Below are 135,921 nucleotides of genomic sequence, written 5' to 3'. Positions count from 1 at the left end.
TTTGGTTTGTTATTTATATTTTATAGTTACCTTCAAGATTTATTGTAGGTATGCCCAGGTTTGAACAGTGGTTCAATTTACCCCCTGACCTGCATCAACTTACCCCTACACTGGGGCAAGTTGAGCCACAAGACTTTTTTTTTAAGAAGTAATATTTTCACTGCCCTTGATCAAATATTAATTATTATCATTGCCATTGATAGGAGACATCCTGAACTATAGGTGTGTGTTTTCATTTGTACTGTGTCATTTCTCCTTGCTTTGAGAACAGTATAACTAACAAATGGCTCAACTTACCCCACTCTCCCCATATGCATCCAATCCATGCAAAAAAGGTTTTTACAAGAAAGATGTTTTGATGTTTTTATTTCAGTGTCTTTCAAAGATGAAGAAATTAAATACTTTCACATTTTTACTTCTGATCACAGAGCAGTATATTAACCATTATAAAAATAAATAAACAATATGCATTAGGGCTTGTCAATCAATCAATCAATCAATCAATCAATCAATCAATCAATCAATCAATCAATCAATCAATCAATCAATCAATCAATCAATGTTTATTTATATAGCCCAATATCACAAATGTTACATTTGACTCAGTGGTCTTCACAGTGTGTACAGAATATCAGTATGACAATACGACACCCTCTGTCCTTAGACCCTCACATCGTACAAGGAAAAACTTCCGGAGAAAACCCACAGTTTAAAGGGAAAAATGGGAGAAACCTCAGGGAGAGCAACAGAGGAGGGATCCCTCTCCCAGGACGGACAGACGTGCAATAGATGCCGTGTGTAAATTGAAAAGATAATACATTTGCAACATAGGTGGTCCAAATGTTTGGAAATGCATGTGTGTATAATAGAAAAATGAATCCACGAGGATATCCATCCGGGACCACATCCACGACTCGCGATCCTGTGCTCGCGATCCAGGACACAGGACCACAGGATCATCCATGACTCCGGATCCCGGCGTATATAGACACCAAAAAGAAAGAAATTTGGGGAAGCTGGATTAATCGGAACATGAGAGTACACAGGTATAGACAGAGAGAAGGAAGAAGTAAGATGTCCCCCAACAAACTAAGCCTATATCAGCAAAACTAGGGGCTGAATCTAATCAGCCCTAACTATAAGCTTTATCAAAAAGGAAGGTCTTAAGCGCACTCTTAAAAACGGATAGGTTGTCTGCCGCCCGAACACAAACTGGAAGCTGATTCCACAAATGTGGAGCTTGATAAGAAAAGTCTCTGGCTCCCATTGTACTTTGAGGGTGTGTTCACACCTAATAGTCCGCTCTCTGGTGCGCACCAGACCACAGTTTGTTACATTGTTTCATTTTTCAGAAGGTTCGGTTTGCGTTCACACTGGCAAAAACTCAAAGGGACTATAAACTTTAAACACAAGTCATGTGCACGGAAATGCTGTTCAACCATTGGTCAGACATTAAGGGGGTACAAACGCAAATCCCGGCAATTTCTAGCGGAGCCTCCGCCATGGAGCATCGGTCCGTTCGATTTAACTGTATACAGTTTGGCTGAAACTAACTGACAAGAAAACAGCGGAGAAGTAACAGGGAGAAACCCTCCTTTTTACGCAGCGGTCCATACATAGGTCAGACGGCGACACATATTCAGTTGCCAGTTACTTTGGCATTAGGGCAGGGATATCTAGATACTTCCCAAGGTTTGACATAATGAATTGTGCTACTTTTAAAGCAAGCAATGATTTTCAAATCTGTAATCAGAAAGCTCCTCAAAAACGCTATCGAAGCAGTTCCTGCCGCCCGTTGCTACGTTAGTTCAAACAGTAACAACGGACTATTTTTCTTAGCGGATGCATGTACATTTAAATACAACTATGTTTTAAATCAATAAAATAATTTTCTAAATCCACAAAAGCATTTCAATTAATATTGGGAGTCATGTCGTTACTTTGTTGAGAATGTGGCCATGTAATAAGCGGCATAATGTGCAGCAGTGCGGTCATTATGGGGAAAAGAACACCTTCATGCCAATCTAGATCCCTCCGCTTCACGTCGGGCTCCTGATCAGCCTGTCGGTGTTCTTTTCCTGCTTATCCATGAGAGACGTTCTGTAGAGGAGGGGCGTTTCACCGACGACAGGTGTTCTTACTTTTATGTAGCTGACGGAGAATGTTTACTTTACACGACACTGTTCAACACTTAATTCTGCTTTACTCTTTAACTAAACAACCGCGGATGTCTTGAAAGACTCTTTCGCTAAAGATTTTTGAAGATATCCGCGTTCTTGTGACACGTAAATACTGCGCTTCCTATGTTTTGGTGCGGACTGCGTTCACACCAGCAATGAACCGCTCCAGAGTTCGCAAGCAAGCGCTCCGAGACCACCTATTTTAGCGGACCAGAGTCCGGTTGTTTAGTTCACTTAAGAGGTCTCGGACTGCGTTCACACTGACCCAAATGAACCGCACCAAGCGGCTAAACGCACCAGGGTTCGATTCAACCGGACTATACAAGGCAGGTGTGAACGCACCCTTAGAGACTATAGGAACAACCAACAATAAGGCAGCCAGAACAGGAGTAATGTGGTCCCTTTTCCTAACTCTGGTTAGTACACGAGCTGCAGCATTTTGAATCAGCTGAAGCAACTTTACTGACTTCTTGGTACTCCCTGATAATAAATAGTTACAATAATCCAGCCGAGAAGTAATAAATGCATGGACTAATTTCTCTGCATCGTTTTGAGGCAAGATATGTCTGATTTTTGCAATGCTACGTACATGGAAGTAGGCGGTCCTTGAAATTGATTGTATGTGGGCGTTAAAGGATAAATCCTGATCAAATATAACGCCAAGATTCCTTACAGTCTCACTGGAGGCCAAATTAATGCCATTCATAGTTAGTATATCTTTAGATAATTTGTTTCATAGATTCTTCGGGCCAAGTACAATAACTTCAGTTTTGGTCGTGTTTAACATCAAAAAGTTTAAGGTCATCCACGTTTTTAAGTCCTTAAGGCAGTCTTGAATTTTATTTAGATGATTAATTTCATCAGGCTTGATTGATAAATATAGTTGAGTATCATCCGCATAACAATGAAAGTTTACAGAATGATTCCTTATAATATTGCCTAACAGAAGCATATATCATGTGAACAAAATAGGTCCGAGCACTGAGCCCTGTGGCACTACATGGCTAACTTTGGTTTGCGTGGAAGATTCATCGTTAACACGTACAAACTGAGAGCGTTCAGATAGATAGGACCTAAACCAGCCTAAAGCAGTTCCCTTTATGCCAACTAAGTGCTCTAGTCTTTGCAATAGGATATCATGGTCGATATCAAATGCAGCACTGAGATCGAGCAAAACAAGAATAGAGACAAGTCCCTTGTCTGAGGCTATTAGAATGTCATTTGTGACTTTAACCAGAGTAAAAGTATCCGAAAATAGTGTCCCATAAGGCGGGTATAGTCCCCTGACAACTCCCCTTACATTCCTCCAGAGTCAGAAAAAGTCTAAGTTGTAGTGCCGAGAGATATGGAGTCAGAGGCGGTGCATCGAAGGTGCAAAAGGGAACTTTAATGAGGAGCAGAAAAGGACATGTTGTCGGGTCGCAGCCCGGGTCGACAAGAGAGAGAAGCCAGGAGGGCACACAACATATATAGACAACACCTAACATGTCCGTGTGGAAACAAAACCCCAACTGTAGTTCCATGTGTGAATTATGATCCCCAGTGTATTAATGAGTGGTCACCACACAAGCCCCCCCAGAATTCAAACATGGCAAAAAAAATAAATAAATATATATATATATATATCCCCACGTCCGTGGAGGAAACATCACAAGGGCAGAGGAGGGTGGGGCCGCAGGTGAGGACCGGGCCATGGAACGGGCCACGAAAGGGGGCCGCAGGAGAGGGCAGGGGCCCTAACGAGGGCGAGGGCACCCACACCGGGCCGTCGTAAGGGGGCCGCACTAGGTGTTGCGGAGAACCCAGCAGGAAAGAGGGCAACCCGGCCGCAGGCAGACGCACAACGGCGGCGGGCATGAAGTCCTCAGCAGGCGTCGAGGTATCCCCGGAAGAGAGGGCAACCCGGCCGCAGGCAGACGCACAACGGCGGCAGGCATGAAGTCCTCGGCAGGCGTCGAGGTATCCCCGGAAGAGAGGGCAACCCGGCCGCAGGCAGACGCACAACGGCGGCGGGCATGAAGTCCTCGGCAGGCGTCGAGGTATCCTCGGAAGAGAGGGCAACCCGGCCGCAGGCAGACGCACAACGGCGGCGGGCATGAAGTCCTCGGCAGGCGTCGAGGTATCCCCGGAAGAGAGGAGCAGTCCCCCCGGGAGGAAGGAGCACAACCCGGCCGCAGGCAGACGTGCCGCGGCGGCGGGCATGAAGTCCTCAGCAGGTGCTGAGGCATCACCGGGAAGCAGGAGAGGCCAGACAGGGTCCCGGAGCGCACCACCCATGGGCCGATGGAGCATGGGCGACGTCCGGAACTGTCGAGGCGAGAGGGGGTCCAGGAGTGCGCCACCCAGGCGTCGATGAACGTGAGTGGCGTCTGGATATCCCTGGAAGGCAGGAGAGGCCAAACAGGCTCCGGAGCGCGCCACCCACGGGCCGATGGCAGCATGGGCGACGTCCAAAACCGTTGAGGCGAGACGGGGTCCAGGAGTGCACCACCCAAGCGTCGATGACACCGTGAGTGGCGTCTGGAACCGCCGTCGAGGTGGTGAAAAAAAAATGAGAGTGTCCACATGAGGTCAACCGGCTGGTCGAACCTCCTCTCCAGCACCGGAAAAAAAATTGTTAACAGTCAGATGTCAACACGTCGTTAGTTGCTAGCCGTTAGCTGCTAGCCGTCGTTAGCCGTTAGCTGTTGTTGCTAGCCGTTAGCTGCCACTGCTAGTTGTCGTTAGCTGTTAGCCGTTGTTAGCTGTTAGCTGTCGTCGGTAGCTGCTAGCCGTTATCCCCTCGTGGTTAGCCGCTAGTCGCCGTCAGCTAGCGCAGCCAGGACGTGCAGCCGCACGCCCCGAAGAAACAAGCCCACGAGGTAGCAATGGGGTTGCTGGTCGACCCAGCAGGTCGTGCATCGTCCCCCCGTTGGATAGAAAGCCGATGCGGGAACGGCGAGAAAAGTCTCCAGCCTTCTGCGGAGCGCGCACCGAGCCTCAGTCCGCGTGCCGGTGGCAGCCACGGACGTCTCCAATCAAACCCCGGCATTTCGAGAAAGGAACTCGAGTTCCTTTTGCCGTGTTCGGCTCCGTCCCGGAAACTTCTCAAGACGTATCAGGGTCACCAGTGTAGTGCCGAGAGATATGGAGTCAGAGGCGGTGCATCGAAGGTGCAAAAGGGAACTTTAATGAGGAGCAGAAAAGGACATGTTGTCGGGTCGCAGCCCGGGTCGACAAGAGAGAGAAGCCAGGAGGGCACACAACATATATAGACAACACCTAACATGTCCGTGTGGAAACAAAACCCCAACTGTAGTTCCATGTGTGAATTATGATCCCCAGTGTATTAATGAGTGGTCACCACAAAGTTAACTTTTTGGAGTTCCAGAAAAAAGGGGTGAAAATGGAAAAATAGTATCCGGAATAGTGTCCCATAAGGCGGGTAGAGTCCACTGACAACTCCCCTTACATTCCTCCAGAGACCAGTTCAAAAACTTAAAGTTTGGTAAGAACCATACTGGGGGGTCTCCAGGCAACAAATGTACCGGGGCCAGAGTGCACATGGAGCGGATACATTCCTCCATGAAGTGAGACAGCCGTCTTTTGTCTAAGTCCTCTCAAAAACCGATTTCCGGTTTCTGATTTTGTGCAGACAGTAGTCTTTTCCACCATCAACATGGACAAATGAAGCATTAAAAAACATCTACAGATCAAGACGATGCTAATGGAAGTACTCCCAGACTTCTAGCATGTGAGAAGCGTGCGAGAACGGCTGTGATGCGCTGCTTTCATCGCAGGAAAATGCTGTTATAGAGATTTCTCAGTATATCTCCGGGACATTTCCCTGGCTTTTCCACCATCAAAATGAACACACGATGCATTAAATAACAATTACAGATCAATAGGAAGCGAATGAAAGTACTCCCAGAGTAGCGTGTGAAAAGGTTTGGGAAAAGCATGTGCAAAGTCTCAAAAAACGGATCAATGCCTGTGATGCTAGCTTTGGTGCTAGCGGTTAGCATTTTTCATGGAAATATACATTGAAATAGCTCCCGTTAGCTTAGCAACTAGCGGTTAGCATAATATTAGCATTTCACACATTCACTGTTCACCCTGACATAAATTATAATGTAACCCATTATCCCTCTCTTAATTCAACACAATTGTTTTATATTTAATAACTCCATAATAAATAAACATATAATAATTACCCTGAAAGTAAAGATCCTTTCTTCCTCTCTCAATTCAACTAATAATACATATCATTTTCGCATTTTCATTAAAACAGCTGAAGCAGGTATCGTACCCAGGTCTTCCGCATCAAAGACCAATGCTTATCTCACTGTGACACAGGGCCACTTACAGTGATATGAGAATAAGTCTGTCATATAGACTCCTCAGTATATGACGATAGGTTTTGTCCGATTTTAAACCGTAACCTTTGACATTAGGAGCAGCATTGGGATGAATCTGCATGTACTCTTCGACGCAATTCTAACGAGATCGAGCTCAAAGCTGTCGGACTTTCCTTTCTTCCGTGTACAGTACCAAGAGCCATTTCATTGTATTCCCCTCCCCCACCACAAGCCTGTCAGATTCTAAGCTCCAGACAGCAATATGTGAGGAATTTGAGATTTTATTGAAAAACATTCTGGGTGGGTGAGAGCTTCCATACCTCAGATTCCTGATCTGGGCCCTATTTAGAGGCCCCCTGTGAACAAAATTATCTCTTTATATCTCTTTGAGGATTTCACGTTTTTTTAATTACAAATATTTTATAGGAGCGAACGGTAGCAGCTGGATCCCAGAAATTATTCACCAGTGTACTACATACAGATGTAGCACTCCAGATCAGACTCAAAAGGGTGTGTCCCAGTCAAAAGCCCAGCGGATGCCAGTGGCTGGGGGTGTTGCCAAATTGCTAGAGGGCGTTGCCCAATTTCCCCATTTGTTCAATTACAGGATTTAACCATGAGATGGCGCTTCATTCACAAAATACACAATGGGTGTTGTAGAAACATCAATATTTTAGATCAAATAAAGTATATAGTTTGCTTTATGCAGTATATTTCCTGTAATATTGTACAGTAGATTGAAGTAAATCAACTTATACATTAAGATAAGATAAGATGGACCTTTATTAATCCCGTGGGGAAATTCAGTAGTTCAAACAGCAACAGGGTGAGAGTGAAAAACAGGACAGCACAGATTCACACAGATTAATAAAATCAAAAATAAGATGAGCGATAAAAAATAATAATAATAATGAGAAACTATGAAATAAGAAATGAATAAAACTAAAATGTAATTATCATATCATATATTATAATGTATTGTATTATTAAGTAATATCATACATTAACCCCATTATAGCAGATGCCACATTAAATGGATGAACACATGTATGCATCAATAATTACAACAGAGTATTTATAAATACAAGTTGTTGTAAAAATGTATTTAATATTAACCCTTTGGAGTCGACCGTCACGCCGGCGTGATCAGATCACATGACCTGTTCAAGCCGGTGCCGCATAAAAACAACAGTCCGGACAACATTGCCGTGTGTTTCTGTCGAAAGTGCTGGCTTGAAACTACTGTATATCCCAGTCTTTGATTCATGCAAAAAGACCCAGTAAACACGGAGATACGGTGATATAAAGTTAATACATTTCAAAAGTATGAAATATGGAAGCACATATTTGAATATCTTCGCCATATTTGATCATTTTACGAAACGGAAAATACTGGAAACTGTAGATCCTGCTCAACAGGATGTATATGTGTATTTCTGTCGAAAGTACTGGCTCGAAACTATATGCCAGTCTTTGTTTCATGCAAAAATACCCAATAAACACGGACATACGATGATATAAAGTTAATACAGATATATTTCAGAAGTATGAATAATGGAAGCACATATTTTAATATTTTCGCCGTATTTTATCATTTTACGAAACGGAAAATACTGGAAACTGTAGATTCTGCTCAACAGGATGTATTTACCAGGAAGGGGTGAGGTAATCAGGTAAACGGAGTGATACGAAACGAGACGAAAAGAGACGAAGAGGGACGGCGGGAACCGAAGAGAGACGGCGGGAAATGGAGAGAGACGAAGATATACGAAGACAGGCGGCGGGAGACGAAGAGAGGCTGCGGGAGACTGCGATTGAAGTAAAGTGACAAACAAACATTGAAAATGTAGATATAGTTAGATATATTTAGAGTTTTGAAGACTCAACTATGATGAAGAGAACTCTGAACGTGAGTCAAGCTTTAAGCTTGTTTTTTGACATGGAGGAGGAGGAATCTGTGATGTTGCCCTCTGTGTCGTAGTTGACAGAAACCGCTTTGAAGCGTGGCACAGATAAAGACAGAAAAAACAGATGTTTGTACATAATGTGTATATATATATATATTTGTATTATATTTATAATAACACTTTTGCCTTATCAGAATGAAATCCCATGCTACCTCAATCAAACTTTCACAATAGTCACATCCCATGTATATATTTCCAGCTTTTAAATGGTTTCGTTGTGTATGTTTGTGTTGTGAAAAATAAAATCATTTTCAAAATCTGTTTTTACATATATGTTGTGATTTTGGGTCCAAAATGTTCATATAGTAGAAGATCACCTAATCCAAACGAAATAAATATAATTAATTATGATGAATACGTTAAGTCTTGTTCATTGTTTTTCACTTTTATTAAATGTTTGATATTTCTCTCTGTGTGCGGGGGATCACAGGAGGGGGGAGAGCTGTGGAATGTGACTCCACACATTCCGATGGCCAATTAGTTTTAAACAAAGGGTCCCCAACATGAAACATGGGGGGGTTGGGGCTGGAGAACGGTATGGTCCTACCGTTTTCATACTTTATATATCTTAGCATATTCATACACACTGTTCATACTGCTCACAGGCTGATATCTAGTGTATTCATACCCCTCACTGTTTATTCATCATTCAATTAATTATATATTTTATTCTGTAGATTGTGAACATTACTTTTCACTTTACTGCTTGTTGCTCCTGGTTAGAAGCTAAACTGCATTTCGTTGTCTCAGTATCGGCGGTCACTCCTGATGAACCCACCAGGGCTGTTTCCTCAGAACGAGAGGAAAGTTTTTACCAGGACAGCTTTTTTAAGGGACAGCATCGCCCTGAGATCTATGCTGCTAATATGTTCATGGCCATAACGCCATTTGTAACATATGGGAGAATGGTGAAAATAACCAACTGGACTGGGACCAATGGGAAAATGCCTCTTCCCCTCAATGTGAAGCAACAGATTGAGTCTTATGTTTCCAATCGGTTCCCAAATCTGAACATTGACCAGTGGCATAAGATCAGGAGCCGGGTAAACGAGAGACTGAGGAGCCCCAGAAAAACAGATCCCGAAATCGCTCGTCCTGGTTTCCGCAGCAGATAGGCCTACAGCATGTGTCTGATCTCACCAGAATGCGTGACTCCACCACGACTCCTTAACACCACAATGCGTGGTGGAGTCACGAACTTTGTTACATTTGCGTGTCGGTACCACGCAAACAACCCCAATGTAAAGTGAATGAGGCTCCTTTGTCGTGGTGCACACACGCATTTATACAACGTGCATTGTGTGTAATGCAACTGTTAATTTTATTAAATTAGTTTGTTTTTAAGGAAGGCCAGAGCTTCAGCTGTGTCAAATAGATTGTTCCCTTTAGTTAACGTTATTTAAAAGATAATGATCATGTCTTGTATTACGAGCGTCCATTCCCATTGGATAACGGAGAATTTTACACCCGGAAGTAAGTAGCCTATTCTCCTTACTGTCGATTGATTTTACAGTGATATCTGCACTACTCATCGACTAAAAAACACCAAATTGTCCTTGTTAATTACACAACATTGATTGGTTTGAATTGTGTGCAATGCTTTTGTATTTTCCCCCTTCGATTCGGAGAAACAAATATTTTTTCGGAGTTTTTGGACGGCAGAAGACACTACACTACCCAGAATCCTCAGCTATCGTTTGGGACTACACCATGAACCCCGTGATCAGTCCTCAAGTTCTTTGATTGGTTGACCTCCAACTGCATTCCATATGAAAAAAAAACGTTTCGTAAAAGAGAAAATCATACTTTATTCAGCAGTGCTTGCTTTACTCTTTGATAGTCATCACATGAATGCATTGTAATAAATGGTTTGGCTGCATTAAATATTACACATCTGTCTTAGTTCTTTATTTATCTACAGAGATCGGGCATCAGAATACACCGGAAACTATTCTTTTACCGTTCTGTTTTAATTTCACAATAAAGTTAGTAGTAATATTTTGTTTTGATATTATTGTTTTTTATTAACTACTAGACGACTGGGTCATGTTAAGACCATCTTTTTTTGGTTGCTATGGGTTTTTTCCATCGCTTTTGTGTTACAAATATCAAAACAATAACAAAATAATATTCGTCGTAAACTAAACCGGAAACAGCAGTATATTTTATTTTGTTAACACTGTAAACTTGACAGCCTTTTAACCCAAACCACCTACTGGTTAAAGCACGTTATTACACGTTTAGAGTAATTGCAATGCAGGAAGATTGTGTTGCTTTTTAATGACTGTTTAAAATGCCTTTTTCTTAATGTCTTTCATTTTTGTAACGCACTTTTGAATGTGTTATATTTTATGAAAACATTCAAATATTAAGAGTACATACAAAATAGTGGGAAAGTAGAAGGTCAATTATATAAATATAGAATAGAAAATATCAAGAAGATACTCAAATGATATCTAGAGTAAAACAGTTTAGTGCCTGATAGGAGGATGTGCTAACTAATAAGGCTTTAATTAAAGAAATGTGCAGAACACGACAGTGTAATGGTGGAAGTATACACACATTGATAGATGTCTTGTAATGCACTGTTGATGAACCTGTGACCCAAGTTGTTCATTCATTGCATAACTACACTGTTGTGTATATGATATGTCAATAAACCTTAGAAAATCTTGAAATCTTGAAAGGGATGTGCAAAATAGCAATTATATACAGTCTTTAATGAACTATTAGAGAATAACGAGTAATGAATATGCTTTAAACGGATCTGCAGATAAATATTTAGTCTTCTCAAGCACCAACTATCAAATATCTCGCCTGATTGTTGGCACTTGACAATCACCTTCACTGAATTTCATTCAGGTGTAACTAAAGTCTGATTTAAGGGTTGTTTATATTTCACATCATTAATCCAAATCTGTAAAGTAACTAAAATAAATGTAATGGATTAAAAATACCAGGTTAACCTTAAAGAAAGCCCTCAGGATTATAAAAGACCACCATCACCCCAGCCACAAACGGTTCTGTCTGCTGCAGTCTGGCAGGCGGTACCACAGCATGCGGACTAAAACCACCAGACACAGAGACAGCTTCATCCCACAGGCCAGAAGACTATTACACACCTGAACTTAGAAATAACATTCATCTGGCTGCTACTTAGAAATTATTTATCTAATATATCATATTCCAATCACTTGTATATAGACTCTTATTGCACTATTTCACTATTTTTTCTGTGCATCTGTTTTATTGCGTAGCACTGTTGGAGGAGCCTGTGACCTAAGGGGGGGAGGGGGGTAGGACACGTTCGATTCCTGTTTTGAATAGTGTGCCGTAGATGGGTTTCATTCCATTTCAAAGTCCTTTTGGACGCTCTGTGTAAACGTCCAATCACAGAGGTTGAGGACTGATCACGGGGTTTGTCAAGCTAAGCACATGGTGTAGTCCCAAACGATAGCTGAGGATTCTGGGTAGTGTAGTGTCTTCTGCCGTCCAAAAACTCCGAAAATATATTTGTTTCTCCGAATCGAAGGGGGAAAATACAAAAGCATTGTACACAATTCAAACCAATCAATGTTGTGTAATTAACAAGGACAATTTGGTGTTTTTTAGTCGATGAGTAGTGCAGATATCACTGTAAAATCAATCGACAGTAAGGAGAATAGGCTACTTACTTCCGGGTGTAAAATTCTCCGTTATCCAATGGGAATGGACGCTCGTAATACAATACAGGGGACATGATCATTATCTTTTAAATAACGTTAACTGAAGGGAACAATCTATTTGACACAGCTGAAGCTCTGGCCTTCCTTAAAAACGAACTAATTTAATAAAAATAACAGTTGCATTACACACAATGCACGTTGTAGAAATGCGTGTGTGCACCACGACAAAGGAGCCTCATTCACTTTACATTGGGGTTGTTTGCGTGGTGCCGACACGCAAATGTAACAAAGTTCGTGACTCCACCACGTGGTGTGGAGTTAAGGTGTTGTGTTGTGTTGTGTTGTGTTAAGGTGTTGTGGTGTTAAGGAGTCGTGGTGGAGTCACGCATTCTGGTGAGATCAGGTTGGTCTGTTACTGTATGTCAGTTATTTTAAATAAAATGGTGAAAACTGAACTTGAAAATTGTTTCCTCTTTTTATTTTCGGGATGGGGAGACGTGTGTGATTAAAAATTCATTCGCAGAAATGTAAAGTGATCTAACTAAGTTCTATTCATATTCTTGACGGGAAGAGCCGTGTAAATGGGTGGCCATATGCATTTGAAAAGCAATATAAAGCACACAGTTATTATGCAATAGGCTATAAAAGCACCATCGATTACCTTTCTCCAATTCAAACTCTTGATGGGAAAAAAGGAAGGTGTAAATGGTTGGGCTATACTGTACTGTATACATACAAAGGCCATTCAATAGACGTTCAATATATAGTATTCGTTTATTAGAGTCGGCTTGACTCGGTTTGCATTCATAAAGAATGCACAAATGTGTTTAATCGTTAATGTCATAGTATTCGTTTATTAGTTATTTGATTGAGACTGAGCGGAAGGAGGAACCTATTGCGGTGAGCACGTTGCACGTTGTAACTTCCGGTTGTTGTTGTCATCTCCGGGTATCCCGTGTGCCTGTTCTGTTGCTGATAGCTTATTAACTTAAACTTAATCGATCGTTTTAAAACTCTTGATCACGGCAACTGCCTGACGTTGTAATCACACGTTACTACAGCTTAAGCACTCACAACTCTCCTTCTCTTACTTAGCGACTGTAACTCCACAGTTGCCTACACTCTTTTCGGGTTTGCTAACGGTAGCTACTTTAGCTTGATAGCTAGCCATGGCTCTTTCCCCACCTTCTGGTGCTATTTCCTGCTCTTCCTGTCTCATGTTTGGTTACTTCCCGGCCTCCCTTACTGGTAAGGATACATGTGTTAAATGTAGTATAGTTGTTAGGTTGGAGGCGGGAATCATAGCCATAGAAGCCCGGCTCCGCATCTTAGAAAGTAACTCAGCTAAAGTAAAGCCCATGTTAGCATGTGCGGACCGGCAAAATGTAGCTCCTCTTAGCCGTCCCCCGGCAACTCCCGAGCAGCAGGGAGGCTGGGTGACTGTTCAGAAGGGGCATAACGCGAAACCCGCAGGTCCCCACCAACCCGTTCACGTATCTAACAGATATTCCCCACTCAGCGAGACACCCGCTGAGAAGCCAACTCTGGTTATTGGTAGCTCTATTATGAGACACGTGAATTTAGAGACCGAAGCCTCCACAGTCACATGCATTCCGGGGGCCAGAGCGGGCGACGTTGAGGCGCATCTTAAACTGCTGGCTAAAGATAAACGTAAATACAGTAGGATTGTTATTCACGTCGGTGGTAATGATGTTCGTTTACGCCAATCAGAATGCACAAAACTTAATGTGGAGTCGGTGTGTAGTTATGCTAAAACAATGTCGGACACCGTAATCTTCTCTGGTCCCCTCCCCAATCTGATCAATGATGACATGTATAGCCGCATGTCATCATTTCAGCGCTGGTTGTCTTGGTGGTGCCCAGCAAACAATGTGGGCTTCGTAAATAATTGGACAGCCTTCTGGGGAAAACCTGGTCTGATTAAGAGAGACGGCATTCACCCTACTTTGAAAGGTGCAGATCTCATTTCGGCAAACATTTCAGGGCTTTGTGGACGTAATCCATGACAAACTGGAGTTGAGACCAGGAGGCAGAGTCGCAGTCTTACACGCTTCTCTGCGCTCTCTCCTAGGCAGTCACCCATAGGAATCCCGAACCCAATAAAATACCCAATATTAGCGGTGTGTGTGTCTGCCCAAGGACAATTTAAGGTAAAACCTAATAGAGGTGTCATACATAATAACCTAATAAAAGTAAATGTAACAACTACTACAGTGCAACAAAACAGGAAGATTAAATGTGGTCTCTTAAACATAAGATCTCTAGCATCTAAAGCAATATTGGTAAATGATTTAATATCAGATTATAATATTGATATATGCTGTCTCACTGAAACTTGGTTGAGACATGAAGAATATGTCAGCATAAATGAGGCCACTCCACCCAGCCATGTCAACACTCATATTGCTCGAGGCACGGGCCGAGGAGGTGGAGTTGCAGCAATCTTTGACTCAAGTTTACTTATCAATACTAAACCAAAATGTAATTATACCTCTTTTGAAAGCCTCGTTTTTAGTCTTACGCATCCGACCTGGAAAACTTTGCAGCCAATCTTATTTGTTACAGTGTATCGTGCACCAGGTCCTTATTCAGAATTCTTATCAGAATTCTCTGAGTTTTTATCAACTTTGGTTCTTAAAACAGACAAAGTAATTATCGTAGGTGACTTTAATATTCATGTTGACGATGATAAAAATAACCTTACTGTTGCATTTAACTCTATATTAGATTCTGTTGGTTTCTGTCAGAGTGTAAATAAACCAACCCACTGTTATAATCACACTCTCGACCTTGTTCTGACTTATGGTATTGAAATTGAGCAACTATTAGTCGAACCGCATAATCCTGCTTTATCCGACCATTTCTTAGTAACTTTTGAAGTACTGTTACTAGACTACAAAGCATTAGTCAAAAGCTCTTGCAGCAGAAACCTATCTGTTAGTGCTATAGCCACATTTAAGGAAGAGATTCAACCAATACTTAACTCGATAGCATGTCTGCATGTAGGGGAGGCAACTTATACAAAATGTACACCACCCCAAATTGATCATGTTGTTGATAGTGCTATAGATGCGCTGCGAATAAAATTAGACTCTGTTGCTCCTTTGAAAAAGAAGAAAATAAAACAACATAGATTAGCTCCATGGCATAATGCCGAAACCCGCAAAATAAAGCAAAAGTCTAGACAACTTGAAAGGATATGGCGTTCCACTAAACTTGAAGAATCTCGTTTAATTTGGCATATTACTCTCAATGAATATAAGAAAGCACTGCGTAAAGCGAGAGCAGCCTACTACTCTTCATTAATAGATGAGAATATGAATAATGCAAGATTTCTTTTCAGCACTGTAGCCAGGCTGACAGAGAGCCACAGCTCCATTGAGCCTTCTATTCCCTTAGCACTCAGTAGTAATGATTTTATGTGCTTTTTTAACGATAAAATTGTTACTCTTAGAAACAAAATTAATGACCTCTTGCCTTCGACCAGTATAGTGTTATCAACAGCTCCCGTAATCATAAGTTCTAATATTACACTAGATAGTAAACTAGAATGCTTTTCAGCCATTAACCTTGAACAATTACATTCAATGATTCTCTCTTCTAAACCATCAACGTGCATGTTAGACCCAATTCCAACTAAGCTGTTGAAGGAAGTTTTTCCATTAATTAGCACTTCTTTATTAAATATTATGAATATGTCTTTATTATCAGGCTATGTTCCACAATCATTCAAAGTAGCAGTGATAAAACCGCTTCTTAAAAAGCACAACCTCGATCCAGAGGTTTTAGCCAACTATAGACCTATTTCTAATCTTCCGTTCCTCTCAAAAATTCTTGAGAAAGCGGTCGCAAAACAGTTGTGTGATTACTTAAAAAACAATGATTTATTTGAAGATTTTCAGTCTGGCTTTAGAACACATCATAGCACAGAGACAGCTCTGGTTAAAGTCACAAATGATATTCTAATAGCCTCAGACAAGGGACTTGTCTCTATTCTTGTTTTGCTCGATCTTAGTGCTGCATTTGATACTATCGACCATGATATCCTATTGCAAAGACTAGAGCACTTAGTTGGCATACAGGGAACTGCTTTAGGCTGGTTTAGGTCTTATCTATCTGAACGCTCTCAGTTTGTACGTGTTAACGATGAATCTTCCACGCAAACCAAAGTTAGCCATGGAGTGCCACAGGGCTCAGTGCTCGGACCTATTTTGTTCACATTATATATGCTTCCGTTAGGCAATATTATAAGGAATCATTCTGTAAACTTTCATTGTTATGCGGATGATACTCAACTATATTTATCAATCAAGCCTGATGAAATTAATCATCTAAATAAAATTCAAGACTGCCTTAAGGACTTAAAAACGTGGATGACCTTAAACTATTTGATGTTAAACACGACCAAAACTGAAGTTATTGTACTTGGCCCGAAGAATCTACGAAACAAATTATCTAAAGACATACTAACTATGGATGGCATTAATTTGGCCTCCAGTGAGACTGTAAGGAATCTTGGTGTTATATTTGATCAGGATTTATCCTTTAACGCCCACATAAAATCAATTTCAAGGACCGCCTACTTCCATCTACGTAACATTGCAAAAATCAGGCATATCTTGCCTCAAAACGATGCAGAGAAACTAGTCCATGCATTTGTTACTTCTAGGCTGGATTATTGTAACTCTTTATTATCAGGGAGTACTAAGAAGTCAATCAAGTCGCTTCAGCTGATTCAAAATGCTGCGGCTCGTGTACTAACCAGAGTTAGGAAAAGGGACCACATTACTCCTGTTCTGGCTGCCTTACACTGGCTCCCTATAGAACACAGGATAGAATTTAAAATTCTTCTTCTCGCCTACAAAGCCCTTAATGGGCAGGCGCCATCTTACCTTAAAGAACTCATTATACCCTACTGTCCTACTAGGGCATTGCGTTCCAAGAATGCAGGGTTGTTGGTTGTTCCTAGAATCTTTAAAAGTACAATGGGAGCCAGAGCCTTTTCTTATCAAGCTCCACATTTGTGGAATCAGCTTCCAGTTTGTGTTCGGGCGGCAGACACCCTATCCGTTTTTAAGAGTGCGCTTAAGACCTTCCTTTTTGATAAAGCTTATAGTTAGGGCTGATTAGATTCAGCCCCTAGTTTTGCTGATATAGGCTTAGTTTGTCGGGGGACATCTTACTTCTTCCTTCTCTCTGTCTATACCCGTGTACACTCATGTTCCGATTAACCCAGCTTCCCCAAATGTCTTTCTTTTGGTGTCTATATACGCTGGGATCCGGAGTCATGGATGATCCTGCGGTCCTGTGTCCTGGATCGCGAGCGCTGGATCTTGAGTCGTGGCTGTGGTCCTGGATCATAGGTCCTGGATGGATATCCTCGTGGATTCATCTTCCTATTATACACACATGCATTTCCAAACATTTGGACTACCTATGTTGCAAATGTATTATCTTTTCAATTTACACACGGCATCTATTGCACGTCTGTCCGTCCTGGGAGAGGGATCCCTCCTCTGTTGCTCTCCCTGAGGTTTCTCCCATTTTTCCCTTTAAACTGGGTTTTCTTTGGAAGTTTTTCCTTGTACGATGTGAGGGTCTAAGGACAGAGGGTGTCGTATTGTCATACTGATATTCTGTACACACTGTGAAGACCACTGAGACAAATGTAACATTTGTGATATTGGGCTATATAAATAAACATTGATTGATTGATTGATAGTCCCCGAGGGGAAATGGGTAGCAGCACATCACAGGCATTTAAAAAGTGAAGAACATTCAAGTTAAACAATACTAAGTAAACAATTAACACAGTAAATTATGTGGATTAAATCACATTTATTTCGTTAAAAATAAACGAAATGACTCTGTTTGCATTCATAAAGAATGCACAAACGTGTTTAATCGTTCATGTCAGATATGTAGGCCTACTAAGTAAATAGCCTACATTAGTTCCTGCTCAAGATTAGATTCAACTTTATTGTTATTGCACAGATTACAGGTACTGAGACAACGAAATGCAGTTTAGCTTCTAACCAGGTGCAACAAGCAGTAAAGTGAAAAGTAATGTTCACAATCTACAGAATAAAATATATAATGAATTGAATGATGAATAAACAGTGAGGGGTATGAATACACTAGATATCAGCCTGTGAGCAGTATGAACAGTGTGTTAATCGTTAATGTCAGATATGTACTAAGTAAATAGCATACATTAATTTCATGATGGATTAAACCACATTTATTTCGTTAAAAATAAACAAAATGATTAAATGCAGGGTGAATTGCCCTAATGTGGAACATTTTTGCATTTCAGACTTCGGGAATATATTGCGACATGAAGCCGATACAATAAATCAAAATCCAGTAACATTCTGAAATCCCCAGGATGTGTCCTAATCAAACCAAAAGAGAACATGCAGATATTAAACTCATACAAGAAATGGTAGACATATTAGTACTCTTAGTGCCAAGTTGTCTCAGACAATCTGTTTTCCTAATGTGGGACAGTTCTGTGCAAAATGTGGGACACTGAAAAGTCACCTTCATTCATGTCATAAAAAAATATCAGGCCAGTAACACTCAAAGCTACAGTAAATGTGCAATACCATGCTATGTTACTATTTATAATGTTATTGTTGTTACAACAGAAGATGTTTTTATTTAAATTGAAGTTAAATGCATCAATCTGGTGCACTGAGGGCAAAATTAGTAGATTTGTGGATACGGCACTCATATGAAACAGAACTGTTCTTATAATGTGTGTTGGAAGGTATTAAATTACTATGCATATGTTATTGTGTAAACACACAGCTGATCACCTGAGAGCTGCCGTTTCATTCAGAGCGTTTAAAAAAACGACGGTCTGATTTCAACAACTCAATGTGTGATTATTATAGCAGTAATATTAGACACTAATAATACAGTACACTATTAACACTGTACATATTATTGTTTGCCCGTGGGATTAGGATGATCGGTAGAGAGCCGCTGCGTCGGATGTGATATAAAAACAAAGCGATTATTGTCGTTGTTGTAAACTCACGTGGATTAAATGTAGTGCATTCATTTCAACTCGCGAAATATGATACATTAAATGATCGCGAGGATCGCGATCGAACATCGTTTGTTTGACCCTGGATGCATTTCCTGATCTAAAAACATAGCGATGGTTTTGTACTTACGCCAACGTGAATTAAACATTATTTTGTTAAATAAAAACATGGTGATGTTTAGTAAATGATTACATGTCTCTTACTTAAGCACAGAATGTGATCCTATCCGTGACATAAATATCCGCTATATCAGATCCCTGTAGATCAGCTGTTTATTTCACATGAGTTTCAGTGTGGCAGCTTTTCACGGCTCCCCCTGGTGGATCCATGATCCATTGCAGTTGGTTTCATTATAATTAAATGTATTTATCAAGGGGGCGTTTCAAATCCTGCGGGGGGGGTTTTCCTTTTCAGCAGGGGCCCACCCCGTGCCGATCACGGACCCGCCCGGGTAGGCGTCTGAAACGAAGCGCTACATCTGTATAGCAGGGAATATCTGCTGTGAATATCAATTGCGTCACTCAAATGCTTGATTTTATATCAATATTATTCGGCTGAAAAGCAGATTTGTCCAAAAGTGCTACTAATTCGTATCTTTTGATAACAACCTCTGATCGGTTCGTGATCAGTAGGTAGCCCCCCATTTGTACGTATCCCGCATCCAATGGTACCCTCCCTGAGTCTCTAGGACCTCAGGGGGCGGAGCTAGGGCAGAGCGTCAGATTCTGAAAATAGGATTTCACGTTTTTTTAATTAAAAATATTTTATAGGAGTGAACCGTAGCAGCTGGATCCCTGAAATTCTATACCAGTGTACTACATATAGCAGGGTATATTTGCTGTGAATAACAATTGCGTCACTCAAATGCTTGATTTGATATCAATATTATTCGACTGAAAAGCAAATTTGTCCAAAAGTGCTACTAATTCGTATCTTTTCAAAACAACCTCTGATCGGTTCAGGCTCAGTTGGTAGCCCCCCATTTGTACGTATCCCGCATCGAATGGTAGGCTACCCTCCCTGAGTCTCTATAACCTCAGGGGGCGGATCTAGGGCAGAGCGTCAGATTCTGAAAATAGGATTTCACGTTTGTTTAATTAAAGATATTTTTTAGGAGCGAACGGTAGCACCTGGATCCCTGAAATTTGCTGTGAATATCAATTGCGTCACTAAAATGCTTGATTTTATATCAATATTATTCTTGACCAACACGGCACACTTGTTGTGTGCCGTGTTGGTCAGGACTCCGTGGAAGAAGAGATATTGTATCTCAATGGGACATTCCTGGATAAATAAAGGATAAATAAAATAAAAAATTAAAATTCGACTGAAAAGCAAATTTGTCCAAAAGTGCTACTAATTCGTATCTTTTGATAACAACCTCTGATCGGTTCGGGCTCAGTGGGTAGCCCCCCATTTTGCACGTACACCAGTGTACTACATATAGGATATATATATATATATATATATAATATATAGGAATATTTGATGGCATCAATGGCAGTAATGCATGATGGCATTTGATTGAAAAAAAAGTTCTGGGTGGGTTAGGGTTCCCATATTTCAGATTCCTGATCTGGGCCCTATTTAGATGCCCCCTGTGAAAATATGATCTCTTTAGCCCTTTTCAAAGTTCCTTAAACACTCATGCAGCACTGCAGCTTCTCAAAAGGCCTTAACGGAAGGTTTTCTTAGATTTTAAGCCATAACCTTTGACATTTAGTTGCACCAGAGGCATCAATCTGCATCTGCTCTCCGAGTCGGTTAAAATAACATCAAGCTCAAAGGGGTCGGACCTTCCTTTGTGCCATAAAGGGCACCGTACGGCATGAAAACGTGACCTCTGACCTTTGGAGCTTTGTTAAATTTCAAGCTGTAACCTTTGACATTAGGAGCAACAGAGGCATCAATATGCATGTACCTTTCGAGCCGGTTCTAATGAGAGCAAGTTCAAAGCGGTCGGACCTTCCTTTTTGCCGTAAAGGGCACCGTACGGCATGAAAACGTGACCTCTGACCTTGATTTTGACCTTGTCAAAGGTCTTAGGGTCCCCAAATGTTGCAAGCGGGTTCCACACAAGTTAAGCAACACACTCTCAAAGTTTCAGAGCGCCAGGCACCATTTCTTTTTCTTTTTAAATGTTATGCAGGGGAATAAATACACGAGGATGGGATCAGACTTACTCTCCGTAGTGCATGATGGAGTTGAGGTCATACGGCAGGTTCTGAGTGTCTCCTTGTTTCACCTCGAAGTTGCTTCGTTTCCCTTTTTAAAATCAGGAATTATTCATTACACCTTGATTTCTGCAGAACATGGAGTTGGTTTGTTCTAATCATCCTAAGCTACAGCACCATTTTATGTTTTATTTCTGTGCCTTTAAGGATTTGTATCAACTAAAACAAAACATTAAAACCTTACAATGTACTTCTACATCGAATTGTCCCAAAAATAAATATGCAGTTTAAAATATGCGAAATGGAAAAACTATTCATTGTGTTTTCTTAATACAGGATAATGTCTCCCAGCGAGGTGTTCACCTGGCATGATGCTGCTCCACTCCACAGAGATGTACTGGTCGCGGTCCCTGCAGTTGTGTTCGTGGTGCATACCCAGAGCATGGATGATCTCATGGCAAACATTACCCACAGAGCACGAGGGGGCGGAGTACAGCGCCTGGGCTCCTCCTACACATCCAACGTAGGACGAACAGCTGCAGAGACAAGAAAAGGCATTTACTCTCCTACTTCTGGTAACATAAAGCCATGCAGAAAGAAACTTTTTAAACCAAATGTATCCATGTGTTGCTGCAGTATAGTTTTCACCCCAAGAAAATCTATCTTCCCAGTTATCATTGGAACTATATCCACTGGAGAAACTCCCTGAAATAAATACAAATAAATAACCTTCAGTCGAGGCTATTTATACGAGAGCAACACTTGTATTTTAACTTCTAATACTTAAAAAACAAAAAGAGTTTGCCTTCATTTGCTGCCTTATGTGAAAAGAAAAATATATATTTAAGGTGTTCACAAGTGTTATATTACTACTAGATAGTTATGAGTGTAGACACAAATCAAGATACCTCTAGACAAGAGAAATAATAATAGTTTTGGGTTGAATAGTAACATCTCCAGGGTTGCCAACTCTCACGCTTCTGGTGCGTGACACACGCTTTCACTCTCAATCTCACGCTGCCCAAACTATTCTAACGCCAAAAACGAGATGAACTGGCAATCGTTTTTGGTTGGTTATTTACAATGTTGAGTTGACAGCTGCTCAAGCTGTCTATCCGCTCCCACCCCGCCCCCACCACTCTCAACAACGTTAACAGACAGCAGAGCAGTGGGAGCCGGTTGGTCAATCCCCGACCCATGTTGTGCATGTGCAGTTCTAAGATCCAGTAGAAATGAGAAAAAGTAAAAGTCTGCTGCTTATTGTTCTACGAGACCAACATAAGACTATATGAGAGTGAGTTAATTATTATATTTGGCAGTTTGGAATAAGTCTATAGATTTGTTTGTGTGTGTGTGTTTCATGTATAGGCCTCTCACGATAATTAATGTTGTTGGATATATTTTCCCGGAAATTATTGCGATAAACGATAATATTGTCGGCACCGTTGTATGACCATTTTAGACCACTGACATAATGATAATATATGATAATAATTCAAGTACATCCTTTCAAACTGCTAGTCACATCCTCATGTAAATGTAAATGTATCAAGGTCAGAAAAGTTATGGAGTTCATGTATTGTACGATAAGTAAATTAATTGCTTATCGCGACAGGCCTATGCACACAATAAAACAGTGGGAACAAACATGTGTTTGACTTTCATTAGTGAATGAAACTGTGTGCCCTTTATAGTCTGCGTCCAATATTCAATGGCATTTTTATATGTACAAAAGTGGTGGGGTACAACAAACTTAGATGTCTATAAGCCTCTGCAGTGAGGTTCATGGCTGGTGAGGCACTGGCACTGACTCTTCAGGTTTACAAATATTATATTTTGACCTAAATCAAAATATAATATTATTTTCAAAAGCTTTTTTTGTCTGATGCTTCAATTAATTTTAAACAGACAGTTCAACAGAAGGATACCCAACAAATGTAATTTTATCATTTAAATATTGAATTGTTCTCTCTTAGTAAGATCCCATTTTCAAGAAAATTGCAGTCTTACCTTGACTTGAAGAGTCCATTTGTCTATCCTTCTGGACAAAAATCTCTATTACTTTTTTGTAAAAGTCCTCCTTATGTTCTTGTAGTTTCAAAAGTATATCATAAATCTAATCTAATCAATAGATTTATGATTCGAAATTATAAAAGTAGGGTATACATGTGGATATTATCCGGCTGAACAAAACGTGCATTTATCAAACAGGTTTGTTTCCCACAGATCTTATTTGGAGCTATTTTCTAAAATCCTATGGAGAAATCTCATTGTTTTTTTGTCGAGGGAAGCCATGCGCAGCGTACTTCCGGGTTTTAGGACGCGTCAGACTCCTCTTCACACACCACACTTTTCGCGGCACATGTAATACAGCCAATCAGCTCTGAATTATGTGAGATGACGTATGGTGGGGATGGCAGCTCTATGTCCCTATGGTCATTATTTTTTTGCCACACACATTAAATAGACCAAAAGACCTCATGAAAGAAACAAGAACAAGAAGTGAGGATACCCGGACCGGAGGAAGCCCGGGGTCCCTTTCTGGAGCCAGGCCCAGAAGGAGGACTCGTCGGCGAGCGTCTGGTGGCCGGGCTTGCCACGGAGCCCGGCCGGGCCCAGCCTGAAAAGGCAACGTGGGCAACACCAACGGGAAATAGCGATGGGGTCGGGTGCGCTGCCAGAAGGGTGGCAGTGAAAGCGGAGGGTCTCGACGGACCAGACCCGGGCGACAGAAGCTGGCTTTGGGGACGTGGAACGTCACCTCTCTGGGGGGGAAGGAGCCGGAGCTTGTGCGGGAGGTGGACCGTTACCAGTTGGATCTGGTTGGGCTCACCTCTACGCACAGCGTCGGCTCTGGAACCTTACTTCTGGATAGGGGTTGGACTCTATTCTTCTCCGGAGTTGCTCAAGGTGTGAGGCGCCGGGCGGGTGTGGGGATACTCACAAGTCCCCGGTTAGGTGCTTCGTTGTTGGAGTTTACCCCAGTGGACGAGAGGTGTCGCCTCCCTACGCCTGCGGTTTATAGGGGGGAACACTCTGACTGTTGTGTGTGCTTATGCACCCAACAGCAGTTCAGAGTATACAGCCTTCTTGGAGACCCTGGAAAGAGTCCTGTATGGGGCTCCTGAAGGGGACTCTTTAATCTTGCTGGGAGACTTCAACGCACATGTGGGCAATGATGGAGACACTTGGAGGGGCGTGATTGGGAAGAACGGCCCCCCTGATCTGAACCGGAGTGGTGGTTTGTTACTGGACTTCTGTGCTAGTCATGGATTGGCCATAACAAACACCGTGTTCGAACATAAGGATGCTCATAAGTGTACGTGGTACCAGAGCACCCTAGGAAGAAGGTCCATGATCGATTTCGTTATCGTATCATCGGACCTGAGGCCGTATGTTTTGGACACTCGGGTAAAGAGAGGGGCGGAGTTGTCAACTGATCACCATCTGGTGGTGAGTTGGGTCGAGTGGCGGGGGAAGCCTCTGGATAGACCTGGTAAGCCCAAACGTGTAGTTTGGGTGAACTGGGAACGTCTGGAGGAGGCCCAAGTTCAGGAGGCCCTCAACTCGCACCTCCGGCGGAGCTTTTCGGGCATTCCTGTGGAGTTTGGGGACATTGAACCAGAGTGGTCGGAGTTCATAGCCTCTATTGCCGAAGCCGCGGCAGGGGAGCTGTGGTCTTAAGGTCCTAGGTGCCTCAAGGGGCGGTAACCCTCGAACCTCCTGGTGGATACCGGTGGTCAGGGAAGCCGTCCGACTGAAGAAGGAGGCCTTCAGGGATTTGTTATCCCGGGGGACTCCCGAGGCAGTTGCAAGGTACCGACAGGCCCGAAGGGCAGCAGCCTCATCCGTTGCCGAGGCAAAGCAGCGGGTGTGGGAGAAGTTCGGAGAAGACATGGAGAAGGACTTTCGGGCGGCACCAAAGTTGTTCTGGAAAACTGTCCGATACCTCAGGAGGGGGAAGCAGGGAACCATCCAAGCTGTGTACAGTAAGGATGGGACATTGTTGACCTCAACTGATGGAGTGTTCGGGCGTTGGAAGGAACACTTTGAGGAACTCCTGAACCCGACAACTCCGCCCTCTATGTTAGAGGCAGAACCAGATGACGAATCAGATTTTTACTCTCGCAAGGATCCTGGAGGGGGCCTGGGAGTACACTTATTCTGGTCTAAATGTGTTTTGTAGACTTGGATAAGGCGTATGACCGAGTTCCCAGGGAGTTATTGTGGGAGGTGCTGCAGGAGTATGGGGTGAGGAGGTCTCTACTCAGGGCCATCCATTCTCTGTACTCCCAAAGCGAGAGCTGTGTCCGGGTCCTCGGCAGTAAGTCGGATCCATTTCCGGTGAGGGTTGGCCTCCGCCAGGGCTGCGCTTTGTCACCAATCCTGTTTGTAATATACATGGATCGGATTTCGAGGCGTAGTCATGGGGGAGGGGGTCTGCAGTTCGGTGGACTAAGGATTGCACCACTGCTTTTTGAAGATGATGTGGTTCTAATGGCTTCATCGGTCTGCGTCCTTCAGCACTCACTGGATCGGTTCGCAACCGAGTGTGAAGCGGCTGGGATGAGGATCAGCACCTCCAAATCTGAGGCCATGGTTCTCAGCAGGAAACCGATGGACTGTCCTCTCCAAGTAGGGAATTAGTCCTTACCCCAAGTGAAGGAGTTCAAGTATCTCGGGGTCTTGTTCTCGAGTGAGGGAACAATGGAGCGTGAGATGGGCCGGAGAATCGGAGCAGCGGGAGCGGTACTGCAGTCGCTTTACCGCACCGTTGTGACGAAAAGGGAGCTGAGCCAGAAGGCAAAGCTCTCTGTCTACCGGGCCATTTTCATTCCAACCCTCACCTATGGTCATGAAGGATGGGTCATGACCGAAAGAACGAGATCGCGGATACAAGTGGCCGGGATGGGTTTTCTCCGCAGGGTGGCTGGTGTCTCCCTTAGGGATAAGGTGAGAAGTTCGGTCATCAGGGAGGGACTCGGAGTTGAGCCGCTCGGAGTTGAGCCGCTCCTCCTTCGCGTCGAAAGGAGCCAGTTGAGGTGGTTCGGGCACCTAGTTAGGATGCCACCTGCGCGCCTCCCTATGAAGGTGTTCCAGGCACGTCCAGCTGGGAAGAGACCAAGGGGTAGACCTAGGACCAGGTGGAGGGATTATATCTCTTCGCTGGCCTGGGAGCGCCTTGGGATCCCCCAGTCAGAGCTGGTTGATGTCGCCAGGGAAAAGAAAGTTTGGGGCTCTCTGCTGGAACTGCTACCCCCGCGACCCGACCACGGATAAGCGGGAGAAGATAGATGGACATTAAAGGAACATATTCTGAGCATGCGCAGTGTAGTTTTTACAGTCACCATTGACTTAGACAGTAAGAGGGAGGGGCAGGATCAGGTGTTGTCCCACATGGCTCTAAACAGCTCAATAGGCACACACTGTAGACACTAATTAGAAGAACACAGACTAAAACAGCAATGTACAGACGAATCAGATGATTAAACATGATCTTAAAATATATTTAATATATTTTAATATATTTTTGCATTTTTTTGTAATCATTACTTTTAATACTTTCTGCTGACACTAGGTGGGGCTGTGCCCCTAATGACCAGTCGCCACTGAAAATTATCAATCAAAAAAGCACAGCGCTGGCTCAGTGAACTATAGAAACTAAGCATTCTTTAAATAGCCTTTCCACAAGCTTCCTGTTGGTTGTTTTAGCAGAATACCCTGTGACAGTGACTCTTTCTTGAGAAGTCAACCAGCTCTCTTTTAATATAGATCTATAACATCTGTCATTAACTGTGTTGTGGTGCGGTCCCAGCATTAGATGGGTTAATGTGTGTGTTTGAGTCAGTCGGTATGTTCTTCTTTTAACTCACTTGTTCTCATGATGCCCAGAACATAAAACTGATGACTCTTAATGAGCTAGTTTGGCAGTACATTACATATTATGACATTTATCTATGAACATTTTTAATGTGTTATAGGTTTTTTCTATGATGCCAAGAGTGACTTCCAACCAGTATTGAAGATGAATCCAGATTTTGAAGATGCCAAAGTGAGCCTGAAACAGACACTTCTGGGGGTATACTACGAAGCAGGGAAAACTCGGGGTTTCCGGTCCTACGAAGCTGGTTCTTTTTTTAGCAGGCTAGATCTCCATGGTAACTTATGCTGTGCGGCTAACCTGGTCGAGACCTGGGGGGTATACTGCGAAGCAGGATTTTCGCTTAGCCGGCTAAATTCAGGGAAAACTCCGGCTTTCCGGTCATCCGAAGCTGGTTCTCTTTTTAGCAAGCTAGATCTCCATGGTAATATATGCTAAGCAGCTAACCTGGTCGGGACCAGGTTAGGTTGCAGGCTAAGAGCTCAACTCAGTGAAAACACCGCCTGCTGACCAATCAGAGCTCAGTGTGCGGAGTTTAAAGCGATCAAGTCATATTACAGGAGAAAGGAAATACAGAAAAACTGCCGTCGCAGGAAAGACGGCCGGCAAAAATCACCGACTGTGTGAACGTGAACATTAATAGAATATCATCTCCCATCTTCAGAGCAATCTGACTATTATAACATTAGCGTTAAGAAAGCTTACTTAAATATCGGCCACAACATAAGTAACCGGATCAAAGTAACATTACGTAGCCTACACTACGCAGCACTGTGAGTGCAGACATCGATATGTCCCATTATCATTCATATCACATCATAATGTATCATATATTTCCTTATCTGAGTCAGCTGAGCCGTATCTGGCTGTGCAACACTCAGTGTCACATAGGCTACTGCATAAGTATTATTTTAAGCAACACATTAAGTTGACGAAACACTCGAGTCAAATGTAATTAAAGTCAGATCCACTCGTGTCTTAGACGGGGCAGTGATATCATAAACCTGTTAATGTACGCATTCAAACACCTTTTCTGATAGCAGCTGTATTCACCTTGCAGGTGCAGCTATGTGGCTTTTATCCTGGATAAAGCGTTTAAGTCATGGATGTTTAAAGTTGAACTTCTTCATATGTCTAATATTATAGTTGACTTTTCATTCAGGAAGTATGACGCTGCGCTGTCAGTACGCTTCTCCATGTTTGTGATTGGTCGAATGCTCCAAATACTACCCCTTTCATGTGAACGCGCACCTAACTAGATAGGACACGGCTGGCTTGAGCGATCCACTTGATGACCCGGGTCGTATTACCGTTTAGCGAGAGCGCGTATGTTTTGGATTAGGGCCTAACCTATCAGGCTCTCCTCTCCTCTTACTCTGCTTCGATCTCTCAGGCAAAAAGCACCACACTCTTCCTATTCCAATCCCAAAAAACTATTTTCAATCTTTTCCACCCTCTTGGACCCCCCCAAAGCCCCTTCCCCCTCCTCCCTTCTGTCAAGCGACTTTGTTAACCATTTTGAAAAAAAGGTTGATGATATTCGCTCTTCTTTTTCTGACTCACCTTTACTCACCGCTGGGTCACCAGACCCTCCTTTCACCCACACACTAACCTCCTTTTCCCCTGTCTCTCCAAGTGAGGTTCTTACCCTCATTACCTCTGCCCGCCCTACCACCTATCCTCTGGACCCTATCCCTTCAATTCTCCTTCAGACTATCACTCCTGATATTCTACCGTTTCTCACCCATTTCATCAACACTTCTCTAACTTCTGGTCATTTTCCAAATAGTCTTAAGGAGGCAAGAGTAAACCCTCTCCTAAAGAAGCCCACTCTCAATCCGTCTGATGTTATAAACTACAGGCCTGTCTCTCTACTCCCGTTCCTGTCTAAAACACTTTAAACAACTCTCCTGTTATCTCCATCAGAACAACCTTCTGGATCCGCACCATTCTGGTTTCAAGGCAGGTCACTCCACAGAAACTGCTCTCATTGCTGTCTCTGAGGAACTGCACACTGCCAAAGCATCATCCCTCTCCTCTGTCATCATCCTGTTGGACCTGTCTGCTGCATTCGACACGGTGAACCATCAGATCCTCCTTCGCACTCTCCAAAAACTTGGAGTTTCAGGCTCTGCACTTTCCCTCCTCACCTCATACCTCAAAGACCGCACCTACAGGGTAACTTGGAGAGGGTCCGAGTCCGACCCTTGTCAATTAACTACAGGGGTCCCTCAGGGCTCTGTTCTTGGTCCCCTCCTCTTCTCCCTGTACACAAACTCGCTCGAATCAGTCATTAGCCCGCATGGTTTTTCATACCACTGCTACGCTGACGACACCCAATTAATTCTGTCCTTTCCCCGTTCAGAGATCCAGGTCGTCGCACGCATCTCTGCTTGTCTAGCTGACATCTCTCAGTGGATGTCTGCTCATCACCTCAAGCTCAACCTTGACAAGACTGAACTGCTTTTCCTTCCGGGAAAAGATTGTCCCACTCTTGACCTGACAATAGACATCGACACCTCTGTTGTTTCCCCGACTCAGACTGCAAGGAATCTGGGTGTGATCCTAGATAACAACCTGTCCTTCACTGCAAACATAGCTGCTACAACCCGCTGCTGCAGATACACGCTTTACAACATCAGGAGGATACGTCCCCAGCTGACACAGAAAGCGACGCAGGTTCTGGTCCAGGCTCTCGTCATCTCACGCCTAGAATACTGCAACTCCCTCCTGGCTGGTCTACCTGCATGTGCCATCCGACCTCTGCAGCTCATCCAGAATGCAGCGGCTCGTCTGGTCTCCAACCTTCCAAAATGTTCCCACACCATGCCGCTCCTCCGCTCCCTTCACTGGCTTCCGGTAACTGCTAGAATCCACTTCAAGACACTGGTACTTGCATACCATGCTGCGAATGGATCTGGCCCTTCCTACATCCAGGACATGGTTAAACTGTACACCCCAGCGCGTGCACTACGCTCTGCATCAGCCAAACAACTCGCTGCACCCGCACTGCGAGGGAGACCCAAGTTCCCATCAGCAAAAACACGTGGGTTTGCTATCCTGGCTCCAAAATGGTGGAATGAGCTCCCCATTGACATCAGGACAGCAGAAAGCCTGTACATCTTCCGGCGCAGACTGAACACTCATCTCTTTCGACTCCACTTCGAGCGATATAATTACTAACAAAAAACTGCTAACAGAGCACTTATATACTAATAAAGGACTGGCTTATCTAAAGCCAGTTGAGTAGCACTTGAAATGTTTGGCTCTATGAAACCTGATACTTATATATACTTATATGACTCTGTTTTCTTCAAGGTTGTGTCTTCCTGGTCGAATGTATTTATTGTAAGTCGCTTTGGATAAAAGCGTCAGCTAAATGCAATGTAATGTAATGTAATGTATGTTCTCTGAGGGGAGGCTCACCTTCCCACAATTTGGGAACCCCTGATCTAGAGAATTCGAACAGCACTTATTATGGCTGCCACTGAGGGACTTTCAGGTCATTTCACTTGGTTAGGAAGGTTCCAAAGCTAAATGGAATATTCGACTGCAGCCAAAGTGTCAGAAAACAAAACCCTCTCTTTTCCTCCGTATACCCAAATCTCTAAAAACGGGGGTACAACGGAGCCGAAGAAGTAAAATCCTTTTCTGTTAGATGTTTTGGTTTTACACCTCCTTTTTACTTTACCTTTTTTAATTAATGACGTAGTAGGATATTCACATATGATACAAAACCCTGAACATCCTGCTAAATGAAAAGTCATGGTCTAAAGGAGTGATGATTTTAATGACCATGAACTACAACGGCCCTTATTAAGGTTTAGCTGCGGACTTTGCAGTGGTAAGAGAAGTAGCCTATTCAGATATTTTACTTAAGTCAAAGTTCTTATACTACACAGTACAAATACTCTCTCTGATACAAGTAAATGTCCTTCATTAGAAACGTTACTTAAGTAAAAGTAAGTGAGTATATCAGCAAAATGTATAGTATTTAAACGTAAGAGTATATGCAAAGAAACATACCAAATATATAAAATTGTTCAAAACAAATAAGTAAATTAACTTAATGCTCATGCCAAATACTTACTAATCTCTAAACTGGGTAGCTGATTAACAGATTTAGCTGTTCTCACTCATTTATAACTTCATCCGACTGCTTTGGCCATGCTTCAGTATTATTGCTTCAGCTTCTTTTTTAATGAAAGATATTTCTATACTCCTCCCCACTCAGTCAGCCATTCTGCTTCCTTCAATGCCCTAAATGTTGGGATTCCCTTCAGACTAGATTACACACACAGGCCTGCTCAATCACTTCATCAGGCAGTAATGTGTTCCACCTGTGTGTGGTTATATCTGCTGAGCAGGACCCTCCCTCATCCTCAACAACTTCATTTAAAAAGTGCAAAAACCAGGGACCTTCACCAGTCTCCCAACTCTTGCCATGGGTTGTTTAGCTGGATTGGGGTTTGTAGTTTTATGTATATATTTTAAATTAAGGTTAATTTTTCTTTATACATTTAAAACATATTCAATCTTTTTCAGGTGGTTCATTCTCCTTGTAGCAGTTGTTAACATTGAGGCACAAAATAAGCCCCCAATAAGTACGTTTTTGTCATTTTGTGATATTTTTCAACACACTTGTGTGCTGCTATCTAATATAAATGTTTAATCCCAGAGATAAACTCTAAATGCCTTGGAAACTTGCTGCGTGTGGATGTCAGTCGACTTGGAGGAAGTTTTCTTGAAGTGTCCGCTGTCATAAGTAAGGTGACATTTCAAGTATATTGCTTTTTCTTAACTTAATCTAACTTTTAATTCAAACTTTTCTTGTTTGTTTCCTCAGATAACTCTTCAATTATCCTCACGCCAAGTTTATCTTCTAAGTGTGGCTTCACCATCAAGAAAGACCACCTGGGAAACGCTGTGATTTATGCCTCCGTCCAAAACTGTTTTGCTCAAAATGTGGTAAAAACGACTGAATGCTAGTTTGTGACGCAGCACCTAATGTTTCTTTTGACGTGGCAATTGATTTTGAGACTTGTTTCCATGTGTTTTTAGGACGATAAAGCATTCACAACAAAACTAGGTCTGCGGCTACAATCTGACAATGTGGTAGACAAGTTTTATCTGGTGGAAGAAACTTGCTACTTCTCTTCCTGGGCCTCCCGGGAAATTATCTGTAAACCCAACTACATGGAGGCAAGTGAACGCAGCATGGCATGTTCCCGTCTAGATGATTAGTGGCCTGATGCCTCGTATGAGTGTCAAGGCCGGTACATTTCATGTCACTGCAGAGATTGATTATCACTTATGGAGTGGCCTCATTTCTAGGTGTCTGTGAAAAAAGCAGCTCCAAATGATTATAACCTGCCTGCATACCCCTACTCGGATCCCCGAAAAGCGGCTGAGGTAAGATTGGCTAATTTTGCCTTTTTTTTCTTCTTTTCTTATTCTAGAAACATCTTGTATGTAATGTCTTGATATTTGCCTCACAGCAGCCCATGGACGCAGGCTCCAGAATCGCCACAGTGGTGTTCCTCACTCCTGAGGAGAGGGTCATGCAGGTGGACGAAGCCCAGCGAAATGGTTATGGGATCTCAAGCACTCCTACCAGGCTGGTTCTGCGAAGCCCAAATCCTTCACCTGAAACATACACCAAGGATGTAAGTGGACTGCAGTTCACTGAGATTCAAACAACTCTCACTTGATATCTTTCCCCTCAGGCAGACTTGTTAAATCACTTGCAGCCCATTAGGTACTTGCTTACACTTACAACCATAGATACAATAATGTAATCAGATGGATTACTTTGTCTGGAATATAGTTGGCACTCTTAAATCAGTGAGTTCTTATTTATAACCCCCCATATTTTTAGGAGGGACATTATTATGTTACCACAGTATGCATTTACATCCACATGCTGTGTAATCTCCCCCCACAGGTAGCAGGTGTGCCGATGACTGTGCTCAGCACCTCGATTATATTTGAGAAGACGAAGCTGACGACTCAAGTTTATGCAGGAGCTGCTTGTCCTCAAGCTCAGGGTAATGTAAAGAGACTCACTGATGTCATGTCTTCTAGTGTTTTTCACTGGGAATTTGGGGCACTTTTTACAGTCAGGAATTAAAAAAAAACATCTGCCACTATTATTTCTGATTCCAGCATTTTTTAAATATCAAACTTTTCAAAAAATGTAGCCAAAAATATCTTCCCCACAGAATTGTTATCTAGGAAGAAGTGCTTTATTTATTTAAATGACACTTTAAGGATGTGTTACTGTATGTCGCTGCTAAATTCATAATTTGAATTCTCTTTTTTCAGATTGTTTAAATAAAATACGAAGGATTAACCATTTGTCTAAATGTTTTGAGGATTTCACTATTTCGGAAACGTTAGCCCTTTTCCTTAAAACTTTCCATGTTAGACCCTAAGTGCTGTATATATATTTTTTGGTGTACAGGTGGGGTTTTCTTTACTGAAACCTCAATCCGCTGGTTCCTGCCGAGGCGCATTGCCCCTCTGATTTGCCCGAAACACTTCAGACTGTTGGAGGTGAACATGGGCGTCAATGGGAGGAAGCTCGAAGCTTCAGAGATATCGGCCAGAAGCTATTCCCTGACTCTCGATGACCTTTACGTCATTGTTGAAATTCCTATTGGGGCTGCTGGTTGCCAGATCAAGGTTAGATAAAACAATTTAGTCCATAAATTGACGAGGTCGTTTTAGTCATGCAGCTATGCAAAAAAAAAAAATCTGAAATGCTACAAAAGGGCAAAATGTAGATGTTTATATTTCTTGGATCTAAAGAATTTCTCAACAGTGGAGAAATCGGCGTAGTTAAATGGTACATTAAAGTTATTTTAGACTTTAGAGACAGTTTAACAAGCATTCACACTTTGTTGTTTCATGGATGATAACGCTACTGAAATCCTGTTGGTATGTACAAAACAAATGTAAACGGATCGTTTGAGTATGTTTGACTGTTGCATCATCTAGTGCTTCATTGCCAGACAAATGTCCCTTTTTCTTTTAATCTGTAGATGATAATGTTATTCAGGAAAGGCCTTACTCAGGATGTTTGTTTATGCAGAGTCATGTCCAGGATGGTCAGTACTTCACCTCTTATATGAATGAGCTGATGCTCGAGTTGCTCTGGACTGAAGACGACACTAATGAGGACACGAGATACAAAGTCTTCCTCCCCGTCGAGACCCCCCTGCAGCTTCAACCTCCACAAGTCATTGACGGTGAGTCATATTATCTTGGTACTCATGCTACTTTTTTTACATAAATTGCAACCTGCCTTAATTTCTTAATTTTTGACCTACAGCCACTGTTCCCAAGGAGATGATGTTTAAGGCGTTGATTGGGCCGGTGGGCTTTGATGTAATGCTAAAGAACATCAGGTCCCCCTATGAGGTTTTGTCCTTGGCCGACTGCTTTGCCAGAGGCTTTAAAGTCTTTGACAACATGTCCCCTAACGGTTGCTCCAAGGTCTATACTGTTGACGTGCCCTTCACGGACCGTGTCGTAGGACAAATGGTGAGCCTTACACTCAACGTGGGAAATGCGTTTCTTTTTTCTTTTGTCAGCTAATAACTATCTGTTTCTCCCAACAGAAAGAAATGGGGGTTACAATTTACACCCTTTATCTGACCTTTGGCTTCCTGGTCCTGCCAAAGCATGCTCCATTTACTGCCACTGCTTATCTGAGAGCTAAACTGGAAGACATAGGTCTGTACCCATGGATAAGAGGAATTCATAACAAAACGAGCACAGTTGTTTCAAAGTATTTCCCTCCCTCTGCAGCTCCTCCCTCTGCAGCTCCTCCCTTTGCAGCTCCTCCCTTTGCAGCTCCTCCCTCTGTAGCTCCTCCCTCTATCTCAGGTAGCTGTGATGATAAGAATTTCTTTGTCCTCGTGAAATACGGGACCAAAGGATTCAACTTTCAGACCATAATGGGAAAACGAATGCTGAACGAGAGCCTGGCTCAGCAGTACGGCATCATGGGGAACGACACACATTTCAGTTTGATTGTACCATCTTCTGCAGCTGATGCTACGGTCGAGGTATGACTCTTAACCAAAGTTTTAAATGTGCAGGGATTTGGCAACATTTGTCAAGATGATAGTCCTCTATAAATCATAATGTATTGTTTCTGAAAACTTCTCAGGCTGTTGCGTCGTCATCCATCAAGAGCAGACTGGATGTGACTCTGAGATATCCGAAGACCAACAAAACTATCCAAGACTTCTCCTTGGCTTGCAACTTCGTCACAAAGCTAATTGGTTTGTTAAAGAGAATACGTTTTCTTATGTAGGCTTGAATCTCCAATGCATACAAATGTCTGATCGTCTTTTTCAGAGTGTTTCCCTAATGGGACCATCACGGCTATGGCTATAACCCTGGAGTCTGTTCCCAGTCTGAACCCCCGACGGCTCACCCTCAGAGACCCCGCCTGTGGCCCCACATACAGCAACGACCAGTACGCTTATTTTGTCTTCACTGCAAACTCCTGTGGGACGACCAGAAAGGTAAAGCATTCTGCTGAACAGCTTGCTGATTGCGGTAGAATTAAAACTGAGAAACGACTTCTTTCAATTTGTCTTTTCTTAGTTTTTGCCCAATATGATGCTGTATGAGAATGAAATCTCCATCACAGATGAACTTGAATTGGGAAAGCTGTCACAGTCGAAGGAGCCGGAGTTTGAGTGAGTATCTCGAGACTTAGAATCACCAAGCTGAAGGTTGGATGATTAATCTATTATCAAAGCTGTTCTTTGAAAAATGACATGGAAGATTAATTAACAAAGTGCTTCCGGTTTTGTAAATGTAAGCTTTTTAATGCTTTCGGTTTGTCTTGACAAGATAAACTTCAGGTCATTGGGTTTTAGACTTTTGGTCAGAAAAGAAAAATTCTCATCTTGGACATTATTCACAGTTGCATGTTTTTGGAGCAAAACGGTTAAAGGCGGCCTATTTTCAGTTACAAAAACCATATTTGTAACTCGATGGGAAAACTTAAAAAAAATACATTTCAAAAATCAGTTATTTGTAGCCGTAAACATTCATGTTCACCATTATGTAAACTGACAGTCTCACACCAACTTTAAAACAAATGCAGAGACTTTGTAGGCTAACCACGTGACAAAACTTAGAACTTTAAAGACTCTTAAATGGTATTTTCCTTATCGGAAGTCAACTGGTACGCCATAAAGCCTTCTATGGTGCAATCCCAGATGTTACCCGTGCCAATGGGTAACAATTTAACAGTTCTAAGTTTCCCCACTTAAGAGTTTTCTTCTTACAGGCTTAAGGTGTTGTGTTACTATGACATCAACACAAACCAGGCTATGGGCTTCAACAGCCGACCTCGCAGGAGTGAACCGTACGCTGACGATGCACGAGGCGAGATGCAGGTTGAAATGAGAGTGGCTTTGGGTAAAGAAAGTTCTTCAGGCCTTGTGTGTTTTTATTTATTTTTCTCGCATGCTTGCCAAGGATTAGATTTAATTTTGAAGTCTTTGAAGTCCTCCCAAAGCTAGAAACTGGGGGAAATAAGAGTTCTATCATGTCAACATGTTGAAAAAGCTTAATGCAAAGAGACAGGATAACACTTTCTATCGAAATGCAGGATTTTGGGTAACTTGGAGACAGTTCATATGAATGTAGTTACTTTAAGTAATTGGAATGTTTTTTTTTTCATAAAGTTATTCTTTAAACCAATGAACTGAGTTGGCACCTGGGATGTTGACGACATCCAAGTTAAACTCTTCTGCATTATGTACCTTAATGTTTCTATTCCTGTCTGAATCCTTAATAATTCGGGCCAACATGTTCTGCTTCACTTCAGACGACTCCTACAGTGCGTTTCACCGCGTAGAGGACGATCCCATCACAAAGTACCTACAACAGCCGCTGTATTTCGAGGTGGAACTAATGGGATCTTACAACCCTAAAGTATCTCTTGAGCTGGCGCACTGCTGGGCGACGCTGGAGGAGGACAAGATGTCCCTCCCTCAATGGGACCTCATTGTTAACGGGTAACTTGTGTATATATATTTTTTTTCTTGTCCCAATGAACTGTTAGTCAAACTGTACAAAAGGGATGGTTTAAAAATCATAGGGTGCTAATGTTGCAGACTTTAGGACATCTTTACCCAAATAAAACATATATTTTTTTCTCCATCAGTTGTGCAAACTCAAGGGACCCGCACCCAGTGATCTTCCACTCTGTTTTGCCTAAGGGCAGAGTTCATTATCCTTCCAACTTCAAGCGGTTTGAGGTCCCTATGTTTGCCTTTGCTGAAGACAAGGATAACTTTAACCGCCAGGTACTATCAGTCATAAGAATAAATAGTCTTGTTTTTTATTTGTTCAGATTTTGGAAAACAAAAGTACGCTGTCCATAACAACCCTTAAATCTGTTCATATCTTGTAGGTCTTTGTCCACTGTGAGGTGGTCATCTGTGATGTTAGAAATCCAGTGGATGTGCAGTGTTCAGACCAGGACAACACGATGAAGGGTATGCTCGCATACATGCTGATTTCATTATCCAGTAATGTACAATAAGGTTTACACGTGTTGGCTCAAATTATCAAATGTGACGATGGCTTTTGAATAAAGTAGCTAAGATATATATATATATTTTCTTTTTTCTCCCACAGGTCAAAAACTTGCCGTTTCAAATGACCCTGGTTTCAAAAGCGTGACTTCGGGACCAATCATTATAATGCGCTCCTAAACAAAGTCCTAATAAAATATTTAAAAATAATTCACACTTATAGTATTTACTTGGGAATATTGGAGATTTTTTTCATCTATAGTTGTGTTTTCTATGGTTATGGGGAGGTCCAAACTGATTCTCCATTCCAAATCACATATATTTAAATGTAGTATGTACTGCTTTTTTGGATTTCCAGTGAAGAAGAAGTTGTCTTGCCAATAACGAAGTAAATGCCAGAATATCAAATTGCCCCGAGTTGTATCTGTTGTAATCTTCTGGGCACCCAAATATGGCAATATGGGGACAGACTTTCACAGTGAGTATTTTTGAGATATCCTCAAAACTTCTGCCAAAAGGAAAACACTAATGGGCAGGAAAAGAACATATGCGATAGGTTGCAGGGAGAGGCTTGACATTTGTCACAGATGTCAATAACAGTGGGATATATTTGTGACAATCGTGCCTTTGAGAAATGAACCCTGTACAGCACCTTGAACTGTATGAAAGTGAGACGAGCACAGGATGAACTCGTATGAATCCTGTTAAGAGCAGTGTCCCACCAGTGATCACCCAAGCTCACACCTAGCTCATCCTCCCAGGCAGCCTTGATTTTAGTGGTGTGTGTGAGCTGTCATCGGTCAGGAGTTTGTTATATATTTTTGAAATAAGTGACTTTTGAAGGGGATCGGAACAAAGAAACTCATCCCATATTTGATTAGGGGGTAGAGAGGGAAAGGATGGAAACAGGGATATGGTACAGTGTCTAATTTGGAAATGATGAAAAACTACGAAAGGTATTATCCTTATAAAGCTCTCTAAAAGTCCTCAGGCCCTTCTCATGCCATACAGAGAAAGTGGGGTCAGCTAAGGCAGGTCGGAATAAATGGTTTCCCAATAAGGGAGCTAAAGTGGATGCAGAAGTAAACTTAAAATGCCTCCTAAATTGGTAGTAGTAGTAGATTTACTTATGGGTGCCTTTCCATTCCATAAAAAGCCAGAAATAGCCTGATCAAGAGTCTTAAAAAAATGTTAACGTAGCAATAGGGGAAGACATTGGAAAATAAATAGGTACTTATATTTGTAACAGGCAACAACTTCAAGTTTTGTTCCTTGCGTAGTTACAATATCAAAAACAGGCTCTGGTCAACCTGATCTCACCAGAATGCGTGACTCCACCACGACTCTAGTGATGTTATGTATTGCGCCGAGGCTTCGGGGCGTGTGTCGAGTAATCCCCGAAGCTTTTTGTGAAGCACGTACCGAGGCTTGTATCGTTTTGGGCCAGTGACGTCACCGATGACAAACGAAGCCTCGCTGCCTGTCGATATAACGTGACTGCTTCAGGAAGCGATTCAGATCGGTTGAACCGTTGAACCACAACGCTCATAATACCCATGGATGTATACTAAGAACCATATTACCCCTCCTGTACCCGGGCCCGGTGACACGATGGAATCAAGAGAGCTCAGACCCTCACTCATATAGAGGTCGGAACATGTCATAAGTAGGCTATAAACAGATACAAGCATAAATAAATGTATGAATAAAACATCAATAAATACAGGAATACATATGTTGCAGTGTTTTCAGGGAGCTTTACTGTAGTGTGTGTGCTGTGGCTCAGCTGGAAAGCAGTTGACTCACGACCGCAGGGTTCCTGGTTCAACGACCTGAACAATACGTATTTTTTGTTGTTTATAAAAGCTACAGCTAAATGAGATAATGTAGTTAATAAATGTATTCTTTGATATGGTTTAGCCTTTCTCAGGCTACAACATGATTAAGTTTACGAATATTATTAAGGAATATAAATCCCTCTTTGCAATGTTTACCAGCCTCCTTAGGATTTTCAATCACAATCATTAAACTGTAATAAATACAATATTGTTAACGTGAAAATATGATTTAATGTTGGTTGTTTAGAGTTATTCTAAGGCTTTACTCATTGGGAACTCGGTATGAGATAGAGCACACTGTTGAGATGTCCAATCTGCCTGTTGTACACACTTTGACCAACAGGGGGGTTTGTGTTCAAATGAAGACCATGATGAAGCTTCATGAGATGAACCCTTTTGCGAACCAATTGGCTGGAAAGCTTCAAAGCTTCATCTCGCCATCACTACACGACTCCTTAACACCACAATGCGTGGTGGAGTCACGAACTTTGTTACATGTACGTGTTGGCACCACGCAAACAACCCCTATGTAAAGTGCATGAGGCTCCTTTGTCGTGGTGCACACACGCATTTCTATAACGTCCCGCAGTGAGCTTTTATTCTATAAAACGTTTTTTTAAATCTACTTTATAGCTTGTAGTAACTCACGGGAGGGCTTCTTTTATTTTATTTGTATTCATAATAATTTTAATTTTTCGTCAGAATGTAAAAATTACATTAGTTACAAATTTGTGTTCTCAAAAAACAGTGCATTGTGTGTAATGCCACTGTGATTTTTATTAATTAGTTAGTTTTTAAGGAAGGCCAGAGCTTCAGCTGTGTCAAATAGATTGTTCACTTTAGTTAACTTTATTTAAAAGATAATGATCATGTCCCCTGTATCGTATTACGAGCGTCCATTCCCAGTGGATAACGGAGAATCTTACACCCGGAAGTAAGTATTCTCCTTACTGTCGATTGATTTTACAGTGATATCTGCACTACTCATCGACTAAAAAACACCAGATTATCCTTGTTGATTACACAACATTGATTGGTTTGAATTGTGTACAATGCTTTTGTATTTTTCCCCTCAATTCGGAGAAACAAAGATTTTTTCGGAGTTTTGGATGGCAGAAGATGATCCTGCGGTCCTGTGTCCTGGATCGCGAGCGCTGGATCTTGAGTCGTGGCTGTGGTCCTGGATCATAGGTCCTGGATGATATCCTCGTGGATTCATCTTCCTATTATACACACATGCATTCCAAACATTTGGACTACCTATGTTGCAAATGTATTATCTTTTCAATTTACACACGGCATCTATTGCACGTCTGTCCGTCCTGGAGAGGGATCCCTCCTCTGTTGCTCTCCCTGAGGTTTCTCCCTTTTTCCTTTAAACTGGGTTTTCTTTGGAAGTTTTTCCTTGTACGATGTGAGGGTCTAAGGACAGAGGGTGTCGTATTGTCATACTGATATTCTGTACACACTGTGAAGACCACTGAGACAATGTAACATTTGTGATATTGGGCATATAAATAAACATTGATTGATTGATTGATAGTCCCCGAGGGGAAATGGGTAGCAGCACATCACAGGCATTTAAAAAGTGAAGAACATTCAAGTTAACAATACTAAGTAAACAATTAACACAGTAAATTATGTGGATTAAATCACATTTATTTCGTTAAAAAAACGAAATGACTCTGTTTGCATTCATAAAGAATGCACAAACGTGTTTAATCGTTCATGTCAGATATGTAGGCCTACTAAGTAAATAGCCTACATTAGTTCCTGCTCAAGATTAGATTCAACTTATTGTTATTGCACAGATTACAGGTACTGAGACAACGAATGCAGTTTAGCTTCTAACCAGGTGCAACAAGCAGTAAAGTGAAAAGTATGTTCACAATCTACAGAATAAATATATAATGAATTGAATGATGAATAAAGTGAGGGGTATGAATACACTAGATATCAGCCTGTGAGCAGTATGAACAGTGTGTTAATCGTTAATGTCAGATATGTACTAAGTAATAGCATACATAATTTCATGATGGATTAAACCACATTTATTTCGTTAAAAAAAACAAAATGATTAAATGCAGGGTGAATTGCCCTAATGTGGAACATTTTTGCATTTCAGACTTCGGGAATATATTGCGACATGAAGCCGATACAATAAATCAAAATCCAGTAACATTCTGAAATCCCCAGGATGTGTCCTAATCAAACCAAAAGAGAACATGCAGATATTAAACCATACAACAAGAAATGGTAGACATATTAGTACTCTTAGTGCCAAGTTGTCTCAGACAATCTGTTTTCCTAATGTGGGACAGTTCTGTGCAAAATGTGGGACACTGAAAAGTCACCTTCATTCATGTCATAAAAAATATCAGGCCAGTAACACTCAAAGCTACAGTAAATGTGCAATACCATGCTATGTTACTATTTATAATGTTATTGTTGTTACAACAGAAGATGTTTTTATTTAAATTGAAGTTAAATGCATCAATCTGGTGCACTGAGGGCAAAATTAGTAGATTTGTGGATACGGCACTCATATGAAACAGAACTGTTCTTATAATGTGTGTTGGAAGGTATTAAATTACTATGCATATGTTATTGTGTAAACACACAGCTGATCACCTGAGAGCTGCCGTTTCATTCAGAGCGTTTAAAAAACGACGGTCTGATTTCAACAACTCAATGTGTGATTATTATAGCAGTAATATTAGACACTAATAATACAGTACACTATTAACACTGTACATATTATTGTTTGCCCGTGGGATTAGGATGATCGGTAGAGAGCCGCTGCGTCGGATGTGATATAAAAACAAAGCGATTATTGTCGTTGTTGTAAACTCACGTGGATTAAATGTAGTGCATTCATTTCAACTCGCGAAATATGATACATTAAATGATCGCGAGGATCGCGATCGAACATCGTTTGTTTGACCCTGGATGCATTTCCTGATCTAAAAACATAGCGATGGTTTTGTACTTACGCCAACGTGAATTAAACATTATTTTGTTAAATAAAAACATGGTGATGTTTAGTAAATGATTACATGTCTCTTACTTAAGCACAGAATGTGATCCTATCCGTGACATAAATATCCGCTATATCAGATCCCTGTAGATCAGCTGTTTATTTCACATGAGTTTCAGTGTGGCAGCTTTTCACGGCTCCCCCTGGTGGATCCATGATCCATTGCAGTTGGTTTCATTATAATTAAATGTATTTATCAAGGGGGCGTTTCAAATCCTGCGGGGGGGTTTTCCTTTTCAGCAGGGGCCCACCCCGTGCCGATCACGGACCCGCCCGGGTAGGCGTCTGAAACGAAGCGCTACATCTGTATAGCAGGGAATATCTGCTGTGAATATCAATTGCGTCACTCAAATGCTTGATTTTATATCAATATTATTCGGCTGAAAAGCAAATTTGTCCAAAAGTGCTACTAATTCGTATCTTTTGATAACAACCTCTGATCGGTTCTTGATCAGTAGGTAGCACCCCATTTGTACATATCCCGCATCCAATGGTACCCTCCCTGAGTCTATAGGACCTCAGGGGGCGGAGCTAGGACAGAGCGTCAGATTCTGAAAATAGGATTTCACGTTTTTTTAATTAAAAATATTTTATAGGAGCGAACGGTAGCAGCTGGATCCCTAAAAGTATATACCAGTGTACTACATATAGCAGGGAATATTTGCTGTGAATATCAATTGCGTCACTCAAATTCTTGATTTGATATCAATATTATTCGACTGAAAAGCAAATTTGTCCAAAAGTGCTACTAATTCGTATCTTTTCATAACAACCTCTGATCGGTTCGGGCTCAGTGGGTAGCCCCCCATTTTGTACGTATCCCGCATCGAATGGTAGGCTACCCTCCCTGAGTCTCTATAACCTCAGGGGGCGGATCTAGGGCAGAGCGTCAGATTCTGAAAATAGGATTTCACGTTTGTTTAATTAAAGATATTTTTTAGGAGCGAACGGTAGCACCTGGATCCCTGAAATTTGCTGTGAATATCAATTGCGTCACTAAAATGTTGATTTTATATCACTATTATCCTTGACCAACACGGCACACTTGTTGTGTGCCGTGTTGGTCAGGACTCCGTGGAGAAGAGATATTGTATCTCAATGGGACATTCCTGGATAAATAAAGGATAATAAAATAAAAAATTAAAATTCGACTGAAAAGCAAATTTGTCCAAAAGTGCTACTAATTCGTATCTTTCATAACAACCTCTGATCGGTTCGGGCTCAGTGGGTAGCCCCCCATTTTGTACGTACACCAGTGTACTACATATAGGATATATATATATATATATATATATATAATATATAGGAATATTTGATGGCATCAATGGCAGTAATGCATGATGGCATTTGGTTGAAAAAAAAGTTCTGGGTGGGTTAGGGTTCCCATATTTCAGATTCCTGATCTCGGCCCTATTTAGATGCCCCTTGTGAAAATATGATCTCTTTAGCCCTTTTCAAAGTCCCTTAAACACTTATGCAGCACTGCAGCTTCTCAAAAGGCCTTAACGGAAGGTTTTCTTAGATTTTAAGCCATAACCTTTGTCATTTAGTTGCACCAGAGTCATCAATCTGCATCTGCTCTCTGAGTCGGTTAAAATGACATCAAGCTCAGAGCGGTCGGACCTTCCTTTGTGCCGTAAAGGGCACCGTACGGCATGAAAACGTGACCTCTGACCTTTGGAGCTTTGTTAAATTTCGAGCTGTAACCTTTGACATTAGGAGCAACAGAGGCATCATATGCATGTACCTTTCGAGCCGGTTCTAATGAGAGCAAGTTTCAAAGCGGTCGGACCTTCCTTTTGCCGTAAAGGGCACCGTACGGCAATGAAAACGTGACCTCTGACCTTGATTTTGACCTTGTCAAAGGTCTTAGGGTCCCCAAATGTTGCAAGCGGGTTCCACACAAGTTAAGCAACACACTCTCAAAGTTTCAGAGCGCCAGGCACCATTTCTTTTTCTTTTTAAATGTTATGCAGGGGAATAAATACACGAGAGATGGATCAGACTTACTCTCCGTAGTGCATGATGGAGTTGAGGTCATACGGTCAGGTTCTGAGTGTCTCCTTGTTTCACCTCGAAGTTGCTTCGTTTCCCTTTTTAAAATCAGGAATTATTCATTACACACCTTGATTTCTGCAGAACATGGAGGTGGTTTGTTCTAATCATCCTAAGCTACAGCACCATTTTATGTTTTATTTCTGTGCCTTTAAGGATGTGTATCAACTAAAACAAAAACATTAAAACCTTACAATGTACTTCTACATCGAATTGTCCCAAAAATAAATATGCAGTTTAAAATATGCGAAATGGAAAAACTATTCATTGTGTTTTCTTAATACAGGATAATGTCTCCCAGCGAGGTGTTTCACCTGGCATGATGCTGCTCCACTCCACAGAGATGTACTGGTCGCGGTCCCTGCAGTTGTGTTCGTGGTGCATACCCAGAGCATGGATGATCTCATGGCAAACATTACCCACAGAGCACGAGGGGGGCGGAGTACAGCGCCTGGGCTCCTCCTACACATCCAACGTAGGACGAACAGCTGCAGAGACAGAAAAGGCATTTACTCTCCTACTTCTGGTAACATAAAGCCATGCAGAAAGAAACTTTTTAAACCAAATGTATCCATGTGTTGCTGCAGTATAGTTTTCACCCCAAGAAAATCTATCTTCCCAGTTATCATTGGAACTATATCCACTGGGAGAAACTCCTGAAATAAATACAAATAAATAACCTTCAGTCGAGGCTATTTATACGAGAGCAACACTTGTATTTTAACTTCTAATACTTAAAAAACAAAAAGAGTTTGCCTTCATTTGCTGCCTTATGTGAAAAGAAAATATATATTTAAGGTGTTCACAAGTGTTATATTACTACTAGATAGTTATGAGTGTAGACACAAATCAAAATACCTCTAGACAAGAGAAATAATAATAGTTTTGGGTTGAATAGTAACATCTCCAGGGTTGCCAACTCTGACGCATCTGGTGCGTGACAAACGCTTTCACTCTCAATCTCACGCTGCCCAAACTATTCTAACGCCAAAAACGAGATGAACTGGCGATCGTTTTTGGTTGGTTATTTACAATGTTGAGTTGACAGCTGCTCAAGCTGTCTATCCGCTCCCACCCCGCCCCCACCACTCTTAACAACGTTAACAGACAGCAGAGCAGTGGGAGCCGGTTGGTCAATCCCCGACCCATGTTGTGCATGTGCAGTTCTAAGATCCAGTAGAAATGAGAAAAAGTAAAAGTCTGCTGCTTATTGTTCTACGAGGCCAAAATAAGACTATATGAGAGTGAGTTAATTATTATATTGGCAGTTTGGAATAAGTCTATAGATTTGTTTGTGTGTGTGTGTTTCATGTATAGGCCTCTCACGATAATTAATGTTGTTGGATACATTTTCCCGGAAATTGTTGCGATAAACGATAATATTGTCGGCACCGTTGTATGACCATTTTAGACCACTGACATAATGATAATATATGATAATAATTCAAGTACATCCTTTCAAACTGCTAGTCACATCCTCATGTAAATGTAAATGTATCAAGGTCAGAAAAGTTATGGAGTTCATTTATTGTACGATAAGTAAATTAATTGCTTATCGCGACAGGCCTATGCACACAATAAAACAGTGGAAACAAACATGTTGTTTGACTTTCATTAGTGAATGAAAACTGTGTGCCCTTTATAGTCTGCGTCCAATATTCAATGGCATTTTTATATGTACAAAAGTGGTGGGGTACAACAAACTTAGATGTCTATAAGCCTCTGCAGTGAGGTTCATGGCTGGTGAGGCACTGGCACTGACTCTTCAGGTTTACAAATATTATATTTTGACCTAAATCAAAATATAATATTAGTTTCAAAAGCTTTTTTGTCTGATGCTTCAATTAATTTTAAACAGCAGTTCAACAGAAGGATACCCAACAAATGTAATTTTATCATTTAAATATTGAATTGTTCTCCTCTTAGTAAGATCCCATTTTCAAGAAAGATTGCAGTCTTACCTTGACTTGAAGAGTCCATTTGTCTACCTTCTGGCAAAAATCTCTATTATGACTTTTTGTAAAAGTCCTCCTTATGTTCTTGTAGTTTCAAAGTATATCAATAATCTAATTCTAAAATCAATAGAATTTATGATTCGAAATTATAAAAGTAGGGTATACATGTGATATTATCCGGCTGAACAAAAACGTGCATTTATCAAACAGTTTGGTTCTTCCCACAGATCTTATTTGGAGCTATTTTCTAAAATCTATGGAGAAATCTCATTGTTTTTTTTGTCGAGGGAAGCCATGCGCAGCGTACTTCCGGGTTTTAGGACGCGTCAGACTCCTCTTCACACACCACACTTTTCGCGGCACATGTAATACAGCCAATCAGCTCTGAATTATGTGAGATGACGTATGGTGGGGATGGCAGCTCTATGTCCCTATGGTCATTATTTTTTTGCCACACACATTAAATAGACCAAAAGACCTCATGAAAGAAACAAGAACAAGAAGTGAGGATACCCGGACCGGAGGAAGCCCGGGGTCCCTTTCTGGAGCCAGGCCCAGAAGGAGGACTCGTCGGCGAGCGTCTGGTGGCCGGGCTTGCCACGGAGCCCGGCCGGGCCCAGCCCGAAAAGGCAACGTGGGCAACACCTCCGCTTCTCCGTCCGGCGGGCCCACCACCTACGGGAAACAGCGATGGGGTCGGGTGCGCTGCTTTGGGGACGTGGAACGTCACCTCTCTGGGGGGGAAGGAGCCGGAGCTTGTGCGGGAGGTGGAGCGTTACCAGTTGGATCTGGTTGGGCTCACCTCTACGCAGTGTCGGTTCTAGAACCTTACTTCTGGATAGGGGTTGGACTCTATTCTTCTCCGGAGTTGCTCAAGGTGTGAGGCGCCGGGCGTGTGGGGATACTCACAAGTCCCCGGTTAGGTGCTTCGTTGTTGGAGTTTACCCCAGTGGACGAGAGGGTCGCCTCCCTACGCCTGCGGGTTATGGGGGGGAAAACTCTGACTGTTGTGTGGTGCTTATGCAACCCAACAGCAGTTCAGAGTATACAGCCTTCTTGGAGACCCTGGAAAGAGTCCTGTATGGGGCTCCTGAAGGGGACCTCTTAATCTTGCTGGGAGACTTCAACGCACATGTGGGCAATGAGGGAGAACACTTGGAGGGGCGTGATTGGGGAAGAACGGCCCCCCTGATCTGAACCGGAGTGGTGGTTTGTTTACGGACTTCTGTGCTAGTCATGGATGGCCATACAGAACACCGTGTTCGAACATAAGGATGCTCATAGTGTACGTGGTACCAGAGCACCCTAGGAAGAATGGTCCATGATCGATTTCGTTATCGTATCATCGGACCTGAGGCCGTATGTTTTGGACACTCGGGTAAAGAGAGGGGCGGAGTTGTCAACTGATTCACCATCTGGTGTGGAGTTGGGGTCTAGTGGCGGCGGGGGAGCCTCTGGATAGACCTGGTAGCCCAAACGTGTAGTTCGGGTGAACTGGGAACGTCTGGAGGAGGCCCAAGTTCAGGAGCCCTCAACTCGCACCTCCGGCGGAGCTTTTCGGGCATTCCTGTGGAGTTTGGGGGACATTGAACCAAGTGTTCGGAGTTCAAGCCTCTATTGCCGAAGCCCGCGGCAGGGAGCTGTGGTCTTAAAGGTCCTAGTGCCTCAAGGGGCGGTAACCCTCGAACCTCCTGGTGGATACCGGTGGTCAGGGAAGCCGTCCGACTGAAGAAGGAGGCCTTCAGGGATTTGTTATCCCGGGGGACTCCCGAGGCAGTTGCAAGGTACCGACAGGCCCGAAGGGCAGCAGCCTCATCCGTTGCCGAGGCAAAGCAGCGGCTGTGGGAGAAGTTCGGAGAAGACATGGAGAAGGACTTTCGGGCGGCACCAAAGTTGTTCTGGAAAACTGTCCGATACCTCAGGAGGGGGAAGCAGGGAACCATCCAAGCTGTGTACAGTAAGGATGGGACATTGTTGACCTCAACTGATGGAGTGTTCGGGCGTTGGAAGGAACACTTTGAGGAACTCCTGAACCCGACAACTCCGCCCTCTATGTTAGAGGCAGAACCAGATGACGAATCAGATTTTTACTCTCGCAAGGATCCTGGAGGGGGCCTGGGAGTACACTTATTCTGGTCTAAATGTGTTTTGTAGACTTGGATAAGGCGTATGACCGAGTTCCCAGGGAGTTATTGTGGGAGGTGCTGCGGGAGTATGGGGTGAGGAGGTCTCTACTCAGGGCCATCCAATCTCTGTACTCCCAAAGCGAGAGCTGTGTCCGGGTCCTCGGCAGTAAGTCGGACCCATTTCCGGTGAGGGTTGGCCTCCGCCAGGGCTGCGCTTTGTCACCAATCCTGTTTGTAATATACATGGATCGGATTTCGAGGCGCAGTCGTGGGGGAGGGGGTCTGCAGTTCGGTGGACTAAGGATTGCACCACTGCTTTTTGCAGATGATGTGGTTCTAATGTCTTCATCGGTCTGCGACCTTCAGCACTCACTGGATCGGTTCGCAACCGAGTGTGAAGCGTGCTGGGATTAGGATCAGCACCTCCAAATCTGAGGCCATGTTTCTCAGCAGGAAACCGATGGACTGTCCACTCCATGTAGGGAATGAGTCCTTACCCCAAGTGAAGGAGTTCAAGTATCTCGGGGTCTTGTTCTCGAGTGAGGGAACAATGGAGCGTGAGATGGGCCGGAGAATCGGAGCAGCGGGAGCGGTACTGCAGTCGCTTTACCGCACCGTTGTGACGAAAAGGAAGCTGAGCCAGAAGGCAAAGCTCTCTGTCTACCGGGCCATTTACGTTCCTACCCTCACCTATGGTCATGAAGGATGGGTCATGACCGAAAGAACGAGATCGCGGATACAAGTGGCCGGGATGGGTTTTCTCCGCAGGGTGGCTGGTGTCTCCCTTAGGGATAAGGTGAGAAGTTCGGTCATCAGGGAGGGACTCGGAGTTGAGCCGCTCGGAGTTGAGCCGCTCCTCCTCGCGTCGAAAGGAGCCAGTTGAGGTGGTTCGGGGCACCTAGTTAGGATGCCACCTGGGGCGCCTCCCTATGGAGGTGTTCCAGGCACGTCCAGCTGGGAAGAGACCAAGGGGTAGACCTAGGACCAGGTGGAGGGATTATATCTCTTTGCTGGCCTGGGAAGCGCCTTGGATCCCCCAGTCAGAGCTGGTTGATGTCGCCAGGGAAAAGAAAGTTTGGGGCTTCTCTGCGGAACTGCTACACCCCCCCGACCCCCCCTACCCCGACCACGGATAAGCGGGAGAAGATGGATGGACATTAAATAGGAACATATTCTGAGCATGCGCAGTGTAGTTTTTATAGTCACCATTGACTTAGACAGTAAGAGGGAGGGGCAGGATCAGGTGTTTGTCCCACATGGCTCTAAACAGCTCAATAGGCACACACTGTAGACACTAATTAGAAGAACACAGACTAAAACAGCAATGTACAGACGAATCAGATGATTAAACATGATCTTAAAATATATTTAATATATTTTTTAATTTATTTTTTGCATTTTTTTGTAATCATTACTTTTAATACTTTCTGCTGACACTAGGTGGGGCTGTGCCCCTAATGACCAGTCGCCACTGAAAATTATCAATCAAAAAAGCGCAGCGCTGGCTCAGTGAACTATAGAAACTAAGCATTCTTTAAATAGCCTTTCCACAAGCTTCCTGTTGGTTGTTTTAGCAGAATACCCTGTGACAGTGACTCTTTCTAGAGAAGTCAACCAGCTCTCTTTTAATATAGATCTATAACATCTGTCATTAACTGTGTTGTGGTGCGGTCCCAGCATTAGATGGGTTAATGTGTGTGTTTGAGTCAGTCGGTATGTTCTTCTTTTAACTCACTTGTTCTCATGATGCCCAGAACATAAAACTGATGACTCTTAATGAGCTAGTTTGGCAGTACATTACATATCATGACATTTATCTATGAACATTTTTAATGTGTTATAGGTTTTTTTCTATGACGCCAAGAGTGACTTCCAACCAGTATTGAAGATGAATCCAGATTTTGAAGATGCCAAAGTGAGCCTGAAACAGACACTTCTGGGGTATACTACGAAGCAGGGAAAACTCGGGGTTTCCGGTCCTACGAAGCTGGTTCTTTTTTTAGCAGGCTAGATCTCCATGGTAACTTATGCTGTGCGGCTAACCTGGTCGAGACCTGGGGTGTATACTGCGAAGCAGGATTTTCGCTTAGCCGGCTAAATTCAGGGAAAACTCCGGCTTTCCGGTCATCCGAAGCTGGTTCTCTTTTTAGCAAGCTAGATCTCCATGGTAATATATGCTAAGCAGCTAACCTGGTCGGGACCAGGTTAGGTTGCAGGCTAAGAGCTCAACTCAGTGAAAACACCGCCTGCTGACCAATCAGAGCTCAGTGTGCGGAGGAAATACAGTTTAAACTGCCGTTGCAGGAAAGACGGCCGGCCAAAATCACCGACTGTGAAAATGAATTGAACATCACCTCCCACCTTCATAGCAATCTGACTATTATAACTATTATACTATTATGTTAAGAAAGCTTAATTAAATATCTGCCACAACATAAGTAACCGGATCAAAGTAACATTACGTAGCCTACACTACGCAGCACTGTGAGTGCAGACATCGATATGTCCCATTATCATTCATATCACATCATAATGTAATCATATATTTCCTTATCTGAGTCAGCTGAGCCGTATCTGGCTGTGCAACACTCAGTGTCACATAGGCTACTGCATAAGTATTATTTTAAGCAACACATTAAGTTGACGAAACACTCGAGTCAAATGTAATTAAAGTCAGATCCACTCGTGTCTTAGACGGGGCAGTGATATCAATAAACCTGTTAATGTACGCATTCAAACACCTTTCTTATAGCAGCTGTATTCACCTTGCAGGTGCAGCTATGTAGGCTTTGATCCTGGATAGAAGTGTTTAAGTCATGGATGTTTAAAGTTTAACTTCTTCATGTTCACTAGTATATAAGTTCTACTTTTCATTCAGGAAGTATGACGCTGCGCTGTCAGTGCGCTTCTCCATGTTTGTGATTGGTCGAATGCTCAAATACCACCCCTTTCATGTGAACGGCGCACCATAACTAGATAGGACACGGCTGGGCTTGAGCGATCCACTTGATAACCAGCGTCGTAGGAACAGTTTAGCGAGAGCGCGATGTTTTGGATTAGGGCCTAACCTATCAGGCTCTCCTCTCCTCTTACTCTGCTTCGATCTCTCAGGCAAAAAGCACCACACTCTTCCTATTCCAATCCAAAAAACTATTTTCAATCTTTTCCACCCTCTTGGACCCCCCCAAAGCCCCTCCCCCTCCTCCCTTCTGTCAAGCGACTTTGTTAACCATTTTGAAAAAAAGGTTGATGATATTCGCTCTTCTTTTTCTGACTCACCTTTACTCAACCGCTGGGTCACCAGACCCTCCTTCACCCACACACTAACCTCCTTTCCCCTGTCTCTCCAAGTGAGGTTCTTACCCTCATTACCTCTGCCCGCCATACCACCTATCCTCTGGACCCTATCCCTTCAATTCTCCTTCAGACTATCACTCCTGATATTCTATCTACCTAACCGTTTCTTATTCTCAACCCATTTCATCAACACTTCTCTAACTTCTGGTCATTTTCCAAATATCTTAAGGAGGCAGAGTAAACCCCTCTCCTAAAGAAGCCCACTCTCAATCCGTCTGATGTTTATAAACTACAAGGCCTTGTCTCTTACTCTACTCCCGTTCCTGTCTAAAAACACTTTAAACAACTCTCCTGTTATCACTCCATCAGAACAACCTTCTGGATCCGACACCATTCTGGTTTCAAGGCAGGGTCACTCCACAGAAACTGCTCTCATTGCTGTCTCTGAGGAACTGCACACTGCCAAAGCAATCATCCTCCTCTCCTCTGTCATCATCCTGTTGGACCTGTCTGCTGCATTCCACACGGTGAACCATCAGATCCTCCTTCGCACTCTCCTCAAAAACTTGGAGTTTCAGGCTCTGCACTTTCTCCCTCCTCACCTCATACCTCAAGACCCGCACCTACAGGGTAACTTGGAGAGGGGCCGAGTCCGACCCTTGTCAATTAACTACAGGGGGGTCCCTCAGGGCTCTGTCTTGGTCCCCTCCTCTTCTCCCTGTACACAAACTCGCTCGAATCAGTCATTAGCCCGCATGGTTTTTCATACCACTGCTACGCTGACGACACCCAATTAATTCTGTCCTTTCCCCGTTCAGAGATCCAGGTCGTCGCACGCATCTCTGCTTGTCTAGCTGACATCTCTCAGTGGATGTCTGCTCATCACCTCAAGCTCAACCTTGACAAGACTGAACTGCTTTTCCTTCCGGGAAAAGATTGTCCCACTCTTGACCTGACAATAGACATCGACACCTCTGTTGTTTCCCCGACTCAGACTGCAAGGAATCTGGGTGTGATCCTAGATAACAACCTGTCCTTCACTGCAAACATAGCTGCTACAACCCGCTGCTGCAGATACACGCTTTACAACATCAGGAGGATACGTCCCCAGCTGACACAGAAAGCGACGCAGGTTCTGGTCCAGGCTCTCGTCATCTCACGCCTAGAATACTGCAACTCCCTCCTGGCTGGTCTACCTGCATGTGCCATCCGACCTCTGCAGCTCATCCAGAATGCAGCGGCTCGTCTGGTCTCCAACCTTCCAAAATGTTCCCACACCATGCCGCTCCTCCGCTCCCTTCACTGGCTTCCGGTAACCTGCTAGAATCCACTTCAAGACACTGGTACTTGCATACCATGCTGCGAATGGATCTGGCCCTTCCTACATCCAGGACATGGTTAAACTGTACACCCCAGCGCGTGCACTACGCTCTGCATCAGCCAAACAACTCGCTGCACCCGCACTGCGAGGGAGACCCAAGTTCCCATCAGCAAAAACACGTGGGTTTGCTATCCTGGCTCCAAAATGGTGGAATGAGCTCCCCATTGACATCAGGACAGCAGAAAGCCTGCACATCTTCCGGCGCAGACTGAACACTCATCTCTTTCGACTCCACTTCGAGCGATAGAATTACTAACAAAAACTGCTAACAGAGCACTTATATACTAATAAAGGACTGGCTTATCTAAAGCCAGTTGAGTAGCACTTGAAATGTTTGGCTCTATGAAACCTGATACTTATATACTTATATGACTCTGTTTTCTTCAAGGTTGTGTCTTCCTGGTCGAATGTATTATTTGTCGCTTTGGATAAAAGCGTCAGCTAAATGCAATGTAATGTAATGTATGTTCTCTGAGGGGAGGCTCACCTTCCCACACTTTGGGAACCCCTGATCTAGAGAATTCGACGCACTTATTATGGCTGCCCTGAGGGACTTCCAGGTCATTTCACTTGGTTAGGAAGGTTCCAAAGCTAAATGGACTATTCGACTGCAGCCAAAGTGTCAGAAAACAAAACCCTCTCTCTTTTCCTCCGTATACCCAAATCTCTAAAAACGGGGGTACAACGGAGCTGAAGAAGTAAAATCCTTTTCTGTTAGATGTTTTGGTTTTACACCTCCTTTTTACTTTACCTTTTTAATGAATGTAGTAGGATATCACATATGATACAAAACCCTGAACATCCTGCTAAATTAAAAGTCATGGTCCTAAAGGAGTGATGATTTTAATGACCATGAAATACAACGGCCCTTATTAAGGTTTAGCTGGGACTTTGCAGTGTAAGAGAAGTAGCCTATTCAGATATTTTACTTAAGTAAAGTTCTTATACTACACAGTACAAATACTCTCTCTGATACAAGTAAATGTCCTGCATTAGAAACGTTACTTAAGTAAAAGTAAGTGAGTATATCAGCAAAATGTATAGTATTTAAACGTAAAGTATATGCAAAGAAACATACCAAATATATAAAATTGTTCAAAACAAATAAGTAAATTAACTTAATGCTCATGCCAAATACTTACTAATCTCTAAACTGGTAGCTGATTAACAGATTTAGCTGTTCTCACTCATTTATAACTTCATCCGACTGCTTTGGCCATGCTTCAGTATTATTACTTCAGCTTCTTTTTTAATGAAAGATATTTCTATACCCTCCCCACTCAGTCAGCCATTCTGCTTCCTCAATGCCCTAAATGTTGGGATTCCCTTCACACTAGATTACACAGGCCTGCTCAATCACTTCATCAGGCAGTAATGTGTTCCACCTGTGTGTGGTTATATCTGCTGAGCAGGACCCTCCCTCATCCTCAACAACTTCATTTAAAAAGTGCAAAAACCAGGGACCTTCACCTCTCCCAACTCTTGCCATGGGTTGTTTAGCTGGATTGGGGTTTGTAGTTTTATGTATATATTTTAAATTAAGGTTATTTTTCTTTATACATTTAAAACATATTCAATCTTTTTCAGGTGGTTCATTCTCCTTGTAGCAGTTGTTAACATTGAGCACAAATAAGCCCCCAATAAGTACGTTTTTGGTCATTTTGTGATATTTTTCAACCACACTTGTGTGCTGCTATCTAATATAAATGTTTAATCCCAGAGATAAACTCTAAATGCCTTGGAAACTTGCTGCGTGTGGATTGTCAGTCGACTTGGAGGAAGTTTTTCTTGAAGTGTCCGCTGTCATAAGTAATGTGAAATTTCAAGTATATTGCTTTTTCTTAACTTAATCTAACTTTTAATCAAACTTTTCTTGTTTGTTTCCTCAGATACACTCTTCAATTATCCTCACGCCAAGTTTATTTCTAAGTGTGGCTTCACCATCAAGAAAGACCACCTGGGAAACGCTGTGATTTATGCCATCCGTCCAAAACTGTTTTGCTCAAAATGTGGTAAAAAACGACCTGAATGCTAGTTTTGTGACGCAGCACCCTAATGTTTCTTTGAGTGGGCAATTGATTTTGAGACTTGTTTCCATGTGTTTTTAGGACGATAAAGCATTCACAACAAAACTAGGTCTGCGGCTACAATCTGACAATGTGGTAGACAAGTTCTTATTCTGGTGGAAGAAACTTGCTACTTCTCTTCCTGGGCCTCCCGGGAAATTATCTGTAAACCCAACTACATGGAGGCAGTGAACGCAGCAATGGCCTGTTCCCGTCTAGATGATTAGTGGCCTGATGCCTCGGTATGAGTGTCAGGCCGGTACATTTCATGTCACTGCAGAGATTGATTATCACTTATGGAGTGGCCTCATTTCTAGGTGTCTGTGAAAAAAGGCAGCTCCAAATGATTATAACCTGCCTGCATACCCCTACTCGGATCCCCCGAAAAGCGGCTGAGGTAAAGATTGGCTAATTTTGCCTTTTTTTCTTCTTTTTCTTATTCTAGAAACATCTTGTATGTAATTCTTGATATTTGCCTCACAGCAGCCCATGGACGCAGGCTCCAGAATCGCCACAGTGGTGTTCCTCACTCCTGAGGAGAGGGTCATGCAGGTGGACGAAGCCCAGCGAAATGGTTATGGGATCTCAAGCACTCCTACAGGCTGGTTCTGCGAAGCCCAAATCCTTCACCTGAACATACACCAAGGATGTAAGTGGACTGCAGTTCACTGAGATTCAAACAACTCTCACTTGATATCTTTCCCCTCAGGCAGACTTGTTAAATCACTTGCAGCCCATTAGGTACTTGCTTACACTTACAAACCATAGATACAATAATGTAATCAGATGGATTACTTTGTCTGGAAATATAGTTGGCACTCTTAAATCAGTGAGTTCTTATTTATAACCCCCCATATTTTTAGGAGGACATTATTATGTTACACAGTATGCATTTACATCCACATGCTGTGTAATCTCCCCCCACAGGTAGCAGGTGTGCCGATGACTGTGCTCAGCACCTCGATTATATTTGAGAAGACGAAGCTGACGACTCAAGTTTATGCAGGAGCTGCTTGTCCTCAAGCTCAGGGTAATGTAAAGAGACTCACTGATGTCATGTCTTCTAGTGTTTTTCACTGGGAATTTGGGGCACTTTTTACAGTCAGGAATTAAAAAAAACATCTGCCACTATTATTTCTGATTCCAGCATTTTTTAAATATCAAACTTTTCAAAAAATGTAGCCAAAAATATCTTCCCCACAGAATTGTTATCTAGGAAGAAGTGCTTTATTTATTTAAATGACACTTTAAGGATGTGTTACTGTATGTCGCTGCTAAATTCATAATTTGAATTCTCTTTTTTCAGATTGTTTAAATAAATACGACGGATTAACCATTTGTCTAAATGTTTTGAGGATTTCACTATTTCGGAAAACGTTATAGCCCTTTCCTTAAAACTTTCCATGTTAGACCCTAAGTGCTGTATATATATTTTTTGGTGTACAGGTGGGGTTTTTCTTTACTGAAACCTCAATCCGCTGGTTCCTGCCGAGGCGCATTGCCCCTCTGATTTGCCCGAAAACACTTCAGACTGTTGGAGGTGAACATGGGCGTCAATGGGAGGAAGCTCGAAGCTTCAGAGATATCGGCCAGAAGCCTATTCCCTGACTCTCGATGACCTTTACGTCATTGTTGAAATTCCTATTGGGGCTGCTGGTTGCCAGATCAAGGTTAGATAAAACAATTTAGTCCATAAATTGACGAGGTCGTTTTAGTCATGCAGCTAGTCAAAAAAAAAAAATCTGAAATGCTACAAAAGGGCAAAATGTAGATGTTTATATTTCTTGGATCTAAAGAATTTCTCAACAGTGGAGAAATCGGCGTAGTTAAATGGTACATTAAGTTATTTTAGACTTTAGAGACAGTTTAACAAGCATTCACACTTTGTTGTTTCATGGATGATAACGCTACTGAAATCCTGTGGTATGTACAAAACAAATGTAAACGGATCGTTTGAGTATGTTTGACTGTTGCATCATCTAGTGCTTCATTGCCAGACAAATGTCCCTTTTTCTTTTAATCTGTAGATGATAATGTTATTCAGGAAAGGCCTTACTCAGGATGTTTGTTTATGCAGAGTCATGTCCAGGATGGTCAGTACTTCACCTCTTATATGAATGAGCTGATGCTCGAGTTGCTCTGGACTGAAGACGACACTAATGAGGACACGAGATACAAAGTCTTCCTCCCCGTCGAGACCCCCCTGCATCTTCAACCTCCACAAGTCATTGACGGTGAGTCATATTATCTTGGTACTCATGCTACTTTTTTTACATAAATTGCAACCTGCCTTAATTTCTTAATTTTTGACCTACAGCCACGTTCCCAAGGAGATGATTTTAGTAAGGCGTTGATTGGGCCGGTGGCTTTGATGTAATGCTAAAGAACATCAGGTCCCCCTATGAGGTTTTGTCCTTGGCCGACTGCTTTGCCAGAGGCTTTAAAGTCTTTGACAACATGTCCCCTAACGGTTTGCTCCAAGGTCTATACTGTTGACGTGCCCTTCACGGACCGTGTCGTAGGACAAATGGTGAGCCTTACACTCAACGTGGGAAATGCGTTTCTTTTTTCTTTTGTCAGCTAATAACTATCTGTTTCTCCCAACAGAAAGAAATGGGGGTTACAATTTACACCCTTTATCTGACCTTTGGCTTCCTGGTCCTGCCAAAGCATGCTCCATTTACTGCCACTGCTTATCTGAGAGCTAAACTGGAAGACATAGGTCTGTACCCATGGATAAGAGGAATTCATAACAAAACGAGCACAGTTGTTTCAAAGTATTTCCCTCCCTCTGCAGCTCCTCCCTCTGCAGCTCCTCCCTTTGCAGCTCCTCCCTTTGCAGCTCCTCCCTCTGTAGCTCCTCCCTCTATCTCAGGTAGCTGTGATGATAAGAATTTCTTTGTCCTCGTGAAATACGGGACCAAAGGATTCAACTTTCAGACCATAATGGGAAAACGAATGCTGAACGAGAGCCTGGCTCAGCAGTACGGCATCATGGGGAACGACACACATTTCAGTTTGATTGTACCATCTTCTGCAGCTGATGCTACGGTCGAGGTATGACTCTTAACCAAAGTTTTAAATGTGCAGGGATTTGGCAACATTTGTCAAGATGATAGTCCTCTATAAATCATAATGTATTGTTTCTGAAAACTTCTCAGGCTGTTGCGTCGTCATCCATCAAGAGCAGACTGGATGTGACTCTGAGATATCCGAAGACCAACAAAACTATCCAAGACTTCTCCTTGGCTTGCAACTTCGTCACAAAGCTAATTGGTTTGTTAAAGAGAATACGTTTTCTTATGTAGGCTTGAATCTCCAATGCATACAAATGTCTGATCGTCTTTTTCAGAGTGTTTCCCTAATGGGACCATCACGGCTATGGCTATAACCCTGGAGTCTGTTCCCAGTCTGAACCCCCGACGGCTCACCCTCAGAGACCCCGCCTGTGGCCCCACATACAGCAACGACCAGTACGCTTATTTTGTCTTCACTGCAAACTCCTGTGGGACGACCAGAAAGGTAAAGCATTCTGCTGAACAGCTTGCTGATTGCGGTAGAATTAAAACTGAGAAACGACTTCTTTCAATTTGTCTTTTCTTAGTTTTTGCCCAATATGATGCTGTATGAGAATGAAATCTCCATCACAGATGAACTTGAATTGGGAAAGCTGTCACAGTCGAAGGAGCCGGAGTTTGAGTGAGTATCTCGAGACTTAGAATCACCAAGCTGAAGGTTGGATGATTAATCTATTATCAAAGCTGTTCTTTGAAAAATGACATGGAAGATTAATTAACAAAGTGCTTCCGGTTTTGTAAATGTAAGCTTTTTAATGCTTTCGGTTTGTCTTGACAAGATAAACTTCAGGTCATTGGGTTTTAGACTTTTGGTCAGAAAAGAAAAATTCTCATCTTGGACATTATTCACAGTTGCATGTTTTTGGAGCAAAACGGTTAAAGGCGGCCTATTTTCAGTTACAAAAACCATATTTGTAACTCGATGGGAAAACTTCAAAAAAATACATTTCAAAAATGTGTTATTTGTAGCCGTACACATTCATGTTCACCATTATGTAAACTGACAGTCTGACGCCAACTTTAAAACAAATGCAGAGACTTTGTAGGCTAACCACGTCACAAAACTTAGAACTTTAAAAACTCTTAAATGGTATTTTCCTTATTGGAAGTCAACTGGTATGCCATAAAGCCTTCTATGGTGCAATCCCAGATGTTACCGGTGGGTAAGAATTTAACAGTTCTAAGTGTCCCCCCTTAAGAGTTTTCTTCTTTCAGGCTTAAGGTGTTGTGTTACTATGACATCAACACAAACCAGGCTATGGGCTTCAACAGCCGACCTCGCAGGAGTGAACCGTACGCTGATGATGCACAAGGCGAGATGCAGGTTGAAATGAGAGTTGCTTTGGGTAAAGAAAATTCTTCAGGCCTTGTGTGTTTTTATTTCTTTTTCTCGCATGCTTGCCAAGGATTAGATTTATTTTTGAAGTCTTTGAAGTCCTCCCAAAGCTAGAAACTGGGGGAAATAAGAGTTCTATCATGTCAACACGTTGAAAAAGCTTAATGCAAAGAGACAGGATAACACTTTCTATCAAAATGCAGGATTTTGGGCAACTTGGAGACAGTTCATATGAATCTAGTTACTTTAAGTAATTGGAATGTTTTTTTTTTTCATAAAGTTATTCTTTAAACCAATGAACTGAGTTGGCACCTGGGATGTTGACTACATCCAAGTTAAACTCTTCTGCATTATGTACCTTAATATTTCTATTCCTGTCTGAATCCTTAATAATTCGGGCCAACATGTTCTGCTTCACTTCAGACGACTCCTACAGTGCGTTTCACCGCGTAGAGGACGATCCCAATACAACAGCCGCTGTATTTAGAGGTGGAACTGATGGGATCTTACAACCCTAAAGTATATCTTGAGCTGGCGCACTGCTGGGCGACGCTGGAGGAGGACAAGATGTCCCTCCCTCAATGGGACCTCATTGTTAACGGGTAACTTGTATATATATTTTTTTTTTCTTGTCCCAATGAACTGTTTGGCAAACTGTACAAAAGGGATGGTTTAAAAATCATAGGGTGCTAATGTTGCAGACTGTAGGACATCTTTACCCAAATAAAATATATATTTTTTCTCCATCGGTTGTGCAAACTCAAGGGACCCGCACCCAGTGATCTTCCACTCTGTTTTGCCTAAGGGCAGAGTTCATTATCCTTCCAACTTCAAGCGGTTTGAGGTCCCTATGTTTGCCTTTTCTGAAGACAAGGATAACTTGAACCGCCAGGTACTATCAGTCATAAGAATAAATGGTCTTGTTTTTTATTTGTTGATGTTCAGATTTTGGAAAACAAAAGTACGCTGTCCATAACAACCCTTAAATCTGTTCATATCTTGTAGGTCTTTGTCCACTGTGAGGTGGTCATCTGTGATGTTAGAAATCCAGTGGATGTGCAGTGTTCAGACTAGGACAACACGATGAAGGGTATGCTCTCATACATGCTGATTTCATTATCCAGTAATGTACAATAAGGTTTACACGTGTTGGCTCAAATTATCAAATGTGAAGATGGCTTTTGAATAAAGTGGCTAAGATATATATATATTTTCTTTTTTCTCCCACAGGTCAAAAACTTGCCGTTTCAGATGACCCTGGTTTCAAAAGCGTGACTTCGGGACCAATCATTATAATGCGCTCCTAAACAAAGTCCTAATAAAATATTTAAAAATAATTCACACTTATAGTATTTACTTGGGAATATTGGAGATTTTTTTCATCTATAGTTGTGTTTTCTATGGTTATTGGGAGGTCCAAACTGATTCTCCATTCCAAATCACATATATTTAAATGTAGTATGTACTGCTTTTTTGGATTTCCAGTGAAGAAGAAGTCGTCTTGCCAATAACGAAGTAAATGCCAGAATATCAAATTGCCCCGAGTTGTATCTGTTGTAATCTTCTGGGCACCCAAATATGGCAATATGGGGACAGACTTTCACAGTGAGTATTTTTGAGATATCCTCAAAACTTCTGCCAAAAGGAAAACACTAATAGGCAGGAGAATAATATATGGGATAGGTTGCAGGGATAGGCTTGACATTTGTCACAGATGTCAATAACAGTGGGATATATTTGTGACAATCGTGCCTTTGAGAAATGAACCCTGTACAGCACCTTCAACTGTATGAAAGTGAGACGAGCACAGGATGAACTCGTATGAATCCTGTTAAGAGCAGTGTCCCACCAGTGATCACCCAAGCTCACACCTAGCTCATCCTCCCAGGCAGCCTTGATTTTAGTGGTATGTGTGTGAGCTGTCATCGGTCAGATGTTTGTTATATATTTTTGAAATAAGTGACTTTTGAAGGGGATCGGAACAAAGAAACTCATCCCATATTTGATTAGGGGGTAGAGAGGGAAAGGATGGAAACAGGGATATGGTACAGTGTCTAATTTGGAAATAATGAACAACTACGAAAGGTATTATCCTTATAAAGCTCTCTAAAAGTCCTCAGGCCCTTCTCATGCCATACAGAGAAAGTGGGGTCAGCTAAGGCAGGTCGGAATAAATGGTTTCCCAATAAGGGAGCTAAAGTGGATGCAGAAGTAAACTTAAAATGCCTCCTAAATTGGTAGTAGTAGTAGATTTACTTATGGGTGCCTTTCCATTCCATAAAAAGCCAGAAATAGCCTGATCAAGAGTCTTAAAAAAATGTTAACGTAGCAATAGGGGAAGACATTGGAAAATAAATAGGTACTTATATTTGTAACAGGCAACAACTTCAAGTTTTGTTCCTTGCGTAGTTACAATATCAAAAACAGGCTCTGGTCAACCTGATCTCACCAGAATGCGTGACTCCACCACGACTCTAGTGATGTTATGTATTGCGCCGAGGCTTCGGGGCGTGTGTCGAGTAATCCCCGAAGCTTTTTGTGAAGCACGTACCGAGGCTTGTATCGTTTTGGGCCAGTGACGTCACCGATGACAAACGAAGCCTCGCTGCCTGTCGATATAACGTGACTGCTTCAGGAAGCGATTCAGATCGGTTGAACCGTTGAACCACAACGCTCATAATACCCATGGATGTATACTAAGAACCATATTACCCCTCCTGTACCCGGGCCCGGTGACACGATGGAATCAAGAGAGCTCAGACCCTCACTCATATAGAGGTCGGAACATGTCATAAGTAGGCTATAAACAGATACAAGCATAAATAAATGTATGAATAAAAACATCAATAAATACAGGAATACATATGTTGCAGTGTTTTCAGGGAGCTTTACTGTAGTGTGTGTGCTGTGGCTCAGCTGGAAAGCAGTTGACTCACGACCGCAGGGTTCCTGGTTCAACGACTGAACAATACGTATTTTTTGTTGTTTATAAAAGCTACAGCTAAATGAGATAATGTAGTTAATAAATGTATTCTTTGATATGGTTTAGCCTTTCTCAGGCTACAACATGATTAAGTTTACGAATATTATTAAGGAATATAAATCCCTCTTTGCAATGTTTACCAGCCTCCTTAGGATTTTCAATCACAATCATTAAACTGTAATAAATACAATATTGTTAACGTGAAAATATGATTTAATGTTCGTTGTTTAGAGTTATTCTAAGGCTTTACTCATTGGGAACTCGGTATGAGATAGAGCACACTGTTGAGATGTCCAATCTGCCTGTTGTACACACTTTGACCAACAGGGGGGTTTGTGTTCAAATGAAGACCATGATGAAGCTTCATGAGATGAACCCTTTTGCGAACCAATTGGCTGGAAAGCTTCAAAGCTTCATCTCGCCATCACTACACGACTCCTTAACACCACAATGCGTGGTGGAGTCACGAACTTTGTTACATGTACGTGTTGGCACCACGCAAACAACCCCTATGTAAAGTGCATGAGGCTCCTTTGTCGTGGTGCACACACGCATTTCTATAACGTCCCGCAGTGAGCTTTTATTCTATAAAACGTTTTTTTAAATCTACTTTATAGCTTGTAGTAACTCACGGGAGGCTTCTTTTATTTTATTTGTATTCATAATAATTTTAATTTTTCGTCAGAATGTAAAAATTACATTAGTTACAAATTTGTGTTCTCAAAAAACAGTGCATTGTGTGTAATGCCACTGTGATTTTTATTAAATTAGTTAGTTTTTAAGGAAGGCCAGAGCTTCAGCTGTGTCAAATAGATTGTTCACTTTAGTTAACTTTATTTAAAAGATAATGATCATGTCCCCTGTATCGTATTACGAGCGTCCATTCCCAGTGGATAACGGAGAATCTTACACCCGGAAGTAAGTATTCTCCTTACTGTCGATTGATTTTACAGTGATATCTGCACTACTCATCGACTAAAAAACACCAGATTATCCTTGTTAATTACACAACATTGATTGGTTTGAATTGTGTACAATGCTTTTGTATTTTCCTCCTTCAATTCGGAGAAACAAAGATTTTTTCGGAGTTTTTGGATGGCAGAAGACACTACACTACCCAGAATCCTCAGCTATCGTTTGGGACTACACCATGAAAAAAAAAAGTTTCGTAAAAGAGAAAATCATACTTTATTCAGCAGTGCTTGCTTTACTCTTTGAAAGTCATCACATGAATGCATTGTAATAAATGGTTTGGCTGCATTAAATATTACACATCTGTCGTAGTTCTTTATTTATCTACAGAGATCGGGCTCAGAATAGACCGGAAACTATTCTTTTACCGTTCTGTTTTAATTTCACAATAAAGTTAGTAGTCATATTTTGTTTTGATATTATTGTTTTTTATTAACTACTAGACCACTGGGTCATGTTAAGACCATCTTTTCTGTGTTGCTATGGATTTTTTCCATCGCTTTTGTGTTACAAATATCAAAACAATAACAAAATAATATTCGTCGTAAACTAAACCGGAAACAGCAGTATATTTTATTTTGTTAACACTGTAAACTTTACAGCTTTTTAACCCAAACCACCTACTGGTTAAAGCACGTTATTGCACGTTTAGAGTAATTGCACTGCAGGAAGATTGTGTTGCTTTTTAATGACTGTTTAAAATGCCTTTTTCTTAATGTCTTTCATTTTTGTAAAGCACTTTTGAACGTATTATATTTTATGAAAACATCTAAATATTAAGAGTACATACAAAATAGTGGGAAAGTAGAAGGTCAATGATATAAATATAGAATAGAAAATATCAAGAAGATACTCAAATGATATCTAGAATAAAACAGTTTAGTGGCTGATAGGATGATGTGCTAACTAATAAGGCTTTAATTAAACATTAAAGAATACTTTAGGTTAAGGTCTTCTTTTAAATAAGAAAAAAGCTTTGGGGTATCTATCTACAGATAAATATTAAGCCTGACAAAGTCTAAATTGCATGGTTTGTTTTGAAACTTGACAATCAACTTTCCTGCAATGTTAACTATGTTGAAGCACTTATTTTAACTGATATTATACACATTAATTATAATCTTATGTATGTAGATAGTATACAAAATGTTCAGAATACGACATTGTAATGGTGGAAGTATACACCCATATTGATAGATGTCTTGTAATGCACTGTTGAGGAACCTGTGATCCTAGTTTTTCATTCATTGCATAACTACACTGTTGTGTATATCATATGATATGTCAATAAACCTTAGAACATCTTGAAATCTTGAAAGGAATGTGCAAAATAGCAATTGTATACAGTCTTTAATTAACTATTAGAGAATAACGAATAATGAATATGCTTTAAAAGGATCTGCAGATAAATATTTAGTCTTCTCAAGCACCAACTATCAAATATCTCGCCTGATTGTTGGCGCTTGACAATCACCTTCACTGAATTTCACTCAGGTGTAACTAAAGTCTGATTTAAGGGTTATTTATATTTCACATCATTAATCCAAATCTGTAAAGTAACTAAAATAAATGTAGTGGAGTAAAAATACCAGGTTAACCTTAAAGAAAGCCCTCAGGATTATAAAAGACCCCCATCACCCTAGCCACAAACTGTTCTGTCTGCCGTCTGGCAGGCGGTACCGCAGCATCTGGACTAAAACCACCAGACACAGAGACAGCTTCATCCCACAGGCTATACGATTATTAAACACCTGAACTTAGAAACAACATCCATAACATTCATCTGGCTGCTACTTAGAAATTATTTATCTAATATATCATATTCCAATCACTTGTTCTTGTTATTTTTGGGACGGGTGGCGCAGTGCTCTGTACATCCGATCATCAGATCAAGGGGGAGTGCTGGGGAACTCCAGTTCGAAACCCGCTCCTGCGGCCGTTGTGTCTTGGGCAAGACACTTCACCCGGATTTGCTCCTGTGGGTATTGTCCACAGTACATGTATAATACCAATGTATACTTGTAAAAGCACCTCGATGACCTCGAGGCGTGAAGATGGACGGTGTGGCGCAGTGTGCTGTGCAATGATCATCAGATCAAGGGGTGAAACCCGCCGCTGCTGCGTCTGTAAAGCCGGTGTGTCCTTGGGCAAGACACTTCACCTGAACTTGCTCCTGTGGGTATTGTCCACAGTTTCTGACCATTGCCATGTACCATGTATGATATATGTGTAATGTGTGTATATGTAAAGCGCTTTGAGTCATTGAAGAAGCGCTATAATAAATGTAAGGAATTATTATTATTACTTCTATATAGACTCTTATTGCACTATTTCACTATTTTTTCTGTGTAGGCATATCTGTTTTATTGCGTAGCACTGTTGGAGGAGCCTGTGACCTAAGGGGGGGGTAGGACACGTTCCTGTTTTGAATAGTGTGCCGTCGATGGGTTTCATTCCATTTCAAAAAATCCTTTTTGACGCTCTGTGTACATTTAGCACACTGCCACTCCAACATCCAATCACAGAGGTTGAGGACTGATCACGGGTTTGTCAAGCTAAGCACATGGTGTAGTCCCAAATGATAGCTGAGGATTCTGGGTAGTGTAGTGTCTTCGGCCATCCTAAAACTCCGAAAAAACATTTGTTTCTCCGAATCGAAGGGGGAAAATACAAAAGCATTGCACACAATTCAAACCAATCAATGTTGTGTAATTAACAAGGATAATCTGGTGTTTTTTAGTCGATGAGTAGTGCAGATATCACTGTAAAATCAATCGACAGTAAGGAGAATACTTACTTCCGGGGTTACAATTCTCCGTTATCCAATGGATGCTCGTAATACAATAGAGGGGACATGATCATTATCTTTTAAATAACGTTAACTAAAGGGAACAATCTATTTGACACGGCTGAAGCTCTGGCCTTCCTTAAAAACTAACTAATTTAATAAAAATCACAGTTGTATTACACACAATGCAGTTTTTTAAGAACAACAATTCGTAACTAATGTAATTTTTACATTCTGCCGAAAAATTTTTTTTTTATTATGAATACAAATTAAATAAAAGAAGCCTCCCGTGAGTTACTACAAGCTATAAAGTAGATTTAAAAAAACATTTTATAGAATAAGAGCTCACTGCGGGACGTTGTAGAAATGTGTGTGTGCCCCACGACAAAGGAGCCTCATTCACTTTACATAGGGGTTGTAGAATTTAAATCTCAGATCTGACCACGTGAAACTGTCACTGCGTCCAGTTTCTGTCTGGGCTCCATTTAAATCCGCACCCCTCTGCGTTGTCGCCCATCAGCTGTAGAGAGTTAACTAACTAGAGGGGCGTGGCACCTTAGCTGTGAGAACTCAGCAATCAGGCGTCCATTTAGGCAGCTGTTTCTTGAGCGTCAGCGGCAGCCGAAGACAGCCGAAGACATTGGAGTCACGAGGGTGGCAAATAGGAGGCAAATCCTACTCTAATTTGAGCTAAGTATCACTGGTGTCTTATTCTTATTTTTCTTTTGTTTAGCTTTCTAGCCCCTCATGCTATAATCATGTGTATTTTCTCCATTCCTGTTCATGTGTCTTCTCGCAATTATCACTGGCCCCGTGTATCTCCTAATCGCTATAACCGGCCCGCTCTCGTCTATCCCACGTGCTCCACTGAGATACAGCACCTAGTTTCAGGCGGCCTGTGGAACTGCCAGTCAGCTGTTCCTAAGGCTGACTTCATCTCTGGCTACGCCTCCCTGCAGTCTCTGGATTTCCTTGCTCTCACTGAGACGTGGATTACTCCATCCAACACATCCACCCCAGCAGCTCTCTCCATACTCTAGGGATCAGGTGGAACACTGGTTGGACATTTACTACCGGCCGCGGTCTGCCTAGTGCCAGGGTAGTTGTGTCCATATAACCGACCGCAATGCATAGCGGGAAGTCGGTTATATAGACATTAACAAAATAAGTGTTTAACGGTGATTTAAACTAGTTTATGCGGGGAAAAGAGTGCTCAAAATCGGATTAAACAGGACATTTCATCCACACCTCACGACTCCCATTAAAAGTGATTGAAATGTACAGCACTCTGTACATTTCAATCACATTTGACTACCCGACCAGGGTGACTTTCTTCCCCAGGAATTAGTGTCTTAAAGCTGGCTAAGATTACTTTAAATGCATGGTGCACATGGCTCTATTACCCATGAATTAGTGTGTGAAAGCTGGGTAACTTTGCTGTGAATTTAAGGGAGATATGGCCCTTTCAAACAGGGAGATGTACAGGCCTTTATTACCCACGAATTAGTGTCTGAAAGCTGGCTAACATTACTTTAAATGCATGGTGCACATGGCTCTATTACCCAGCAATCAGTGTGTCAAAGATGGGTAACTTTGCTGTGAATTTAAGGGAGATATGGCCATTTCATCCACACCTCACGACTCCCATTAAAAGTGATTGAAATGTACAGCACTCTGTACATTTCAATCACATTTGACGACCTGTGTAGAGTGGCTTTCTTACCCATTAGGTACACCGACAAAGGCACCTCTTCGGGGCCGCTCCAAGACCCCCAAAACACGGACTGAGGAGCTCCAGGATCCAGTGACTGGTCCCTCTTCGGGACATGTCTTGGTAGGGAGTCTTGGTAGGGAGCCGGGCTGTGCTCCTCTCCAGAGCTCTCCTCTCTGCTGCTGTCGATGCCGCCGCCGCTGCTTGCAGTGACTCTGTGAAGAGCAACCGAATGTCCGCAGCCTCCTTCAAAGAAGGATTATTCGCGTAAAATTTGTCCGCAGTTGCAGTGTTGTGACACATGAAATCACTCACTCTTTGGCGGTTGCCTTTGTCTTGAAACCTCTTCGCATTATCGGCGTGGACTGTGCGGAGGTCGGTGAAGTTAATGGGACCGTGGAGCCCCACATCAGCCCATGCCAACCTCAGGGAGTAGGCAAGCTTCCTGAACGGGTTCTTCCCCTCTGTGTATAGAAAGTAACGGCTCTGGGTGCAGGTCAGCGTACCCTTAATTTCCAGCCACCTCTTCATCCATCCAAATTCTTCTACGGTGAGGTACAGCTGCGCTTCCCCGAACGCGTTGGCCGTCTTGTGGTTGCTTACCTGTTATGACAGAGTTAGAGAGTGTCAATACAATGTCAATCATGCATATAACTGCCGGAATAAATGCATTGATTAATAGCACTCACATGAACCAGGTAGCCGAAGGCAGTGCCAGTTGTATCCGCCTTTCGGACCTCGGCGTTGGTCATGTTGGAGTAGACCCCCGGACGGTGGCCGTAAATGCAGCTCCAATGAAGAGTCATATACCCATAGAGCAGGGTACGGGTTGCGGTAGTCGGATTGCAGGCCATCACATCCAGGAGCTGAGGGATGCGAGTGGTGGTCGAAGTCAAGCATGTCATTAGGTCGTTGTGGCTCGGCAGACCTTCCATCTTGTCACGCTTCACTTGCATCTGGTGGATAAGTACTTTTCTCTTCAGGGACTTCAGGATGGCAACTACTTCCCGTTTGATTAAAATCATGTCGGTTTGGCTGAGCCTGCTCCCCTTGCACGGTGTGTCGGCCATGTACTTGAGAAAGTGTGATATATTCTTGATGTAGAAGTCGGAGGTCGTGACCTGAAGGCTTGACTTCATCAGGCTCCGGGACCACAGGCGTATCCTCTTGAGATCCCTCAAAAAGAGCCAGTCAGACAGGCGATTGAAACCGTGTGCCATGAAACTGAGGAACGATAATAAACTAGGCATACATCAGCTCACCCTGTGTGTGTGTGTGTGTGTGTGTGTGTGTGTGTGTGTGTGTGTGTGTGTGTGTGTGTGTGTGTGTGTGTGTGTGTGTGTGTGTGTGTGTGTGTGTGTGTGTGTGTGTGTGTGTGTGTGTGTGTGTGTGTGTGTGTGTGTGTGTGTGTGTGTGTGTGGAGAGAATCCTTAACAAGCCTCACCTGTGCTTTGTCATTAAGTGGAATATAAAGCAGCTGCTGATGTCTCAGTTAATCATCCAGACACCTTCCTTTTAGACTTGTGTTTTTGTTGGAAGGTGTGCTGGACATTGCCAAGCTCTGATACTGACTGTATTCTTTTTGGTTTGACTGCTTACAAACTGCAACATGCTGAGGCTTGGGAGCATGTAAGTTACTTTTCTTGTAGATTTCTTTCTATGTGTGTACTTAATTGTCTCTAAATGATTTGTTTTATGTGTTCAAGTTTGTTATGGATGGCTGCAGCTATCATCTTGTGTCAAGCCAGGCCTAATGTGAAGCTAAATTCGCAGTCAAGTAAGCTTCAATTCTCATGAAGTCATTTTACACGGCATATTAAGTCGGTTTACATTCTCCTCACAAACCTTTTCTTTTAACAGGCAGTGGGTTAAGGTCTGACTGTGCCGCAAATGTAATGAGACTGTCGTTGGACAAGGCTTTAGCAGTGGGAAACCAGCTTGAGGTGGAGGCGATCAGTAAGTATTAACTGCTAATAATGCAGCTGATTGGTTCATCACTGAGGAAAGGGGTCCCTGACAAAGCTTATTTTCTCCCCTCAGATGGCACCAAGCACATTTTGTTAACACCTAGCATGGCTGCTCAGTGTGGATACAGCATGGAGTCTGACCCGTGGGGTAACACCAGAATCTACACCTCCCTGATGGGCTGCTTTGTGGACAACAAGGTTTGTTTTGAGCTAAAGTGGTTTAACAGCATTCAATGTAATTTTCTACCAAGTTTAGCTGTGCTAATTCTGTCTCAAGTGACTGAATTAATGGCTCAACAAACACATGGTTGCTCCCATTTTTGTCTTTCCCTGAATTTATTTGCAACCCCTTACCGTTAAAAGACCCAAAGTACATTTCCCTTTTTGTTTGGTACATCCCTAAAATATTAGCACTGCTCCACTCAAAACTGTATTCCTCTATTAATCTACTAGGTACTTTCTTGACTTGTTTGTTACATACACAAATATCCATTTAGACTTAAAATGTGTCCCTGAAGGCAAGGATATTACATTTTAAATGACAAAGAAGCTGGAACCAAATAATATTGGAGTTTCACTTAATTTAGTTTTTTTTATATATTTATAGGATGATGCTACATTTAACGTTGGCTTGAGACTTCAGATGTACGGCGAGAATCCATCAGACGTGGTCAGTCATGATGTGTCTCAGACTTGCAGCTACACTCGCTGGGCCTCCAGGGAGATCCTCTGCGACAGGAACTACATGGAAGTAGGTCATCTTTATATTGATGAGTCCACCATCTTGTGTGTATGGAAACGAATTTTAAAACCACCAATTTCTGTTTTAGGTTTCGCACCACATGGCTAACCGTGATGCTAAGGGTCAGACTCGGGATGGTAAAGACGAGAAGCTCAACGCCAATCTTGAAGTATGTTGAATTAAACTGTTCAGGTACTACAGTTTAATTCCTCCCTACACCAATGAGGATTTAATTATTATTTGTTCTTTCCTGTAGGCCTCTGGTGCATCACAAGGTATCTGGAAGATGACGTTTTACACCCCAGAACCAGTGACCATGGTGTTGCAAGAGGCTGAACAAGCCGGCTACACTGCCAAAACTACCTCTAGTCGTCTGGTTATGCGAAGCCCATACAATACAGCAGAGACTTATTCAGAGGATGTAAGCAACACACTCCTATACAGTGTTTATTTCCTTTCCCTCCTTGTCAATTAGGGGCGGTGGTGGTGAAGTCGATAGGGACTTGGCTTGGGAACTGGAAGGTCACCAGTTCAAGTCCCGGAAAGACCAAGTGCTACCGAGGTGTCCCTGAGCAAGGCACCGTTCCCCACACTGCTCCCCGGGCGCCGTTCAAAATGGCAGCACACTGCTCCTAACACTAGGATGGGTCAAATGCAGAGAAATAATTTCCCCACGAGGGATTAATAAAAGTCCATCTTATCTTATCTTATCTTATCTTAATTATATTAAACCTCTCCTCTCTTTAGGTGGCTGGAGTCCCCATGGAAGTTTTCAGGGTGAGCGCCTACTACATGGCACCACAGGGTCTGAATGTAGTGAACTTGGCAGCTGCTTGTCCCAAAGGTGAGTCCTGAGCAACATATTGCCTTCACAGTAAGCTTAATTGTTGCAGTTAACCTCAACAGCTCCATTTTGTCATTAACAGGTGGCGTCCTCTTCACCGAGGATATGATCTCTTGGCACGTACCTCGCCGTGTGACTCCTCTGTTGGATGGCAGAATTACAGTCTCAGAAATGCACATGGGAATCAACGGGCAGAGGCTTGATAGATCTCAGATGGCCGCACGGGGGTACACACTGAGCACCACAGACTTCCACATCGTCGTCGAGATCCCAGTGGGCTCGCCTGATGGTTACTACAAGGTTGGGGAAATCTCTAGATTAGAAATGCAAGAGTCACTAGTGCATTTGCATGTTTTATTGAAATGTCATGAATTATTGCAGAGCCATGCCCCAGATTACCAGTACCACATCACCTACTTTGTGGAGCCCATGCTTGAGGTACTGTGGAGAGAAGATGACACCCAAGATGATACCAGATACAAGGTTTTGTTCCCCATCATGACTCCTCTGATGCCTCAATCTCCCCAAATCCAGGATGGTAAGTCACATTTTCTAGTAGGTATGAAAAAAAATGACATTTGAATTCGGGCTTGCTCGGATATATCCTGAAGACTGCTAAACCATGAAATAAAGTCTTCAGTTTTTACAAAATGGTGTGTTTGGATAGGATTTGAAGCCAAGTACAAAATCTACTTTTGCTTACAAAGGGCTTTTTTGTTTTTTTAATAAGCACTCAATCCAACTACTCAATTTTTCTCTATCAATGTTGTGGCTGGTTTAGAAGTTGTAAACCTGCCACTGTCTGTTCCTCAGACACTGTCCCAGAGACTCGGGTGTTCAGCGTTCTCTTGGGAACCTTCCTCCATGACGTTGAGCTGAGGAACATCACCTTCTCCACCGGGGTCCTCACTGTTGAGGAGAGCAATGCCAAAGGCTTCACAGTCCAAGAACACAGCTTGGCTAATGGCTCCAAGAGCTTCTCTCTTCAAGTGCCCTTTGATGCCGATGTTGTCTTAAAACATGTATGACATTATAGATTCAAAATATCACTTTGTACCAGCATAGTTTCAGTGTTGCTGAGCTTTTATTTCATTTGTTGCAGAATCCTGAGCGCATGGTTACATCCTACTTCCTCCCTCTGATCTTTGGGTTGATCGTCCTGCCTGAAGAAACTCCTTTTGCTCTCCCGGTCGACCTGCAGGCCTCTCTGCAGGATGTTGGTGAGATCATATTGAATTTGCTTTTGACAATATCTTCATGCAAATTGTGTTTTCTAAAATTAAATAAAACATATACAAGAGTAAAAGCTACCCAATCAAATGGATAATGCCTGTTTTGCTGCTCTAGTGTTACCCATCATTGCTGGCACCTGTGACCAGAACCAGTTTTACATCAGCGTGAAGTTCGGGAGTCACGGCTCTAATTTCAAGGCTATCGTTGGACCTCGAGAGCTGACGGCTGAGATGGCTGAAGACTACAATTTCTATGAGAACGGCACACACCTCAGCCTCATTCTGCCATACACTGCCAAGGACGCTGTTTTCGAGGTATGTCAAAACTACAAAATCCCACCATAGATCTTCTGCATTGGCTAACTTTACTTTCTTTTCCACAGCTGCTCACTGCAGAATCAGTCAAATCCAGAATTGACCTGCTTCTGTTGGATCGTGCAAACGACTGGGTGCTTGCTGATCTCTATCTGGCTTGCTACTTCCCCTTGAAAGCAACAGGTAAGATGGAACATGCAAGTATATTTGCTGCTTTAATTGATGGCTTTGTGTTGCTTTACACATTTCCTGCTTCTTCCTCCAGAGTGCCACCCCAATGGCACAATGACCGCTGTGGCTGTGAAGGTTGAATCGACTCGTAATCTGAAGCCAAGTCAGCTGACGCTAAAGGACCAGTCCTGCACACCACAGTTCAGCGACGATCGCGTTGCATATTTCTCCTTCAGTGTGGATACCTGTGGAACCACCAGAACGGTGAGTGTGAATCACATTTAAATTTCAAAAGGGTATTTTGTCAAATGTTAATGCGTTTTTGTTGTTTAATAGTTCTTTGACAACTACATGATGTATGAAAATGAGATCCGCTTGTCTTACAACAACGCCAAAGGAGCAGCCAACACATCACCAGTTGATCCTGATTACAGGTAAAATATTTGATTCTGTATAATTGGAGATGAACACCTTCAATGTATGCATTTATATATTTTATTTTTTCCCCTAATAGGCAAACCATTTCCTGCTTCTATGTGGTCAATGAGACTCAGACTGTTGCCTTCAGCGCTAAACCAAGAACCTATGAGCCCGCTGCAGAGATCGGCACCGGGGAGCTGATGGTGCAGATGAGGCTTTCCCAAAGCATGGTGGCATTTTACAACATCTTGTTCATGCATACAAAACACTCTTTGCAGGTCTCCCTTGAAAAAGAGATCTTTCATCTCAAGGGACCAATCTGATTAAATAAAGGTTTGAAATGAAATGAAACTGTAAATGTCCAGGCCTCCTTTCTCTAACGGGACTCTTCTCCTGCAGATCCATCCTACGAGCTCTTCTACCAAGCAGAGGATTATCCAGTGGTGAAATATCTGCAGCAGCCTCTGTATTTTGAGGTGGAGCTGATGCATTCTACCGACCCGCACTTGGAACTCATTGCTGAGAACTGTTGGGCAACCCTTTATGAAGATAGGACATCTCTGCCAAGCTGGGACATCATTGTGGACAGGTAATGTTGTGCAAAACTAACTACTAACTACTCATTTCATTTGTTAACTGCTGCTTTATTAACTTTTCGAATTCCTTTACTAGCTGTGAGAATCGCAATGACAGCTATGCAACCATTTTCCATCCCGTTGCGAGTGACTCCAGAGTTTTAGTCCCGTCCCACATCAAGCGCTTCTCTGTAAAGATGTTCACTCTCACTAAAGATGACGAGGTTCTGAAAGACCAGGTAAGTCTTGTAAATCCAAATCTGGAGTCTTTTGGCCACTGCTGCATGTAGCCACATGTAATAAATCATCCTGTCTGTCCACAGATGTATGTCCACTGTGATGCAGTGATTTGTGACACAAGCAGCCAGGCAGATGGTTCCTGCAGAGGCCAGTGTGTGCATCCTCCAGGTCAGAGCTACTCAAGACCTGCAGGTGTAAAAAAGGGCAAGTGACCGAGTCTGAACAAATGTAGTCGATCTGGATGTGCAGTTGGTAATCTTTACTTGTTTTGCAGAGCGAAGAAGCACCGACTCAACACGCCAAAGGCAGATCTCCTCTGGGGCAATTATTCTGGCGAACCTTTGAATATTTTCTACAAGTGTTTACATTGTCATTTGCACCTTATGTAATTGTATTCATTGTTTTGTTTGGGACCAGGGGAACAGTTTTATCAATGAATGTACTGTACTGCCTTTTATATTGATGGATGACAGTAACGTCTCGTGTATTTTGATAAAAATAAACAAAACAAAAAGCCACATTATTTATATAGTCGCTTTTATCAATGTATTGCATATTCTGTGGTCAATTTTAAGGGACATATTAATAAAAGCAGGTTCTGTGTCAACCAGTACCCTCATAATTTCAACAAAATGCAGAGAAGCATGAACATATGTAGCAATGATATCCTATATAATAAACAACTACAAATGATAAGTTGATTTAGGCGCTAAATGAAAGACGTTCGGAAGTTATTATTGCCCCGCCTACTTGAGACTCACTAAGACATGATTGGGCGTTTTTTCAAATAAGGCCATTGGTGGATTTCATTTCGGCCCGCAGGATAATTTTTAATTCCTATTGGATCTGGCCCGCCGGTATATTGCACACACACCTTCACTCTATCCTGAGGGTCTCCTGAGCCCAAACATTGATGACCTTGCACCCAAGATGAGATACCAAGTAACTGCTTGAACTAGCATCACAGAGCAGCACACTGACTTTAATGGATGTTTCCTTCTGCACTTTTTCTGTCACGACAACAGGGCATGTTTGGTTTTCTCTTTGAGGGAAATAGTTTTTTTAGAAACTGTTGTTGGCCTGTGGAAAAATGTCATAAAAGCTGCAGATAGAGATATTGAGACATTTAACATTTATGCTAGAATATGTAAAGCAGGATCTACATCATAGTCTATCGTTTCTGGCAGGTAAATGAAGTGATGGTATAAGAAGCTGTTAGTGCAGGGGTTCCCAAACTTTTCAGCCCGCGACCCCCAAAATAACAGTTTTAGTGAATCTCGTGGAAAAATATCTCCGCAATGGAGCGAGTTTAAATTTCACTTTCGATTGCATGATGTAGCCCATGCAGCGCAACACCTACGTCACATGTTTCCACTTGTTTGTACCATTTTCAGGCGATTTGTAAACCGTTCTAGAAAACTGTGTTTTTAGGATTTCAAGAAGCATATAGAACAAACAATGGATGTATTTTATGAACAATTATCCAAGCTGGAAGTAGATTTAGATGTTTTAGGAGTGAGAGATTATTATCTAGTAGGGGAGAAGGGGGTAAATTGAGCCAGTGGATACATTGAACCACCCCTGTAACCAGGCAACGCCTTATAGTTGTAATCAAGTGACTAGAAATTATGCAAGCTCCACCCAGTTCTCATTGCCTGTGAAAGAGAGATGCTCATTGTGGTCTGGTAAGTAAACATTTTTACAAAAAAACATTTTTTGCGTGCCAAGTACATTTTCTAGATGTCAGCTATATCGGCTGTCATGTCAAGAAAAAAGTATCCAGGTTTAAACACACTGTATATGTTGATGTGTTGGCAGCGTATTAAACCATGTGAATCATTAAGCTAAAGATGACTCTGAATTGTAATGCTATGGTATTTTTTCTAAAATGGTGGCTCTGGGGTAAATTGAACCATGGGCCTTGGGGTAAGTTGAGCCAGTTTTTCAATGGAGACATGAATGAAAGTAGGCCAAGTTGATAAGAGCTCATTGTAGGCTACATTTAAAGTTTTTTTAAGAAGTAATATTTTCACTGCCCTTGATCAAATATTAATTATTATCATTGCCATTGATAGGAGACATCCTGAACTATAGGTGTGTGTTTTCATTTGTACTGTGTAATTTCTCCTTGCTTAGAGAACAGCATAACTAACAAATGGCTCAACTTACCTGACTCTCCCCTATATGCATCCAACCCATGCATAATTAATTTTTTTAATTTAAAATAAAATGTGTTTTGTAGGCAGACCATGCAGGCCAGCCCGATGGTCACCAAGGTTCATGTTTTAATAGCATTTTTACAAAAAAAGCCCAGACGAGCCCAACGTGTGAAAAAATGGCTTAAGTGTAAAGTACACAGGCTGTATTGGTATTATTATTTGTTTTTCTTTTTAAATGTTATGCAGGGTAAGAAATACACGAGGATGGGTTCAGACTTACTCTCCATAGTGCATGATGGAGTTGAGGTCATACGGCAGGTTCTGAGTGTCTCCTTGTTTCACCTTGAAGTTGCTTCGTTTCCCTTTTTAAAATCAGGAATTATTCATTACACCTTGATTTCTGCAGAACATGGAGTTGGTTTGCCTACAAAAGAAATATTTCTTTGAAATAAAAACAAATATATGCATGGATTGGATGCCTATACTAGATAATAATCTCTCACTCCTAAAACATCTAAATCTACTTCCAGCTTGGATAATTGTTCATAAAATACATCCATTGTTTGTTCTATACCAGTGGCGGTTCTAGACCAATTTGACTGGGGGGGCCAGTTATTTTCTGAGGGGGGCACAATAAATGCAGGACGAAAAAGAGAACTAGACTAGAAGTAATTGTAACAATGCAATACAGTTATTGGTATTTGTTTCAGTGCACTTATTTATTTCAGATAGATCTTATAGTTATTACTGTTAGCTTCAGCTTAAGTTATGGTGCAATGTTTGCACTAACACCATATTTATATAAAAATAAAGGCAATGAACAGTTACATCTCTACTTTACATAAGGGTGTCTGCACAATCTCACATTACAGCAAAAAAATCCTGCGGTTTTTGGCAAACCGAGTATCGGAAAATATACATTTAAAAAAAAAATGTTCATTGTTAGGGGGGCCACAGTGGGGTCAGAGGTCAGTGTTAGGGGGGCACTGGCCCCCCCTAGAACCGCCCCTGTTCTATACGCTTCTTGAAGTCCTAAAAACACAGTTTTCTAGAACGGATTACAAATCGCCTGAAAATGCTACAAACAGGCAACGGGTGACGAAGGTGTTGCGCTGGGCTATAACATGCAATCGAAAGTGACATTTAAACTCGCTTGCTCACTACCCCCCCCCCCCCCCCAGTTGATAGGGGTTGCCAGTCACTAGCACTGTTCTTCTGGGGGTCGCGGCTTCTTATACCATCACTTCATTTACCTGCCAGAAACGATAGACTATGATGTAGATCCTGCTTTACATATTCTAGCGTAAATGTTAAATGTCTCAATATCTCTATCTGCAGCTTTTCTTATGATATTTTTCCACAGGCCAACAACAGTTTCAAAACAAATATTTCCCTCAAAGAGAAAACCAAACATGCCCTGTTGAAATGAAATCCACCAAGGGCCTGATTTGGCCCCCGGGCCTTGAGTTTGACACATGTGACTTAGGTAATGAATAGAAACAGAAAATACCAGGTTATTTGCAAAGAAGGTAAGAGAAAATAAATATGTTACGTAAAACCGATGAGTCAAAAATATTGTTGCAAATTGTTGACCTAGACCCTAATACGCACCAAGCGCCTCGGACAGTCCTTTGTGCCTGTAGCCATCAGGCTGCACAACAAGGGGTTAATGATGAAAAATAAATCAAATTCATAAATATATACTGTTTTCACAACCCATGTTAAACTTGTCACTTTAACTTGTTATGCACTTTATAACTTAGATGATGACGAAATATGTATATATATGACAGTTATTTTACTCTTATTTTTTTTATATCTCCTATTTTTATAGTCTTTTATTATTATTATCATTATTTCCTTGATTTTATGTTATTTATTTTAGATTTTAGATTTTATTGATCTGTGTGAATCTTTGCTGTACTATTTTTCACGCTTACCCTGTTGCTGCTTTTGTACAACTGAATTTCCCCTCGGGGATTAATAAAGGTTCATCTTATCTTATCTTATCTTAATAATTAGTCCCCATTGCGCAATATATGTCAAGAAAAGGCCTAAAAATAACACCAATACCTTATGAATAGATATCATACTGTGTTAGCCCCTTTAAACCCACTGCAGCGCCCTCTACAGGTCAGGCTGAATGCTTATATATAGAGCCTATAATCAGTGAAGTGATCACAGCTGCTGAGGAGACAGTCAGGACACTAGTTTGTTAGTTTGTTGAAACTGTGTTGCACTATGTGGCTTCTGGTCTTCATCTGCATGCTTTCAGGTAAGAATTTAAGCATTCAAAAGTACAAATTGTGCCTAATAATAATAATAATGATTATTCACTCTTTCTTTTCATGCAGTCGTTGGTGGTGTCCCTATAAATGCAACACAGGAGGATACCAGTCATGCAACAGGTTGGTGTTCAATTGATTATTGTTTTTTAAAAGCATTTGATCAAATATACAAATTATTAACGAGGAATTCTTTGTTTTTGTAGACAATGTTACTACGATGTCAGATGTGCAAAAACAAGGTAAACTGTAATTGTATACAAACTGAACATTCTGTTTCTATCTCTATTCGTTTTAAACTATGTTTCACTTAATATTTAATGTACAGGTAGTGTCATTCCCTTAAATGGCACCCAGAATATGACTCATCCTGCAACAGGTACGTTTATCAGATATTGAATGTCGTGTTTTAAAAGGATTTGATTTAACCCTCAGATTCTCTAGGTGTGTTGGTTTCAATGCTAGAGCCACAGCGATCCAGTTCAGAAACTCTAGAAGGTAAACTTTGAATACATGTGTAAAAAAAATATAGTATTTCATAGATGCAATGTACAGTGACTCGTTTTATCACGTCGTAGGGCTTGAAGATGACGCGATTGTCCAAGAAGGAGACATTTTGATCCCGGTAAGAAGGACAACTTTTCTTTAGGATGCAATGACATTCCTGGCCAACTGTTTTTATTATTGCAAAACAAAGAATAAAGACTCCTGAGCACCAAGGGGCGAGCCGGCACACTAAGAGAAAGCATTGAAGGGGAAATTAATAAAACAAATGCATTAAACTACAAATATTTAAACTAATAACAATTCTACCTTTGCCACCACTACTCCCCTCCCCGACGAGCTTACTTCTTAGAATTATTACAAATAATAATAATGCTTTTTTTTAAAGGTGGGGTAGGTAATTCACTTCAGAAACACTTGTTATATTCCATGGAATGATCTTAACATCCCGATAGCAATGAATACATTACATGCTTTGACAATAAATACATAAAAAAAAATGTCATCTGTGGAAGCGTGGCGCTATAAAAAGCACGACCAATCATCTGAGCCGGCCCGGCTAAAGTAACTGGATGGCCTGCCTGCCTGTCAGCCTTCCATCTGTGCACAAACTCATCTCGTGCCCTCATTGGTCATGTGTGTGTTGGAGGAGGGGCTCTGTAAGGAAGTCTGAAGGAAGAGCCAGATTTGTTCCGGCTGTGTATTCTACCCATGGATGTATAAGACTAAAGACTTTGCCTACAACCCCACCTTTTAAGTTGTAAAATGAAGTCTTCAGAATTCTGCAATTGTTGATGGAAATTGGGCTCAAAACTGGTAAATTAAGACGATTAACAACCATATTTATAAATCCATGGAAGTGTTGAAAGTGTGGCGATAAAACCGAACCGTTGTTTATATTTTCAGGAGGACAGGAATGCCGTGCAGAACCTGTGGTCTGACGCCGTCATGCCGTACACCATCAGTCAGGAACTCGGTGGGTGGATTCTTTATTAACCCACTCTAATGTTCGACTCATTAGCAACAAGTGATTAGCAACTGTTATGTTTTCATTCCAACAGCTGATCGAGCGTTTGACATCCACGCTGCCTTCAAGATGATCTCAGACGTCACCTGCATTCGCTTCACGCCTCACACCACAGAGCTGAACTACATCGAGTTCCGCAATGGCAAAGGGTGAGAGATGTTACTATTCAACCCAAAACTATTATTATTTCTCTCTTGTCTCGACGTATTTTGATTTGTGTCTACACTCATAACTATCTAGTAGTAATATAACACTTGTGAACACCTTAAATATATATTTTTTATTTTCAAATAAGGCAGCAAATGAAGGCAAACTCTTTTGTTTTTTAAGTATTGGAAGTTCAAATACAAGTGTTGCTCTCGTATAAATAGCCTCGACTGAAGGTTATTTATTTGTATCTATTTCAGGGAGTTTCTCCAGTGGATATAGTTCCAATGATAACTGGGAAGATAGATTTTCTTGGGGTAAAAATTGTGCAAATAACTCTCAGAAATAAGGTCCCATGGAGGTCCCCCGGAAAGGGAGGCACTTCGCCTCTCTATACTGCAGCAACACGTGGATACATTTGGTTTACAACGTTTCTTTCCGCTTGGCTTTATGTTACCGGAAGTAGGAGAGTAAATGCCTTTTCTTGTCTCTGCAGCTGTGCGTCCTACGTTGGATGTGTAGGAGGAGCCCAGGCGCTGTACTCCGCCCCCTCGTGCTCTGTGGGTAATGTTTGCCATGAGATCATCCATGCTCTGGGTCTGCACCACGAACACAACCGCAGGGACCGCGACCAGTACATCTCTGTGGAGTGGATCAACATCATGCCAGGTGAACACCTCGCTGGGAGACATTATCCTACATTAACAAAACACAATGAATAGTTTTTCCATTTCGCATATTTTAAACTGCATATGTATTTTTGGGGCAATTCGATGTAGAAGTACATTGTACGTTTTGAATGTTTTATTTTAGATGATACAAATCCTTAAAGGCACAGAAATAAAACATAAAATGGTGCTGTAGCTTAGGATGATTAGAACAAACCAACTCCATGTTCTGCAGAAATCAAGGTGTAATGAATAATTCCTGATTTGAAAAAGGGAAACGAAGCAACTTCGAGGTGAAACAAGGAGACACTCAGAACCTGCCGTATGACCTCAACTCCATCATGCACTACGGAGAGTAAGTCTAAACCCATCCTCGTGTATTTCTTCCCCTGCATAACATTTAAAAAGAAAAACGAATAATAATACCAATACAGGATGAATGCATTCTAACTTGGGAAGAACTGTATGTGATAATCCTACACAACTATTTAGTAAATTATCTTTTATTTCAGGTCTTACTTCAGTCAAGATGGCAGTCCGACGGTGTTGTCGAAGACTAGCGGGGTGCAGATAGGTCAAAGGACACACCTCAGTGAGCTGGATGTACTGAGGCTGAACTCACTCTACCACTGTGGTAACGACTAACTAACTGCGCTACTGTCGAAATATATTACAGACGCATGCATAATCCAAACTGAAGTACAGTTTTCAGTTCATGCAAAGTATTCAAACTGTACTCAGACATGAGGAGGGATGCACTGAGCCACGCTGATGTTAACTGACATTAACCATGAGATTAATAAAGTTTTTGAAAATCCTACCCCGCTTGCTCTTTCCTTTTATTGAAAACGTATACCTTCAAGCCCTAATGCATATTGTTTATTTTTATAATGGTAAGCACTCTAGTGCCGGCATGGACATTCTTCCCATTGGGATAAAACACTCGTGGGCAATGTATTGAGGCGAAGGGATCGCCTTTGCTTTTTACCGTCACTTGCCAGTCTAAATTAGTACACAAACAGCATATGAGTATGTATATGTATGTATGCATGCGTTGGACAATAGATGGCACTCTTCTCATTAGTGTGTACTTATACTGCATGGTGGGGTGGCCCAAAGGCAATATGAGGGCCCACTTTCCATATATTACACAGTAACACGAGTATTCACTTACTGTGTACTTGTACTTATGGGGGGGGTGTCCGTCAACCCAATATGGGGTCCCACTTTCCACATATTACACACAGTAACACGAGTATTCACTTGCTGTGTACTTGTACTTATGGGGGGCGGTGTCCGTCAACCCAATATGGAGTCCCACTTTCCACATATTACAAAGTAACACAAGTATTCACTTACTGTGTACTTGTACTTATGGGGGGGGGTGTCCGTCAAGGAAATTGAAAAAAGGTGCTTGGCGCACCGAGATTTTGAGAGTGTGTTGCTTAACGTGTGTGGAACCCGCTTGCAAAATGTGGGGACCTTCGACGAGGTCAAAATCGAGGTCACGTTTTCATGCCGTATGGTGCCCTTTACGGCACAAAGGAAGGTCCGACCGCTTTGAGCTTGCTCTCATTAGAACCGGCTCGAAAAGTACATGCAGAGTGATGCCTCTGCTTCTCCTAATGTCAAAGGTTACGGCTTGAAATGTAACAAAGCTCCAAAGGTTAGAAGTCACGTTTTCATGCCGTACGGTGCCCTTTACAGCACAAAGGAAGGTCCGACCGCTTTGAGCTTGATGTCATTTTAACCGTCTCGGAGAGCAGATGCAGATTGATGCCTCTGGTTTAACTAAATCTCAAAGGTTATGGCTTAAAATTTAACAAAACCTTCCGTTAAGGCCTTTTGGGAAGCTGCAGTGCTGCATGAGTGTTTAACCCTCTGCAGTCGGTGCCGGGCCGGTGCGTCCACCAGGTGCGCACCAGGTGCGCATCATTTTAAGTAATTAATCATATATTTTTTTCGTGTGTCCGTCAAGGAAATCTCGGCCGGCAGCCATCATGGTCTGAAATGACCAATGGACATTGAGAAATCACTAAGGACCTACCCACCAAGTAAAAAAAACATAAACCACGTGTCTCCCATCAGTTTACGTCTATGAGGAGAGAGAGAGAGAGACAGAGAAAATGGCTAAAAAAAACTTTACAGTTGCCGACTTCGCTAGAGATTTTTTTCGCTAGCAGCAGTGAAGATAGAGCCTCAGAACCTGAAGTCTTCGACTCTTCTTCTTCTGAAGAAGAACACAAAGACAACAAGGATCCATTTGGACATGGGTAAGTGTAAATAGTACAGTAATAGTGTACTGGCAATGTTTGGGGAATACCGCGAAAATGAACAATAGGTTTATTGATATATATTTATCGATAGTAATGAACTATTTATTGGACAAAATAGACTCTCCATTAGCAAACGTTTACTCTGTGTTAACGTTATTTTGGTGTGTAAAAGTGAGATTATATGTGTAGATTTAAATTAATCATTTATTCGTCCCACAACGGAGACATTTACAGTGACATGTTTTTGCCATCGATTATTTTATCATACTGTTCTGTACAGATGAGACTGTCATAGATTTATTTATGCCTAGTATGTGTGTGTGTGTGTGTGTGTGTGTGTGTTCCCTTTTTATTTGTGCTTGAGCAACATTTTACTTGAACTTTATTTCAATGAAATTAGTTTTAATTATTGTCCTACATTTTTATTTGTTTTACAGAGATGTTTCACAGCTGCCTGGGCCTAGTGGCCCACAGGCGGCGTTTATCCAGCAGCCAGAACATCCATCTGTGCCGGTCCCCAGGTCAAGATCTACTGTGGCTCAAGGGCCTTCACCAGAGCCATTACCACCAAGGACCAGCAGACCAGCCCCGAAATGCTGACATTACAAAATGCATGGTTTATACTGCAATGGCAGTGAGATCAAAAAAGGTCATTTGAATGGCAGTCAGAGGCATTTTTTGCCACAAAGGTGTCCAGAGGTAGTGTAGGAGCCATGTTATGGGTGTTGTTGGTGTGTCAGTTTATTTAAGTTATATGTATAGTGCAATATTATTTATGAACACTGGGTGGCGGGGTTTAGCTGCACCGGGTGTATATAAAGAGGTCATAGGTGACAGGAGAGGGAGGTACACAGAAGGAGAGAGCATACCGATTCCACCAGCCCGGCAGATGCTCATCATAACAACCAAAACTGTACAATTAAACCCTGGTATGTAAACGCTGAATAAACCTCATTATAAACTGCAACAAAGGACCGGAAAGTTATCTGTATGTGTCTGCGTCTGGATCACTCTTCAGCCCTTCTGTGAAGTAATGGCAACAATACATAGGACATAGGAACAGGAAATTGCCATTACATTAAGTGGAATCGTACTCTCGGAGTAAAACTGGACAGTAAGAATCACTTCACCATGGATTAAGGATCGTTTTCACCGGAAACAAACAATTGGATTATTGCACAATCGACATCGTCATCACGGATCAGCTGCACACGCCACAATCAGCTGGAGATTGTTCCCACCTGCGCTCACCGGAGAGGCGGAGAGCCAAGATTGGGAAAGCGGCCAGGTATGTGCACTGTGCAGCAGGATAAGAGGATTGTATTGGAGATATTAAGCTGTATTGGACAATGGCTTATTAAATGGATGTAATGCTGCAACGATGTCAGCTGTTTGAAACAGCGCGCTGTCGCTAACGGACAATTCCTGAAAACGAAACTTAAAGGGACAGTGAACATTAATCATGTCTGTGAAATCTGACGTCACGTCACAAGATGGCGCTGTTGGACTGCAATCTGTGAGAGAAAAAAGGATTATCACTCACACTGCCAAAGGATTGGAATTGTTTATTGCAAACTGTCAAAAAGCAAGAAACTTCAGCTACAAGCAAGTAAAGAAGTTAATGGAAAGACTGAAAGAGCGTATGAGCTCAAAGGACAATGCAAAGGAAATACAGTTGAAACTGGTTGACTTTATGAAGCTGTGTGATGAATTAAAACCAAATCACAAATCATTAACCGACCTTCAACTGCCTGGAGAAGAAATGGGAAGGCAAAAGCAGTGGCTGCAAGAAAAGATGCATATATTTGATGGATTTATACAAGATGCAAATGTGTGGTTATCTGAGAGTGGACAGTCTATTGTGGGACGTGCCATAGAACAAAGTGTCAGCTCAGATGGCATCGGACCTGATGACAGCGTTTCAAAGGCATCACACCCTCAGTCAAAACACAACACTGGTTCATCACATGCATCATCTACCTCTTCTGCTCGAATTAAAGCCCAGGCAGAAAGGGCGGCTTTAATCGAAAGGGCGGCAGCACTGAACAGTCAACATGAGCTTGATGTACAAGGGGAACAATTAAAACACCAGAAACAACAGTTGGAACAACAGAAACAACAGTTGGAGCAACAGAAACAACAACAGGAACAACAGTTGGAGCAACAGAAACAACAGTTGGAGCAACAGGAAGAACAGGTGAAACGGAAAAAGGAACAATTGGATATACAAACTAAACTGGCAGAAGCCAATGCCAGGCTAAATGTGCTCAGTATGGGATCAAGACACACCTCTAGATCATCAGATGGGATGAGCTCTTACTTCAGAAACCCTACAGCAAGATTTAACCTACATGCAACTGAATTCTTGCCTCATCAAGCCGAAACCTCTATTCCCAGACAAAGTATACAGACACATGTGCAGGGACATGTTGACATCACACCACCAACTGAATTATTGCCTCATCAAGCCCAAACCTCTATTCCCAGACAAAGTATGCAGACACATTTGCAGACACATGTTAACATCACACCACCTGTAATCAACAATGGTAATCAAGGTGACATCTATAACCTAATCCAGAGGCAAAATGACATCACTGCTATGCTGGCTCAACAACATCTCACTTCTACTTTACCTCCAAGAGACATTCCTGTTTATGACGGTGACCCATTGCAGTTTGAAGCCTTCATCCGTGCATTTGAAAGAGGAGTACAGCGGAAAACTGACGATGAAAGTGACTGCCTGCATTACCTAGAGCAATACACTAGAGGACAACCAAAGGACCTAGTGCGCAGCTGCCAACATCTGCCTCCAGCTCAAGGTTACCAAAGGGCAGAACATCTGCTTAAAGAACACTTTGGTAATGAACACAATATCGCCACTGCATACATGAACACAGCATTTACCTGGACAATGATGAAAGCCGAAGATGTGAAAGCACTGCAAGCCTTCTCTTTGTTCCTAAGAGGTTGTTGCAATGCAATGGAACATCTCACCTATATGGATGAAATGAATGTTGTTTCAAACATGAAACACATACTTCAGAAACTACCCTACAAACTCAGAGACAAGTGGAGGAATAGAGCATGTCAGCTACAGGAAGAGCGTGGGCATTGAGCTACATTTCCTGACCTGGTCAACTTTATAGAAAAGCAAGTGAAGATACTGTCAGATCCTCTGTTTGGAAGCATCCAGGATGATAAACCAACTGCAGCTATCAAAACTGTTATCTCTACCTTTTCAAGGGGAAAACCAAGCCTAAGAGGAAGTAGTTTTGCAACAAGTATTACACGCCCAAGAACACCAGTGCTAGAACATGCAACAACGAATGGAATGAAAATACCTCCATCAACCACCAAATCCCTACATTTGTGTTTGTTCTGCAGAAGAAGTGGTCACTCATTGGAGCAGTGTCCACACATCCTGAAGAAAACACACAGAGAAAAAATTGACTTCTTGAAAGGAAAAGGGGTGTGTTTTGGATGCTTAAAAATAGGACACATGAGCAAACACTGCCACAGTCGTTTGACATGTTATGTGTGCAATCAAAATCATCCTGAAATACTCCACATTGAACAGAAAGGCAAAAGAGAGGAAGCAGAACACACAAAACAGAATGAGAAGCCAATGGAAAGTAATAGTGTCACCTCACCTCATACATGTGGGCACATTGGGGCCGGTGATGAAAACTCCATCTTCTCCATTGTACCAGTACAAGTAAAGAGCCACAAAGGAGACAAAGTGTTACAAACGTATGCCTTTCTGGACCATGGAAGTTCATCTACCTTTTGCACAGAAAGTTTAATGAGGAGGCTAAACCTTACAGGACAAAGGACTAACATTCTCCTAAAGACAATGAATCAAAAGAAAATTGTGTCTAGTCATCATATCTCAGGTTTGGAAATATCGAGTCTGGACGAAAACAATTTCCTTCAACTATCCGATGTCTTCACACATAAAACCATGCCTGTTTCCAAGCACAATATTCCTCTACAAGAAGATCTGGAAAAATGGCCCTACTTAAAGGACATCAAAATTAATGAAATTGCTTCTGGCATTGACCTACTCATTGGGACAAATTCTCCTAAGGTATTGGAACCTTGGGAGCTGATCAATAGCCAAGGAGAAGGACCATACGCTGTAAAGACTCTACTGGGGTGGGTCTTCTATGGTCCCCTAAAAGGAAGCAACGACAGCAGAGATGCTAAAGGCCACCCTGCTGCTGCTGTCAATCGGATATCCATTGTACACCTAGAGGAGCTATTGGTCAAACAATACAATCATGACTTCAATGAAGATACAAGCAAGGAAACAGAGGAAATGTCCAGAGAAGACAAACAATTCCTGAACAATATGAATCACTCTGCAAAAACCGCAGATGGACACTACTGCCTAGACTTACCATTTAGACAAGAAAATCCCAGCATGCCAAATAACCGATGCATCGCTGAACAGCGTATCCAAAGCCTGAAACGCAAGTTTGGAAAAAATGAGAAATTTCACGATGAATACACTTCCTTTCTAACGGAAATGATCAAGAACGATTATGCTGAAATGGTACCAGTAAACCAGCTGAAGCCAAGTGATGACAAGCGCTGGTATATACCTCACCATGGGGTATATCACTCGAAGAAATGAACATTAAGGGTGGTCTTTGACTGTGGTGCTGTCTTCAAAGGAACATCACTTAACTGCCAACTGCTTCAAGGTCCACATCTAACAAACTCACTCATTGGAGTCCTTATCAGATTTAGACAAGAACCAGTTGCCTTAATGGCTGACATCAAAGCAATGTTTCATCAGGTTAAGGTGTCAAAGGGGCATATTGACTATCTGCGATTCCTGTGGTGGCCCAACGGTGATGTGCAACAGGATCTTGCTGAATACCGGATGAAGGTACATCTTTTTGGAGCAGTATCATCACCCAGTTGTGCAAACTTCACATTGAGAAAGACTGCTGAGGACAATAAAGATAACTTTAGAGCAGATGTGGTAGACACAGTTAAAAATAACTTCTACGTGGACGATTGCCTAAAATCCATGCCCTCTGAGCCGGAAGCAGTGAAAATGGTAGGAGACCTGATTGCTCTCTCTCGAAATGGAGGATTTATACTGTCAAAGTGGATCAGCAACAGCCGTGCTGTATTAGCATCCATTCCACAACAAAGCAGAACCAAAGAGACCAAGGACTTGGACTTGGATAGGGACAGACTACCAATGGAAAGAGCACTGGGATTGCACTGGTGTGTTGAAACGGATGTGTTCAGGTTCAAAATTGCTACACAAGAACGACCATATACAAGACGTGGCATCTTGTCTGTTGTCGGCTCTATATACGACCCCTTGGGATTTCTGGCACCATTCACCCTACCAGCCAAACTGATCATGCAGGAGCTTTGTAGGAAGAAACTTGGATGGGATGAAAACATACCACCATCTTTGGTTCAGCAGTGGTCAGGGTGGCTCGCGGACATCAATAAAATGGCAGAGTTTCAAGTGGACCGGTGCATGAAGCCAACAAGCTTTGGTCAAGTCAGACATGCACTTCTGCACCACTTTTCTGATGCTAGTGAAAGCGGCTATGGCACTGTTTCATATCTAAGACTGGAGAATGATAACAAAGAAGTGCATGTTTCATTCATAACGGGAAAATCCAGAGTGTCACCATTGAAACAAGTTACAATTCCCAGAATGGAGCTTACAGCAGCAGTCCTGGCTGTCAAAATCGACACAATGCTGAAGAAAGAATTACAGCTGCAACTGGACCAATCCGTCTTCTGGACTGATAGCACTACCGTGCTAAAATATATAAAAAACGAAACCAAACGCTTTCAAACATTTGTAGCAAACAGGATCTCTCTTGTAAGGGATGCCACGGATGTATCACAATGGAGACATATTGGAACAAAGGAGAATCCGGCAGATGAAGCCTCTAGAGGACTAAGGGCAGACCAATTCTTAAACTGTAGGAGATGGATCAAGGGACCTGAATTTCTCTCCAAGCCAGACAGAGAATGGCCAAACTCTCATGTGGATTCAGATATCTCTGGCAATGATCCAGAAATCAAGCAGGACGTCACAATGAACGTCATTGTCAAAGATTCATTGAGCCCCACAAACTCTCTGATAAACCACTTCTCATCATGGAGAAAACTGAAGACTACTGTAGCCTGGCTTCTTAAGGTAAAAACGACACTCTTGGAGCTGATTCAAAGGAGAAAGGAGATTCAGACTACTGTGAATGGCTCTGAAAAGGATCCTAGAAGATTAAAGGAAGAGGTCGAAAGGAAGATACAGGCCTTTAAAGGAACACTCCGCAGACAATGTTTATGTCCTGAAGATCTTGTTCAAGCAGAAAATGCAGTCATTTATTTTAGTCAAAGGCAACGGTTCAAAGAAGAACTATCTTTACTAGAAGCTGGTAAACATAATGTGAAAGGAAGCAGTTGCTTGTACAAACTGGATCCAATATTGGATCATGGACTTCTGAAACTGGGTGGTCGCTTGAAACGACTAGCAATGCCTGAAGAGCCCAAACATCCGATCATTCTCTCAAAGGATCTTCACATATCCACACTATTGTTACGAGATATTCATGAAGACCTTGGACATGGAGGAAGGAATCAGATGCTGTCTCGACTCCGTAAAAAGTTCTGGATAATCAAAGCTAACTCTGCGGCAAGAAGGATTATATCAAACTGTACTGTGTGTAAGCGGCATCGTGGGAAACTTGGAGAACAGAAAATGGCAGACTTGCCCTTGGAAAGGATTCTACCAGATACACCTCCCTTCACAAATACAGGAGTAGACTACTTCGGTCCTATCGAGATCAAGAGAGGACGAAGTCTTGTCAAAAGATATGGCGTAATCTTCACTTGCATGGCAAGCAGAGCAGTACATCTTGAAGTTGCATACGCACTTGACACAGACTCCTGCATCCATGCACTACGACGATTTATTTGTCGGTGAGGTCAAGTTTCCTCTTTAAGATCAGACAAAGGCACACATTTTGTCGGCGCAAATAGAGAGCTAAGAGAAGCACTCAATGGTTTGAATCAAGACAAAATTCACAGTGCTATGCTTCAGCGAGGGATAAGGTGGTATTTTAACCCCCCAGCAGGAAGCCATCACGGCGGTGTTTGGGAACGATTGATCCGTATGGTTCGAAATGTGCTGTGTTCTGTTCTAAAACAACAAGTTCTGGACGACGAAGGATTGCAAACCTTTCTTTGTGAAGTCGAAGCGATTCTGAATGATCGACCAATTACAAAATCTTCTGACGATCCGATGGACCTTGAGGCTCTCACACCTAACCATCTTCTTCTGATGAAAACCAAGCCGAAACTACCATCTGGACTCTTTGTAAAGGAAGACTTGTACATCAAACGCAGATGGAGACAAGTGCAATATATGGCAGATCTCTTTTGGAAAAGGTGGACGCAGGAATACCTGCCTCTAATCCAAAATAGACAACGGTGGTTAAAGGAAAAAAGAAGCTTTGCTCCAGGTGACATTGTTGTAGTGGCTGATTCCACTGCTCCACGTGGCTCCTGGTTAATGGGCAGAATACTGGAGACAACCAGACGCACAAGGTCTTGTGCGCACAGTTCGACTTCAAACTAAGAGCAACATCTTAGTAAGACCAATAACGAAGATATGTCTGCTCCAGGAAGCTGAGACCTAAAAAACAGCAAAGACTGATGACCCTTCAAATAAGGGAGAAGAAAGGAAACTAAACATTCTTTAAGAATTACATGCAAACACATACACACCATTTGTATAGCTCCTTTATTATTTATTGGTAATTGTTTTTGTTTTATACTAAAGCCAATTAGGGGCCTGTGTGTAGGAGCCATTTTATGGGTGTTGTTGGTGTGTCAGTTTATTTAAGTTATATGTATAGTGCAATATTATTTATGAACACTGGGTGGCGGGGTTTAGCTGCACCGGGTGTATATAAAGAGGTCATAGGTGACAGGAGAGGGAGGTACACAGAAGGAGAGAGCATACCGATTCCACCAGCCCGGCAGATGCTCATCATAACAACCAAAACTGTACAATTAAACCCTGGTATGTAAACGCTGAATAAACCTCATTATAAACTGCAACAAAGGACCGGAAAGTCATCTGTATGTGTCTGCGTCTGGATCACTCTTCAGCCCTTCTGTGAAGTAATGGCAACAATACATAGGACATAGGAACAGGAAATTGCCATTACAGGTAGTATCTAATACTACCTAAAAAATAATAATGCAGTCAAATAAATGTTGTTGCTAATCTTTGACTCATCCAAGACTAATAACCACCAAAGTTACATCCCTCTACTAATTATTATATCGAACATTTTTCATTTTGTGTTCTTTTTTAATAAATGATATTATTCAGATAATGAAAAAGGAATTTAATGGGTTAGCATCCTGAAAAATATCGAATATTTGGTAGATTTGAGTACGTTATAAGTTGTTTAAGTGATTTCTGAAAAAGAAGTAGAAAGAAATGTTGATGTATGATCATTTAATAGCAGTTATTATGGGCGTGTACATTTTTGCCACGAAGGGGTCCAAAGGTAGTATCTGACACTATGTAAAAAATAATGCAGTGAAATCAATTTTATTATCTTTGACTCATCCAATACTCTAATAACCACCAAAGCCCCATCCCTCTAATTATTATATTGAACAAAGCCAGTTGAGTAGCACTTGAAATGATTGGCTCTATGAAACCTGATGTACTTATATGATTCTGTTTTCCTCAAGGTTGTGTCTTCCTGGTCGAATGTACTTATTGTAAGTCGCTTTGGATAAAAGCGTCAGCTAAATGCAATGTAATGTAAACATTTAAGGTTGTGTTCTTTTGTAATAAATAATAAATAATGCAAATAATTAAACAGGCATTTAAAGAGATAAAGTCCAGAATATTATTGAATTTATGGTAGTTTTGAGTACGTTATAAGCTGTTTAGTGATCCATGAAAAAAAAGGTAGAAAAAAAAGAATTCATGTATGATGATTTAATAGCAGTTATTATGGGCGTGTACATTTTTGCCACGAAGGTGACCAGAGGGTAAAAAATGCATCACGAGAGTATACAAAACACGTAAGAGTAAACGACAATGGATTTAAAAAATTTGACTCAAAAAACACTTCTTACAGAATTCCATGCCAAAAGCTGTAACACAGCTGAAATGATTACGAAATCAAAAAAAAAGTCAGGAAAAATGTACAAAAATGGTTAATGCAGTCTTGAATTTTATTTAGATGATTAATTTCATCAGGCTTGATTGATAAATATAGTTGAGTATCATCCGCATAACAATGAAAGTTTACAGAATGATTCCTTATAATATTGCCAAACGTTAGCATATATAATGTGAACAAAATAGGTCCGAGCACTGAGCCCTGTGGCACTCCATGGCTAACTTTGGTTTGCGTGGAAGATTCATCGTTAACAAGTACAAACTGAGAGCGTTCAGATAGATAGGACCTAAACCAGCCTAAAGCAGAATCTAATATAGAGTTAAATGCAACAGTAAGGCTATTTTTATCATCGTCAACATGAATATTAAAGTCACCTACGATAATTACTTTATCCGTTTTAAGTACCAAAATTGATAAAAACTCAGAATTCTAGGTATAGGCTTGTAGGTATACGTTTTCAATAAAAGGAAAGAGCAAGTGGGGTAGGATTTTCAAAAACTTTATTAATCTCATGGTTAATGTCAGTTAACATCAGCGTGGCTCAGTGCGTCCCTCCTCATGTCTGAGTAAAGTTTGAATACTTTGCATGAACTGAAAACTGTACTTCAGTTTGGATTATGCATGCGTCTGTAATATATTTCGACAGTAGCGCAGTTAGTTAGTCGTTACCACAGTGGTAGAGTGAGTTCAGCCTCAGTACATCCAGCTCACTGAGGTGTGTCCTTTGACCTATCTGCACCCCGCTAGTCTTCGACAACACCGTCGGACTGCCATCTTGACTGAAGTAAGACCTGAAACAAAAGATCATTTACTAAATAGCTGTGTAGGATTATCACATACAGTTCTTCCCAAGTTAGAATGCATTCATCCTGTATTGGTATTATTATTCGTTTTTCTTTTTAAATGTTATGCAGGGGAAGAAATACACGAGGATGGGTTTAGACTTACTCTCCGTAGTGCATGATGGAGTTGAGGTCATACGGCAGGTTCTGAGTGTCTCCTTGTTTCACCTCGAAGTTGCTTCGTTTCCCTTTTTCAAATCAGGAATTATTCATTACACCTTGATTTCTGCAGAACATGGAGTTGGTTTGTTCTAATCATCCTAAGCTACAGCACCATTTTATGTTTTATTTCTGTGCCTTTAAGGATTTGTATCATCTAAAATAAAACATTCAAAACGTACAATGTACTTCTACATCGAATTGCCCCAAAAATACATATGCAGTTTAAAATATGCGAAATGGAAAAACTATTCATTGTGTTTTGTTAATGCAGGATAATGTCTCCCAGCGAGGTGTTCACCTGGCATGATGTTGCTCCACTCCACAGAGATGTACTGGTCGCGGTCCCTGCGGTTGTGTTCGTGGTGCAGACCCAGAGCATGGATGATCTCATGGCAAACATTACCCACAGAGCACGAGGGGGCGGAGTACAGCGCCTGGGCTCCTCCTACACATCCAACGTAGGACGCACAGCTGCAGAGACAAGAAAAGGCATTTACTCTCCTACTTCCGGTAACATAAAGCCAAGCGGAAAGAAACGTTGTAAACCAAATGTATCCACGTGTTGCTGCAGTATAGAGCGGCGAAGTGCCTCCCTTTCCGGGGGACCTCCATGGGACCTTATTTCTGAGAGTTATTTGCACAATTTTTACCCCAAGAAAATCTATCTTCCCAGTTATCATTGGAACTATATCCACTGGAGAAACTCCCTGAAATAGATACAAATAAATAACCTTCAGTCGAGGCTATTTATACGAGAGCAACACTTGTATTTGAACTTCCAATACTTAAAAAACAAAAGAGTTTGCCTTCATTTGCTGCCTTATGTGAAAAGAAAAATTATATATTTAAGGTGTTCACAAGTGTTATATTACTACTAGATAGTTATGAGTGTAGACACAAATCAAAATACCTCGAGACAAGAGAGAAATAATAATAGTTTTGGGTTGAATAGTAACATCTCTCACCCTTTGCCATTGCGGAACTCGATGTAGTTCAGCTCTGTGGTGTGAGGCTTGAAGCGAATGCAGGTGACGTCTGAGATCATCTTGAAGGCAGCGTGGATGTCAAACGCTCGATCAGCTGTTGGAATGAAAACATAACAGTTGCTAATCACTTGTTGCTAATGAGTCGAACATTAGAGTGGGTTAATAAAGAATCCACCCACCGAGTTCCTGACTGATGGTGTACGGCATGACGGCGTCAGACCACAGGTTCTGCACGGCATTCCTGTCCTCCTGAAAATATAAACAGCAACAACGGTTCGGTTTTATCGCCACACTTTCAACACTTCCATGGATTTATAAATATGGTTGTTAATCGTCTTAATTTACCAGTTTTGAGCCCAATTTCCATCAACAATTGCAGAATTCTGAAGACTTCATTTTACAACTTAAAAGGTGGGGTTGTAGGCAAAGTCTTTAGTCTTATACATCCATGGGTAGAATACACAGCCGGAAAAAATCTGGCTCTTCCTTCAGACTTCCTTACAGAGCCCCTCCTCCAACACACACATGACCAATGAGGGCACGAGATGAGTTTGTGCACAGATGGAAGGCTGACAGGCAGGCAGGCCATCCAGTTACTTTAGCCAGGCCGGCTCAGATGATTGGTCGTGCTTTTTATAGCGCCACGCTTCCACAGATGACATTTTTTTATGTATTTATTGTCAAAGCATTTAATGTATTCATTGCTATCGGGATGTTAAGATCATTCCATGGAATATAACAAGTGTTTCTGAAGTGAATTACCTATCCCACCTTTAAGGTCTACCTGACTTAAAAAAAAGCATTATTATTATTTGTAATAATTCTAAGAAGTAAGCTAGTCGGGGAGGGGAGTAGTGGTGGCAAAGGTAGAATTGTTATTAGTTTAAATATTTGTAGTTTAATGCATTTGTTTTATTAATTTCCCCTTCAATGCTTTCCCTTAGTGTGCCGGCTCGCCCCTTGGTGCTCAGGAGTCTTTATTCTTTGTTTTGCAATAATAAAAACAGTTGGCCAGGAATGTCATTGCATCCTAAAGAAAAGTTGTCCTTCTTACCGGGATCAAAATGTCTCCTTCTTGGACAATCGCGTCATCTTCAAGCCCTGCGACGTGATAAAACGAGTCACTGTACATTGCATCTATGAAATACTATATTTGTTTTACACATGTATTCAAAGTTTACCTTCTAGAGTTTCTGAACTGGATCGCTGTGGCTCTAGCATTGAAACCAACACACCTAGAGAAATCTGAGGGTTAAATCAAATCCTTTTAAAACACGACATTCAATATCTGATAAACGTACCTGTTGCAGGATGAGTCATATTCTGGGTGCCATTTAAGGGAATGACACTACCTGTACATTAAATATTAAGTGAAACATAGTTTAAAACAAATAGAGATAGAAACAGAATGTTCAGTTTGTATACAATTACAGTTTACCTTGTTTTTGCACATCTGACATCGTAGTAACATTGTCTACAAAAACAAAGAATTCCTCGTTAATAATTTGTATATTTGATCAAATGCTTTTAAAAAACAATAATCAATTGAACACCAACCTGTTGCATGACTGGTATCCTCCTGTGTTGCATTTATAGAGACACCACCAACGACTGCATGCAAAGAAAGAGTGAATAATCATTATTATTATTATTAGGCACAATTTGTACCTTTGAATGCTTAAATTCTTACCTGAAAGCATGCAGATGAAGACCAGAAGCCACATAGTGCAACACAGTTTCAACAAACTAACAAACTAGTGTCCTGACTGTCTCCTCAGCAGCTGTGATCACTTCACTGATTATAGGCTCTATATATAAGCATTCAGCCTGACCTGTAGAGGGCGCTGCAGTGGGTTTAAAGGGGCTAACACAGTATGATATCTATTCATAAGGTATTGGTGTTATTTGTAGGCCTTTTCTTGACATATATTGCGCAATGGGGACTAATTATTAGGGTCTAGGTCAACAATTTGCAACAATATTTTTGACTCATCGGTTTTACGTAACATATTTATTTTCTCTTACCTTCTTTGCAAAGAACCTGGTATTTTCTGTTATTCATTACCTAAGTCACATGTGTCAAACTCAAGGCCCGGGGGCCAAATCAGGCCCTTGGTGGATTTCATTTCAACAGGGCATGTTTGGTTTTCTCTTTGAGGGAAATATTTGTTTTGAAACTGTTGTTGGCCTGTGGAAAAATATCATAAGAAAAGCTGCAGATAGAGATATTGAGACATTTAACATTTACGCTAGAATATGTAAAGCAGGATCTACATCATAGTCTATCGTTTCTGGCAGGTAAATGAAGTGATGGTATAAGAAGCCGCGACCCCCAGAAGAACAGTGCTAGTGACTGGCAACCCCTGTCAACTGGGGGGGGGGGGGGGGGTAGTGAGCAAGCGAGTTTAAATGTCACTTTCGATTGCATGTTATAGCCCAGCGCAACACCTTCGTCACCCGTTGCCTGTTTGTAGCATTTTCAGGCGATTTGTAATCCGTTCTAGAAAACTGTGTTTTTAGGACTTCAAGAAGCGTATAGAACAGGGGCGGTTCTAGGGGGGGCCAGTGCCCCCCTAACACTGACCTCTGACCCCACTGTGGCCCCCCTAACAATGAACATTTTTTTTTTAAATGTATATTTTCCGATACTCGGTTTGCCAAAAACCGCAGGATTTTTTTGCTGTAATGTGAGATTGTGCAGACACCCTTATGTAAAGTAGAGATGTAACTGTTCATTGCCTTTATTTTTATATAAATATGGTGTTAGTGCAAACATTGCACCATAACTTAAGCTGAAGCTAACAGTAATAACTATAAGATCTATCTGAAATAAATAAGTGCACTGAAACAAATACCAATAACTGTATTGCATTGTTTTCTTATGCGCAATTACTTCTAGTCTAGTTCTCTTTTTCGTCCTGCATTTATTGTGCCCCCCTCAGAAAATAACTGGCCCCCCCAGTCAAATTGGTCTAGAACCGCCACTGGTATAGAACAAACAATGGATGTATTTTATGAACAATTATCCAAGCTGGAAGTAGATTTAGATGTTTTAGGAGTGAGAGATTATTATCTAGTATAGGCATCCAATCCATGCATATATTTGTTTTTATTTCAAAGAAATATTTCTTTTGTAGGCAAACCAACTCCATGTTCTGCAGAAATCAAGGTGTAATGAATAATTCCTGATTTTAAAAAGGGAAACGAAGCAACTTCGAGGTGAAACAAGGAGACACTCAGAACCTGCCGTATGACCTCAACTCCATCATGCACTATGGAGAGTAAGTCTGAACCCATCCTCGTGTATTTCTTACCCTGCATAACATTTAAAAAGAAAAACAAATAATAATACCAATACAGCCTGTGTACTTTACACTTAAGCCATTTTTTCACATGTTGGGCTCGTCTGGGCTTTTTTTGTAAAATGCTATTAAAACATGAACCTTGGTGACCATCGGGCTGGCCTGCATGGTCTGTCTACAAAACACATTTTATTTTAAATTAAAAAAATTAATTATGCATGGGTTGGATGCATATAGGGGAGAGTGAGGTAAGTTGAGCCATTTGTTAGTTATGCTGTTCTCTAATCAAGGAGAAATTACACAGTACAAATGAAAACACACACCTATAGTTCAGGATGTCTCCTATCAATGGCAATGATAATAATTAATATTTGATCAAGGGCAGTGAAAATATTACTTCTTAAAAAAACTTTAAATGTAGCCTACAATGAGCTCTTATCAACTTGGCCTACTTTCATTCATGTCTCCATTGAAAAACTGGCTCAACTTACCCCAAGGCCCATGGTTCAATTTACCCCAGAGCCACCATTTTAGAAAAAATACCATAGCATTACAATTCAGAGTCATCTTTAGCTTAATGATTCACATGGTTTAATACGCTGCCAACACATCAACATATACAGTGTGTTTAAACCTGGATACTTTTTTCTTGACATGACAGCCGATATAGCTGACATCTAGAAAATGTACTTGGCACGCAAAAAAGTTTTTTTTGTAAAAATGTTTACTTACCAGACCACAATGAGCATCTCTCTTTCACAGGCAATGAGAACTGGGTGGAGCTTGCATAATTTCTAGTGACTTGATTACAACTATAAGGCGTTGCCTGGTTACAGGGGTGGTTCAATGTATCCACTGGCTCAATTTACCCCCTTCTCCCCTACTAGATAATAATCTCTCACTCCTAAAACATCTAAATCTACTTCCAGCTTGGATAATTGTTCATAAAATACATCCATTGTTTGTTCTATATGCTTCTTGAAATCCTAAAAACACAGTTTTCTAGAACGGTTTACAAATCGCCTGAAAATGGTACAAACAAGTGGAAACATGTGACGTAGGTGTTGCGCTGCATGGGCTACATCATGCAATCGAAAGTGAAATTTAAACTCGCTCCATTGCGGAGATATTTTTCCACGAGATTCACTAAAACTGTTATTTTGGGGGTCGCGGGCTGAAAAGTTTGGGAACCCCTGCACTAACAGCTTCTTATACCATCACTTCATTTACCTGCCAGAAACGATAGACTATGATGTAGATCCTGCTTTACATATTCTAGCATCAATGTTAAATGTCTCAATATCTCTATCTGCAGCTTTTCTTATGACATTTTTCCACAGGCCAACAACAGTTTCTAAAAAACTATTTCCCTCAAAGAGAAAACCAAACATGCCCTGTTGTCGTGACAGAAAAAGTGCAGAAGGAAACATCCATTAAAGTCAGTGTGCTGCTCTGTGATGCTAGTTCAAGCAGTTACTTGGTATCTCATCTTGGGTGCAAGGTCATCAATGTTTGGGCTCAGGAGACCCTCAGGATAGAGTTAAGGTGTGTGTGCAATATACCGGCGGGCCAGATCCAATAGGAATTAAAAATTATCATGCGGGCCGAAATTAAATCCACCAATGGCCGGATTTGAAAAAACGCCCAATCATGTCTTAGTGAGTCTCAAGTAGGCGGGGCAATAATAACTTCCGAACGTCTTTCATTTAGCGCCTAAATCAACTTATCATTTGTAGTTGTTTATTATATAGGATATCATTGCTACATATGTTCATGCTTCTCTGCATTTTGTTGAAATTATGAGGGTACTGGTTGACACAGAACCTGCTTTTATTAATATGTCCCTTAAAATTGACCACAGAATATGCAATACATTGATAAAAGCGACTATAAATAAATGTGGCTTTTTGTTTTGTTTATTTTTATCAAAATACACGAGACGTTACTGTCATCCATCAATATAAAAGGCAGTACAGTACATTCATTGATAAAACTGTTCCCCTGGTCCCAAACAAAACAATGAATACAATTACATAAGGTGCAAATGACAATGTAAACACTTGTAGAAAATATTCAAAGGTTAGCCAGAATAATTGCCCCAGAGGAGATCTGCCTTTGGCGTGTTGAGTCGGTGCTTGTTCGCTCTGCAAAACAAGTAAAGATTACCAACTGCACATCCAGATCGACTACATTTGTTCAGACTCGGTCACTTACCCTTTTTTACACCTGCAGGTCTTGAGTAGCTCTGACCTGGAGGATGCACACACTGGCCTCTGCAGGAACCATCTGCCTGGCTGCTTGTGTCACAAATCACTGCATCACAGTGGACATAGATCTGTGGACGGACAGGATGATTTCTTACACGTGGCTACATGCAGCAGTGGCCAAAAGACTCCAGATTTGGATTTACAAGACTTACCTGGTCTTTCAGAACCTCGTCATCTTTAGTGAAAGTGAACATCTTTACAGAGAAGCGCTTGATGTGGGACGGGACTAAAACTCTGGAGTCACTCGCAACGGGATGGAAAATGGTTGCATAGCTGTCATTGCGATTCTCACAGCTAGTAAAGGAATTCGAAAAGTTAATAAAGCAGCAGTTAACAAATGAAATGAGAGTAGTTAGTAGTTAGTTTTGCACAACATTACCCGTCCACAATGATGTCCCAGCTTGGCAGAAATGTCCTATCTTCATAAAGGGTTGCCCAACAGTTCTCAGCAATGAGTTCCAAGTGCGGGTCGGTAGAATGCATCAGCTCTACCTCAAAATACAGAGGCTGCTGCAGATATTTCACCACTGGATAATCCTCTGCTTGGTAGAAGAGCTCGTACGATGGATCTGCAGGAGAAGAGTCCCGTTAGAGAAAGGAGGCCTGGACATTTACAGTTTCATTTCATACCAAACCTTTATTTAATCAGATTGGTCCCTTGAGATCATAGATCTCTTTTTCAAGGGAGACCTGCAAACAGTGTTTTGTATGCATGAACAAGATATTGTAAAATTCCACCATGCCTTGGGAAAGCCTCATCTGCACCATCAGCTCCCCGGTGCCGATCTCTGCAGCGGGCTCATAGGTTCTTGGTTTAGCGCTGAAGGCAACAGTCTGAGTCTCATTGACCACATAGAAGCAGGAAATGGTTTGACTATTAGGGAAAAAAATATATATATAAATGCATACATTGAAGGTGTTCATCTCCAATTATACAGAATCAAATATTTTACCTGTAATCAGGATCAACTGGTGATGTGTTGGCTGCTCCTTTGGCGTTGTTGTAAGACAAGCTGATCTCATTTTCATACATCATGTAGTTGTCAAAGAACTATTAAACAACAAAAACGCATTAACATTTGATAAAGAACCCTTTTGATATGTGATTGAAATGTGATTCACACTCACCGTTCTGGTGGTTCCACAGGTATCCACACTGAAGGAGAAATATGCAACGCGATCGTCGCTGAACTGTGGTGTGCAGGACTGGTCCTTTAGCGTCAGCTGACTTGGCTTCAGATTACGAGTCGATTCAACCTTCACAGCCACAGCGGTCATTGTGCCATTGGGGTGGCACTCTGGAGGAAGAAGCAGGCAATGTGTAAAGCAACACAAATCCATCAATTAAAGCAGCAAATATACTTGCATGTTCCATCTTACCTGTTGCTTTCAAGGGGAAGTAGCAAGCCAGATAGAGATCAGCAAGCACCCAGTCGTTTGCACGATCCAACAGAAGCAGGTCAATTCTGGATTTGACTGATTCTGCAGTGAGCAGCTGTGGGAAAGAAAGTAAAGTTAGCCAATGCAGAAGATCTATGGTGGGATTTTGTAGTTTTGACATACCTCGAAAACAGCGTCCTTGGCAGTGTATGGCAGAATGAGGCTGAGGTGTGTGCCGTTCTCATAGAAATTGTAGTCTTCAGCCATCTCAGCCGTCAGCTCTCGAGGTCCAACGATAGCCTTGAAATTAGAGCCGTGACTCCCGAACTTCACGCTGATGTAAAACTGGTTCTGGTCACAGGTGCCAGCAATGATGGGTAACACTAGAGCAGCAAAACAGGCATTATCCATTTGATTGGGTAGCTTTCACTCTTGTATATGTTTTATTTAATTTTAGAAAACACAATTTGCATGAAGATATTGTCAAAAGCAAATTCAATATGATCTCACCAACATCCTGCAGAGAAGCCTGCAGGTCGACCGGGAGAGCAAAAGGAGTTTCTTCAGGCAGGACGATCAACCCAAAGATCAGAGGGAGGAAGTAGGATGTAACCATGCGCTCAGGATTCTGCAACAAATGAAATAAAAGCTCAGCAACACTGAAACTATGCTGGTACAAAGTGATATTTTGAATCTATAATGTCATACATGTTTTAAGACAACATCGGCATCAAAGGGCACTTGAAGAGAGAAGCTCTTGGAGCCATTAGCCAAGCTGTGTTCTTGGACTGTGAAGCCTTTGGCATTGCTCTCCTCAACAGTGAGGACCCCGGTGGAGAAGGTGATGTTCCTCAGCTCAACGTCATGGAGGAAGGTTCCCAAGAGAACGCCGAACACCCGAGTCTCTGGGACAGTGTCTGAGGAACAGACAGTGGCAGGTTTACAACTTCTAAACCAGCCACAACATTGATAGAGAAAAATTGAGTAGTTGGATTGAGTGCTATTTAAAAAAAACAAAAAAGTGCCCTTTGTAAGCAAAAGTAGATTTTGTACTTGGCTTCAAATCCTATCCAAACACACCATTTTGCAAAAACTGAAGACTTTATTTCATGGTTTAGCAGTCTTCAGGATATATCCGAGCAAGCCCGAATTCAAATGTCATTTTTTTCATACCTACTAGAAAATGTGACTTACCATCCTGGATTTGGGGAGATTGAGGCATCAGAGGGGTCATGATGGGGAACAAAACCTTGTATCTGGTATCATCTTGGGTGTCATCTTCTCTCCACAGTACCTCAAGCATGGGCTCCACAAAGTAGGTGATGTGGTACTGGTAATCTGAGGCATGGCTCTGCAATAATTCATGACATTTCAATAAAACATGCAAATTCACTAGTGACTCTTGCATTTCTAATCTAGAGCTTTCCCCAACCTTGTAGTAACCATCAGGCGAGCCCACTGGGATCTCGACGACGATGTGGAAGTCTGTGGTGCTCAGTGTGTACCCCCGTGCGGCCATCTGAGATCTATCAAGCCTCTGCCCGTTGATTCCCATGTGCATTTCTGAGACTGTAATTCTGCCGTCCAACAGAGGAGTCACACGGCGAGGTACGTGCCAAGAGATCATATCCTCGGTGAAGAGGACGCCACCTGTTAATGACAAAATGGAGCTGTTGAGGTTAACTGCAACAATTAAGCTTACTGTGAAGGCAATATGTTGCTCAGGACTCACCTTTGGGACAAGCAGCTGCCAAGTTCACTACATTCAGACCCTGTGGTGCCATGTAGTAGGCGCTCACCCTGAAAACTTCCATGGGGACTCCAGCCACCTAAAGAGAGGAGAGGTTTAATATAATTGACAAGGAGGGAAAGGAAATAAACACTGTATAGGAGTGTGTTGCTTACATCCTCTGAATAAGTCTCTGCTGTATTGTACGGGCTTCGCATAACCAGACGACTAGAGGTAGTTTTGGCAGCGTAGCCGGCTTGTTCAGCCTCTTGCAACACCATGGTCACTGGTTCTGGGGTGTAAAACGTCATCTTCCAGATACCTTGTGATGCACCAGAGGCCTACAGGAAAGAACAAATAATAATTAAATCCTCATTGGTGTAGGGAGGAATTAAACTGTAGTATCTGAACAGTTTAATTCAACATACTTCAAGATTGGCGTTGAGCTTCTCGTCTTTACCATCCCGAGTCTGACCCTTAGCATCACGGTTAGCCATGTGGTGCGAAACCTAAAACAGAAATTGGTGGTTTTAGCATTCGTTTCCATACACACAAGATGGTGGACTCATCAATATAAAGATGACCTACTTCCATGTAGTTCCTGTCGCAGAGGATCTCCCTGGAGGCCCAGCGAGTGTAGCTGCAAGTCTGAGACACATCATGACTGACCACGTCTGATGGATTCTCGCCGTATATCTGAAGTCTCAAGCCAACGTTAAATGTAGCATCATCCTATAAATATATAAAAAAAACTAAGTGAAACTCCCCAATATTATTTGGTTCCAGCTTCTTTGTCATTTCAAATGTAATATCCTTGCCTTCAGGGACACATTTTAAGTCTAAATGGATATTTGTGTATGTAACAAACAAGTCAAGAAAGTACCTAGTAGATTAATAGAGGAATACAGTGCTAATATTTTAGGGATGTACCAAACAAAAAGGGAAATGTACTTTGGGTCTTTTAACGGTAAGGGGTTACAAATAAATTCAGGGAAAGACAAAAATGGGAGCAACCATGTGTTTGTTGAGCCATTAATTCAGTCACTTGAGACAGAATTAGCACAGCTAAACTTGGTAGAAAATTACATTGAATGCTGTTAAACCACTTTAGCTCAAAACAAACCTTGTTGTCCACAAAGCAGCCCATCAGGGAGGTGTAGATTCTGGTGTTACCCCACGGGTCAGACTCCATGCTGTATCCACACTGAGCAGCCATGCTAGGTGTTAACAAAATGTGCTTGGTGCCATCTGAGGGGAGAAAATAAGCTTTGTCAGGGACCCCTTTCCTCAGTGATGAACCAATCAGCTGCATTATTAGCAGTTAATACTTACTGATCGCCTCCACCTCAAGCTGGTTTCCCACTGCTAAAGCCTTGTCCAACGACAGTCTCATTACATTTGCGGCACAGTCAGACCTTAACCCACTGCCTGTTAAAAGAAAAGGCTTGTGAGGAGAATGTAAACCGACTTAATATGCCGTGTAAAATGACTTCATGAGAATTGAAGCTTACTTGACTGCGAATTTAGCTTCACATTAGGCCTGGCTTGACACAAGATGATAGCTGCAGCCATCCATAACAAACTTGAACACATACAAACACATCATTTAGAGACAATTAAGTACACACATAGAAAGAAATCTACAAGAAAAGTAACTTACATGCTCCCAAGCCTCAGCATGTTGCAGTTTGTAAGCAGTCAAACCAAAAAGAATACAGTCAGTATCAGAGCTTGGCAATGTCCAGCACACCTTCCAACAAAAACACAAGTCTAAAAGGAAGGGGTCTGGATGATTAACTGAGACATCAGCAGCTGCTTTATATTCCACTTAATGACAAAGCACAGGTGAGGCTTGTTAAGGATTCTCCACACACGCACGCACGCACGCGCGCGAGCGCACACACACACACACACACACACACACACACACACACACACACACACACACACACACACACACACACACACACACACACACACACACACAGGGTGAGCTGATGTATGCCTAGTTTATTAAGAACATATTGTAAAAACATATGCATGGAAAGGAAAAACACACATTTTTTTCAGTAGTGTAAAAAAAGTATTTATTGTTCAGCAAAAGTAGATTTGTATTTGATATTATACATATATTACTTTTTTATATTTGAAGAAGCAACAAAATAATCCACAGTTAATAATAAATTAAACTTTTCCTTAAAATCACATGTGCTTTTGATTTTTCCTTTGAGCCTCCTTATAATGACTGTAATCTAACACTTGATTATTGTTTGTATATATGCTGTATATATATTGACCTTTCCAAAGCGTTTGACACCGTTGATCATCGCATTTTAAAGCAGAGGCTACTCAGTATTGGCATATCCAGCCTTGCAGTGGGGTGGTTTGTGAACTACCTCTCTGAAAGGTCCCAATGTGTTCATTTTGATGGACTGTCTTCTGAGTGGTTAAACATTTCTAATGGTGTACCACAAGGTTCTGTTTTAGGACCACTTTTATTCTCCATATATATCAACAGTTTAGGTGATAATGTGGATGAAGCTACTTTACATTTGTATGCGGATGATACTGTAATGTATTGTGCAGGTCCCTCCATTAAAGAGGCTGTTGTTAAATTAAAGGCTGTTTTTAACACTATTCAGACTCAGCTCTCTGAATTAAAGCTTCTTTTAAATGTGGATAAAACCAAGGTAATGCTCTTTTCAAAAGCAAAAAAGACACCAGAGCCAACCTGATCTCACCAGAATGCGTGACTCCACCACGACTCCTTAACACCACAATGCGTGGTGGAGTCACAAACTTTGTTACATTCACTTGTAGGCACCACGCAAACAATCCCTATGTAAAGTGAATGAGGCTCCTTTGTCGTGGGGCACACACGCATTTCTACAACGTCCCGCAGTGAGCTCTTATTCTATAAAATGTTTTTTTAAATCTACTTTATAGCTTGTAGTAACTCACGGGAAGCTTCTTTTATTTAATTTGTATTCATAATAAAAAAAAGAAAAATTCGGCAGAATGTAAAAATTACATTAGTTACGAATTGTTGTTCTTAAAAAACTGCATTGTGTGTAATACAACTGTGATTTTTATTAAATTAGTTAGTTTTTAAGGAAGGCCAGAGCTTCAGCCATGTCAAATAGATTGTTCCCTTTAGTTAACGTTATTTAAAAGATAATGATCATGTCCCCTCTATTGTATTACGAGCATCCATTGGATAATGGAGAATTGTAACCCCGGAAGTAAGTATTCTCCTTACTGTCGATTGATTTTACAGTGATATCTGCACTACTCATCGACTAAAAAACACCAGATTATCCTTGTTAATTACACAACATTGATTGGTTTGAATTGTGTGCAATGCTTTTGTATTTTCCCCCTTCGATTCGGAGAAACAAATGTTTTTTCGGAGTTTTAGGATGGCCGAAGACACTACACTACCCAGAATCCTCAGCTATCGTTTGGGACTACACCATGTGCTTAGCTTGACAAACCCGTGATCAGTCCTCAACCTCTGTGATTGGATGTTGGAGTGGCAGTGTGCTAAATGTACACAGAGCGTCAAAAAGGATTTTTTGAAATGGAATGAAACCCATCGACGGCACACTATTCAAAACAGGAATCGAACGTGTCCTACCCCCCCCCCCCTTAGGTCACAGGCTCCTCCAACAGTGCTACGCAATAAAACAGATATGCCTACACAGAAAAAATAGTGAAATAGTGCAATAAGAGTCTATATAGAAGTAATAATAATAATTCCTTACATTTATTATAGCGCTTCTTCAATGACTCAAAGCGCTTTACATATACACACATTACACATATATCATACATGGTACATGGCAATGGTCAGAAACTGTGGACAATACCCACAGGAGCAAGTTCAGGTGAAGTGTCTTGCCCAAGGACACACCGGCTTTACAGACGCAGCAGCGGGTTTCACCCCTTGATCTGATGATCATTGCACAGCACACTGCGCCACACCGTCCATCTTCACGCCTCGAGGTCATTGAGGTGCTTTTACAAGTATACATTGGTATTATACATGTACTGTGGACAATACCCACAGGAGCAAATCCGGGTGAAGTGTCTTGCCCAAGGACACAACGGCGGCAGGAGCAGGTTTCGAACTGGAGTTCCCCAGCACTCCCCCTTGATCTGATGATCGGATGTACAGAGCACTGCGCCACCCGTCCCAAGAATAACAAGAACAAGTGATTGGAATATGATATATTAGATAAATAATTTCTAAGTAGCAGCCAGATGAATGTTATGGATGTTGTTTCTAAGTTCAGGTGTTTAATAATCGTATAGCCTGTGGGATGAAGCTGTCTCTGTGTCTGGTGGTTTTAGTCCGGATGCTGCGGTACCGCCTGCCAGACGGCAGACAGAACAGTTTGTGGCTGGGGTGATGGGGGTCTTTTATAATCCTGAGGGCTTTCTTTAAGGTTAACCTGGTATTTTTACTCCACTACATTTATTTTAGTTACTTTACAGATTTGGATTAATGATGTGAAATATAAATAACCCTTAAATCAGACTTTAGTTACACCTGAGTGAAATTCAGTGAAGGTGATTGTCAAGCGCCAACAATCAGGCGAGATATTTGATAGTTGGTGCTTGAGAAGACTAAATATTTATCTGCAGATCCTTTTAAAGCATATTCATTATTCGTTATTCTCTAATAGTTAATTAAAGACTGTATATAATTGCTATGTTGCACATTCCTTTCAAGATTTCAAGATTTTCTAAGGTTTATTGACATATCATATGATATACACAACAGTGTAGTTATGCAATGAATGAAAAACTAGGATCACAGGTTCCTCAACAGTGCATTACAAGACATCTATCAATATGGGTGTATACTTCCACTGTCGTATTCTGAACATTTTTTATACTATCTACATACATAAGATTATAATTAATGTGTATAATATCAGTTAAAATAAGTGCTTCAACATAGTTAACATTGCAGGAAAGTTGATTGTCAAGTTCCAAAACAAACCATGCAATTTAGACTTTGTCAGGCTTAATATTTATCTGTAGATAGATACCCCAAAGCTTTTTTCTTATTTAAAAGAAGACCTTAACCTAAAGTATTCTTTAATGTTTAAATAAAGCCTTATTAGTTAACACATCCTCCTATCAGGCACTAAACTGTTTTATTCTAGATATCATTTGAGTATCTTCTTGATATTTTCTATTCTATATTTATATCATTGACCTTCTACTTTCCCACTATTTTCTATGTACTCTTAATATTTAAATGTTTTCATAAAATATAACACGTTCAAAAGTGCTTTACAAAAATGAAAGACATTAAGAAAAAGGCATTTTAAACAGTCATTAAAAAGCAACACAATCTTCCTGCAGTGCAATTACTCTAAACGTGCAATAACGTGCTTTAACCAGTAGGTGGATTGGGTTAAAAAGCTGTAAAGTTGACAGTGTTAACAAAATAAAATATACTGCTGTTTCCGGTTTAGTTTACGACGAACTTTTTTTTTTCATGGTGTAGTCCCAAACGATAGCTGAGGATTCTGGGTAGTGTAGTGTCTTCTGCCATCCAAAAACTCCGAAAAAATCTTTGTTTCTCCGAATTGAAGGAGGAAAATACAAAAGCATTGTACACAATTCAAACCAATCAATGTTGTGTAATTAACAAGGATAATCTGGTGTTTTTTAGTCGATGAGTAGTGCAGATATCACTGTAAAATCAATCGACAGTAAGGAGAATACTTACTTCCGGGTGTAAGATTCTCCGTTATCCACTGGGAATGGACGCTCGTAATACAAAACAGGGGACATGATCATTATCTTTTAAATAACGTTAACTAAAGGGAACAATCTATTTGACACAGCTGAAGCTCTGGCCTTCCTTAAAAACTAACTAATTTAATAAAAATCACAGTTGCATTACACACAATGCACTGTTTTTTGAGAACACAAATTTGTAACTAATGTAATTTTTACATTCTGACGAAAAATAAAAATTATTATGAATACAAATAAAATAAAAGAAGCCTCCCGTGAGTTACTACAAGCTATAAAGTAGATTTAAAAAAACGTTTTATAGAATAAAAGCTCACTGCGGGACGTTGTACAAAGGAGCCTCATGCACTTTACATAGGGGTTGTTTGCGTGGTGCCGACATGTACATGTAACAAAGTTTGTCACTCCACCACTCATTGTGGTGTTAAGGAGTCGTGGTGGAGTCACGCATTCTGGTGAGATCAGGTTGACCAGAGCCTGTTTTTGATATTGTAACTACGCAAGGAACAAAACTTGAAGTTGTTGCCTGTTACAAATATAAGTTCCTATTTTATTTTATTTTCCCTATCGCTACGTAAAAAAACTCTTGATCAGGTTATTTCTGGCTTTTTATGGAATGGAAAGGCACCCGTAAGTAAATCTACTACTACTACTACCAATTTAGGAGGCATTTTAAGTTTACTTCTGCATCCACTTTAGCTCCCTTATTGGGAAACCATTTATTCCGACCTGCCTTAGCTGACCCCACTTTCTCTGTATGGCATGAGAAGGGCCTGAAGACTTTTAGAGAGCTTTATAAGGATAATACCTTTCGTAGTTTTTCATTATTTCCAAATTAGACACTGTACCAAATCCCAGTTTCCATCCTTTCCCTCTCTACCACCTAATCAAATATGGGATGAGTTTCTTTGTTCCGATCCCCTTCAAAAGTCACTTATTTCAAAAATATATAACAAACTCCTGACCGATGACAGCTCACACACATACCACTAAAATCAAGGCTGCCTGGGAGGCTGAGCTAGGTGTGAGCTTGGGTGATCACTGGTGGGACACTGCTCTTAACAGGATTCATACGAGTTCATCCTGTACTCGTCTCACTCTCATACAGTTCAAGGTGCTGTACAGGGTTCATTTCTCAAAGGCACGATCGTCACAAATATATCCCACTGTTATTGACATCTGTGACAAATGTCAAGCCTCTCCCTGCAACCTATCCCATATGTTCTTCTCCTGCCCATTAGTGTTTTCCTTTTGGCAGAAGTTTTGAGGATATCTCAAAAATACTCACTGTGAAAGTCTGTCCCCATATTGCCATATGTGGGTGCCCAGAAGATTACAACAGATACAACTCGGGGCAATTTGATATTCTGGCATTTACTTCATTATTGGCAAGACGACTTCTTCTTTACTGTAAATCCAAAAAAGCAGTACATACTACATTTAAATATATGTGATTTGGAATGGAGAATCAGTTTGGAACTCCCCATAACCATAGAAAACACTACTATAGATGAAAAAAATCTCCAATATTCCCAAGTAAATACTATAAGTGTAAATTATTTTTAAATATTTTATTAGGACTTTGTTTAGGAGCGCATTATAATGATTGGTCCCGAAGTCACGCTTTTGAAACCAGGGTCATCTGAAACGGCAAGTTTTTGACCTGTGGGAGAAAAAAGAAAAAATATATATCTTAGCCACTTTATTCAAAAGCCATCGTCACATTTGATAATTTGAGCCAACACGTGTAAAACTTATTGTACATTACTGGATAATGAAATCAGCATGTATGAGAGCATACCCTTCATCGTGTTGTCCTGGTCTGAACACTGCACATCCACTGGATTTCTAACATCACAGATGACCACCTCACAGTGGACAAAGACCTACAAGATATGAACAGATTTAAGGGTTGTTATAGACAGCGTACTTTAGTTTTCCAAAATCTGAACAACAACAAATAAAAATCAAGAACATTTATTCTTATGACTGATAGTACCTGGCGGTTCAAGTTATCCTTGTCTTCAGCAAAGGCAAACATAGGGACCTCAAACCGCTTGAAGTTGGAAGGATAATGAACTCTGCCCTTAGGCAAAACAGAGTGGAAGATCACTGGGTGCGGGTCCCTTGAGTTTGCACAACTGATGGAGAAAAAATATATATTTTATTTGGGTAAAGATGTCCTAAAGTCTGCAACATTAGCACCCTATGATTTTTAAACCATCCCTTTTGTACAGTTTGACAAACAGTTCATTGGGACAAGAAAAAAAAAAAATATATATATATACAAGTTACCCGTTAACAATGAGGTCCCATTGAGGGAGGGACATCTTGTCCTCCTCCAGCGTCGCCCAGCAGTGCGCCAGCTCAAGAGATACTTTAGGGTTGTAAGATCCCATCAGTTCCACCTCGAAATACAGCGGCTTTTGTAGGTACTTTGTGATGGGATCGTCCTCTATGCGATGAAACGCACTGTAGGAGTCGTCTGAAGTGAAGCAGAACATGTTGGCCCGAATTATTAAGGATTCAGACAGGAATAGAAACATTAAGGTACATAATGCAGAACAGTTTAACTTGGATGTAGTCAACATCCCAGGTGCCAACTCAGTTCATTGGTTTAAAGAATAACTTTATGAAAAAAAACATTCCAATTACTTAAAGTAACTAGATTCATATGAACTGTCTCCAAGTTACCCAAAATCCTGCATTTTGATAGAAAGTGTTATCCTGTCTCTTTGCATTAAGCTTTTTCAACGTGTTGACATGATAGAACTCTTATTTCCCCCAGTTTCTAGCTTTGGGAGGACTTCAAAGACTTCAAAAATAAATCTAATCCTTGGCAAGCATGCGAGAAAAAGAAATAAAAACACACAAGGCCTGAAGAACTTTCTTTACCCAAAGCAACTCTCATTTCAACCTGCATCTCGCCTCGTGCATCGTCAGTGTACGGTTCACTCCTGCGAGGTCGGCTGTTGAAGCCCATAGCCTGGTTTGTGTTGATGTCATAGTAACACAACACCTTAAGCCTGAAAGAAGAAAATTCTTAAGGGGGGACACTTAGAACTGTTAAATTGTTACCCATTGGCACCGGTAACATCTGGGATTGCACCACAGAAGGCTTTATGGCGTACCAGTTGACTTCCGATAAGGAAAATACCATTTAAGAGTCTTTAAAGTTTTGTCACGTGGTTAGCCTACAAAGTCTCTGCATTTGTTTTAAAGTTGGCGTCAGACTGTCAGTTTACATAATGGTGAACATGAATGTTTACGGCTACAAATAACTGATTTTTTAAATTTATTTTTTTCATCGAGTTACAAATATGGTTTTTCTAGCTGAAAATAGGCCGCCTTTAACCGTTTTGCTCCAAAAACATGCAACTGTGAATAATGTCCAAGATGAGAATTTCTCTTTTCTGACCAAAAGTCTAAAACCCAATGACCTGAAGTTTATCTTGTTAAGACAAACAGAAAGCATTAAAAAGCTGACATTAACAAAACCGGAAGCACTTTGTTAATTAATCTTCCATGTCATTTTTCAAACAACAGCTTTGATAATAGATTAATCAGCCAACCTTCAGCTTGGTGATTCGAAGTCTCGAGATACTCACTCAAACTCCTTCGACTGTGACAGCTTTCCCAATTCAAGTTAATCTGTGATGGAGATTTCATTCTCATACAGCATCATATTGGGCAAAAACTAAGAAAAGACAAATTGAAAGAAGTCGTTTCTCAGTTTTAATCCTACCGCAATCAGCAAGCTGTTCAGCAGCATGCTTTACCTTTCTGGTCGTCCCACAGGAGTTTGCAGTGAAGACAAAATAAGCGTACTGGTCGTTGCTGTATGTGGGGCCACAGGCGGGGTCTCTGAGGGTGAGCCGTCGGGGGTTCAGACTGGGAACAGACTCCAGGGTTATAGCCATAGCCGTGATGGTCCCATTAGGGAAACACTCGATCAGACATTTGTATGCATTGGAGATTCAAGCCTACATAAGAAAACGTATTCTCTTTAACAAACCAATTAGCTTTGTGACGAAGTTGCAAGCCAAGGGCCAAGGAGAAGTCTTGGATAGTTTTGTTGGTCTTCGGATATCTCAGAGTGACATCCAGTCTGCTCTTGATGGATGACAACGCAACAGCCTGAGAAGTTTTCAGAAACAATACATTATGATTTATAGACGACTATCATCTTGACAAATGTTGCCAAATCCCTGCACATTTAAAAGTTTGGTTAAGAGTCATACCTCGACCGTAGCATCAGCTGCAGAAGATGGTACAATCAAACTGAAATGTGTGTCGTTCCCCATGATGCCGTACTGCTGAGCCAGGCTCTCGTTAAGCATTCGTTTTCCCATTATGGTCTGAAAGTTGAATCCTTTGGTCCCGTATTTCACGAGGACATAGAAATTCTTATCATCACAGCTACCTGAGCTGCAGAGAGAGGAGCTGCAGAGGGAGGGAAATACTTTGAAACAACTGTGCTCGTTTTGTTATGAATTCCTCTTATCCATGGGTACAGACCTATGTCTTCCAGTTTAGCTCTCAGGTAAGCAGTGGCAGTAAATGGAGCATGCTTTGGCAGGACCAGGAAGCCAAAGGTCAGATAAAGGGTGTAAATTGTAACCCCCATTTCTTTCTGTTGGGAGAAACAGATAGTTATTAGCTGACAAAAGAAAAAAGAAACGCATTTCCCACGTTGAGTGTAAGGCTCACCATTTGTCCTACGACACGGTCCGTGAAGGGCACTTCAACAGTATAGACCTTGGAGCAACCGTTAGGGGACATGTTGTCAAAGACTTTAAAGCCTCTGGCAAAGCAGTCGGCCAAGGACAAAACCTCATAGGGGGACCTGATGTTCTTTAGCATTACATCAAAGCCCACCGGCCCAATCAACGCCTTAAACATCATCTCCTTGGGAACAGTGGCTGTAGGTCAAAAATTAAGAAATTAAGGCAGGTTGCAATTTATGTAAAAAAAGTAGCATGAGTACCAAGATAATATGACTCACCATCAATGACTTGTGGAGGTTGAAGCTGCAGGGGAGTCTCGACGGGGAGGAAGACTTTGTATCTCGTGTCCTCATTAGTGTCGTCTTCAGTCCAGAGCAACTCGAGCATCAGCTCATTCATATAAGAAGTGAAGTACTGACCATCCTGGACATGACTCTGCATAAACAAACATCCTGAGTAAGGCATTTCCTGAATAACATTATCATCTACAGATTAAAAGAAAAAGGGACATTTGTCTGGCAATGAAGCACTAGATGATGCCACAGTCAAACATACTCAAACGATCCATTTACATTTGTTTTGTACATACCAACAGGATTTCAGTAGCGTTATCTTCCATGAAACAACAAAGTGAGAATGCTTGTTAAACTGTCTCTAAAGTCTAAAATAACTTTAATGTACCATTTAACTATGCCGATTTCTCCACTGTTGTGAGAAATTCTTTAGATCCAAGAAATATAAACATCTACATTTTGCCCTTTTGTAGTATTTCAGATTTTTTTTTTTTTGCATAGCTGCATGACTAAAACGACCTCGTCAATTTATGGACTAAATTGTTTTATCTAACCTTGATCTGGCAACCAGCAGCCCCAATAGGAATTTCAACAATGACGTAAAGGTCATCGAGAGTCAGGGAATAGCTTCTGGCCGATATCTCTGAAGCTTCGAGCTTCCTCCCATTGACGCCCATGTTCACCTCCAACAGTCTGAAGTGTTTCGGGCAAATCAGAGGGGCAATGCGCCTCGGCAGGAACCAGCGGATTGATGTTTCAGTAAAGAAAACCCCACCTGTACACCAAAAAATATATATATACAGCACTTAGGGTCTAACATGGAAAGTTTTAAGGAAAAGGGCTAACGTTTCCGAAATAGTGAAATCCTCAAAACATTTAGACTGAACAAATGGTTAATCCTTCGTATTTTATTTAAACAATCTGAAAAAAGAGAATTCAAATTATGAATTTAGCAGCGACATACAGTAACACATCCTTAAAGTGTCATTTAAATAAATAAAGCACTTCTTCCTAGATAACAACTCTGGTGGGGAAGATATTTTTGGCTCCATTTTTAGAAAAGTTTGATATTTAAAAAATGCTGGAATCAGAAATAATAGTGACAGATGTTTTTTTTTATTCCTGACAGTAAAAGTGCCCCAAATTCCCAGTGAAAAACACTAGAAGACATGACATCAGTGAGTCTCTTTACATTACCCTGAGCTTGAGGACAAGCAGCTCCTGCATAAACTTGAGTCGTCAGCTTCGTCTTCTCAAATATAATCGAGGTGCTGAGCACAGTCATCGGCACACCTGCTACCTGTGGGGGGAGATTACACAGCATGTGGATGTAAATGCATACTGTGGTAACATAATAATTTCCCTCCTAAAAATATGGGGGGTTATAAATAAGAACTCACTGATTTAAGAGTGCCAACTATATTCCAGACAAAGTAATCCATCCGATTACATTATTGTATCTATGGTTGTAAGTGTAAGCAAGTACCTAATGGGCTGCAAGTGATTCAACAAGTCTGCCTGAGGGGAAAGATATCAAGTGAGAGTTGTTTGAATCTCAGTGAACTGCAGTCCACTTACATCCTTGGTGTATGTTTCACGTGAAGGATTTGGGCTTCGCAGAACCAGCCTGGTAGGAGTGCTTGAGATCCCATAACCATTTCTCTGGGCTTCGTCCACCTGCATGACCCTCTCCTCAGGAGTGAGGAACACCACTGTGGCGATTCTGGAGCCTGCGTCCATGGGCTGCTGTGAGGCAAATATCAAGAAATTACATACAAGATGTTTCTAGAATAAGAAAAGAAGAAAAAAAAGGCAAAATTAGCCAATCTTACCTCAGCAGCTTTTCGGGGATCCGAGAAGGCAGGCAGGTTATAATCATTTGGAGCTGCTTTTTTCACAGACACCTAGAAATGAGGCCACTCCATAAGTGATAATCAATCTCTGCAGTGACATGAAATGTACCAGCCTTGACACTCATACGAGGCATCAGGCCTCTAATCATCTAGACGGGAACATGCCATGCTGCGTTCACTTGCCTCCATGTAGTTGGGTTTACAGATAATTTCCCGGGAGGCCCAGGAAGAGAAGTAGCAAGTTTCTTCCACCAGATAAAACTTGTTGATACCACATTGTCAGATTGTAGCCGCAGACCTAGTTTTGTTGTGAATGCTTTATCGTCCTAAAAACACATGGAAACAAGTCTCAAAATGAATTGCCACGTCAAAAGAAACATTAGGTGCTGCGTCACAAACTAGCATTCAGTCGTTTTTACCACATTTTGAGCAAAACAGTTTTGGACGGAGGCATAAATCACAGCGTTTCCCAGGTGGTCTTTCTTGATGGTGAAGCCACACTTAGAAGATAAACTTGGCGTGAGGATGATTGAAGAGTTATCTGAGGAAACAAACAAGAAAAGTTTGAATTAAAAGTTAGATTAAGTTAAGAAAAAGCAATATACTTGAAATGTCACCTTACTTATGACAGCGGACACTTCAAGAAAACTTCCTCCAAGTCGACTGACATCCACACGCAGCAAGTTTCCAAGGCATTTAGAGTTTATCTCTGGGATTAAACATTTATATTAGATAGCAGCACACAAGCGTGTTGAAAAATATCACAAAATGACAAAAACGTACTTATTGGGGGCTTATTTTGTGCCTCAATGTTAACAACTGCTACAAGGAGAATGAACCACCTTAAAAAGATTGAATATGTTTTAAATGTATAAAGAAAAATGAACCTTAATTTAAAATAAATATATACATAAAAAAACAAAACTACAAACCCCAATCTAGCTAAACAACCCATGGCAAGAGTTGGGAGACTGGTGAAGGTCCCTGGTTTTTGCACTTTTTAAATGAAGTTGATGAGGGAGGGTCCTGCTCAGCAGATATAACCACACACAGGTGGAATACATTACTGCCTGAGGAAGTGATTGAGCAGGCCTGTGTGTGTAATCTAGTCTGAAGGGAATCCCAACATTTAGGGCATTGAAGGAAGCAGAATGGCTGACTGAGTGGGGAGGAGTATAGAAATATCTTTCATTAAAAAAGAAGCTGAAGCATGGCCAAAGCAGTCGGTTGAAGTTATAAATAAGTGAGAACAGCTAAATATGTTAATCAGTTACCCAGTTTAGAGATTAGTAAGTATTTGGCATGAGCATTAAGTTAATTTACTTATTTGTTTTGAACAATTTTATATATTTGGTATGTTTCTTTGCATATACTTTTACGTTTAAATACTATACATTTTGCTGATATACTCACTTACTTTTACTTAAGTAACGTTTCTAATGCAGGACATTTACTTGTATCAGAGAGAGTATTTGTACTGTGTAGTATAAGAACTTTGACTTAAGTAAAATATCTGACTAGGCTACTTCTCTTACCACTGCAAAGTCCGCAGCTAAACCTAAATAAGGGCCGTTGTAGTTCATGGTCATTAAAATCATCACTCCTTTAGACCATGACTTTTAATTTAGCAGGATGTTCAGGGTTTTGTATCATATGTGAATATCCTACTACATCATTCATTAAAAAAGGTAAAGTAAAAAGGAGGTGTAAAACCAAAACATCTAACAGAAAAGGATTTTACTTCTTCAGCTCCGTTGTACCCCCGTTTTTAGAGATTTGGGTATACGGAGGAAAAGAGAGAGGGTTTTGTTTTCTGACACTTTGGCTGCAGTCGAATAGTCCATTTAGCTTTGGAACCTTCCTAACCAAGTGAAATAACCTGGAAGTCCCTCAGTGGCAGCCATAATAAGTGATGTTTGAATTCTCTAGATCAGGGGTTCCCAAAGTGTGGGAAGGTGAGCCTCCCCTCAGAGAACATACATTACATTGCATTTAGCTGACGCTTTTATCCAAAGCGACTTACAATAAGTACATTCGACCAGGAAGACACAACCTTGAAGAAAACAGAGTCATATAAGTACATCAGGTTTCATAGAGCCAAACATTTCAAGTGCTACTCAACTGGCTTTAGATAAGCCAGTCCTTTATTAGTATATAAGTGCTCTGTTAGCAGTTCTCTGTTAGTAATTCTATCGATCGAAGTGGAGTCGAAAGAGATGAGTGTTCAGTCTGCGCCGGAAGATGTGCAGGCTTTCTGCTGCCCTGATGTTAATGGGGAGCTTATTCCAGCATTTTGGAGCCAGGATAGCAAACCCACGTGTTTTTGCTGATGGGAACTTGGGTCCCCCTCGCAGTGCGGGTGCAGCGAGTCGTTTGGCTGATGCAGAGCGTAGTGCACGCGCTGGGGTGTACAGTTTAACCATGTCCTGGATGTAGGAAGGGCCAGATCCATTCGCAGCATGGTATGCAAGTACCAGTGTCTTGAAGTGGATTCTAGCAGTTACCGGAAGCCAGTAAAGGGAGCGGAGGAGCGGCGTGGTGTGGGAACATTTTGGAAGGTTGGAGACCAGACGAGCCGCTGCATTCTGGATGAGCTGCAGAGGTCGGATGGCACATGCAGGTAGACCAGCCAGGAGGGAGTTGCAGTATTCTAGGTGTGAGATGACGAGAGCCTGGACCAGAACCTGCGTCGCTTTCTGTGTCAGCTGGGGGCGTATCGTCCTGATGTTGTAAAGCGTGTATCTGCAGCAGCGGGTTGTAGCAGCTATTTTTGCAGTGAAGGACAGGTTGTTATCTAGGATCACACCCAGATTCCTTGCAGTCTGAGTCGGGGAAACAACATAGGTGCCGATGTTGATTGTCAGGTCAAGAGTGGGACAATCTTTTCCCGGAAGGAAAAGCAGTTCAGTCTTGTCAAGGTTGAGCTTGAGGTGATGAGCAGACATCCACTGAGAGATGTCAGCTCGACAAGCAGAGATGCGTGCGACGACCTGGGTCTCTGAACGGGGAAAGGACAGAATTAATTGGGTGTCGTCAGCGTAGCAGTGCAATGAAAAACCATGCAGGCTAATGACTGATTCGAGCGAGTTTGTGTACAGGGAGAAGAGGAGGGGACCAAGAACAGAGCCCTGAGGGACCCCTGTAGTTAATTGACAAGGGTCGGACTCGGACCCTCTCCAAGTTACCCTGTAGGTGCGGTCTTTGAGGTATGAGGTGAGGAGGGAAAGTGCAGAGCCTGAAACTCCAAGTTTTTGGAGAGTGCGAAGGAGGATCTGATGGTTCACCGTGTCGAATGCAGCAGACAGGTCCAACAGGATGATGACAGAGGAGAGGGATGATGCTTTGGCAGTGTGCAGTTCCTCAGAGACAGCAATGAGAGCAGTTTCTGTGGAGTGACCTGCCTTGAAACCAGAATGGTGCGGATCCAGAAGGTTGTTCTGATTGAGATAACAGGAGAGTTGTTTAAAGTGTTTTAGACAGGAACGGGAGTAGAGAGACAGGCCTGTAGTTTATAACATCAGACGGATTGAGAGTGGGTTTCTTTAGGAGAGGGTTTACTCTTGCCTCCTTAAGACTATTTGGAAAGTGACCAGAAGTTAGAGAAGTGTTGATGAAATGGGTGAGAAACGGTAGAATATCAGGAGCGATAGTCTGAAGGAGGTTTGAAGGGATAGGGTCCAGAGGACAGGTGGTAGGGCGGGCAGAGGTAATGAGGGTAAGAACCTCACTTGGAGAGAGAGGGGAAAAGGAGGTTAGTGTGTGGGTGAAAGTAGGGTCCGGTTGACCCAGCGGTGAGTAAAGGTGAGTCAGAAAAAGAAGAGCGAATATCATCAACCTTTTTTTCAAAGTGGTTAACAAAGTCGCTTGAAAGAAGGGAGGAGGGGGAAGGGGCTTTGGGGGGTTCCAAGAGCGTGGAAAAGATTGAAAATAGTTTTTTGGGATTGGAATAGGAAGAGTGTGGTGCTTTTTGCCTGAGAGATCGAAGCAGAGAAAGAGGAGAGGAGAGCCTGATAGGTTAGGCCCTAATTCAAAACATATGCGCTCTCGCTAAACGGTAATACGACCCGGGTCATCAAGTGGATCGCTCAAGCCAGCCGTGTCCTATCTAGTTAGGTGCATGTTCACATGAAAGGGGTGGTATTTGGAGCATTCGACCAATCACAAACATGGAGAAGCGTACTGACAGCGCAGCGTCATACTTCCTGAATGAAAAGTCAACTATAATATTAGACATATGAAGAAGTTAAACTTTAAACATCCATGACTTAAATGCTTTATCCAGGATAAAAGCCACATAGCTGCACCTGCAAGGTGAGTACAGCTGCTATCAGAAAAGGTGTTTGAATGCGTACATGGTTTATGATATCACTGCCCCGTCTAAGACACGAGTGGATCTGACTTTAATTACATTTGACTCGAGTGTTTCGTCAACTTAATGTGTTGCTTAAAATAATACTTATGCAGTAGCCTATGTGACACTGTGAGTGTTGCACAGCCAGATACGGCTCAGCTGACTCAGATAAGGAAATATATGATACATTATGATGTGATATGAATGATAATGGGACATATCGATGTCTGCACTCACAGTGCTGCGGACTGTAGGCTACGTAATGTTACTTTGATCCGGTTACTTATGTTCCATCCATCTTCTCCCGCTTATCCGTGGTCGGGTCGCCGGGGTAGCAGTTCCAGCAGTACTTATGTTGTGGCATATATTTAATTAAGCTTTCTTAACATAATAGTATAATAGTTATAATAGTCAGATTGCTATGAAGGTGGGAGGTGATGTTCAATTCATTTTCACAGTCGGTGATTTTGGCCGGCCGTCTTTCCTGCAACGGCAGTTTAAACTGTATTTCCTCCGCACACTGAGCTCTGATTGGTCAGCAGGTGTGGTGCTATCGCTGAGTTGATCTCTTATCCTGGAACCTATCCTGCTTCGGACCACAGACTAGGTTCCAGGATAAGTCACCATGGAGATCTAGCCCGCTAAAAAGTGAACCAGCTCCGTAGTACCGGAAATCCCAGAAGTTATCTTGCTAAACGAAAATCCTGCTTCGTAGTATACCCCCCAGGTCCCGACCAGGTTAGCCGCACAGCATAAGTTACCATGGAGATCTAGCCTACTAAAAAAAGAACCAGCTTCGTAGGACCGGAAACCCCGAGTTTTCCCTGCTTCGTAGTATACCCCCCAGAAGTGTCTGTTTCAGGCTCACTTTGGCATCTTCAAAATCTGGATTCATCTTCAATACTGGTTGGAAGTCACTCTTGGCGTCATAGAAAAAACCTATAACACATTAAAAATGTTCATAGATAAATGTCATGATATGTAATGTACTGCCAAACTAACTCATTAAGAGTCAGCAGTTTTATGTTCTGGGCATCATGAGAACAAGTTGATACGATGGGCTCGTAAGAACTCAGATGCTCGATTCTGTTGCTTGGTAATAGTCTTTATTGGACAGAAACCAAAGCTATCAATGACTTCTAGGTTCTACTAGGACTCTCCATGGAATCACTAGGATCTACTAGGTACTGTAATATCGATCTCTGGTAAACAGGCATGGATCTAACGATAACACAAGACGAACCAACACCAGACAAAGGGAGAGAAGGACTAAATATACATATTAGGTAATGGGGCACAGGTGGACACAATCAGGGGCGGGAACAACAATCAGTCTAGCAGGTGCCACACGGACAGGAAGTGCCGACACCTGGAGAGAGAGAGTATAGTGATTATTATCAACAGACCGATAGACAAAACACTAAAACACAACAGCTAACAGCATACTAGCACTAAACCCTGACACAAGTGAGTTAAAAGAAGAACATACGGACTGACTCAAACACACACATTAACCCATCTAATGCTGGGACCGCACCACAACACAGTTAATGACAGATTTTATAGATCTATATTAAAAGAGAGCTGGTTGACTTCTCAAGAAAGAGTCACTGTCACAGGGTATTCTGCTAAAACAACCAACAGGAAGCTTGTGGAAAGGCTATTTAAAGACACAGCCCCACCTAGTGTCAGCAGAAAGTATTAAAAATAATGATTACAAAAAAATGCAAAAAATTAATAAAAAAATATATTAAATATATTTTAAGATCATTTGTAATCATCTGATTCGTCTGTACATTGCTGTTTTAGTCTGTGTTCTTCTAATTAGTGTCTACAGTGTGTGCCTATTGAGCTGTTTAGAGCCATGTGGGACAAAACCTGATCCTGCCCCTCCCTCTTACTGTCTAAGTCAGGGGTCTCCAACCTTTCTTCATCTGAGAGCTACTTTGAAAAAATGAAAGTGGCCAAGAGCTACTTGCATCACATCGCTTACATTTATTCACATAGCACTCATCAGTTGAATTAAGCTATACTTTTGTACACGTGTGAAATTGCAATACCTAAAGCTTATCAAACATCTTAACTTCACATCAAGGTCCAAGAAAACGAACATTTATCACATATTATTATGGCCCACATAGTAAGTACTTCACTGAAAATTCACATACATGTCCTTAATCACCACCTTACAAGCATTGTATGCACTTATGGTCAAATAAGTGCATTCATTCTTTTTTACAGTTATCGAGATGAATGGCACTGCATGGAGTCCACCATAGAGGTGTATGCTGGACCCACTTAGGTTCACTCTAATTTATTTACATGTTCATCAGTCAGTCTTGTTCTGTATTTAGATTTCATGACATTCATGTCAGAAAAAGCTGCTTCACAAAGGTCTGCAGAACAGAACCAAATAAAGCAGACATTTTCAGTGCTGCTTGGTGAATGTTCTTATAGTTTTCTGGGTCTACAAGGCTCCAGAAATGTTGTGAGTTTTGCTGAGACTTAAGCTGAACATGATTTTGGAGATTTATAACCTCCACCTCCATCTCCACAGGATTGACACTGAACAGTTCAGCCATCTTTTTCTTCTTCTTCTTCCTTGTCTTGACATTAAATTATAAACCATAATAAATCTGTATAGGTCTAGCCTCCCTATATCTGTGTGTGGAATTGTTCCATCCTCAAAAACAAAAAACGAATACTTCTGCAGTCTAGCTGCAGCTTCTAGCAACGGTCTTCTGTTAAAAAAAGGACACTGAATGTCCTGAATGTGGCAACACAAACATGACTTGAGTCTGAACACAGCAGACAACAGGAGTATTTACAACAGCATATCAAAGCAAAAAAAGTGCATGTGGGTGCACACATATTCTCTGTCTTACTGTTACATTAATCCCATGAATGTATGAGACTAAGTTAGCTTCATCATCTCAATCAGTGATTAAGTGAATAATAAAGTTTCTATCGGGTCACTATCAGCCTGTCACTCATTAAATTCAGGGAGGGGGCGGGGTTTGGAGGAACGGGGAGGAGACGGTGATCGCGGAAGCTTTCCTCCTGCCTTCACAAACTTTACACAAGTATTTATCAACTGAAAATAGCAAGAGGACATTCATACTCTGCGATCCGAGACTTGATTAAATCCACCAAAAACCTGACATGACGATAACGAGTGTTTTTCAAAAAACACAAATCCCTCCCTGTGTCTCTCTGAGCCGCAGCGGCAGGGCCTGATTCAGAGCGGGGCATTCTGCTGTTGGTTCTGGACTGGTGTTGCTGGAGAAAGCAGACTGCTCCGTGTGTGGTGTCGCTGTGCCGCTGTCACGTCTGTTCCTTGATCACTGCGTCACGGACCAATTTTATATTCGTGTGACAGAAAAAATTCTAAAATAAAAAAACGTTATTGTCAAGCCGCGGTCGAAAAATCAAGAAGCAACCTACGCTATAATCGAGCGGCGAGCTACTGAAAAGCTGCCCGCGAGCTACCGGTAGCTCGCGATCGACGTGTTGGAGACCCCTGGTCTAAGTCAATGGTGACTGTAAAAACGACACTGCGCATGCTCAGAATATGTTCCTATTTAATGTCCATCCATCTTCTCCCGCTTATCCGTGGTCGGGTCGCGGGGGTAGCAGTTCCAGCAGAGAGCCCCAAACTTTCTTTTCCCTGGCGACATCAACCAGCTCTGACTGGGGGATCCCAAGGCGCTCCCAGGCCAGCGAAGAGATATAATCCCTCCACCTGGTCCTAGGTCTACCCCTTGGTCTCTTCCCAGCTGGACGTGCCTGGAACACCTCCATAGGGAGGCGCCCAGGTGGCATCCTAACTAGGTGCCCGAACCACCTCAACTGGCTCCTTTCGACGCGAAGGAGGAGCGGCTCAACTCCGAGCGGCTCAAATCCGAGCGGCTCAACTCCGAGTCCCTCCCTGATGACCGAACTTCTCACCTTATCCCTAAGGGAGACACCAGCCACCCTGCGGAGAAAACCCATCTCGGCCGCTTGTATCCGCGATCTCGTTCTTTCGGTCATGACCCATCCTTCATGACCATAGGTGAGGGTAGGAACGAAAATGGCCCTGTAGACAGAGAGCTTTGCCTTCTGGCTCAGCTCCCTTTTCGTCACAACGGTGCGGTAAAGCGACTGCAGTACCGATCCCGCTGCTCCGATTCTCCGGCCCATCTCACGCTCCATTGTTCCCTCACTCGAGAACAAGACCCTGAGATACTTGAACTCCTTCACTTGGGGTAAGGACTCATACCCTACTTGGAGTAGACAGTAGGGGTGTTGAAAATAATCGTTTCTACGATGCATTGCGATGCGGACGTGGACGATTCGGTCTCGATGCAGTGACGGAAGATAATCGGTTATAGAGTAGTAACGTTGCTTCCTGATTTTCCGGCCGCGGCTTTACTATAACATTTTTTCTGTCACTTTAATATCAAATCGGTCGGTGACGCAGAGATCAGGGAACAGACGTGACAGCGGCACAGCAACACGGAGCAGTCTGCTTTATCCACCAACACAAGAACACCAGTCCAGAACCGACAGCAGAAGGACCCGCTCTCAATCACTCCGTGTCAGAGACACAGGGTCCCTGTGTCTCTGAGCCGCAGCAACACGGAGTGTGTGACAGGGATTTATGTTTTTCAAAAATAATCGCGTTACAATCATGTCAGATTTTTGGTGGATTTAATTAAGTCTTGGATTGCAAAGTATGAATGTCCTCTACCAGTTTTCAGACGATATATACGTGTGTAAAGTTTGTGAAGGCAGGAGGAAAAAAGCTTCCGCGATCACCGTCTCCCCTCCGTTCCTCCAAGCCCCGCCCCCTCCCTGAAAAATAATGAGTGACAGGCTGATAGTGACCCGATAGAAACGTTATTATTCACTTAATCACTGAGATATAATGCAGCTAATTTAATCTCAAACATTCATGGGATTTATGTAACAGTAAGACAGAGAATGTAAGTGTGCACCCACATGCACTATTTTTGTTTGTATATGCTGTTGTAAATACTCCTGTTGTCTGCTGTGTTCAGACTCAAGTCATGTATGTGATGCCTCATTCAGGACATTCAGTGTCCTTTCTTAACAGAAGACCGTGGCTAGAAGCTGCAGCTAGACTGCAGAAGCATTAGCTTTTTGTTTTTGAGGATGGAACAACTTCACACACGGAGGCTAGACCTATACAATTCATTTATTTTGGTTTATAAATTAATGTCAAGACATTTATGTTATTGATTTCTGAAGCACTTTCTAATTAATAAAAAGAGAGTTCATATGTATTTACTGCATGTATGCATTGATGAAAAATAAGCCATGTGCAGTAATATAGAAAATTGAGGATGCAACGCATTGGTATGAATCGTGATGCACCGTGATGCACCGGGATATCGAACCGAATCGAATCGTTGACAGGATAATCGTAATCGAATCGAATCGTGAGACCAGTGAAGATGCACAGCCCTAGTAGACAGTCCATCGGTTTTCTGCTGAGAACCATGGCCTCAGATTTGGAGGTGCTGATCCTCATCCCAGCCGCTTCACACTCAGTTGCGAACCGATCCAGTGAGTGCTGAAGGTCGCAGACCGATTAGAACCACATCATCTGCAAAAAGCAGTGGTACAATCCTTAGTCCACCGAACTGCAGACCCCCTCCCCCACGACTACGCCTCGAAATCTGATCCATGTATATTACAAACAGGATTGGTGACAAAGCGCAGTCCTGGCAGAGATCAACCCTCACCGGAAATAGGTCCGACTTACTGTCGAGGACCCGGACACAGCTCTCGCTTTGGGAGTACAGAGATTGGATGGTCCTGAGTAGAGACCTCCTCACCCCATACTCCCGCAGCACCTCCCACAATAACTCCCTGGGAACTCGGTCATACGCCTTATCCAAGTCTACAAAACACATATAGACCGGAATAAGCGTACTCCCAGGCCCCCTCCAGGATCAAAAGCTGATCCGTCATTCCACGACCAGGACGGAATCCGCATTGTTCCTCCTCAATCTGAGGTTCGACAATCGGCCTGACCCTACTTTCGAGTACCTTAGAGTAAACTTTCCCGGGGAGGCTGAGTAGTGTGATGCCTCTGTAATTGGCACACACCCTCTGATCCCCCTTTTTAAAAAGGGGAACCACCACCCCGGTCTGCCACTCCTTCGGTACTGTTTCCGACTTCCACGCAACGTTGATGAGACTTGTCAACCATGACAGTCCCTGAACACCCAGAGCCTTCAGCATTTCCGGGCGGATCTCATCCACCCCCGGGGCTTTGCCACTGTGGAGTTGTTTGACGACCTCAGTGACCTCCCCCCGGGAGATTGGTGTTGATCCCCCGTCATACTCCAGCTCTGCCTCTAACATAGAGGGCGGAGTTGTCGGGTTCAGGAGTTCCTCAAAGTGTTCCTTCCAACGCCCTAACACTCCATCAGTTGAGGTCAACAACGTCCCATCCTTACTGTACACAGCTTGGATGGTTCCCTGCTTCCCCCTCCTGAGGTGTCGGACAGTTTTCCAGAACAACTTTGGTGCCGCCCGAAAGTCCTTCTCCATGTCTTCTCCGAACTTCTCCCACACCCGCTGCTTTGCCTCGACAACGGATGAGGCTGCTGCCCTTCGGGCGTGTCGGTACCTTGCAACTGCCTCGGGAGTCCCCCGGGATAACAAATCCCTGAAGGCCTCCTTCTTCAGTCGGACGGCTTCCCTGACCACCGGTGTCCACCAGGAGGTTCGAGGGTTACCGCTCCTTGAGGCACCTAGGACCTTAAGACCACAGCTCCCCGCTGCGGCTTCGGCAATAGAGGCTTTGAACACCGACCACTCTGGTTCAATGTCCCCCAAACTCCACAGGAATGCCCGAAAAGCTCCGCCGGAGGTGCGAGTTGAAGGCCTTCTGAACTTGGGCCTCCTCCAGACGTTCCCAGTTCACCCAAACTACACGTTTGGGCTTACCAGGTCTATCCAGAGGCTTCCCCCGCCACTCGACCCAACTCACCACCAGATGGTGATCAGTTGACAACTCTGCCCCTCTCTTTACCCGAGTGTCCAAAACATACGGCCTCAGGTCCGATGATACGATAACGAAATCGATCATGGACCTTCTGCCTAGGGTGCTCTGGTACCACGTACACTTATGAGCATCCTTATGTTCGAACATGGTGTTTGTTATGGCCAATCCATGACTAGCACAGAAGTCCAGTAACAAACCACCACTCCGGTTCAGATCAGGGGGGCCGTTCCTCCCAATCACGCCCCTCCACGTGTCTCCATCATTGCCCACATGTGCGTTGAAGTCTCCCAGCAAGATTAAAGAGTCCCCTTCAGGAGCCCCATACAGGACTCTTTCCAGGGTCTCCAAGAAGGCCGTATACTCTGAACTGCTGTTGGGTGCCTAAGCACACACAACAGTCAGAGTTTTCCCCCCCATAACCCGCAGGCGTAGGGAGGCGACCCTCTCGTCCACTGGGGTAAACTCCAACAGCGAAGCACCTAACCGGGGACTTGTGAGTATCCCCACACCCGCCCGGCGCCTCACACCTTGAGCAACTCCGGAGAAGAATAGAGTCCAACCCCTATCCAGAAGTAAGGTTCCAGAGCCGACGCTGTGCGTAGAGGTGAGCCCAACCAGATCCAACTGGTAACGCTCGACCTCCCGCACAAGCTCCGGCTCCTTCCCTACCAGAGAGGTGACGTTCCACGTCCCCAAAGCCAGCTTCTGTCGCCCAGGTCTGGTCCGTCGAGACCCTCCGCTTTCACTGCCAGAAGGGCAGCGCACCCGACCCCATCGCTGTTTCCCGTAGGTGGTGGGCCCGCCGGACGGAGAAGCGGAGGTGTTGCCCACGTTGCCTTTTCGGGCTGGGTCCGGCCGGGCTCCGTGGCAAGCCCGGCCACCAGACGCTCGCCGACGAGTCCTCCTTCTGGGCCTGGCTCCAGAAAGGGACCCCGGGCTTCCTCCGGGCCGGGTATCCTCACTTCTTGTTCTTGTTTCTTTCATGAGGTCTTTTGGTCTATTTAATGTGTGTGGCAAAAAAATAATGACCATAGGGACATAGAGCTGCCATCCCCACCATACGTCATCTCACATAATTCAGAGCTGATTGGCTGTAAGTACGTGTGCCGCGAAAAGTGTGGTGTGTGAAGAGGAGTGTGACGCGTCCTAAAACCCGGAAGTAAGCTGCGCATGGCTTCCCTCGACAAAAAAGAAATGAGATTTCTCCATAGGATTTTAGATAATAGCTCCAAATAAGATCTGTGGGAAACAAACCTGTTAGATAAATGCACGTTTTGTTCAGCCGGATAATATCCACATGTATACCCTACTTTTATAATTTTCGAATCATAAATCTATTGATTAGATTAGATTTATTATATACTTTTGAAACTACAAGAACATAAGGAGGACTTTTACAAAAAAGTAATAGAGATTTTTGTCAAGAAGGATAGACAAATGGACTCTTCAAGTCAAGGTTGTTACGATGTGTGAAGCAGGTAGGACCCAAATGCAGATTTACGTGAAATTCCTTTATTTCAAGGCTATAAGGACAATGACAGAACACTCACACTCACACTCACACTCACACTCACACTCACACTCACACTCACACTCACACTCACACTCACACTCACACTCACACTCACACTCACACTCACACTCACACTCACACTCACACTCACACTCACACTCACAAGCCAATACACAAGACAGCCCGACAAAGAGAGACAGAAAACCCAGAACTTAAATACACCCAGGACTAATCACATAAACACGAGACAGGTGAGGAGGGAGGAGAAAACACATAGGTACCAGGTGAACACAATTGGGTAATCAGAGAGGGAAACCGACAGAAAGCAAACAGGCAGGAAACGGGGGTGAACACTTTACAAAATAAAATAGGAAACCCAAAGATAGAAAAGGACACGAAAAATACCAACAGACAAATCCTAACAAAGGTAAGACTGCAATTTTCTTGAAAATGAGATCTTACTAAGAGAAAACAATTCAATATTTAAATGATAAAATTACATTTGTTGGGTATCCTTCTGTTGAACTGTCTGTTTAAAATTAATTGAAGCATCAGACAAAAAAAGCTTTTGAAAATAATATTATATTTTGATTTAGGTCAAAATATAATATTTGTAAACCTGAAGAGTCAGTGCCAGTGCCTCGCCAGCCATGAACCTCACTGCAGAAGCTTATAGACATCTAAGTTTGTTGTGCCCCACCACTTTTGTACATATAAAAATGCCATTGAATATTGGACGCAGACTATAAAGGGCACACAGTTTCATTCACTAATGAAAGTCAAACACATGTTTGTTTCCACTGTTTTATTGTGTGCATAGGCCTGTCGCGATAAGCAATTAATTTACTTATCGTACAATAAATGAACTCCATAACTTTTCTGACCTTGATACATTTACATTTACATGAGGACGTGACTAGCAGTTTGAAAGGATGTACTTGAATTATTATCATATATTATCATTATGTCAGTGGTCTAAAATGGTCATACAACGGTGCCGACAATATTATCGTTTATCGCAATAATTTCCGGGAAAATGTATCCAACAACATTAATTATCGTGAGAGGCCTATACATGAAACACACACACACAAACAAATCTATAGACTTATTCCAAACTGCCAAATATAATAATTAACGCACTCTCACTCTCATATAGTCTTATTTTGGCCTCGTAGAACAATAAGCAGCACACTTTTACTTGTTCTCATTTCTACTGGATCTTAGAACTGCGCATGCGCAATATGGGTCGGGGATTGACCAACCGGCTCCCACTGCTCTGCTGTCTGTTAACGTTGTTGAGAGTGGTGGGGGCGGGGTGGGAGCGGATAGACAGCTTGAGCAGCTGTCAACTCAACATTGTAAATAACCAACCAAAAACGATCGCCAGTTCATCTCGTTTTTGGCGTTAGAATAGTTTGGGCAGCGTGAGATTGAGAGTGAAAGCGTGTGTCACGCGCCAGATGCGTGAGAGTTGGCAACCCTGGAGATGTTACTATTCAACCCAAAACTATTATTATTTCTCTTGTCTAGAGGTATTTTCATTTGTGTCTACACTCATAACTATCTAGTAGTAATATAACACTTGTGAACACCTTAAATATATTTTTTTCTTTTCACATAAGGCAGCAAATGAAGTCAAACTCTTTTTGTTTTTTAAGTATTAGAAGTTAAAATACAAGTGTTGCTCTCGTATAAATAGCCTCGACTGAAGGTTATTTATTTGTATTTATTTCAGGGAGTTTCTCCAGTGGATATAGTTCCAATGATAACTGGGAAGATACATTTTCTTGGAGTGAAAATTGTGCAAATAACTCTCAGAAATAAGGTCCCATGGAGGTCCCCCGGAAAGGAAGGGACTTCACCTCTCTATACTGCAGCAACACGTGGATACATTTGGTTTAAAAAGTTTCTTTCTGCATGGCTTTATGTTACCAGAAGTAGGAGAGTAAATGCATTTTCTTGTCTCTGCAGCTGTTCGTCCTACGTTGGATGTGTAGGAGGAGCCCAGGCGCTGTACTCCGCCCCCTCGTGCTCTGTGGGTAATGTTTGCCATGAGATCATCCATGCTCTGGGTCTGCACCACGAACACAACCGCAGGGACCGCGACCAGTACATCTCTGTGGAGTGGAGCAGCATCATGCCAGGTGAACACCTCGCTGGGAGACATTATCCTGTATTAAGAAAACACAATGAATAGTTTTTCCATTTCGCATATTTTAAACTGCATATTTATTTTTGGGGCAATTCGATGTAGAAGTACATTGTAAGGTTTTAATGTTTTGTTTTAGATGATACAAATCCTTAAAGGCACAGAAATAAAACATAAAATGGTGCTGTAGCTTAGGATGATTAGGAAAAAAACCAACTCCATGTTCTGCAGAAATCAAGGTGTAATGAATAATTCCTGATTTTAAAAAGGGAAACGAAGCAACTTCGAGGTGAAACAAGGAGACACTCAGAACCTGCCGTATGACCTCAACTCCATCATGCACTACGGAGAGTAAGTCTGAACCCATCCTCGTGTATTTATTCCCCTGCATAACATTTAAAAAGAAAAACGAATGGTGCGTGGCGCTCTGAAACTTTGAGAGTGTGTTTATTAACTTGTGTGGAACCCGCTTGCAACATTTTGGGACCCTTCAACCTTCGACAAGGTCAAAATCAAGGTCAGCGGTCACGTTTTCATGCCGTACGGTGCCCTTTACGGCACAAAGGAAGGTCTGACCGCTTTGGACTTGCTCTCATTAGAACCGGCTCGATAAGTACATTCATATTGATGCCTCTGTTTCTCCTAATGTCAAAGGTTACAGCTTGAAATGTAACAAAGCTCCAAAGGTCAGAGGTCACGTTTTCATGCTGTACGGTGCCCTTTACGGCACAAAGGAAGGTCCGACCGCTTTGAGCTTGATGTCTTTTTAACCCACTCAGAGAGCAGATGAAGATTGATGCCTCTGGTGCAACTAAATCTCAAAGGTTATGGCTTAAAATCTAAGAAAACCTTCCGTTAAGGCCTTTTGAGAAGCTGTAGTGCTGCATGAGTGTTTAAGGGACTTTGAAAAGGGCTAAATAGATCATATTGTCACAGGGGGCATCTAAATAGGGCCCAGATCAGGAATCTGAAATATGGGAACCCTAACCCACCCAGAACTTTTTTTTTAATCAAATGCCATCATGCATTACTGCCATTGATGCCATCAAATATTCCTATATATTATATATATATATATCCTATATGTAGTACACTGGTGTACGTACAAAATGGGGGGCTACCCACTGAGCCCGAACCGATCAGAGGTTGTTATCAAAAGATACGAATTAGTAGCACTTTTGGACAAATTTGCTTTTCAGTCGAATTTTTATTTTTTATTTTATGTATCCTTTATTTATCCAGGAATGTCCCATTGAGATACAATATCTCTTCTTCCAGGGAGTCCTGACCAACACGGCACACAACAGTGTGCCGTGTTGGTCAAGAATAATATTGATATAAAATCAAGCATTTTAGTGACGCAATTGATATTCACAGCAAATATTTCCTGCTATATGTAGTACACTGGTGTAGAATGTCAGGGATTCAGGTGCTACCGTTCGCTCCTGAAAAATATTTTTAATTAAAAAAACGTGAAATCCTATTTTCAGAATCTGACGCTCTGCCCTAGCTCCACCCCCTGAGGTCATAGAGACTCAGGGAGGGTACCATTCGATGCGGGATACGTACAAATTGGGGGCTACCCACTGAGCCCGAACCGATCAGAGGTTGTTATAAAAAGATACGAATTAGTAGCACTTTTGGACAAATTTGCTTTTCAGTCGAATAATATTGATATAAAATCAAGCATTTGAGTGACGCAATTGATATTCACAGCAAATATTCCCTGCTATATGTAGTACAGTGGTATAGAATTACAGGGATCCAGCTACTACTGTTCGCTCCTATAAAATATTTTTAATTAAAAAAACGTGAAATCCTATTTTCAGAATCTGACGCTCTGCCCTGGCTCCGCCCCCTGAGGTCCTAGAGACTCAGGGAGGGTACCATTGGATGCGGGATACGTACAAATGGGGGGCTACCTACTGATCACGAACCGATCAGAGGTTGTTATCAAAAGATATGAATTCATAGCACTTTTGGACAAATTTGCTTTTCAGCCGAATAATATTGATATAAAATCAAGCATTTGAGTGACACAATTGATATTCACAGAAAATATTCTTTGCTATATGTAGTACACTGGTGTAGAATTTCAGGGATCCAGCTGCTACCGTTGGCTCCTATAAAATATTTTTAATTAAAAAAAACGTGAAATCCTCAAAGAGATATAAAGAGATAATTTGTTCACAGGGGGCCTCTAAATAGGGCCCAGATCAGGAATCTGATGTATGGAAACTCTCACCCACCCAGAATGTTTTTCAATAAAATCTCAAATTCCTCAAATGTTGCTGTCTGGAGCTTAGAATCTGACAGGCTTGTGGTGGGGGAGGAGAATACAATGAAATGGCTCTTGGTACTGTACACGGAAGAAAGGAAGGTCCGACAGCTTTGATCTTGGTCTCGTTAGAATCGCGTCGAAGAGTACATGCAGATTCATCCCAAAGCTGCTCCTAATGTCAAAGGTTACGGTTTAAAATCGGACAAAACGTTATATACTGAGTAGTCTATATGATAGACTTATAGAGATAAGCATTGGTCTTAGATGCGGGAGACCTGGGTACGATACCTGCTTCAGCTGTTTTAATGAAAATGCGAAAATGATATGTATTATTAGTTGAATTGAGAGAGGGAGAAAGGATCTTTACTTTCAGGGTAATTATTATATGTTTATTTATTATGGAGTTATTAAATATAAAACAATTGTGTTGAATTAAAAGAGGGATAATGGGTTACATTATAATTTATGTCAGGGTGAACAGTGAATGTGTGAAATGCTAATATTATGCTAACCGCTAGTTGCTAAGCTAACGGGAGCTATTTCAATGTATATTTCCATTGAAAATGCTAACCGCTAGCAGCAAAGCTAGCATCACAGGCATTGATCCGTTTTTTGAGACTTTGCACACGCTTTTCCCAAACCTTTTCAAACGCTACTCTGGGAGTACTTTCATTAGCATCGTCTTGATCTGTAGATGTTTTTTAATGCTTCGTTTGTCCATTTCGATGGTGGAAAAGACTACTGTCTGCACAAAATCAGAAACCGGAAATCGGTTTTTGAGAGGACTTAGAAAAAAAACGGCTGTCTCACTTCATGGAGGAATGTATCCGCTCCATGTAAGTAAGTAAGTAAAACTTTATTTATATAGCACCCTTCTCAACACGGATGTACAAAGTGCTTTACAGTACAGTACACAGGACACAATTCACAGTACAACTATAAAATGTAGAATAAAAGGTATAAAACGGCAGCAAGTAATACATAGGATAAAACATACGACAAAACACCCATAATAAAAAAAAAGAAAAAAAGAAGACAGCCACTAACTCACCTCCTCCGACGACCCAAAGGCCTGTCGGAAGAGGTGGGTCTTTAACCGCCCCTTAAAAACCTCTATTGAGGCCGAGGTTTTTATTACTTGGGAGAGTTTGTTCCAAAGCCTTGGGGCCACCGCCTCAAAGACACGGTCACCCTTAGTCTTTAGCCTGGTTCGGGGCACCCTTAGGAGGCCTTGCTCAGAGGACCTCAGGGCCCGGGTTGTGATGTGCGGGTGGATAAGATCATTGATGTAGGCTGGGGCTCGGCCATGGACGGCTCTATATGTGAAGACCAGTACTTTGAATTGGGTTCTGAGATGGACAGGTGCACTCTGGCCCCGGTACATTTGTTGCCTTTCTTACCAAACTTTAAGTTTTTGAACTGGTCTCTGGAGGAATGTAAGGGGAGTTGTCAGTGGACTCTACCCGCCTTATGGGACACTATTTGCGGATACTATTTTTCCATTTTCACCCCTTTTTTATGGAACTCCAAAAAGTTAACTTAGACTTTTTCTGACTCTGGAGGAATGTAAGGGGAGTTGTCAGGGGACTATACCCGCCTTATGGGACACTATTTTCGGATAATTTTACTCTGGTTAAAGTCACAAATGACATTATAATAGCCTCAGACAAGGGACTTGTCTCTATTCTTGTTTTGCTCGATCTCAGTGTTGCATTTGATATCGACCATGATATCCTATTGCAAAGACTAGAGCACTTAGTTGGCATACAGGGAACTGCTTTAGGCTGGTTTAGGTCCTATCTATCTGAACGCTCTCAGTTTCTCCGTGTTAACGATTAATCTTCCACGCAAACCAAAGTTAGCCATGTAGTGCCACAGGGCTCAGTGCTTGGACCTATTTTGTTCACATGATATATGCTTCTGTTAGGCAATATTATAAGGAATCATTCTGTAAACTTTCATTGTTATGCGGATGATACTCAACTATATTTATCAATCAAGCCTGATGAAATTAATCATCTAAATAAAATTCAAGAATGCCTTAAGGA

At 41.9% G+C, this 135,921-nt stretch overlaps 5 protein-coding genes and 2 pseudogenes across 9 annotated transcripts; 4 read left to right on the top strand and 3 right to left on the bottom strand.

Annotated features, from left to right (window-relative positions):
• Positions 1-31,669: 31,669 nt before the first annotated feature.
• LOC117440057 (uncharacterized) lies at positions 31,670-38,058 on the top strand. Its single transcript, XM_034076277.1, has 21 exons — positions 31,670-31,747; positions 31,826-31,884; positions 31,959-32,045; positions 32,127-32,248; positions 32,342-32,482; positions 32,615-32,692; positions 32,779-32,946; positions 33,225-33,327; positions 33,744-33,964; positions 34,374-34,530; positions 34,614-34,825; positions 34,903-35,017; positions 35,093-35,352; positions 35,457-35,571; positions 35,648-35,817; positions 35,900-35,994; positions 36,594-36,724; positions 37,137-37,326; positions 37,476-37,617; positions 37,725-37,809; positions 37,952-38,058. The coding sequence occupies exons 1-21, from the start codon at positions 31,725-31,727 to the stop codon at positions 38,026-38,028; spliced, it is 2,751 nt and encodes a 916-aa protein (XP_033932168.1). The 5' UTR covers positions 31,670-31,724; the 3' UTR covers positions 38,029-38,058.
• A 16,966-nt stretch (positions 38,059-55,024) lies between these two features.
• Positions 55,025-61,353, top strand: LOC117440180 (uncharacterized; annotated as a pseudogene).
• An 8,628-nt stretch (positions 61,354-69,981) lies between these two features.
• Positions 69,982-75,494, top strand: LOC117439500 (uncharacterized). 4 transcript variants are annotated; one of them, XM_071202000.1, is made up of 21 exons: positions 69,982-70,099; positions 70,177-70,247; positions 70,331-70,426; positions 70,511-70,635; positions 71,045-71,188; positions 71,268-71,348; positions 71,436-71,600; positions 71,927-72,023; positions 72,106-72,323; positions 72,405-72,561; positions 72,837-73,045; positions 73,126-73,243; positions 73,371-73,570; positions 73,639-73,753; positions 73,836-74,005; positions 74,078-74,175; positions 74,256-74,386; positions 74,561-74,750; positions 74,834-74,975; positions 75,060-75,144; positions 75,251-75,494. In XM_071202000.1, exons 1-21 carry the CDS (start codon positions 70,080-70,082, stop codon positions 75,319-75,321), a joined length of 2,703 nt encoding a protein of 900 aa, XP_071058101.1. In that variant the 5' UTR covers positions 69,982-70,079; the 3' UTR covers positions 75,322-75,494. The 4 variants fall into 4 exon arrangements, with proteins under 4 accessions (XP_071058101.1, XP_071058100.1, XP_033931295.1 ...); XM_071201999.1 differs by having other exon boundaries at positions 75,060-75,168; XM_034075404.2 differs by having other exon boundaries at positions 75,060-75,180.
• Positions 75,495-79,300: 3,806 nt separating this feature from the next.
• LOC117440254 (hatching enzyme 1.2-like) lies at positions 79,301-82,576 on the top strand. Of its 2 annotated transcripts, XM_034076548.2 has the most exons (11): positions 79,301-79,410; positions 79,490-79,543; positions 79,627-79,662; positions 79,749-79,799; positions 79,865-79,918; positions 79,999-80,045; positions 80,831-80,900; positions 80,986-81,100; positions 81,595-81,767; positions 82,040-82,121; positions 82,279-82,575. In XM_034076548.2, exons 1-11 carry the CDS (start codon positions 79,377-79,379, stop codon positions 82,409-82,411), a joined length of 849 nt encoding a protein of 282 aa, XP_033932439.1. In that variant the 5' UTR covers positions 79,301-79,376; the 3' UTR covers positions 82,412-82,575. The 2 variants fall into 2 exon arrangements, with proteins under 2 accessions (XP_033932439.1, XP_033932440.1); XM_034076549.2 differs by lacking the exon at positions 79,749-79,799 and having other exon boundaries at positions 79,856-79,918; positions 82,279-82,576.
• Positions 82,577-93,722: 11,146 nt separating this feature from the next.
• LOC117440269 (hatching enzyme 1.2-like) lies at positions 93,723-97,028 on the bottom strand. The gene is made up of 11 exons (XM_034076572.2): positions 96,920-97,028; positions 96,787-96,840; positions 96,668-96,703; positions 96,531-96,581; positions 96,411-96,464; positions 96,284-96,330; positions 95,409-95,478; positions 95,209-95,323; positions 94,542-94,714; positions 94,188-94,269; positions 93,723-94,030 (listed from the first exon to the last, which is right to left on the bottom strand). Exons 1-11 carry the CDS (start codon positions 96,951-96,953, stop codon positions 93,898-93,900), a joined length of 849 nt encoding a protein of 282 aa, XP_033932463.1. The 5' UTR covers positions 96,954-97,028; the 3' UTR covers positions 93,723-93,897.
• A 3,403-nt stretch (positions 97,029-100,431) lies between these two features.
• Positions 100,432-105,683, bottom strand: LOC117439507 (uncharacterized). The gene is made up of 21 exons (XM_034075415.2): positions 105,568-105,683; positions 105,419-105,489; positions 105,240-105,335; positions 105,031-105,155; positions 104,496-104,639; positions 104,336-104,416; positions 104,084-104,248; positions 103,911-104,007; positions 103,611-103,828; positions 103,373-103,529; positions 102,887-103,095; positions 102,689-102,806; positions 102,362-102,561; positions 102,179-102,293; positions 101,927-102,096; positions 101,752-101,849; positions 101,542-101,672; positions 101,178-101,367; positions 100,951-101,092; positions 100,746-100,866; positions 100,432-100,675 (listed from the first exon to the last, which is right to left on the bottom strand). The coding sequence occupies exons 1-21, from the start codon at positions 105,585-105,587 to the stop codon at positions 100,605-100,607; spliced, it is 2,739 nt and encodes a 912-aa protein (XP_033931306.1). The 5' UTR covers positions 105,588-105,683; the 3' UTR covers positions 100,432-100,604.
• A 5,555-nt stretch (positions 105,684-111,238) lies between these two features.
• On the bottom strand, positions 111,239-117,536 carry LOC117440128 (uncharacterized; annotated as a pseudogene).
• Positions 117,537-135,921: the final 18,385 nt, after the last annotated feature.

Source organism: Pseudochaenichthys georgianus, chromosome 24 (assembly GCF_902827115.2).
Source record: "Pseudochaenichthys georgianus chromosome 24, fPseGeo1.2, whole genome shotgun sequence".
Classification (NCBI taxonomy): Eukaryota; Metazoa; Chordata; class Actinopteri; order Perciformes; family Channichthyidae; genus Pseudochaenichthys; species Pseudochaenichthys georgianus.
This window is presented reverse-complemented; position numbering and strand designations above follow the sequence as displayed.

Coding starts and splice junctions, on each gene's coding strand:
- LOC117440057 (XM_034076277.1), top strand. CDS start 31,725: ATGGGTTGTTTAGCTGGATTGGG. Junction 32,947..33,224: donor CTGAAACATACACCAAGGAT/GTAAGTGGACTG, acceptor CTCCCCCCACAG/GTAGCAGGTGTGCCGATGAC. Junction 35,818..35,899: donor CCTGTGGGACGACCAGAAAG/GTAAAGCATTCT, acceptor GTCTTTTCTTAG/TTTTTGCCCAATATGATGCT.
- LOC117439500 (XM_034075404.2), top strand. CDS start 70,080: ATGCTGAGGCTTGGGAGCAT. Junction 72,562..72,836: donor ATCTCCCCAAATCCAGGATG/GTAAGTCACATT, acceptor TCTGTTCCTCAG/ACACTGTCCCAGAGACTCGG. Junction 74,387..74,560: donor GCAGATGAGGCTTTCCCAAA/GCATGGTGGCAT, acceptor CTTCTCCTGCAG/ATCCATCCTACGAGCTCTTC.
- LOC117440254 (XM_034076548.2), top strand. CDS start 79,377: ATGTGGCTTCTGGTCTTCATCTGCATGCTTTCAG. Junction 79,411..79,489: donor CTTCATCTGCATGCTTTCAG/GTAAGAATTTAA, acceptor CTTTTCATGCAG/TCGTTGGTGGTGTCCCTATA. Junction 79,919..79,998: donor CAGTTCAGAAACTCTAGAAG/GTAAACTTTGAA, acceptor ATCACGTCGTAG/GGCTTGAAGATGACGCGATT.
- LOC117440269 (XM_034076572.2), bottom strand. CDS start 96,953: ATGTGGCTTCTGGTCTTCATCTGCATGCTTTCAG. Junction 96,841..96,919: donor CTTCATCTGCATGCTTTCAG/GTAAGAATTTAA, acceptor CTTTGCATGCAG/TCGTTGGTGGTGTCTCTATA. Junction 94,031..94,187: donor TCCATCATGCACTACGGAGA/GTAAGTCTAAAC, acceptor CTTTTGTTTCAG/GTCTTACTTCAGTCAAGATG.
- LOC117439507 (XM_034075415.2), bottom strand. CDS start 105,587: ATGCTGAGGCTTGGGAGCAT. Junction 105,156..105,239: donor GCTTGAGGTGGAGGCGATCA/GTAAGTATTAAC, acceptor TTCTCCCCTCAG/ATGGCACCAAGCACATTTTG. Junction 104,417..104,495: donor GCGACAGGAACTACATGGAA/GTAGGTCATCTT, acceptor TTTCTGTTTTAG/GTTTCGCACCACATGGCTAA.